We start from the raw sequence: 144179 nt of genomic DNA, 5'->3' as shown, positions 1-144179 counted from the left end.
CCAAGGCCTCACCGAGGCCCACATCTGAGGGCTAGGCTGGGGTAGCTCAACCTTCACTCTAAACATATAAATCATGAACATCCAGATCGTGACCTCTTTCTCTCAGAAATTGTTCTACAAGCACCAGCTTTGGGCCCATCCTCAGCCTTAAACACGGGGGCTCCACAGCCCCAGAGCCCTGAGAATCCTCATTTATGCCGCGCAGCACTGACTGGAACCATGGAAGGGGAATTGCAGCATCAGAACTGTTCTTCTTCTAGATTTCCTCTGAACAACAAAGCCATTAATGACCTCATTAACCTAATCTTTCCTTAATGCCCAGATTAGGGTTTTGGCAGCCCATCTTTGATTCACCTGCTCAAGTGACCTCTCTTCCCAGCACACCACTTCTTGCTTGTCATCTTGTTATCACCTCGTGGTGTGAACACTGAGAGGAGAAAGTGGGAAACCAGTGTTGAATCACAGGGAAAAGAAATTCTAATGAAGTGGTTGAAAACAAAATTGGATCCATTTTGTTCTGGTCACCAGTCAAACAAATTTCCCTAATTATATTTGAATTTGTTTCTCTCTCTTTTCCTCTCCACAAACAAAGAGACACACAAATAAAACTAAAGTGTGCTTCCAGGTTGGTACAGATACATTCATTCCAAATTTTTAAGGGATTGAGCTGACAAAACAAACCAGCAAAATATATTTAAAAGCTTGGAAATCAGTTTGGGGAAATAACTCGAAAAACTGAATGCTTACCTACAGGTACAAATCAATAAAACCTAAAATAACTGATTTACAGCAGCTTTGAATTATTAGCTGCTGCCAGAATTGGCAGTTTAGGTAAATTTAAAGAACTCAAAGTCGTTCTCAGTCAATAAGTTTTCCTTGATGCTGGGAAACCAAAGTGCAAAGCTCACCAGTAGTTAAATAAATAATGATTTGGTTTGGTTTATACACAACAATTCCGCAAAATCACACTGTTAATAAGTGATCCCCTTCTGTAGAAAGCTCATAAAGCTGACACTATACAGTTGTTTAATCAATGTTGATTTAAGGGAAGCAAGGATTTTAGGGAGAAGAAAACACGTTTTTGTTCAGGTTTAGCCCAAGAATCAGGATAAAGAAAAATGCTCATTTTGGACATGTAAAGCCTTCTTTAAGACTGGAATAAAAGAAGATTTTAAAGTTAAGGATGAGCCTCATAACAGCCAAAAAAAATTAACTCCGAATAAAAAAATCCCTTATTTTTTCTACTAAAATGCAGAAGTTGTAGTGCTTGTGGTGCAGCTACTCAGTGAGGGTTGGGGTTATTCACTGGTCTCTCTTAGGTCTCCAAACAAAAATTAAACCCAGACAGTTCCTCAAGAACCAGCAAAGAAAATTTCTCCTCTAAAAATGCTTATAAAGACAGAAAAATATTTTTTTAATCTCCTCAGTTAAGCTAATTCCTTTGGGAATTCCTCCAGGGCCGAAGGCTCTGCTGTCCAGTTCCAGCCATGCCCTCCAAACCCAATGGGTTTTTCTTCCATCAGTTTTATTTAATAGACAGATTCCTTCAATAAGCTCCTTAGACATGTTCTCCCAAATTCCACATCATCCCAGACGTGTCTCAGTCTATTTCCATCTCTTTTCTGGATAGCTTTGGACTCTGTCAAGTCCTGGCATATACAATACATTTATTTCCTGTAATATCGGACATTTTCCTGCAGCAATTACTTTCAAAGGCATTTCAATGTCTGCCTGTATCTCTGGTGAATTCTGGGTTCATTAAGGTGGAAATCCAAGTGAGCTGCTGTCAGGAAACAGCAAAGTTCAGTCTGCCCTTACAGTGCAGATTTTCAATGACCACACTCAGCTAATTCCATGCTTTATTCCTGACTTAATTGGTCCTGATAATTGATTGTCCTCCTGTGTTGCTTTACCTTGTAAAGTGCTGCTACAGGTGAGTTTTTGGAGCTCTGAAATTATTACTTTCCCCCACAGATGACTATAATTATGATTTTTCAGCATTCAGTAGTATTTCTGCTCACTGGATATTGTTTCAGCTTGTGTTAAAAATCTGCTTGCCATCAATTCCTCAGGTGAGTCATGAAAATATGGAATTTATTTACACCCACAGTCCCAAAGGTGAGGAAATGCACCTGGTGTTTCCTCCCAGCCTGAAACCTGAGTTGCCTGGGACAGCTTTTCACCCATCCCTGATGGAAAACAACTTCTTTGTCAGGACCACACTCCTCAAAATATCCTGGGATTGGCAGAGCTCCTAAATGTCTGCTGAGCTCATGACAAGGCTCCTCCTGCCGTTCCTGCATTGGCTGTCCTTCTGAAAAATATATAAAAGGGAAAAAAGGAGGGGGAAAATGCTCCACAAACATTCTGGACTGACCCCCAAGGTGTTTGGGTCCCTCAGTTTCACCTCACTGCCCCTTTTCTTCCCAAGCAAAGGTTTCCCAATCATCTGCCACCAGCTCCCAGATTTTGCCATTTTTCAAGGCATAAATTCCTGGAATTTCACAAATTAAAATGGCAAGGGACCACAAAATATCACCTGGTCTTAATTACCCATTAAGCAAAAAAAAAACAGTAGATTTTTAATATTATATATTATAGTAGATATTTTAGATTTCTTCTCAAAAGTATCCAAAGAATGAAATGGTACCAAATGATTTGTGAGACCAAATGAGTACCATGCAATGATTATTTTACAGCTGCCTCACTGCATTTAATGCCCCCTCACCAATAGGGGGATATTAATTTAATCAATTAAATTATTAATTTATAATTTCTTTTCACCTGGAAATGAATCACCGTCCATTCTTATATGGATATATATTTCAGAGGAAACCTTGCTCATAACCTCTTTTAAGTACACTATTTTCAATTTAACACAAAATTAATTCAAGAAGACCTTTTAAGCTGCAGATAAAAACAAATAAAAAAGGGGGAAAAAAAAGCAGACTATGTAGACAAACCCTCGAGGTTCTCACACTCCAAGGGAATCTCAGGAGAGGGATTTGGCTCCTCTGCAAGGACACAAAGTCAGTTTGAGGATCAGTGCCACCAAGCCATGCCAGTGCTGACTGAAATCTCTGGATATTGATATTTCTCTGTGTTCTTGCTCTGAAATCAGTGTACATATTTCAATATTTTCAGGTCTCCAGTAAGGTGATGTCCAAATGCTTTGCATGGACAAATTACCAGCACACACAGCTTTAGGCTCCCAGAACTTTTGTGTCCCTTGAATTTTCCTTTCCTCTGGTGCTTAGTTCCACTGAGGATTGCATGTTTAGCACTCCAGCAGGAGAGGAAAATCACTTTTTTCTTCATTGTTTTGCCTCTTTCTTGGAAAATGGTGGAGCATACTTAAGAAAATTTAATCTGTGAAAACTGGCTTTTCCTTTTAACCCCTTTGCTGCCTTTTCTGTTGGGAAATAAAGCCAGATGTATTTCAGGATAGCATTGTGAACAATTACCCAGTTATCAGCACGGGGTCAGTCTGCTCCTCCTCCACTTGCTGCAAATCATGCCCTGACATTCCCTTGTTTTCTCTGGCCACGTTCTCTTAGTTCTGTATTATTTTCCAACCCTTGGAGAGCACTTCCTGTAGTCTCCCTTTCAGGGGTGCAGACTCTTTTCTCCCTTGGTGCTCCAGCCTGACCTCGCTCCCTCGTGCATCCCTCCAAGACACACATGCCTTTTCAGAGCTGTTTAATTGAAGCCTGCAGGTCTCTTCTCAGCATCCTAATTCAGCTCTTTGGGCTGCTTCTGGAGGAGACTGAACTTTGTGGCTTTCATTTTCCAAAAGCCTCCAATCTCCTAATTAGGCACACCATGTGAGAAGCCGGAATTTCACAAAATCCATCAACACTTGAGCCCTGACCTTCTGAAACTCTACCCATCAGCTTACAAGGCCTTAGGGGTTTTTTTTTTTGTTTTTTTTTTTTAATCTAGCTCTTATTTTAGTAGCAAAACCCTGATACAGTGGGGCAGCAGAAGTGCTGTGATTTTTCAGGTATTTTTGCAAATACACACAAAGACGTCAAGAAGTCCAGACACAGCTTTGTTCTCTGTACAACATATTTTATACCATTAATTGTACAGACTAAACTTAACACTGGCTGTGAAGAAACAGAATTGAAATCACTCCTGGGATGACACAAATGAGTACTTTTCAGCACACAAAGTATGAGGCATTTAGGGAGAGAGACAATAATTAGAATTTATCTAAGAATGCAGAATATGTGAAAGGAGCAAACCATCTGCTTGAAACAAAGACGGAATGGAACAATGAGAAACCTTCTGAGAAAGAGGGATATTCAGAAGGCTAAAAAGGAGAATTATATTGCCCTGCTAGATTTTAACACTACCCTAGAAGGGGTTGTTGTAACCTGGGAACCAAACATTACATTCTGGCTGACTGATGAACCCTGGCTTTGATAAGGAAGAAGTGTGACTGCAGCAGGTTTCTTGGAATAAAATGGGAAACTGACAGTTACCCAAAGAGCCAGTTTTAATAATCTGTAGCTGAATGAGCTGTGGAGTGATGAAGCAGCACTTCTTCAGTGCCCTCAGTAGGGTCAAGAGAAGGAAACCACTGTGAGTACAAAGCACAAGGTTGCGTGTTCTTGACTCCAATGACGCCTTGAGAAGGCTGCCCTGGAACAGCGACTAGACGGGGCTAAAGAATAAAGCAGGGATTTGTTAAAAGGATCTTCTCAATGGATCCACCTTGGGCAGCACCAGAGCCCAGCCAGGGCTGCACCCAAGATGAACCCAAATGGTCCCAAAATGCACGAGCGCTCCCGGGGGCTCTCCCTGTGATCAGCTCTGCTCCATTGGCACATTGCAGTTCATTGTCCCATTCCAGCTTTAGCCCATGCAGTCCCATCCTGCTTGTTTTTCTCTCTCCAGCCCACGTTGTTTGTGCTCTTGGGCTGAGGTTTGGATCATTTGTCCTTGGTGCCCAGCTGGAGCAGGAATTGTTTTGTCTCCCTGCTCTGTGCAGAGAGCTCACCATCCCCTGATGTGAAGACCCACACACTAAAGCAGCACAGAATCTGAAAATATAATAGCTAAAACTTGAGGCATCACCAAGTGGGAGCAAAAAGCAAATTCCCATTGGAAGGGAATGTTTGCTGGTGCCAGAAATGCCTGCAAAGCGCTGCTGTGCAAAGATTCACCTTTATAACGGGAAGCATCTGCCTCAAGGAAGAGCAAGAGAAAATCCAAACCAGCAGCATTCAGCATGGACACTTCTCCCAAACAACTGCATTTTGAGGTGTTTACACATGAAAAATTCATCTGGCATTGCACCTGAGGGTGTAATAAGAGGGGCTGCAGGCTCCATAAGCTGAGCTGGAGGAGGCAAGTGGCGTTTGCAGGGTTAGGGGTGGCTGCTCACCAATCCTGGGTGTGGTGAGGACACAACAAACACCTGATCATGCTGGTGCTTCCCGTCCCTGTACACCCTCCAGAGCTAACAGTCCCCTCCTGCCTTATTAGATTGATATCTGGGGAGAAAAAATTGCTGCCTGCTGTGTTTTTCAGGGCTAGACAACCCTCACTCCACATGCTTGAAATTAGCATATCAAGGCAGGGAAAATTAATTAGCAATTTGGGGCTTCAGCTGGGAAAGGCAGCTTGACCTCAGCTGATTGTTCTGAAAAAGTCAGTTTTATGTGGCTGTGGTCACACAGACCTCAGACACTGTGGGAAGAGATCCCTGGCACTCTCCTGGGCTTGGCAGTGCTACTTCAAACCCCAAAAAACCACCAGGAAAAGTGCATTCTGTTCATTGGTGCCCCACCTACACAGGTTATACTCATCCACTTCCTCTTCGTGCTCCCTGCCTATCAAACAAGAATAATTCCCCACTGGTGAATAGTAAAGTTTGATTAACATTTATGAACTACTGCCTAATGTTCATGTGGAATTAAACAGAAGGGACTAATAATGTAGAGAATATACAATTCAGAATAAAGCTGAATGCAAAATGTAGGGCATGCAGTCATGAATCTCATTTTCCGCTTATGCCTGGCACAATTTAAAGGACATTTTTAGCCTGCTCTGTGTGGAGGAGGACAAATACTATGCAGCTTTAAATAAATATGTGTTTTTAAAAGAGGCGTCTGTAGGACCAGCTGGGATGTTATCCAAGGAGGATACAGTGGGTTTGTCTATTCCTTTATTTCTCCGTTTTCTCTTTCCATAATGTTTTATTTTGTTTCTTTTCCCCACAGTCTGTGCTGGTATCTCAGCCCACAAAGCCTTGCTCAAATCCACCCTGTTCCAAAAGGCTGGACTTGATGAGCTGAACAATTCCTGCATGTGAGAAACCCAGACCAGCACAAAGCCCCGTGCCCAGGCCTGGAACACGAACGCGTCAGGACAGATCCCAAACGCAGGATCAGAGGAACCAAATGTGGGATCCAAGTTGCTGCCTGCTGCTTATCAACACTCCCCTGATGCCACCAAATCGTGACCTCAGCATCAGAGATCTGCACGGGGACCATCTGAGCTGGCAACAAACAAAACCCCACAGCTCCGTTTTACGTTGGCTCTGATGGCACCATGGGCAAGGAGCTCATTTGCCTCCTGATAAACTCTGAATGTGCCTGGTAATTAACGCAATGATCTGCTGAAATTGTGAAATTCTGACCTCACAGATGGAAAGGGAGGTGGCCACAACTCAGTGGGGTTTGCAGGGCAGATATCAGAGCTCCGTTGGGAGGGGACGGGACGAGGTGGGCAAGGAGCTGTTCTCTCCCTAAGGCATTCTCTCCCTTAGCCATTCTTTGCTTTTCTCATGCAACACTTAGCTCTCATATTCTATATTTTTACCCTTTTCATATTCTATATTTTTACCCCTTTCAAATTCTATATATTTTTACCCTTTCTATTTATGAATATATTGAGTTGCAGAGTGCCAACATTTTTCTTTTCTTTCCAGAGGATGTCATTTTCAGTTTCCTTCATTAAACAGCAAAACTGAAAAACCTTTCAGATATAAAATCCAAACTAAGTTGCTTAATGAGACAAAGAAGCTTAAATATTTCATATCAAATATACATTCCAATTAAACAAATAAATTACATTAAATTTTGTATTTTCTCTCTTTAACTGGAAAGAACTTATTTCATTCAACATCAACTTCTTATATAGTGTGAAAAAGGAAACAGAAGGCCACATTTCATCCTTTATTGCAGACCTTTGAGTGTGGAAAGTACTTGATGAGGCTGGAAACAAATTCTGCTCGAGGCACCCACCCAAGAAGAGTGTTCTTGTCATTGGGCTAAAGAAATTCCTGGGTGCTGCTGAACAGATTTAACACAACAAGGAACAGAAGAGGAAATGAAGAGAAAATGTTCTTCACCTCTGGGTTTTCCCAATCAAACTCCAACTTGCTTTTGAATATCCTTCAGTGTGTTAAAACCTGAAAATCTGTCCTGTTCGCACCAACCCACTCATAATTAAACAAAAACACAATAATTGGTTCCCTGAACACTAAAAATTAGGCCAGAGTCATTGTACCTCTCTAATCCTAAACTTCTGCAGCCAAAAGGTTTACAGCAAAAAAAAAAAAAAAAAAAAAGCTCTTCCATCCTTTTTTAACAAATCCTGCTGCTCATACAGACATTAGCATACCTGAACTTACATTTGGAACATGAACAATCCCTTCTGGTCTTGGACGTTTTCCTAGTTTTGCAGCCTATGTAAAATGCAGCATTAAACTCATCTGATAAATGCTTCCTTAAATATTTATTTCCTGGATTTTCTCACTGGTCCAGCACAAATCTTCCCTTGTACATTTTTCAGCTGTTCCAAAGCTGTCAAATACAAATCTGTCCCAGTCAAGCACATGGCAGAAGTCAACTGCTTAGGGATAGAAGTCAACTGCATGAAATATAGAAAGGAAAAATTGGAGCAGCTGCTCCCCAGCTGTAACACAGCTTCAGCAGGTATTAATGACAAAAATGGCAATTTTGGGGTAGTGGTATCTTGACTCTGCCAGATTGGAAAGGCTGACCTCAGGATGGCAGCTTTGGAAAAAAAATAAGCGGTCTGTGATGGTCTAGCAACAGGAAAAATGTCATAAACTTGATGGTTATTTCTGGCAGAAAAACTGTGGGAGTAAGTGATTTTAAGGGATTTTCATGGGGTCACAGGATGGTTTGGAAGGAACCTCAAAAATCATCATGGAGTTCCAAACCCCCAACAAAAAACCAACCAGAAAACAAACCAAAGAAATTCTGTTGGTGGAGTTCACAATTATTACAGCCCTGTTGGGTTTCATACATATACAGGAAAATTAAATAATCAATCCTCATAATGAATAATAATGAATTCAATAATGAACTGTAAAATAATTTCACATTGGCTTGTGTAAAAATCAGTTCTGTGCACTGATTCCCCATCAATAATAAACACCATTCATGGCAGCCTTTAGTCAAACAGGAACCCAGAGCTCCCACCAGCAGCAAGACTTCCCTGTTTTCTCTTTTAAAAAATTAAGTTTATTAAAACAAAGTCAGCCCTGAAACTCAGACAGTCCCCACAATGTGTTTAGGTTATACTGCATGAATTAAGAAACAGAGAACTTGGGGAAAACCAACCAAGTGATTCTGAATTTATTTACAGTGAGCTGCAATGATCTGCAATTACTCATCCTCTCAGGACAAAGAACCCCACATGCCTCTTCCCTCCCGGAGAGCCAAGCAAGGACCAGGCAAAAGTCCTCTACTTTAACTTGATTATAAAATCATAAAATCATAAAATTTTATGATTTTATAATTTTCAGAAGAATCTATGGGTTGATTCTCAAATCATTAAAAATGCGAGCTGGAAACGGCTAAGCTATTTTTTATATACTGTTCATCTGAATATAAAGGTTTATAAATCACTGTCCTCCTCAGGACATCACAGAGAGGAAACCTGACATTACCGTGAAGGTCTGGCACGCTTTTTTATAACGTCAGGAGTTCTCCCAAGCTCTGATGGAATTTCCTTCCCTACCTTTCCCCATTCATTACATCTTCTTCCAGCCATAGATTCTGTCTGTAGCCAAAGCAGCCCTGCTGCTTTTGCTCTCCCATCACTGAAGGTTTCCTGCTCTCACAACTATGCCCTGAATATTGCAACAGGTGAAAGTGAGGAATCAGGGAGGGATTTATGCAAAATTCCTCTTTTCATTGCACACACTGCTGCTGAACACTGAAATATGGGCAGCCTCTTGCCTCACCAGCCAATTCCTAAATAACACAAGAACAAACTCTGGAGGATTGTACAGTCTCTGATCAAATTTAAAATAGATTGCTGGGATAAATACTGGAGGCAGTGATGGGACTTTAAATCATCAAACCATCAAAGCAATCTAAAAATAACCAACTGCAGCTTGCAGCCACTCCATTTCAATTTATAGCTGAAATAATTGAGGGGTCCAATTATTTCCAGGTTGCATGTTTGATTTCCTGCTCTTCACACTGTTGTAGCTCTTGTGACATTTTATAGCAGAATAAAGGAACACTGCCCATCTCTCCTTTACCTAAAGGAGCCATAAAAGGAGAGCCTCAGGGGTTTAAACCTACAGAGGGATTTTCACTGAGATTTGCTGTTAACTGGGCTTTTTTCTGCCATAGTGCCATGGCCCAGCTTTGCAGGGGGAAGTGCTGGGCTTGGAACATGAGGCATTGCAGGGGTTTGAATTCTGCTTCAGCAGCCCCAGCACTTGAGAGGGGAGATGTGGCCCCTTGACTCAAAACATGCAGGCTCCTGTCCCATGGGGCTCTTCTGAGTCCTACAACACATCTGCATTCCCAAACCATGGAGAGAACCTGGTAAGCAGTGAATAAACCTTAAACACGCACATGAATAAAATTAATATCATCAGTTCATGCCCTGTGTCTCTTAGACACTAAACCACTTCCACTAATCCCATTGTAAAAAACAATCTTACCTCTTCTACAGAAAGCCCACAATTTCTAAACCAGTTTGTCATCTATTTTGCTTTTTAAGAGAGGAAGAAAATCCAAAAAGCCTCTTTGCAGGTCTGGCAAGGTGGTTTTTTTCACCTTACCCAGACCCACAGATTTCGTTAGAGGAAAGGAGATGCCACACAGACCCCACAGAATGCCAAGAAAGAATTTGAGTGAAACAGGTGGAATGCAATGCATTCCAGAGATTGTGGATGCTCCATATGGCAAACAACACATCCTACTGATGCCTCAGGTTTAGCTTTTATATATTTCAGATTCTGTGCTGCTTTAGTGTGAGGGTCTGGGCTTCACATCAGGGGATGGTGAGCTCTCTGCACAGAGCAGGGAGACAAAACAATTCCTTCTCCAGCTGGGCACCAAGGACAAATGATCCAAACCTCAGCCCAAGAGCACAAACAACGTGGGCTGGAGAGAGGAAAACAAGCAGGGTGGGACTGCATGGGCTAAAGCTGGAATGGGACAATGAACTGCAATGTGCAAATGGAGCAGAGCTGATCACAGTGAGAGCCCCCGGGAGTGCTCGTGCATTTTGGGACCATTTGGGTTCTTCTTGGGTGCAGCCCTGGCTGGGCTCTGGTGCTGCCCAAGGTGGATCCATGGAGAAGATCTTTTTAATAAATCCCTGCTTTATTCTTTAGCTCTGTCCGGCCTCTCTTCCAGCTCAACCTTCTCAAGGCATCACTACTGGCACTGCTTTTTCTTCTCTTTGGGACCAGAGAGAAGAAAACAGGGTCTGGTTTTCTGCCCCCTTTGCTGACTGTGGCAGTGATGTTCCCCTGCCAGCACGTCCATCGTTTGTCACAGAGCAGAACCTGCTCCTCCCTATGCCCTGTCCTTGAGCAGGGCTGGCAGCCACAGCCTCATCAGGGATTCAGCTGAAGAAATGCACATCTCCCTTATCACTGCTCTGGACAGCTGCTGATAAGGCATCTTGTTCCCCTTGTTGTCTACAGCACAGTTCTTAATTTGGGATTATTTTTCCTCTGTACTACCATGTACCAAAAAAAAAAAAGAATGTGCTGAACTTTCAGTTGTGCCTCTCAGCACCATGTTGGCACATTTTATTGGGGCAGCACAACAAGAAATTAGAGTTGAAACTTCATACAAACAAAAACACCTTCCTCCTTCCTTGCACTAGCTTCTCATGCCAGTATTTAGATCATTAGGGATCCTGTCCTATTGAGGAATCACAAATCACACCTAAAATGAAGCTGAGTTAAGCCCCAGCTAAAACGCTGCAGCCCTTTTTCCAGACCTTGAAGTCAAGCCTTTAGGATAAATGCTTTTCCAGACTTGGGCAATTCTGCACCACTTCTACTTCTCCCAGTCAAAGCAGCACCAAAGCCATCAGCTCTGAATTTTGTCTGAAGCCCAGCACAGCCTATCTGTTGCAACATTCAGCTGAGAACATCTCCCTGGAGTGGTATTCCCATCACTGCCCTACACCTTCCCAGTTTATTACCATCACTGCAGCAGCTCTGCCCTGCGCATTGCGTGCAGGGCTCAGGCTAATGGGATGTGTCACATTGCACAGCCGTGCTGCTGTGTGCTCAGAATCTGCACAAATAAACCTAAGGAGAGGCACCAAATCAGGACACTGCTGCAGGGCCAGCCAGGATGTGTTTCAGACCCACCACGCTGTCAGGGGCTGAAGGAACACCAAGGAGATGGCTCATGTTAACAGCACTGGACAAGCCATTTTCTAGCTGCTCCTTGAGCCATCCATCACAGGGCTGTTGTGTCAGGACTAAACCAGAGCTGATCCTGTCAGGATTCTGAGCCCTCTGAGCTGTTGTCATCTCCAACGTGTGCAAATTGCACGCAGGGCAGTGTCAGGGCTGGGATTCTTCTGTGCCAGAGGTGAGCGTGGATGAACACAGACCCAGAGAACATTTGGAGCAGGAGACCTGTAAATACATACCAAAGTGACTTTGCCTTCAGCTGCACCTGCCTCCAAGGACTCAACAAATACCTTGATCTGATTAATCACTCCCAAGAGCTTTACTGCAAGGGAAAACAATCTTCCAAGAACTTCAGACTCTGACATGAACTCCTAGAAATTACATCTTCAGGAACTCTCCTTCGAGGGGTGCTGGTGAAAGGATGCAGTTTTCATTAGCTTTGCCCCATAAGCAAGACAGGAATAGGCTTATTTCTTATGAGAAAGAAATGAGAATAAGAAATAAGAAATAGTCTTATATATATATATATATATATATATATATATATAGTCTTATATCTATATTAGAAAGAAATAAGAAATAAATAAGAAATAAACAAGAAATAGTCTTCTTTCTTATAAGAAAGACCTGATTTCTTTCTCTATGATCATGTTGTTCCAGTGAGCATAAAGACAGAAATATTTGTCATTTTCTTTTTTTTTCTCCCTCACTCCACATTTGAGTATTTAAAAATTCAAGTCATCTTTTGTGCAGTGCTTACATCTGTGTAAATAGCCTTGCTAATTACTCTCTTTATCCATGTCCAAGCAGAGCCCATTAACCCTACAAAGGGCAGGAGCCTCTCAGTGCTCTGTCAATGTGATAACAGATTTTAGGAGAGGCTGGCTAACAGGGAAGATAATCTTGAGAAAGGTAAATCACAGACTGGTTTGTGATTGCCTCCTTCAAGATACCACAAGACATTTAAACAGCTTTAATAGATGGCATAGATGTGCTGAATGTCTGCTGGTGTAGAGTCTGAGAATTGAAATAAAGGATGAACAGTGAGGTCTGGGTGACACTGGGGGGCGAGTGCAGAATCTGCTGGAACAGGAGCAGCTCTGAAGAAAATGCTCACTGCCCAGATGGGCTCAAACAGGCTTGTGATGATCAAAGGACATTTCAGACTGAAGATATAAAACATGTAAAATGAACATATACAGGAGAGCAAGATTCTTCCAAGCAATAGAAGCATGGATCTCCATCAGCAAAAAAAAGGACAAAAAGCAGCAGGCTACAAGTGTATTATCCAAAGGATGGTTTAGTGTAGTGTACAAGAGGAAAAACTTTATTCACAACTATAAATTGGAAATCAAAATGAAGAAGAAAGTATCTGAAGAAACTCAACAAAATTAGTTTCAGGGCTAATCCTTCCTGAAGGTCTTTTTCCTATTCATTTTCTGGCTTATATTTTGCTTTCCTCTACAGCAACTCTTCCCCAAAAGCATCATTTTTTGGGAGGATATGAGGTTTTAAAAGTTGTATTTGACTTTAAAAAGATCCAAACTAGTTAGGCATATTCAAAAGTGTGACGTATTTGGATATAGGGGTTTTTTTTAACATTTAAATCACAACAGCAGCATCAGGGCCCTGTGACCAACAGCAATTTCTGCCTCAGCCCTGAGGGCCTCACCTGGAGAAGGCCAAGGGGTGAACTTTTGTGAAAATAAATTGTGATTCCAGCCCATTTGAAAATGTGCCCTGTAAAAATCAGTCTCCAGAAGAACTTGTTCCTGGTGAGAAGCTCAGATTTGTTGGAGAAAATTGCTCTGTGGGGGGAATCATTTCCCACCTTGGCAGGGCCAGGCTGGCAGAGCTGCTCGGTCCCTCGGAGCAGTTCCCTGCCAGGAGTGATGTGTGCACTCAGGGAAACGAATGGGCTGAGAAAATACCAAACTTGGGAAAAAAAAAACAGCTTTTGTGGATGGAAGCTGTGCAGCAATCTCCCAGCAAGTCTTCCCAAAGGAAAAGAGCAAAGTGGAAACCAAAGCAGAGATCCCCCCGTGCTTTGTTCAGTGCCAGCTGTTGGATATGGATTTTTAAAGGTGTTTGCCTGGCTTTTGGGGTTTTCTGAGCCACCCTAACAGGGTAGTGAGAGAAAGTTCACTGAGGATGTTGCTGCTGTTTATTTTGAGGAATTTTGGGACTGCAGCTGGAAGCAGCAGTGATTGGGGCTGGAGGTGGTGATGGTGAGGGCTGGAGAGGTCAGAGCAGGGGCTCCTTCTGTGCCAGCCAAAAACAAACTGGGACACACTGGTACCAAGGACTCCAACATCCCTGCTCCCTCAGCACATGTGGGAGCTGAGGGCTGTGGAAAATCAGGTCCTTTTTTATTTTAAAATGAGGTTTTTTTGGTGTTCAGCTCCCATGGAGCAAGGACTTCTCGTTCTTCTGGCAGCTACAAATACAGAATATCCTTGAATTACAGGTGCTGTTGACAACACAGCTCCTAAATACTAACAAACTGTCCTACAGGGACTTGGAACATGCTTCAAAATTATTATTGGGATAACATTCACCCTTCTGCCTCTTCTCCTGTCTGCATGCCCCAGTTTCTGCATGAGTAGTCCCCAAAGGGTGGCTCTGTACACAGTGAATGCACCTACAGGAACTGTATTTTTCTGGAAGCAAACCGGGCAGAAATCATGCAGAAAGGTAATGTTTCATAATAATTATTTAGCTGCCACTTTCAGCTCTAGTCCCCTCCAGACTGAAAGCAGTGCTTTTCCAACCAGGCAGCAGCAACTTCTCCAGCCAAGCTCTGCTCACCAATAGACTTGATTATCAAGAGATCATCAGATGCTCTTTGTGAAGCATTCATCCCCAAAAAAACCAGCTGAAATTGAGGCAAAAGTCACTTAAGTTCTTGGCTGCTGCTGGGTCACCTTTGCCATTGAGGAAAGGACTCCAGTGACACTTCACTGACACAGATCCACAAAGCCAAACATGAGGAAGGGAGAGGAAAATGAAATATCAATTCCTTCATACCTACAGCCCTGCAAAGGGACTTTGCAGCACCAAGAGGATAAAAAATCAAATCCCTAATGAAGCCAGAGTCTGTCAAAAGAGTGTCCTGTCCCTGAGGCTCTCTGTGATCAGGAGCTGTGTGGGTCATGCCAAGAGGAAGAGTTTTCACAGGACAGAAGAGCCAAGGAGCCTCTTTGGAAGGTGAGGAGATGCATGTTGGCACACTCTGAGACAGAGGGAGGAGCTCAGTCCTGGTCTCCCACATTATGGATGAGCCAAGTGTTAGATTAGTCCTAAAATAAAATTTAAAAAAAAAAAAAAAAGAGCTAGAGTGCTACTACTCAGTTTTGTAAATGATACTGAAATCCACTTTGTTCATATCCTTCTATGTGTTCCTCCTCAGATCTAAATGGAAATGTTCATTTGAGAATTTCACCTGAGGGGGATGAATTAAACAGGCACTGAGCCCCCTTCTAGGAGAGGAGGAGATACCCTCGAGGTGCAGGTCTGTCCCTACCTGCCTCAAAGCAAGGTCTCCCCCTAATTCCTCAATAAAATAATGAGTAAGAGGGAATTAACTGCTTTTTCAGAGATGTTTTCCTGCAAGAAGAAGAAGCAGTAACTGCATTAACCTCGAGGCTGATGCTCCTGTGCTGATGGGCAGAGGAAAAGGACTGAAAGGTTGAGGTCCAAACCCTCCCATTGATTGGGGCACAGAAAGCAGCAGCAAAGAAGAGCAACTTCAGTGCCAGGGCTCCAGAGGCACTCGTTCTTTTCCCAGGAAAACAGATTGGTTGGAACATTGAGTTCTGGTCTATTTATGTCTGGAATGGAGCAAGTTAACTTTGCTGACATTGGGGTATCAGTCAGAGCTCCCTCACAAATTGTGACCCTGCTGGGGATGGGTTTAACCAAGGTAACAGCATTTCCAGCAGTTCTGCTGCACAGCCACACCACCAGGATGCCCTGCAGATGGAAAGGTCACCCTAATCCATTACTCATTTTCCTAACCTTTTGCTATCCAGCAAATAAAAATATTAGGGCCTTATTTTCCAACCCTTACCTTTCTAAAAACTATTCTTAAATACTCTTATTTTTCAGTAAGAATATTTTTCTTTAAAAACAGGCACTTACTTATTCTAGACACTAATATCCCAGCATGTCACCCACTAGACAGGACTGCCTCAACACAATGGCTTTTTATTCCAGTTTATGAAATAATCCCAGCCATTTCAAGGAGGCATTTCCTGCCTCTTCTTGCTTTATTCCATTTTTTACAGGTAATTCTGCACCTGCTATGAGGCATCTCTCCATTTGGTTATAAACAGATAATTTTGTGAATAAATCAGTGAAAAGTTTCCAAAACAGCTCAAACGACCACATCACAGGCAAATTTCACTGCTGACACTCTCTGGGATAACACCCCTTCAATTTTTGCTGCAGGAGGTCACTTTTTGTTCTCAGAATTAACTTGCAAAAGAGGCATCTGAGGTAACAAAGCTCAAGATCACGTCATTTATAACAATGAAAATCCTGTTTTCTTCCTCTGCACACCTTCCCCTCATGCACTCTGCAGCCAAACAAACTTTCCCCCATTACTGGAAGGAAGGAGAAGAGATTTGCTTCTCCAGGCTGAGACACCCAGAATATGTTTTGACTGCTGCTCAAATTTACATTTCCTTGGGGAAATGGTTAGCCAGGTAAGTTAAGTGATCTTTAAAAACTAAGCAAGCAAAAAAATCTACCACAGAAAATCCCCCAAAAAACCCCCAAGTTAAAAACAAACAAAAATAAACCACAAAAAAAAAAAAAAAAAAAAAAAACCAAAAAACTACCAAAAAAACCCAAACCAAAACAAAACCAAAAACCAATCCCCAGTATAACTCAGGAATTTGCACAAGGCAAATGAAGGAATTGAGCTCACTCCAGCTCTTGGAATCGAGGGTCCATTTTTGGTGCCCAAAGTCATTCCCAGCCCCTCAGCTCTGCCCAGGCTGAACCAGCTGCCTAAAATTCCCTCCCGTGGTGGAAATTTGACTGTATTCACTGCCAGTGACAGCAGAGCAAAGTGAAATTTCCTTAAGAAAGGCAAGAGCCTGGTTCGGACAACGAGATTTAACATCACTGTGATACAAATGTTTTCTATCAGAGCTCCATTAATTCCATAAATTTATGTCCTTTTACTCAAAATAACTTTCCCCAAATAATCCCCAACCAATGCCTCCTAAAAAAGATCAGGGGAGGCAGAAACTGCTGGTGGAATCCAGTTTCAACTCAGGATTATTCTGAGCTAAAGAAAAACTGAGTGGTTTCAGGTAAAGGATCACCTCGTTAAGCTTTAAGGCAGAACTGTTGAAAGCCAGTTATTAGGAAATTATTTCCTGCTGCTTTATTCTCTAGTAAAGTTCAATAATTAGAAATGTTGTAAATCTCCTTTGTCTTAATACTCTGATTGTGATAGGGGCATAATGACTCTTCATAAAGAGAGAATCAAGCAAGGGAATTAAAAACCTTTCCCCAGAACAGGAAGGGGCTGCAGATATTTGAATATATTGGTTTAGAACACAGCAGGATTGCCAAGAAAAACATTCCCAACCATCTTCTGGTAAATAAATAATTTGTTCATTTATTCTCTGAAAGACACACACTGTTTAGGACCTGCCTGCCATCCAGTGCAGCAGAGATTAAATCCACCAAGTTAAATCCACGTAGCACTCAATAAATTGTGCAATTGATCCCTAATTTATGTTCTAGATTGAGTTTCTATTTATTTACTTACACAGTTCTTCTTAGTATTGTCTCCTTGACACCACTGTTAATAAATTCTCTGCTGATTAGCATTTTATATGCCAGCAAATTCTAAAATCCAGAGGCTTTGGGGTTTTTAATCCCCTCACATGCTCCAAGCTGATGCACTCCGGGTGATCCTGTCTGCTTCACCAGGCAAAGCTGAGCTTGGAAAATGAGGGACATGGATTTTGGCAGGGCCAGAGCCATGGAATTCTGCTGTGGGAGAAGCAGAACACACATTTCCCATGCTCTTGCATGACACATAAATATTTCTATTTTGTGCACCTTGATGAATAATCGTTCTATTTTTTTTTTTCTTTTTTAAGTGAGCAGGAGAGCTTGTGCATGAGGAAAGATGTGCTGGATATTCTAATCAGGCTACCATGGTGGGGGAAAAAACACAAATCTGAAGGAGCAGATCTCCCTCAGGCGATTTTGCAAGTTGAAAAACTCATTGCAATGTCAGTTCTTGAACAGTCAAAGCATTTCAGTTCAGCATTAATCAGGATATATTTTAATCAAGGAGAAATAAGTAGCCAGGAAATAAATCTGAAAATGAAGCAATAGCAGCAGATTTACAAGTAAAATTATTTCATGAAAATAAATTAATTTGTGTTGGGTGTCTTTCAGCCATCAGCTTGTGGGGGTTTTTAAAGCTTTTTTCTAAGTAAAGCAGCTTGGTAAACATAGACTGTATATTTTTATATTTCTGCTTCTGATCACTTAACTAATTAAAGGAATAAATGTGCATAATTAACATGTATCATCTTTATTATCCTCAAGATCAGGGTGAAATTAAACTGAAATGAGATGAGAGAATGTGTTGGACTAAAATCCACTTTCAGAAGACACCATGGACACACCACTATGGGAGGGTTCAGCTCCTAGGGATGGGAAAAGTCTGTTTTAATAGGCAAAAACCATTCATTTGACATTGTACTTTTGTTAATAAAGATAATTTTCTACTGCACACTCACACTCAGAGCAGAAGCCTTAGGAGGAAGGCTTCAGAACAAGACAAGGTGAACTTTTTATTCTTACACTGGAGCTGAAGGATGACACCTTCCTTGGCCATCCTGGTTTCAGGAAACACAAAATGTCTGGGCTCAGGGCTGTAGAGAGTCTTTGGAATGTGCCAAAATACATCACTGAAATGTTCTGGTCAATACGTGCAGCTGTACATGGAGAGGTTCATCAAGGTGCCTCTCAAAGTGATCACTTTTGAAATATTGGATGTGAATGAAAACAGCTACACAAATTACAGAGAAATAGGAAAATGAAGAGAAAACTTTATGTTGTTAGACAATGCAGACTATTGGGAATTTGCTCCGTACTTTCCATTAAAGAAAAAAAATATATATATACACATATAGTGAGCTTTTAGTGATGAAGAAGAAAGAGGGAGAAAAAGAACTCCAGGGAGCAGAAGAAATAAATTTATGATACAAAATAAGTAAGGGGGAAGCGTTTGTCTCTTAAATTCTCCAGGTGTCATGTTCAAGCTGTCCACAAGAGAGCCAATCATCATTGTTTTTGTGTATAAATGGGAAAACAAGCATTCCAACAGAGAGAAAAATAGGAACCAGCTTTATAGGGCCCAGCCATTTGAGTGTTATTTAAAATAAAACTCATTTTTATACATGAATGCACACATCACAGACATCAGCAGGATTATTCCCTGGCATGTGCATATGAATATTCCCACTTATTCCCTCCTTTTCACAGGTGTTTCACAAGTAACATTTACAGTTCCCTCCTTCTTAAGCCCCAATATGTCCAAACATGAAAAACACAAGCATCTGTTAAAAGCAGCTCCTCTTTCTGGGTTCCTCCAATAATTTTTTCTAATATCTGATATATCCATGTCCCATATCCCCTTCCTCAGAGGAATAATCACCCTCTGAAGTGGCAGAATCAGCCATGCTTGTGATCACCTTTGGCTCTCAGCTAAGCTGGATCATAGATACTCCACTTCTGTTCGATATAACACACACATATATTTATTTTCAGAAGTTATTAGAGCTTTGCTAGAGTTGCTTCCTTGCTGTCACAAGTCCAATATTTCATTTATCTTCTCAAAATGAAGGACTAAATTTGGAAGATTAAGTCCTAACCTGTAACTCTGAATCCTCTGTAATTATTCCATACACTAGATCACTACAGAAGACCTAAAATATTCTGCTGCATTTTAATATCCATAACATTAGAAGACACCTGGAAATTGTTGTTTTGATATATGGGTAAAATAGCAGCACCAGCATGCAAAAGAAGCAATCTTGCTGGTGGGAGGTGTGAAGTCCTACAAATGTGGGCGAGTTTACCCAAATAGAAATGGGGTTTTAGTGTATTTCAGTAGCTGCAGGCACTATACAACCATAATTCTCTCCATTTATTTTGATTTCATACATTAGTCAGATATACCTTTCCTGTCTGGCTAATCTTCAGGAATATCCAAAGAAAATGAGAGGGCAGGAGATACCAACAACCAGTGACAGGAAATCCCAAAGCATCACCACTTTCTTTGTGTCCCTCAAATCCAAACACCTCCTTTTTAAATTTCTTTAATGCTTATAACATCATCAGAGTTTTGCTCTCAGCTCAGACTGGACCTTATTGTGGAACAGAGAATTTTATTTCCAGAGAAGAGAGGGGTGGAACAGATAAACACAAAAGGAGCTGCGTGTTAGTAAAGAGTCTTTGAGATTCAGCAGCTTCTCATTATTTTCTGAGCCAGAAACACTTAAAAAAAAAAAAAAAAAAAAAAAAGAAAAAAAAGGAAAAGGAAATAAATTTACTATAAATAAGTAGAAAGCACTGTTAACCAACACTCTCACACTGTATAATTATATAAAGCAAATATTAATTCTGTCATTGCTTGAAGTAAAATACTGAAAGTTGCCATGAAATTATAATAAATGAAGTTATAATAAATGAAGTGAGAGCCACAAAAAGAACTGAAACAACCTTTGACTAGAGAAACCGGAAATGCAGTGCTCCTCATATATTGAAAAAAAAAAATCAGTTAATTATTCACTACTGCCATGTAAATTTGGGGTTCAGTGCCATGTAAGAAACTCCCTCCAATTTCCAAGTAGAAATAGCAGCTGTGTCAGATTTTAATTTTTTTTCAATATCTCTCCAAGTCTCGAGCCTGTCTCAGCTTTCAGCAGGGCTCCATATGGCTCCTACAACTGCCAAGCAAAATATACTCATCAAACCCACAAAGACTCTGCAGCCAAAATACTGAATCAAAATGATGAATTTTGGAAAAGGAAGAGTTTTGTTTGATATGCAGGACCAAAATAAAACCCTACAGAGAGTTTAGCAGGTGCTTAACCTGAAGAAAAAAATGCTGAAAGATATTTAATGTCTTCACTGAAGCAAGAGCAAGGAGGCAAAGCAGAGCTCAGCCTCCTGAGGTTATGAAATTTAGATTGGAACAGCTCCTAACCCAGGAGCTAAAATCATTCTTTCTTCCCCTTCAAAAGTTCTTTATTTTCAAAGGTCTCCAACACCTTCTTTTCCTCTTTTAATTAAATAAAAATTCCATCTGCAACACAGCCACCAGCCTGGATTCTGTGTGCCTTGGACAAGTCCGGCTCTTTTTCTGAAAACTTCCAAATCCTCAAGGCACAAAATTGTTAAGGACTCAGCAAACAGAAAAATTCAGCCAGGATGAAGGTGGAGCTTAAACCCTGAAATTCCAGGAGTGCAGGATGACAGCTACAACAGAAATCTCATTTCCTGCTGTCTGTGGGATCAGGATAAGTTTAATAAATCCTAGTGCTGAGTCCTGCATTTTGGCCACAATAACCCCCTGCGGCGTTATAGGCTGGGGACGGTGTGGCTGGGCAGTGCCCAGGCAGAAAGGGACCTGGGGGGAACTGGTCGACAGCCGGCTGAACATGAGCCAGCAGTGTGCCCTGGTGGCCAAGAAGGCCAATGGCTCCTGGCCTGGATCAGCAGGAGCAGGGAGATCATTCTGCCCCTGTGCTTGGCACTGGTCAGGGCACACCTTGAGTGCTGTGTCCGGTTCTGGGCCCTCCGTTTGGGACGGACATTGACACACTCGAGCACATCCAGAGGAGGCAACGAGGCTGGTGAGGGGCCAGGAACACAAGCCCTGTGAGGAGCAGCTGAGGGAGCTGGCGGTGTCCAGCCTGGAGAAAAGGAGACTCAAGGGTGGCCTTATCACTCTACAACTTCCTGAAAGGTGGCTGTGCTCAGGTGGGGTTGGGCTCTTTCTCCAGGAACTGACAGAACCAGAGGACACAGCCTCAAGCTGCACCAAGGGAAATAGAGGTTGGACGTTAGGAAAAGGTTTTTTTACAGAAGGAGTGATAAAATTCTGGCACGGCTGCCCAGGGAGGCGGTGGAGTCACCATCCCTGGATGTGTTTAAAAAAACACTGGATGTGGCACTGGGTGCCAGGGTCTAGTTCAGGTGCTGGGACATTGGTTGGACTCGATGATCTTTGAGCTCTCTTCCAACCTGGTGATTCTGTGAATTCTGTGAATACACGACAGAAAATTCTCCACCTTTCCCATCTTCCTCTAGAATCTCCTGCTCCACCTGCACCTGGATCTCCACACCAGGAATTATTGTCTTGGCCATAAAGGCAGAGTCTTCCCTCAGGAACTGGGAAGAAACCAAGCCCAGGGAGCAGAAGGAGCAATTAAATCCATCTGGGGAGAGTTTTCCTCCCCCTTTGTGCTCGCTGGGAAAACGCTGCTCGCATTTGTAAAGCTGTGAAACACTTGTCCCATTGCAAACGCCTTTTCTTTTGCCAAGTGAACTCTCAAAAATTAGATATTATTGTGGGAAGCGCTGCCTAATGAGCCAGTGGCATTTAGATTATTCAGATTTTTCATTCCTACCATCCAGCTTTCAAGCCCGGAGAGTGCCATGAATAGGCTGTAGAAATGCATGGGGTGGTCACAAGGACAATGGACCTGGGCTACAGCTGTTCCTGCAGCTGCCAGAGCCCCACCCGCTCCGAGCTGACAGTGATGGACAGAAAAATTGCACTGCTGCACTCCTGGTGGCACCCCATTGTCACACACAATGCCCGCTGCCCGGGGAATCTGTTCTCCGTGGAGCTCCTCCCAGCATGAACCTCCCACTGCCCCAGCAGGAGTTTATAACAATCATAGAATATTCTATATATTTATAGCACTGTTTATATTTTATATAAATACAATATATATTAGAATATTGGAATAATATAATTATATATGTCATTACTATATTGTTATATCACTAGATTACAATATTACTATATTGTAATACAATAAAAATACAAAATATAATATAATATTATATTATATTTATTATATTATATTATATTATATTATATTATATTATTATATTATATTACAATATAATACAATATAATATTGCATTATAATACAATATAATACCATATATTTATATATTATTTATATATTATACATATTGATATCAAACCACTTGGTGTAGTTTGAACAACACAGCCAATGATATTTGATCATTAATAACCAAAATGGGATAAGTTACAACCACTTTTAGTGGTCAAGAATTTATTTTGAGGGTGGCAAAACTTTTCTAACACTGCTGCAGTTTCACCTTCTGAAGACTTTTATTAAGTTCATAGTACACTTAACACTGAGTATTTTTGTAACAGGTTCTTACATTCACACCAGGATGAAAAATATTAGTCAAGATTTCTTATTTTACACATTAAAAAATTTAAATTTTGTTCCTACGCCACCAATCAAGACTGGGAGCAGACTCAGCGTTCAGCCAAGCTGGCGATCCACAGGTAGAAGGTCATGGAAAGTTCAGGTCCTCTCAGAATCCTCCCTTCAGGTTTTTCCGTGTGCACAGTCACAGAGCCTGCCTTTGGTATTTACACATCACCAGCTTCTGATGAGTTTAACGTCAGTAAATCCTCAGGATGCAGCTGGGATGGAAATCCTGGCAAGTGACAGCACCCACAGAAATGTCCCAGTTCAGTGGTGCCATTCGAAGGGCTCAGGCTGCTGCTTGAGGATTTTTTCAGTCTGTTTTTCTTGACCAAAATTAAGCAAATTGAGCTTCTTCTTAGCAAAGCTTCTTTAAAACTATTTTGGATATTTTTCTCTTTCTTCGGGAACAGCGTTCAGAAAAGCAAATTCTGTCCCTTACCAAAAAAAAATCCACCAATCAGTTAAAACCCAAAAAAAGTCACCAAACCCCACAACAAAAGAGAAGCATCAATTTTCTTCTTAATCACTAAGTCTTTTTAATTAATCCAAGGTGGCAAGTGGAAGTTTGACCAAAACCATGGTACACTTGCAGTGTTTTTAATGATAAATGTCATTAAAAGTCATTAAACTTAAAAAAAGTTTTGGGCAAGTGACCTACACCTGTCCTATTAATGTGGAGCAGTAAATCCAGCACTGCTGAGCATGGGATGGACTGCTCAGAGCTCCCTGCCTGGCCCAGAGTGAAGCCTGGTGCCTTCAGCACCCCCAAAAACAGCATCTCCCCAGGCCAGGACACTGGAAAGCTCAAGCCAGGAAGGCAGATGTTCCCAAATCCTCTGGGAAAACATGCAGTTGGCAGAAAAGCCTATCAAAATCATCACAGAATAAATAGATATTAATGGAAAAATAGACTTAGCACAAATTAGTTCAGCATGGGGAAAGCTGTCTGATCCTGCCTCTTCTATTTTTCCACATCAAATATGTTTGTTAATGCTCTCTTCCCACACCTCATGCTTCCCAAATCCAAAATGCAATTAGAGCTTAGATACAGAGACAAAAAGAAAAGGAAAAAAAAGTCTTTGTGGTACCTGTACCCCAAGGAGGGGACCCAAGCAGGTTGTGGCAGCCTGACCTGAAAAATGACACTTCACAGCACTGGAGCAGCATCTAAACAGAATAAAATCCTGTGAACACTTTGATCTGGACAAAAAGCAGCACATCAGAGTGAAACCAAAGGATAACATTGCTCTTATCTCCATTAGACAGCACCTAGAACTGCAGAAGAGTCTTCTCTTCCTTGCTCCATAATTACAGGAATCTTGGAGCATCCTACTGAAACCCCTTCAGAGGTTTCTCCGCAGTGTGAATCCAAGGGAACTGCAAATGGAAATGCAAAGGGGAATTAAATAAAATGAAATAAACCAGGAGACCCCCATAAATCTATGATGTTTTCCCAAATGCCCTTGAGCTGCAAAGGATCCAGGTGTATGTGGATGAAGATCAGAAAGTTTCTAAGAATAATATCTGTCAATCACTTAAATACTTCTTAAATAGAACACAAACCACAAATTCAGCGTCATTATCCTTCATGCTACACCAGCTTTTTCTGTCCTTTTGGCGTTTCCAACACCTCTGATTTCAAACACAAACGTTTCCATGGTGTCATAGTTGATAGCAAATAAAAATTTTAACACTTGCTCATGCTTTTTTTCCAGTTCCCTGCTCCGTGTCTCAGGAGCTGTGCAACAGCTGGAGAGGCAAATGGAAGCAGACACATTTACAGTGGATCATGTTCAGCCCCAATGGAGTCTAAAGCTAATTCATCTGTCCAAAACCTCCCTGACACTTCCACATTTGAGCAGATTATTGCAAGGGAGGGAAAACCCCCAGGCATAAAAGAAGAGTTCTGATGGAGCTGCAAGTTCATCAAATATTGTTCTCTGTGAGTAGATTGTAAATTTTTATATGTAGGCAAAATAATATGTTTCCCTCAATGGGAGTCAGACTGGCAAATGGGCTGATTTTACTGGAGTCCATATTCCACAGGAAATTGCACCTTAAAACTTTTTTTTCCCACCAAACTCCAGACAAGGAGCTTGCCATGGAAAATTCTCTTGCCCTCTGTACTGTGCTCAGGGCGTGTGGAGGGGTGAACCTGCCTTAATAACTACACTCTCTGAGCTTCTATGTGGTGACAAGAGGACTTATAAATCCTGAAAAAGCACATTTTTCAATGCTTCTACACTGCAGCATAGATCCTAAACCTGTTGGAGCATTTATTTCAAGAAAGAAAGGAATTCTGTGCTTGACCAAGATAAGATTAGCCTTAAATTAACTAGACAGCAGTGATTCAGGATAACAATTCAAAAAAGAGGAATGGCTTTAAACTAAAGAAGGAGAGATTGCCATGAGATGTTAGGAAGGAATTCCTGGCTGGGAGGGTGGGCAGGCCCTGGCACAGGGTGCCCAGAGCAGCTGTGGCTGCCCCTGGATCCCTGGCAGTGCCCAAGGCCAGGCTGGACAGGGCTTGGAGCAGCCTGGGATGGGGAAGGTGTCCCTGCCCATGGTAGGGGGTGACATGGGAATAAACCACACGGGCTCCATTTCCCTCGTGGTGGAAAAGCCCATTCTTTCTTCACCTCACTCCTTCTTATACAGTTTTACAGACCTCGTGTGGGACTCCCATCGCTCAGGAGCTTTCTGCCAATTACTTTATTGGTTATTAACAAGTTGTTATTCTGTATTGATTGGTCACTCACACCCCCGGCTGTACGTGCAGGACAGTTGTTCTTGAGAGACAGTTTGCATTTTTATCTAACGGTGTAAAACCAGTTTATACAGGTGTAAGTTGTTTTTTACTCATTTTTATGTTAACAAACTGCTCACACCAGGATTGCTTTCACATGGGAACTTGCAAAATGCTGGCTTGACTTAGAAGAAATGACAAGCTGATAGAGCAGGCCTCATTTTATAAGGCTTTTCTTTATAATTTTTCTACCTTACTACAACATGGGGTGGCATGGATGGGCTTTAAGGTCCCTCCCAACCCAAACCAGTCTGGGATTCTGTGGTTTTAAAGCAGGACAGGGCTCTTGGTGCTTTCCCTGGAAGCAGCACCAGCCCCACGAGCAGAACTGCTAGGATCCCACATCCTGAGATGCCAGACCTGGTCCTGCCCAGGGCAGGATTCCAGGCAAGAATTCCATCCTTGGGAGCCAGACTGGAAGGCACCCACATCATCTTTGGAAAGAACTCAAATATATTTAGTCACTGGTTGGAATTAGCAGGTGTTACTTAGAGCAGCTGTGAAAAGGGATCCTTTAATCAGAAACTGGCCTGTTAAAGTAACTGTGAATTTCCTCTAAATCTACTCAGCCAGGTGGGTACCTGCCCTCCTCACACTCCTCTCTTCCTTCATGTCCAGACTCCTAAGTTTATCCTGCAAACAAGCCCTGGTCCAGACACAATCACAGAATTTCCTTCTGTCTCCACTGCAATCCACTTTTTCCTTCCTCATTGGCCATTTGTAAATAAATCAAACAAAATGAGTCCCCAAGCAACTGCTGACTTGGCCCAAAGCTGAATAATCCACATCAATTCTGGCTGATGGCAGAGCAGAGCTACAAAGAATGAGGTTTTCCTAAGGTTCTGACATGCTTTTTATACAACTAAACAAGTCCAAAACCTCCAAGAAATTAGGTGTTTGCACAAAATGTAACAAGCTGTGGAACTCCTCTGAAGAGATGCAGTTTTAAAAAGCAAAAACAACAACAACAACAGGGGAAAAAAAAAACCTCAAACAAATTTGTGGGAGAAGCCTTTCTAAAGAGGAGAACTCTGGATCTTTTTTACCAAACTCTTCCATTATTCCCTGTTGAAGATACAGTTTTAAATTAAATACTCCCTTTGACCCACCCAATTAAACTTGCTCTGAGTTCCACCATAAATTAAACATTCACCATTTAAGCAGGAATAAACAGCTCTATTAACCTATATTTGATTCCCTCCAATTAATCCTGTCTGACAAACACCACTTGTAACCTCACCTGACACACGAGAGTGTTTCAGTTTTTAAAGCACCTGTGCAATTTGAAGCATAAATATTCATTGTGGCAAAATTAACATGCACTGATTATCAACCTGCTTTTCCTAGCAAGAGGCAGGATGGCAAAGGGGGCACTGAGACTTGTGTTTTCCACAGTGCTGAGCTCACAGACAGCTGCCAGCAACCAGCACTTACGTAAAATGGGAATTTTCTACAGCATCCCACATTTTCTTCAGCATCCAACCCACTGAAGTTCAGAGCCCAAGAGGTTTCTAAGCACTGTTGGGATAGTAGTAACAGAGCAAAGACATTTAGCAGCAGTTTAATGCAATATTATATTTTCCTCCTCTTCAGATTTCAGAAAGCCACAGACCCAAAGGAAAACTTGTCATGAAAAGAGGGAATCAGTTTTATTTCCTCACAAATACTTATTTTTTTTAGTCAAACATTGCCATCCAGTGGCAGGAAGAACAGTGCTGGCACTGCCAACTAACAAATCCTGTCTCTTTTTCCAGTGCCACCTGGCCTCAAAACAACACAGGCAAATTAAGTTGTTAATTTTATTTCCTGCTGCTGCATTCAGTTCTAATTTCACATTAGACAGCAGAAGGATTATGTAGGTAAAACAGCTCCTCTCTACAAGCTCATCGGAGTAAATGCTGAGGTTTGAAAAGCATTGTTAAAATTTTCCTCAATGTTTCAGCTCAGCTGAGACTTTTCTGATGCTACCCTGGCACTTGAGGCAGCTCAGAGTCTGTCCCAGCTCCCACTCCAGGCTGGAAATATGAACTGAACCCTTCATTTCTTTCTCCTGCATCAGACTCCATCAGATTCCATCAGATTCCATCAGATTCCAAGATCCAGCTACTCCCCAGCCCACCCTGCAGTTTACTGTGGCCATAAGCAAACCCAACTCAGCTTTTTCCCCTACAGAAAACCTTCCCGCAGAGCATTTAACCAGCCACTAATGAAAGGGCTGCTGTAAATTAAACAACTCCTTAAAAAAAAAATAGGGGAAAAAAGCCAAGCAAGGATGTACATTCTGCTCAGCATACAAAGTCATGTCCTGCTGGGATAATTTCAGGGAAAAAATTCAGGAGATGAGACTTCTAATTAGAAACTGGGGGGAAAAAATGAAAAATCCATATGCTTTAAAATTCCCAGAAGTCCTGCAAGTCGTTAACCTTTTAGCAGAATCCTCTAATTATGCTCATTACTATTGTTAAGAAAAGATCACAGGGAGTGAATCTGCACCCAGCCTCTCTGAGCAGGGCCCTGATCACTGCGTGGTGCTCAGGAGCATCCCCAGAGGTGCTCAGGAACATCTCCAGACACGTTCTGGGCTCCCAGCTTGGCTGGAAAGGCATCAAATCTCTCATTTTGACTTGGGTTTTTACAGAACAGCGTCTGGAGCAGCAAAATCCACTGTTTCAGCTCAATAATTTAGGCTTCACTCATCTTCCCTCGTTTAACAATCTGAATGTGGCTTGGAATCCTTGAAATTGTTCACTACACTTTCATCAAAGTTGTCCATTGCTCTCATGTAATTAATTATTCCCATATTCCAAATTCCCATTCATTATTCCCATCTGAGCAACTGCAGATGCTGATTTTTCTAAGTAGGATAAGAATTAAATTCCTTCCACATCCCAATACATTTCCTGGGGCATTTTGCTGCTAAAATAAGTGCTGGTTGGTTTTCCTGGGAAGAAATATTTTAGCCAAGAGAAAGGAGAGGGAGTGGTCAGTTGAAGCAGTAAGATTTTTGGCAGTTGGTTTTTATTTTTTAGGAAAAAAATATGCATTGTACATCCTAGCACAGTGGGATTTTTGCCTGGTTATTTTAGTTCACACACACACACACACACACACAAAAAAAAAAAAAAAAAAAAAAAAGAGTTGTTACAAATTGAACTGGAATTCCACCTGTAGCACAAATTCTGAATTATCAGCATTTGAAACCCTTACTTGACAACAGTTTATCAAAATACACGAAGACTTCCTCCATGTAACAGAATTAAAAATACACATTCAAGGGTCAAACAGAGTGGAAAGTGATTTTACACATTAAAATGGAAAGTTTTTCCTCAGCCCAGTGCTGGCAGAGATGGATGTTGTGCTGGTAAACCTCTCACAGGGTGCAGAACCTCGAGGGAGCAAAAGATTTAACACAGACACACCAAAAAAATGCAGAATATAACTTTCCTTTCAGAGAGGGCAAAGGGAGGGAAGGAATAAAGGAGGAAGGAATAAATACCTGAACTGCCCTTTATTGAGTACGGCTGAAAAGCTCCATTTCTTTCCCTGCAGCCTCAAAATCTTGAAATCTCCACGAGTTTCCCAAAGTGCCTCAGCTCCTGTGATGCTGAGCAGAGTGCAGGATGTGCACGGGAGGGGTCAGCTGGGGAAAAGGCTGCTCAGAAATTTGGGAAGCTGCAGGGCAGGTTTAACCCGGTCCATGAGGTGGCCTAAGAGATGATATCAAATCTCACAGAGAATTGCACATTTTATTTGTTTCAGTCACACTTTCAGCCCCACAAGCAGGTATGGGCAGCTTAAAAGTGCCTTTTTCTAGAAGGCTGGGTAGGTTTTTATTAACTTTTGCTGTGTTTTCATCTGGGGTTTTTGCCAGCAGAGGCTGCTCTTTCGTTTTAGTTCAGAAATCACACACCAGTCCCATAAACACAGCAATCCAGGGAACCACATCCTGTGGAAATTGCTCCTTCTAGTGAAATCGGGAACACCTGAAATTAAGAAAACAAACACGTGCTTTACTCTAAATCCTACCTCCCCATTCAGCCTCCAATGCTTCTCAGCAAAACTTTCATCATTTCTGTTTATTTCATTCAGGTCAAAGAATTGAAAAGTTGCAGCTTCATTCAGCAAATATATTAATTTCAGCAATATTTATCAGCTTTTCTGCAATATTTATTGCTGAGATATTTATGCACCTCAGGAGAAACAGGGATTTCTTTTCTCAGCTCTGCTGCATGGAGAAAATCCTTAATCCATCTTTGTAAATGGGGAAAGTCTGGAAAACTTGGCTGGGAAAAGATGTCCAGCTGTCCAAATCTCACTCGGTGCTTACCCTTCATTTTAGGCTTGAGGATCTGAAGCATTTATCAGAGATTTTTAAGGAATATCACTTCTACTGCAACAACTCTCATTGTTTTAGAAGCAACTAAGAAATCACTGAACACTCCAGGAGTTTGCACTGACTCCAGGACTGCACAATCAGCATTACCCAGAAAAATGGCAGGGTAATAAACACAACAAAGACAAGGCACAGAAAGGAAATGAAGAAATAAAGGCAGTGTTTTAAACCATGATTTTAAGTGTTTTAAACTATGATTACATTTTTCATGAGAGCCAAATACACCCAACAGTCTCATTTATAGAGTTCAGCACTGCCCTCCTGCAGTTTAACACTGCAGGGTTCTTACAGCCCAGTGTTTGGCTGAGCCAAAGCCCACTGATTCAAAAAAAAAAAAAAATTTCTTCTCTTCATTTTTTGATCAGCACTAAAATTTGGCACCCACGTGGTAAGCTGCAGTTCAGATTTCAAAAATCCAGAATGTGCTGAGACAAAGCAACATCCAAGCTGAGTTGGACTCCCTGTGTGTGGGAAATGGGAAGATAAAAAATTCCACAGACACGGGAGGGTTTGATCTGCAGCCCTGGAAGAAGCTCGGACTGATGTAAAAATACAATACACAGACATTCAGCAGAAAAATCATAAACTTGTGTTTCTATGGTTGTATGTAAGAATATGCCTTAAGAAAGTGAGAAACTGCCCTGAGAAGATGGTGCAGGGTTTACAGTATAGGGGTGTGGTTGGATGGAGTGAGCCAAGAGTTTAGAAGTTAGAACAGAAGCGTTTGTGTGCAAGTGAGACAGAAGCCATGGGACAAAAGTATCTGCAGTGCAGCAGAGGTAAGTGAAGGTGATGGGTTAGAAAAGCAAAATAAATTCTGTGGCAACTCTCTGTTGGGTTAGAAAGTTCTGTATTGCCCTGTAACAAAGAACTTGTGACTACTCTTGAGCTCGCTCCTCTAAAATCTCACAGCCTCTGAGACTGATGTTTAGCTGAGCTATAAATCGTTCCTAGCCCAACTGTGACCCCATCCTTTCAATTAAAGCAGTGATAATAATACCTGTGACTACACTTTTAAGAGAATTTCCATTTAGTTCTTTCTTTCAGAACCTCCAGACAGCCTGGGAGAGCTGGGGGTGCTCACCTGGAGAGGAGCAGGCTCCAGGGAGAGCTCAGAGCCCTTCCAGGGCCTGAAGGGGCTCCAGGAGAGCTGGAGAGGGACTGGGGACAAGGGATGGAGGGACAGGACATGGGGAACGGCTCCCACTGCCAGGGCTAGATGGGATATTGGGCAGGAATTGTTCCCTGTGAAGAGCAGAGGCCCTGGCACAGGTGCCCAGAGCAGCTGTGGCTGCCCCTGGATCCCTGGCAGTGCCCAAGGCCGGGCTGGACAGGGCTTGGAGCAGCCTGGGAGAGTGGAAGGTGTCCCTGCCATGGCAGGGGTGGAGCTGGGTGAGGTTTAAGGTCCCTCCCAGCCCAAACCAGTCAGATATCCTGTGATTCATTTACAAACCCCTCAAAGATCAGTGAACCTGAGTTTATTTGCGTTTTTCCCCTGTTTACAGACACAGCAAAGCACAAGGGAAACGAAGCACAGGAAGCTGACAAGAAATGCAGGGACACTTGTTAGCACGAGACCTTTCAACCATTTTCTTGTTTGCTTTCTAGGACCTGTCTGGCTTTTCTGTCCCCATTAAAACTCCTACAATGTGTGCACTGATCCTGCAGATCAGGGCAGGAGAACAGCAGCAAGAGCATCACATCCTCCAGCTTGGGAAATGACCCCAGCAGGAGTTGCCTCTGCTGCATGGCCACATCTGGTGCAGATGTGCTCCTACTCCTTGCCAGCCCCATGAACCCCACAGCTGCTTCCCCCTGAAACATTCCCAGTGCCTGCTCAGCTGCTCACTCACCTGTTGGAAAGAAGAAATCTGTTTTTTCTGTGTTCTGTAACAAAGACTTCTCATTAAAATCGCAGTGGGTACTGGTTTAGTCTGCAGCAATTAGTGAGGAGAATAAAGAATATTCCTTGAGGTAAGCCCCCCACCCTGTGCAGAGAGGGACAGGAATTCATGGACTCACAACAGCACAGAATTGCCTCAGATTGCTTTCCTGTACTTAAAATCTATTACAGAGGAAAAAAAAAAAAAAACCATCACCAAAATATACTTCAGAAAACTGTCAGTGCTTATAAAATAAAAACTTCCAAAAGCCACATGTCCAGGCCATTCCTTAGGATCCAAAGATTGCATGATGTAGTTATAATTATCATTCTGAGCACACAAGGAAGGCAGAATGTGCTTGAAAAACTTGAACAGAAAGATGTTAAAATTGGGAGGGAGGTGTGTGAAAAGCAGGGAAGAGTTGCCCAGGACTTAGATCATAGAGTCTAAGATACACTTTTATTTTAAAGGCATCAAATGACCAGTACAAAGTTAACTTTTAGTGAGCAGCTGCAGGTTATCAATGCCACCACACAAGGTGAGAAAGGCCTGAAGATAATCGGGGGACTGAAGAACATGTTAAAGATAAAATAAGAGTCAGACCCACCTCAGGGACCTTTCAAAAATGTCTAAGAGGCACCAAGAACAAGGTGCAGCCAAGGAAATTTGACCTGCACATAAGGAATACATTTCTTTCTACTGCTGCTGTTCCAACACTGCCAGAGACAGTGGAATGGTGTCATTCAAGATCCCCAGATTTCACCACTTAAGAATCCAATCCAACTTCAAGATCAGATCCGAATTTTGCATCTGGAGGAAAGGATCGGGCCAGAAAATGGCCAAAGATCCCCTTCATTATTACATAAATGTGCAATATTTACCTTTCCCATTGCCTCTGGGAGCTCAAGGTTGGGAGTTCCCATCCTCCAGCAGAGCTGTGGGTGCCAAACTGAAAAATCCTGGGCAGTTCAGAGAAATCCAAACCAGAGGGCTTTTTTCAGCCTGTCAGAAGGAAAGGGAAATGGCTTCTTTGTCAGAGTGATTTAATATTGTATTACCCTTCATGAATCATATTTTGGATGATTAATGCACTGCACGGTCATTGTGTAAAAGCAAGAGGTCAATCAGAAGCTGTCAGGAAGAGCCCAGGGAATTTGGCAGGCACTGTTCAGGCTTCTGGAACATGAGGAGGAAGCTGAAAGATTCTGGAAGAAACAGTCAGCCTAATGTTTATGGCAAAATTATTAGAAGTAACACAGGAAGTTAGGTGGCAGGATAATTATCAATGTATGTTTCAAACAACAGTTCAGGGTTTGAAACATGGGGTTTGGGATTGGAAAATGGGGTTTTGAATAATAACATTTTCTTGATATTAAAGGAAAAATCAGTTATTTTCTAAAGTAGATAGAAGAATCATATCTTCTGCTTGTTCTTCTTTCATGAGAGGGATGTTACAGAGCTGGGCAGAGCATTTCCAGTTTAAGAAAAGAAAAAACAAAACAAAACAAAAGAGAAGGAAAAAAAGCCTCCCTGACAAAAAAAACAACAAAACCCTTCAGTTCCCTGTATTAATGAAATTGTTACCATTATCTCTAAAATGCATACAGGAAATGTCCTTTTTTGCTCCAACAAACCAAACTCATGGAAAAAGTGGAAAGTTAAACGAGAGGCCAGAGAAAGCCAATTCAAATGGCCCTGGTTTTCTGTAGGTGCAGGAGCCTGTGTTTGTATTAAATAGTCCTGGAAAGATTCAAGTCATTTGGACAGCCCAGAGGAGAAAAATGAAAGTGTGCATCTCAGGTTATTTTCATTTTAGTTCAGAAATCACACACCAGTCCCATAAACACAGCAATCCAGGGAACCACATCCTGTGGAAATTGCTCCTTCTAGTGAAATCGGGAACACCTGAAATTAAGAAAACAAACACGTGCTTTACTCTAAATCCTACCTCCCCATTCAGCCTCCAATGCTTCTCAGCAAAACTTTCATCATTTCTGTTTATTTCATTCAGGTCAAAGAATTGAAAAGTTGCAGCTTCATTCAGCAAATATATTAATTTCAGCAATATTTATCAGCTTTTCTGCAATATTTATTGCTGAGATATTTATGCACCTCAGGAGAAACAGGGATTTCTTTTCTCAGCTCTGCTGCATGGAGAAAATCCTTAATCCATCTTTGTAAATGGGGAAAGTCTGGAAAACTTGGCTGGGAAAAGATGTCCAGCTGTCCAAATCTCACTTGGTGCTTGCCCTTCATTTTAGGTTTGAGGATCTGAAGCATTTATCAGAGATTTTTAAGGAATATCACTTCTACTGCAACAACTCTCATTGTTTTAGAAATAATTATAAAATCCCTGAGAACAAGTGGGTTGTTGGGTGAGGAAGAAGCAGCAGAATGTGTCTGCAGTGGGGCAGATCTTCCTCCCAGTAGCCAGGCCAAAGAGCAGAGCTCACAAAAAATGGACTGGGCTGCTGGAAGGGAAACTCTGCAGCTCTCAGGAATTACTGAATTGACAGGAATTTTAGATTTTCTTCAAAGTTTCCCCTACAAGATCTCGCATGCAGGGACTGGCAGGCTCTGGGGTTATTTACCTGTCCTTTTTCAGAGTCTGGGAGGAGTTTACAGCAGGGATTCATGTGTCAGTCCAGCAAGAAGTGAAGCAGCATAGAATTCCCAGTCCTGCTGTCTGCACACATCAAATCCTCCCTCCCCCATGTCCCTCGCCCTCTCCATCCTCCACCTCTGCCCATCCACGTTAGTTCATCATTTAAAAAATGCACAAAGCAGTTCTGAAGGCAGCAGAACTTTCAAAACTTTCAAAATGTTCCAAATTTCTTATCAATTTCTGAATTGTCTTTTGAAGCCTGGAAAAGCTTTCCTCGCAGAACTGAATTCTGACATTATTGTCTCGCAATCTCCTGCTATCATGTGAAATAATACATGATATTTAAACCATCTGAAGAAGAATTTTTTTTTTCAGTACTTCAAGAAATCCTTCAGATGCTTCCTCAGAACAGCAGAGGTGCATTATCAGTAACCAGGAACACAGGAAAGCACAATCAAACAAGAAAAAGATGATAACATTACATTAACCAAAGGTCATGATCTCAATTCTATTTTCCCCCAGAATGTTTCCTAGGAAAAACCAGAAGGAAACTAGAATCCTTCACTTTTAGCAATTAACTCTAGTTCTTAGTGATTTTCCACATCATCATTCACGTTCTTCCTTTATTATTCCTGCTGAGTATCACCATGAAAATATTGTTTTTAACTGTAAACACTCCGAAATGAAGCTTCCATGCAAAAAACCACAGCAGCAGAACCTGCACTCGTTATTCCATGTACTGGGAGGAGTTTTGGAGGTGATGAACTTTATTTCTTCCAGTGAGGGACACCAGGAAAATGCCCCTTCTGCAGCAGGTTAGGAGGCAAAGATGGGAAAGCAAACACAGCAAGGTGAAAATGTATCCAGGTATTTATGGCTTTTATTCCCCTTCACTTCCTCACAACAAGAAACAAAGATGAAATTCCTCATCCTAATTCTGAAGAGTTTTTAAAGCCCCCTCTTTTTCCTCACACACTTATTTTTAACACATATTTTCACCCCAGAGGCATGATTTAAATACTTGTGTATGTACAGATGTATTTAAAGCATGACTTAAAGGCAGGACACGGTGGAAAAGGGAATTCTTCTCCTTACCTGCAGTGCTTCTGCCTGGATTTAGGAAGTTATGATTTCCTCTAACAACCTGATTATGAGGCTCTAACTTGCAAAATATTAAATCAAACCCATCCTTTGGAACTTTCCCCATAAATTCAGCATTCTGTTCTCAGTGACAGCAATCAGCACAAGCATCAAACATTTAATTTTTTATCTACAAAAACCTCTGCCTGGCTGATGTAGGTCTGTCAGCAAGGCATTTTTCTGCCACACAATTTCTCTGGAAGCCTGTAAAAATTGATGAGAATGCTGTTTACATTTTCAGCTGATAACTTGTATGGACATATCCTGTTCAAGCTTCCTCATGGACCTTTCCAGGGATTTTGTTGGAGATATCTAATTAATGATTAGAGCTGGAGGTGACAAAAGCACTGGAAGATGAACATTGCCAGTCTCCCATCAAAGCAAATCATGCATATTTTCTTGGCTCTGCTGTTTTTCCTCATGTGCCCTCTCTGTAGATGCCCAGGTCCTGGAATTCTTTGGTTGTTGCAGGACCATTGTCCTGCAGGCAGTCCCAAAAGTCCCCCTGCCAAGGCTTTCTCATGTCTGCACTTCTCCCCACAATTAAATCCTCCAATTAAATCCATTTAAAGCCTTGTTAGCCCCTCACTGGCAAAGGCTGCACACAAATGCAATGCAATAAAGCACAAATAATCCAACCACCCTCCATCCAACCTTCCTGAGGCTATCCTGGTGGCTTGGAAGCCAAAGTGGCTCTGGTTGGAGCCCAAGTCAGCTCTCCTCTCCTCTCCTCTCCTCTCCTCTCCTCTCCTCTCCTCTCCTCTCCTCTCCTCTCCTCTCCTCTCCTCTCCTCTCCTCTCCTCTCCTCTCCTCTCCTCTCCTCTCCTCTCCTCTCCTCTCCTCTCCTCTCCTCTCCTCTCCCCTTTTCCCTTTTCCCTTTTCCCTTTTCCCTTTTCCCTTTTCCCTTTTCCCTTTTTTTTTCCCTTTTCCCTTTCCTTTTGTTTTCTTTCCTTTCCTCATTCACCCCTAGACTTTGTGCCCCTGGCAGGGACAGCAGGATGCCCTCTCACAGGACTGGCAGCTCTTTGCAGAGGCAGTGAGAGGTGAAACTTTCAGTGAATCCATGATAAATAGCAGGTCAACAGGAACAGAAGGAAAAGTGAGTGTTTAGAAGGTACTTCTACATCCCTTTTCCTTTTTTTTGCAATGAAACATCACAGAGAAGATACTCCTCTGTGTAAAAAGAATCAGCCAGGTTTTCAATTCAGAGAATCCCTGCACATGCTTTTGTCTTTTTGACTGTCTTCCCTTTTTGTGAGCATTAACAGGGAAGCCTTTAAAGTTATTTCTTCAAAAGCTTTCCTCCAGGGTTGAATTTCTGTGCAAGCTTAGAGAAAATGGGCTAAAATCTGTGATTATCTGTCACTTCCAGGATGAAATCCCTGCTGTCTCTGGTCACCACAGCAGACTTTTCCTTCACCTGCTTGCTGCTTCAACCCAGACACTTCCTATATTCAGTTTTTCATCACCAGCTTATTACAGGAACAAATTTTGGGGGAAAAAAAGAATTCAGGGCAGCCACAACTCTGTGCACATGGGCTGATGCCTCAGGTTTAGCTTTTATATTTTTCATATTCTGTGCTGCTTTAGTGTGTGGGTCTGGGCTTCACATCAGGGGATGGTGAGCTCTCTGCACAGAGCAGGGAGACAAAACAATTCCTTCTCCAGCTGGGCACCAAGGACAAATGATCCAAACCTCAGCCCAAGAGCACAAACAACGTGGGCTGGAGAGAGGAAAACAAGCAGGATGAGACTGCATGGGCTAAAGCTGGAATGGGACAATGAACTGCAACGTGCAAATGGAGCAGAGCTGATCACAGGGAGAGCCCCCGGGAGCGCTCGTGCATTTTGGGACCATTTGGGTTCATCTTGGGTGCAGCCCTGGCTGGGCTCTGGTGCTGCCCAAGGTGCATCCATGGAGGAGATCCTTTTCATAAATCCCTGCTTTATTCTTTAACTCCGTCCAGCCTCTGTTCCAGCTCAGCCTTCTCAAGGCATCAGGGCTGGCGCTTCAGTGACACCAACCTGCCCCAAACAGACCCCACAAAAATGAGGGAAAGGCATTCACACACGGGTTTCTAACTGCAAGACTTCAAGGTTACAGCATTAAATGCCTTCCAGTTCTTCAGGTTTTAGAGGCATTCTCTGTTTGACTCAAAGCAGCAGTGGGAAACCACATTTCTGGGTTTGCTGGTATGGCTGACAGCCCATTACTTCCTTTCACTACCAACACTTTGGTTTGTTTGCTCCAAAAACCAAAAAGACCTGGGACATTTCTTCTTCTAAACTCAAAATAAAGTCTTCAGCCACTCTTTATTTTGGATTTGTCTCCTCATTGAAGCTGGTAGCTACAGAGACTAATAATAATAATAATACAACATTATTCTATTTCTAATTCTTGATGCTTCCTGTAGTTTTCTTTCTTTCCATTCCCTCTGTTTTCCCAGAATTTGTTCTTCCTCTCATGTCTTCATCGCCATTATGACAAGGCAAATGGAGAAAGAAAGAAATTAGGTTCAAAAGGCAGAAAGCTTCTTCTTTGCATCCAAAAGTAGCCAAAAATGACCAATTTTAAGGACAGAAACAGGAATCAGGTGAACCATGGTCATCTCTGGAGAAGTTGTGGATTTTTACAGATCCTGAGGTAACCCTGGGACAGGATTTGTGTTGCACTGGGCATGGTTCCCATTAAAAGTGGGAACAGCAGCAAAACTGCTTCCATGCAGTCCTGACCAGGATCATGACTTTATTTCAACTTTTCGTGATTATTTCCATGACGTACATCCACTTAAACAAATATATTTTATGTATTTATTGTGTAGATCTTTCAAACAAGTAATTTGCTCCTGTAAATTTTACATCATCTCAGTTTGGACAGAGCATTAACAAAGAATTTCTTCTCATGGAAAAAGGGAAACATCCTCCTGTCAAGATGTAAAAATCCTGTAAAAATCCTCCTTTTCCTGTAAAGATGTTGCCCCAGTTCCATGAAAACAACTAAAAGGGAATTATATGCCTGATTTAATTCTATTGTAAGAGATTGACCTGAGGGATTTCCTGCCTATAATTAAAAATTCTCAGTATTTGCTGGTGATGACATCTTACAATTATAATTATAATGATAATTTCTTTTATCACCTAGGAAATAATGTGTTTATAAAGAAGAAATGAGAGCAGCACCCTGTGGGGCGGTTTGCTGCGCTATAATGGTGCTTCATGAGCACCTGATGGAATTAGTGACCCTTCAAAGCCACTTCCGTGCACAACTAGATAAATGAGAGCATTCTAGAATTAGCTATCTAAATATATGCAGAGAAATACATTTCCACCTTTCCTGTGACCCAGCAGAATTAGGAGATCACTTCTTGTCAAAGGATCACAATGATTTCCCTGGGGGCAAACCCAGGGCTCCTTTGTTTTCTGCTCCTGTTCTGATTCACAGTGCCCAGGAAGAAAATGGGACTGGAAGGCTCTCAGGAAGGAAATTAATGTCATTAATGCGGGAGCCCAAAGCTCTGTGGCTGGAAAAGAGAGGTGATTTATCCCTGCTAATTAACTGGGGGAGAGCAAGGACAACGCTCAGAAAAAAACAGTCCTAGTTTGTAAATATTCTGGATTTAGAGCAAGAGCTGCAGAGTGGAATGATGAAATGATGATGTAAGACCCATGAGGTTAGGTAGTCCAAACCCTTTTGGGCTACCTAAAATCAGAGGCCAGGCTGAATTAAGAGAATAAAAAGCAGTTCTATTTATTGAAGTGCTTTCAGGTACATTCAGGGCAGACAAAGCCCCCCAGGGCCTACACCCAAAAATGGACCACAAGTCACGGGTTTTTCACATTTTAAGGTGGGAAATGGGCTCAGCCTGGAGAAAAGGAGGCTCTGGAGGGACCCTGTGGCTCTGCACAGCTCCTGCCAGGAGGGGACCGGCCGGGGATATTTGGGATCCAATCCCAGGGAACAGGGACAGGAGGAGAGGGAACGGCCTCAGGCTGGGCCGGGTGGGACATGAGCAGGAATTTCCCCATGGAAAGGGAGCTCAGGCCTGGGACCTGCCCAGGGAGGGTTGGAGTGCCCATCCCTGGAGGTGTCCCAGGAATTCCTGGACGTGGCACTCAGAGCTCTGGGCTGGGGACAAGGTGGGCATGGGGCACAGCTGGGCCTCGCTGCCCTTGGAGCTCTTTTCCAATTTTTATTATTTTATGTGCAGAAAAGTAGCTTTGGGGATGTTATCATCTTTCATTATTGATCATTCCTTCTACTTTGTATTCCATTGTATAAAATGGAATACAAATTTGCAATGGAATCCATGGAATGGAATGCAAATTTCCAGTGGAATACAAATTTCCAATGGAATCCATGGCATAGAATGCAAATTTCCAAGGAATTCATGGAATGGAATGGAATACAAATTTCCAATGGAATACAAATTTCCAATGGAATCCATGGCATGGAACGGAATACAAATTTCCAGTGGAATCCATGGAATGGAATACAAATTTCCAGTGGAATCCATGGAATGAAATGGAATACAAATATCCAATGGAATACAAATTTCCAATGGAATCCATGGCATGGAATGGAATAAAAATTTCCAGTGGAATCCATGGCATGGAATGGAATACAAATTTCCAAGGAATCCATGGAATGGAATGGAATAAGAATTTCCAATGGAATACAAATTTCCAATGGAATCCATGGCATGGAATGCAAATTTCCAATGTCACCACAGCCACTGCAGCTCTCAGCTCACCTGTGACAGCACAGAGGTCCCTGCAGTAAAGTCCAGATTTTGACGCTCTGTTTGTGCAGAAACAAAATGCCCTCAGCTTCTCTCTTCCCCAGGGCTGCTAAGTTTATTGGCCCTTCAGTCCAAACAGCCCTTTACAACACACAGCATTTACACAAAGCTGCAAACAGTGGGATCAGCCTTCACATGGAGGCAGAAGAGCTGAGGAATATTGGATTTTGCTCCCTGTTGAGGCTGTAATTGGGTCTGGGGTCTTCAAGGAGACACGAGCAGTTGTTGGTTGATATAAGGTTGTTTATTGCATGAATACATCAGTCTTGAAGGCAGAGTTAAAGGTGTTGAAGTCCGTGCTAAAAGCTAAAGCTAAAAGGTTTTTTTTAAGCTAAAAGCTAAAGATCCTTCTAATACAGGAGGTTTTTTATACACAAAACAACCAATCAGATAAAAGCACAATTCTAAAATATCCTTTCTAAACCAATCTGAACTTAATTCTAATGTGCAAAAGTAGTACGAAAATAGTGCCAGTTCTTACCTAATAATAAAGATTTAATTATATAAATTAAATTAATAGATAGATTTAATTATATTATAATTAAATATATAGTATATATAATTATATATATAATTAATTGTACAAAGTAATTAAATTCTACAAATAATTAATTATTCCTAGAAATGTACATAAAGAATCTAATTATTATATATTATAATAATTAAAATAATATAGATAGGTATATTTATAATAATTATAATAATATTATCTATTCACACAAATGTACTATCTGCTTTCTTAAAATTTACATGTATCAGTTTATCTATTTACATTAATAGCTCTATCTATTTACACATATAGTTCTATCTGTTCTAGAGATGTAAGCAAAGTTTTTACTATGTTTTTGTTATGTTTTTTACTATGTTTTTGTTATGTTTAGGGCTAAGATACTAAACTTTAAACTGGGCCTTACGGCCTTTACTAGCTAACATTGTTTCTTAAGGCACTTAAAATGTATTTCTGCTTACTTAAAACTATAACTTACACTTACTTAAAACTTAAACTTACCCTGCTACTTCATATCTATGTGGCTTAATATATCTTAATTTCCCTAAAGGCTTTAATTCAACCCCTGCATTCATATCTCTCTCTCTGAACTCGCTGAAGAACTCGGAGAGGCTGGCATTCCAAAACTCCCCATGCCCCGTGGTGTTCATTAAATGGGATTATGTTCAAGTGCATATCTGTGAGCAGAGGACAAATCATTTAAATAAATAATTTTATAATAATTTTTTAAAAAATTAAATAAATAAATAGTGGGCTTTTCCCCCTGGGATAATTTTCTACTTTGCTTCAGTTTACTATCTATCTATCTATCTATCTATCTACCTACCTACCTACCTACCTTTCTATCTATATCTATATATGTATACATATATAGATATATCTATATATGTATATATATAGATATATATGTATATATATATATATATATATATATATATAAAATAAACTTTTTTCTAGGCCATGCTTAGGTTTGTGAACCTAATTTCTTGCATTTCAGAGCACTCTGTTTTCAGAATGCTTTCCACTACTAAAATTCAGCTAAACTTTGCCTCAAAACAAATCTCTGTTCATACAACTAACATTAATGCATGAACAGAGAAATAACAAAATAGCTGCAAATAAATGCACAGACTGGGGCAAAGGAAGGGGAGGAAAGGAATTCTGAGTTCCAGCAATCCCTTTCTGAGCTCAGCTCAAGCTGCTCTAGAAAACTTTTCACCTTGAACTCCCCTCCCAGTTCCACCCCAGAGCTGCAAGTATACGTGCACAGATGAGACCAACCTTTTTGTTTTGAAGCAAACTAATAAACAGCACATGCAGTAGAAGGTGAAAACAAATGGATAAAGTGTCTGAAAAGTACTTAATCTGCCACTGAAAGCCCTTTTGTCTCCCTGAATCCATCTTGCAATTATTAAGAACCCTTTTTATCACTCATAAATATTTTTTTTTTTTTTTTAGGTTTTATACCCAGGGCAACATGGTTTTTAATTAGACTGTTAAATCTAGGGCAGGGCAATGAATTCCACACACACCACAACTTGTGCACAAAACAGCAGCAAAACACTGCAACAGTTTCTGGTGCTATTTTTTACATTTTTCAAGAGTGTAAGGCATTTCTCAGTGTACTTTTTTTCCCCTCACAAGTACAATCTAAGATGTTTCCCAAAGATTCTCCTGGGTGGCCCAATTGCTCTTCCTCATAGCACAGAAAATCAGTCTGATTCATGAGGAGAGCAACTCCCAGATATGGTCAAGCCACGTGGATGCCACCTTATATTATCCTACATTCTTATATTATCCTAAGCTTAATTTATGTATTTTGCTGGAAAGACCCCTAAATCACCTGGAAAAGTGAATTTCTGTGGCTGCAGCTCAAGGATCTGTGAAAAAATTTCTATCCATTTTCTACATTTCTCCATTTCAAGAACTCTGTAAGAACGAGCAAGCATGTTAAATGAAACCTGGCTCCAGATTTTTGGTGTCATTTTGGTCAAATTCACCACAACTGAACTGAGATCATTTGGATACAAACCACTTGGAAATATTTTAGCATTTATCACCTTTCAGCCCTGAAAATCTTAAGAGGAGTAGCCATGGGAAGAGACTATTCCCAAAGACAATACTTGCAAAAGAAAGATGTAAAATGCTGCCAAAACCAAGCCTTAAAGTGACTCAGATTCCTTCTAAGAGCTGCAAAAACAAAGAGGAAAACAATTTCTGCCTCCAAAAGTTCCAAAATAACCTTAACCCTGAGAACAGCTGAAACTCCTGCTTTCCTTGGAAGTTTAATTCTCCTGAAAAGGGATTTTGGAATTTTTATCAGCATTGCCTTCAGTATTCCTTCACACATTTTCTGTGAAGGATATGTAAGCTGAAATTAAAGGTTTTTGCCAACTCTGTGAACTCCAAAGCGCTGATGGAGCTGATGCCAACCTGCACGGAGGTTCCAGAGATGCTTTTTGTGCCATCACCATCCTCAAGAAACATTAATGAAACATTTCAAACACCTTGGTTCATTCTCCTCTCCCCTTAAAGCATTTGTAAGACACAAATGTGTGACCAGAGAATCACACAGAGAATCAATTTAGGTTGGAAAAGACCTCTAAGAGCATCAATCACACCCAGAAGTGCCAAGTCCACCACTAAATCATGTCCCTGAGTGCCACCTGTACCTACCTGTTAAATGGCAAAAATCACATTTATTCCTCTGTGTCGTGGTTTGACATGGAAGTGAATTTTTTCAGGAAGTTGGGTCAAACCAATCAGTGGTCAGGTTTGGATATTGGCACCTGGAGTGACCACTGAAGGTATGGACACACCTCTGAGAACACAGGGGGTTAAAAGCAAGAACTCCCAAGAGCTCGCTCTCTTTGGTTCCGGTCAAGGTGCTGTGCAGACCTCCCCTGCCCAGCCATGGGGCTGGGTGGGGGAGGGGGAGCCATGAGGCTTGGTCGAGGTGAGCCGAGGGGTAGAAGGACTGGAACCGAGCCAGCTCCTGTGGATGGAAGGGTGGAGAGAAGCGGAGATGTCTTTGTCATCCCCCCCCAGAGGGAAGAGACAGAAAGTCCGGACGGCACCTGTAACTTTGCCGGCACGGAGGAGAAGGAGCTGGGGGGGAATGCACCCAGCCTTGGCCTTGGGAATCGGCTGCTGAGCAGAGATATCAGCCGTCCAGGGAGTCTGAGATTTAACCCTTTCCTGAGAAATGAAGGCTTTGTAAAATATTACTCCTCCTTGATTTGAAGCAGAAGAGAGACAGTCTGGGATCCGAGATGATGGAAGAGGAAATTTTTGAGTTGGAAGGAGATGATGGAGTGACTTGTGGCTGGACTTTTCCTGTTAGCCATAGACTGAACCAAATTCTCCTGACAGAGGCTGCATTTAGGGGGGTGCGTTGGTGTGCCAAGAGACTTGTTTCAGTGATTACCAGCAGAGGAGTAGAGAGAACAGAGGAAAGCTGAATAAGGTGTGGAGAGGCCCTCTGTCTTCAGAGAAGAAGAAGAGGAGAAGACCTCTGTTCTTGGACCCTCAGCCCCAGGGGAAATGGGGGGGGACTGTAGTCCCGAGATGAGAAACTGAACTATTGTTTTTCTTTGGTCCTTGGCAAAGCATCCTTAAAGGAGCCCTATGAGCAGTCTGTCCATGCATGGTGGTGAGAGCACTGTGACATGGAAAGGAGAGTGTCACCATGGCAGATTTTCTCCGGGCGGTTGCCATGTGTGACATGGAAACACAAGGGTGGCAATTGTATTTCCTGGGGGGTCTGTGGCATAGGAGAGACTCCTGTCTCCCTTGATGGACTGAGTATTTGAATATCTGAAGGGTGGCAACTTGATCAGGATCCCGGGTGGTGTCTCACTGTGGGTTTGTTTGGAAATTAGGTAGGAGGAGGAGTGTTTTGGGACGTCTTCATCCTGGATTTAATGTTTGTAGTTTTTATAGTAGTAGTAGTTTAATAAAGTTCTTTTCTTTGTTATTAAGCTTGGGCCCGCTCTGCTCTGTTCCCGATCACATCTCACAGCAATTATTTGGAAAAGTGCATTTTCATGGGGGCGCTGGCATGGCTCCAGTGTCAAACCATGACACTCTGTCACAAACAGCCTAATGGAAAATTAAAATATCAATCTTTTGTTCTGGCTGCCAGGATTCCTCCTATTGCTTCTTCAGAGCCAAGTAATAATTAGGGGGGAAAAGAATTTCAGAAGAGGCAAATAATCAGAGTTTAAATGGTTCAGTGTTTAGACCCTGCACTTAGGAAACGACAGGGATCTGACATAACCCTTTTAATCACTCCTGTTGCAGCTACAGCACCTTTCCCCACAAGTGATCACATTCAGAGGTTATATAAAATCTTTTTCCTCATAAAAGCTGTTGGCTTGGTTAGGAAGGCATCTTGGCTTTAACCTTAATTCTTAGGGGGAACAGATTTCACTTTCTCACTCATATCTGCAGGTTTTTTCAATCAAATCCAGTATAAGAATAAATTAAAAGTTGTTTAGGTAAGTCCAATTAAATTTGAGTACTTTTGCAGATTTTAGGTTGAATCAAGCCACTTTCTACAAATATTAAAATACTCATAAATTTGCAAACAAATCCAATATTTTCTGTGTTACAAGGACAAGGTTCTCCTGCTCTTTCCTCTGTCAGATATAAGAACTGTAAGCACATAGAATCATTTATTAGAAAGGCAGCCTGATTTGAGCCGATCACATCTTAAAGACTTGGCTTATGGAAAAGAAATGTCTAATGAGAAAAAATAAAAATATTCTCAGCACTAAGAACCTGTCACGACAGCACTCATCCACCAAGCAAAGAAAACTGCACTCAGACTCAAAATAATATTTTTAGAATAATATTCTCTCTGGTTTTCAGATAAATTAAAACCAGCTAAGGTGTCAATTCTTGGAAGTGAGGCGATTTCAGTACATTTGCTACTTTGAAATTAATTCACCTCTCAGACAACAAATGTAGATCTGGAGAGCAATTAGTGCCTTTGAAGGGCATTAAGAGACCTGCTATGTGCCATGTGCCCACAGCAGTTTCTTGCTGCAGCATCTGCCAGCTTGAGAAAGAACTTGTTTTGCACTGTACTGACTGGCTTGGGACCTCAAAGCCCATCCAGTGCCAGTGCTGCCATGGCAGGGACACCTTCCACTGTCCCAGGCTGCTCCAAGCCCCGTCCAGCCTGGCCTGGAAAAGTCATTCCCCATGTCCTGTCACTTGTAAATCATCTCTCTCCATCTCTCCTGCAGCCCCTCCAGGCCCTGCAAGGCCACACTGAGCTCACCCCAAAGCTTCTCCTGTCCAGGTGAGCAATGCCAGCTGTGCCAGCCTTTCCTGCCAGCAGAGCTGCTCCACCCTCTGCTCCTCCTGGAGCCTCCTCTGGGCTCTCTGCAGCAGCCCCAGGTCCCTCCTGTGCTGGCCAGGCTGGGGCAGCTCTGCAGGTGGGCTCTCACCGGAGCAGAGCAAGGGGGTGTTGTACAGGTTGTTACAGGGCTCAGAAGAGTAAAAAGCACACAAAAATTACCCAGCATCAGAGGAGGGGGAAAAAAATTAATAATATCAAATCCAGACAAGAAATAGAGGATAGTTACAGGCAGGTGGAATGCAAATCATCCAGCTGGCACATGTACAGCTATAAAGGGCACCCTGGATTTGCTAAAGTGGGAGGGAATTATTGGCCAGGAGTTATTAAATTTGTACAGCTTCTCTTTGAGATGTGAACTAGAGAAGGTTGCACCTATTGCCTGCAAAGGGATTTCAGGAGTCAGGAACAGCCAGCCTGGAATGCACCTCCTATGTCCACCACAAAGCACCCAAGGAAAGTGGTTTAGTGAACTGAAAAGGAAACTCAGGAGTGTTCTGATCCCCAGGATCAGCTCCACAGCATCAACACAGCACCAGGTTGTTCCTAAAACCACCCCATAAGTGACACCCAACTGACACCTCTGCAAAATCAATGTTAAACCCAATCTGCATTGCCACAGGTTTTATATTTTCATGTGGAAATGAGGCAGAAGGGAAAATGTAATTAGGAATCATAGTCAAGTGTGTGAAAAATGAGTGGGAGGAGTCAGTATAGGCAAATTATTAAATATTATATATATTACCTATCATCACTTACTTGCAATCATAAATTCATACATGTAATATTTGCTTCTTATCCTGTGAGCTGAGCTTAGGAAGAAACTTAAATATGAAAAATAGGATGCCCTGAAGGAAAAAATAATGGGAGAATGACTACATTTATTTATGTAATGAGAATAAAACCACACTCATATCCTTCTGATATACATAAAGCCATACAGAGGAATAGACACACAGTTCCACACTAAATAAAACATTTATAAATATACCCATTCACTGGGAATTATGGATCTAGCCAATGAAAATTACACACTTCCACTTCTCAGGCTGTTTCTCAGCACCACCAATATGAGCATCACTAATTATTTTCCATCAGAGACCAGAAGAACTCTTCACTGCCATCAGCAGAACTTCTCCAGACGCTGAGATAAGAAACTGTGAGCACAGCTCAGGAACAGCCTGCTGAGAATCACCTAAAAAACTCTGAACTCTTCCCTCCACTGCTCCTCCTCCAAGGAAATATTTCTGTCACCACCACAGGCACAAAGGAGAGTGGTTCCTCAACACTGATTCAGTTTTTTATTTCCCTTGCAGTACTGAGCTCCAGAGTTCCCTGAAGCTGAGCTCGGGATTTGTGTGGAATCTTGCACAGGAAATGCAATCAGCCACTGTTCCTTCCCACTGAAACCATCTCAGAAGAGTCTGAAGCACTGAGTCATAAATCAGTGAGCTCTCCTGGCAGGTCTGTGTCATTCCCTACAGGATCAATTCTGAATATATCACCCAGAAGTAATGTGTATGTTTATGAATATCTAACATGTATCTTGTCCACACACACACATCCAGGATCTGTTGGACTTCCTGAGGCAAGGACAATCCTGAGGCAATTTTCTGGATGAAAGGTTTTTCAAAAACTTCTCAATGAAGAAAAGCAGGGAGGGGGAAGAAGCAACTTTTCATCCCTAAAAACTCAAAGGTATCTGTGAAAACAACTCAGTTTCTCTTTGCTGAATTCAGTTGAGGCCAAATTCAAGTTTCAGCTCCTCCAAGTCTCTTCAGGATCTAAAATAATTTCCTTTCCTCTTGCCCCTGGCCCCCTGCCAACGAAAGCCAATTGAATGTTCTCATTTCCACCATCTTCCTTCAATACAGAGGGGCAGAACATAATTTTGTTTCCCTTATCTTGAACATGAAAATCTTTCTTCTTCCTTCACAAAACACAGTTGCCAAACATTAACTTCCCTAAGTATCTAAAACTTAGGACTTTTGACCAGGAAAAGTGAAGTTTCTCAAAATTACACATTCCCCTAGACTGCTTTTCAAGACACAAAACTCCTCATGTTTTCTAGTATCAATAAAACACAGATTTAAATTACTATTATAAAACTGTAAGCATCAGAGAGTGGCCTATGAGCACTTTCATGTGGTTTATGGTGGCTTAATGGCTAAAAAGAGCTCTGTGGTTCACTGAAACAGCACTTGTGTGTGTTTTAAAAGGCATTTATGTTTCAGTGCCTGGTGTGGAACGAGGCTCACCTTTCAGCTCCAGCTGAAAACAGATCATTGCCTGCAGACAGATGGAATTAGAAAAGAACAGAATCCTCTTCCTGGCCAGTTTCTGTTCTTCCACAGAGACAATCAGCCAGTATTGTTTAAAATTCATGGGCAATTACCCACCTTAACAGCTCCAGTGTGGAGGCAAGAACCTAAATAGCATTTATGTTGGAAATTACAGCAATGTAAAGCAAACATTCACTCAACAGCATCAGAAGAAAAGAAAGACGGTGGAAAACAGCAATCAAAGTCCAGATTTTCTGGAAATCTCCAGCAGACCCAACTCTTAGAAGCTCAAAAGCAGAGATGCTGGAACAGTCCTTAGCAGAAGCATTAATAGGAACAATCTATTTATGTGGTGACTGAACATTCGAACGAACAAACAAACCAAAGAAATCCCAAAAAAATTCCCCCCACAAGGTGTTTCCATTCTTTACAAAAACTATAAAAAGAAAAACATTGCACAGTCACAGATCTGAAATAAATCAAGGTCCTTTTAGTTCTTCCTTTCAGGAGCTTCCACATGTTTTGGAAACTGATTTTTCTTGTCTCTTGTCACAGTCTGAAATAAATTAAACTCATCTCCTTTGGAGAAAACTCTGCATATCAACATCCATGCATGGAGAAATGGAAGTATTTTCACTAGGAAATATTGACCTTGATTGAATTAGAAAATTGAATTTGGTTTCTTTATTTGTCATTAATCACGGACGTGACCTTTTAGTTTTTGGATTATGTTCTGTTCACAACAGGAAAGTTGGAGGGTCTGGAAGGAGGATTATTTATTTTCACCAGAGATTCACCCTCTACCCTTTGAATCCCTATGTGGAAAAGCTCAGACTGAATGCAAAGACCCCAAAAAAATGAATGACAATGAAATTTTGCCCAACCTTCCCAAACTGGCTTGTTCTGTGACTCAGCCCCATACCCATGCTCATCATAATTCGTAGGCTGACTGTGTTCCCTGGCTCACAGCTACCCCCAAACCATGCAAAGATATTTAAACCACAGATGCAAACAGTGAGTTCAGGATGAAACTATGATTTCCCACACCAAAAATTCTTCTTTTCATATTTAAACTGAATAACTAAAATAGCATTATTTGTAATGACAATTTCTTAGCCTTATTCCCTTGGTTAAAATGTCAGAGGTTTATTAAATATATACACTGCTATAATAGATTTATTTCATGGTGTTAAAAATATTCCAACTATTTCCAGGCTGCCCACCTCATTCCTTCCTCCACTCCCATTCCGTATGAGACCTCTCAAGGATAGCTACAACCCTGTTCAGTGATTTACCCCATAATCTCATTTATTCAGTGCCTGAACTTCACGTTAGGGGAGCAGTGCAACACCAGAGTGACCTCCACAAAGAGGAGGTGGAATTCCCATCCCTGGAAGCTTCCTAGAATTGAAAAGAGCCAGGGCTGGCCAGCTCCAGGAGGGGCACGAATCCCTCTGGGATAGATTAGGACCTTTCTTTCAGGATTTCTGCCTGAAAGAGCTGGAATTGGGAGGTCAGGGTGTGATATCCCAGCTCAAACAATCCACTGGAGGTGGAAGACAGGGAAGGAGCAGTTTGCTCTGGATGGATGTCTGGGAATGTGCAGCTGAGTGATTACACAACACCTCTGTCCCTCAGCACTTTTCTTCCTCCCCTACTCCAGAACCAAGGAGCTTTCAGACAGCAAAACTCTTTTTTTTTTTTTCCTGCTTATGGTTAATATCTCTTCAGCCCTTGTGACACAATAGAGCCCTTTGAAGGGTAGAAAGCTGTTTCTTATCTCCACTAGTTTATCTTTGCGGCACAGTTTCTCTGATAGCAGTGTTTTATCCCATGCCAGAATAAATCCCTCGCTGTAAGCACAAAGAGACACTGAGCATATTTATAAAATAGAATAAATCTCCCCGTTTATCTGGAGCAGGGCCTCTCACAATCTGCAAGACAAAAATCAGGCAATTTCAGTCCCGAAAGCCAAGTTCTCAAGTGTTTTCTGAAGATGACTATTTTGAGATTTCTACAGAAATATTACCATTTCATAGATCTCTAAGGGTGTAATTGCTGCTAATATTCTCAGGAGCTTGGAGTCAACTTTTCCATGTGAATGTGCTTGACCTGTGGCTGAAAAATTTACCAGGCAAATGGACAGGTAGGGCATTCACCTACACTTAAACAGATTTCCCAGTGGTACCTGGCACGTTGGAACTATAATGGGAATTTTATATAGGATAAAATGTTATTTTATAATTGGATTTTTATATGATTTATACATCCCAGAGCTCCATTTCTCAGGACCCAGCACTGTCCAAACAAAACACCCACCAGACTGTCCAAAAAAACCAAAAAAAAACCCATCAAAAAAAGTCATTGGAGGCTGATTAGCAAAGATACCACAATATCCATTATACCTCTATTCATTGACTTAAGAATGTCTAAATTCTTAAATTAAATTAAATTAAATTAAATTAAATTAAAGACTAAAAGCAGCACCAAAAAAATTGCCTGCATTAAATACTTCATGTTTATATGGCAATGTCGTGGACCCACTGATAACAAAGCAACCCCCTGAAGACAAAAATAACAAAAATAACACCCAACAGGTGAAGAACCAGCACAAAACAAATGTGGAGTCAGAGTTCAAACCTCACACCAGAACTCCTGGTCAGGGAGTGTCAAACTTCACCTGCCTGACTCATTTTCCTGCAGCCCTGACCTGAGGGAAAGGGGATATGGGTGAGCCTATTGTACATTCATTTATAAAAGCATTTATAACTGCACAAATGTGGCTGGGACCCACCTGCCTCCTTCTTCAGCTCCATGAATGCTTGGGATGTTTCTAAGATGATGTTTTGCAGCTCAGCTTTTGCTTTGCAGATGTTTAATTTGAGACTAAGAAACATGGGCTTCATCTTCCACTCCCAGGATCTATAGGTGCACAGCTTCATATTTATTTGGCTCAGTCAGGAATAGCCACATACATATAAATATGAATACAAATAATAATAGAAATAATAGAAATAATAGAAACATAAATAGTATATATGTGAACTAAATGTTTTAGTAATTTTAAAAAGAGAGACAACCAAAAGAGAGAGACAGGGATAAAGTCAATTCAATAGGCAGTTTTTCAATGAGAAAAAAAAATTGCTAATTGAGTTTAATGACATTAAGTAGTCTCCCAAATTGGGAAGTTTTGCACAATAACTGAATGGTTTATGTGCATTGGAAGCAGGAAGTCATGGAGACCATTAAAGACATAAAGCTTACAGATATTCAAATACAGGCTGGCAACAGAGGACTGCTTGCATCCAAAAGAATCAATAGAAGACAATACAGAAAAACAACCCCAGCCCATATTTCAGCTATCATGAATTACTACTTTTGGCATAATGGGCATCAAAAAGAATTCACAAAGATTTACTCATCTGCATGAGTGTATTAATTTACTACTTATTATTTTTTATTATGTATTATTTATGTTTCTTTATAAATACAAACCTGCAAATTAAATCAAAAAATCTACTTTAATAATTGCTTGCAGTACTCTGAAGTTTAATATGCAGAATTAAAAACAAGAATAGTGGGCATGCAGACACAATGAACATTTTAAAAAGCCCTGGCAAACACTCAAACACTTGTACTATTATTAGCCTGTTGCTCAGTTTTCCCAAATAAAAAGTAATGGTGGTGTAAATCAAGAGGGCTCCATGTCTCAGAGCATAATCCATTTGCTCTGTTTGAAATTCCATCAGAGATTGTTTGAGATAGGATTTCTTCAGAATCCTCCAGCAAAAGTAGCCTGGCTTGGAAGTTTTTAAGAGGAAGCTTGAAAAGCCTGAGAAATTTGTAAGAGTCTGCTGAATTTGTACGAGTATTTTGTGAAACTCTTATCTATAAGCCTCTGTGAGCTTGTTCACCTGTTATGACAACTTTTGGATTGCCTGGCAATACAAATTACAATTTCAAAATAAATACAGAGCTCTGGGCATGAGACAATAGAGGCACATCCCCCAGGCTCCTTCCTGTGACAACTGGAGCTCTTCCAGGGCTGTGACCAGCAGGGTGTCCTGGGGACACGGAGGCCAATGGCATCCTGGGGACATCAGGAAGAGCATTCCCAGCAGGTCAGGGAGGGATCCTGCCTCTCTGCCCAGCCTTGGGGGCACATCTGGAGCCATCCTGCCCCTCTGCCCAGCCCTGAGCAGAGCCCAGAGAGGCTGTGGGGTCTCCTTCCTGGGGATATTCCAGAGCTGTGTGCACACAATCCCATCCATGTGCCCTGGGATGACACTGCTGGAGCAGGGAGGTGGCACCAGCTGAGCCCCTGTGGTCACTTCCAGCCTGAGCCATGCTGGGATTCTGTGCTTTACTTTGGTCCTTTCCATATAAATGCAAATTCCAGTTCTACCTTCAGCAGCACAAAGCCCCTGGCATTCTAAAGGAGGTTAAATCCAGTTTGGAACAAACACCTTTACTGGGAGACAGGAACATCTCACAGCAACACTTCAGCAGAGGGTTAAGGCTTCCATCTCTGGTGGTGCTTGCAGGAAGCTTTGTCTGCATGGAAGAGGTCCAAAGGAGAATAAACACTCAGAACAGTTGCAAATCAGTGTTATATAAAAAGTTATAAACATCCCTGATTTACAGTGTGCTACCTGATACCTGTTTGCACTCAGCAAAAAGGTCAAACAGCAAAGGAGACTGAGCAGGAAACTGCTGCAGAAACATCCTGGGGTGCCCAGTGGGACTGGGAGCACACAACTTGTTCTTCAAGTCCTGTGTACAGGCCCCAGCAAGAAAAGACTTTCCTCTCTTGCACAACCATTTCCAGGACAAAGCCTCTCAGCACAGAATCCCAGCATGGCTCAGGTGCCACCTCCCTGCTCCAGCAGGGCCTCCCAGGGCGCACGGACAGGGTTGTGTCCACACAGCTCTGGAACATCCCCAGGGAGGGACACTCCACACCCTCAGTGCACAATCTGGCCAGTGCTTGGTCACTGCCCAGGGGAAAAGTCGTGCCTCCTGCCCAGGTGGAACTCCCTGGGCATCATTCCTGCTGCTGCCTCTTCTGTTTCTCAGCACCACTGAGCAGAGCCTGGTCCCTGCTCTGACACCCAGAGACCCAAGCTGGGTCCCAAAACCCAAATTGGGCTTATCATAATTGCAATGGGACAGGGAGCAATTCAAGGGTAAAAAGACTGCCTCAGTAACACCAAGAAAGGAGTTAATGGATGTAACACTTTGCTGAGAGTTGCACTTTTTGGCAATGGATATTATCCTCTTAGACTGAGGGCAGGCACATGGGGATTTCCTGTATTTTCCTGTTTGCTCATGGTGGAGAGGAATTGTGCAAAGTTTACAATTCTTCTTCACCGATTTCTCAAACAATGACGTTACCAAGTGCCCAACAATGCTGTTTGCAAGAAACACCATTGCACAATTTCTTTGTGACCTACATAACCAAATTCCCCGTTTGAATCCACGTAGAGTTTTGTGCAACACATTTCTAAACGTTTTTAAAAATGAGGGTAAAATAAGCATGATCTTAAAGAAAGGGATTAATATTATTAAGATAGTTGCAAAAAAATCTCCCAAACCCTATGTGTATGTTTAACACAGAGCAGATGTACTGCACCTACGTGAATCACAAAAACACCAGTTTAGCTAAATATGCAATAATGTGTTACACATGTGGGATTTTTCTAGGTCTTGAAGTAGTTGTGTAAGACAGCTCCACTACAAGAAACTGCAGGTACTGCTACGTCAGCCCCAGTGCCGGTCACCAGAGCAGGGGGACAGCCTGTGACTGAGGAGGGCTGGGATGGTCACCAGGGCAGGGGGACAGCCCTGTGACTGAGGAGGGCTGGGATGGTCAGAGCAGGGGGACAGCCCTGTGACTGATGAGGGCTGGGATGGTCAGAGCAGGGGGACAGCCCTGTGACTGAGGAGGGCTGGGATGGTCACCAGGGCAGGGGGACAGCCCTGTGACTGATGAGGGCTGGCATGGTCAGAGCAGGGGGACAGCCCTGTGACTGAGGAGGGCTGGCATGGTCACCAGAGCAGGGGGACAGCCTGTGACTGATGAGGGCTGGGATGGTCAGAGAAGGGGGACAGCCCTGTGACTGATGAGGGCTGGGATGGTCAGAGAAGGGGGACAGCCCTGTGACTGAGGAGGGCTGGGATGGTCACCAGAGCAGGGGGACAGCCTGTGACTGAGGAGGGCTGGGATGGTCAGAGAAGGGGGACAGCCCTGTGACTGAGGAGGGCTGGGATGGTCACCAGAGCAGGGGGACAGCCCTGTGACTGAGGAGGGCTGGGATGGTCAGAGAAGGGGGACAGCCCTGTGACTGAGGAGGGCTGGGATGGTCACCAGAGAAGGGGGACAGCCCTGTGACTGAGGAGGGCTGGGATGGTCAGCGCAGGGGGACAGCCCTGTGACTGAGGAGGGCTGGGATGGTCACCAGAGCAGGGGGACAGCCCTGTGACTGAGGAGGGCTGGCATGGTCAGAGAAGGGGGACAGCCCTGTGACTGAGGAGGGCTGGCATGGTCAGAGAAGGGGGACAGCCCTGTGACTGAGGAGGGCTGGGATGGTCACCAGGGCAGGGGGACAGCCCTGTGACTGAGGAGGGCTGGGATGGTCACCAGAGCAGGGGGACAGCCCTGTGACTGATGAGGGCTGGGATGGTCACCAGAGCAGGGGGACAGCCCTGTGACTGAGGAGGACTGGGATGGTCAGAGAAGGGGGACAGCCCTGTGACTGAGGAGGGCTGGCATGGTCAGAGAAGGGGGACAGCCCTGTGACTGAGGAGGGCTGGGATGGTCAGAGCAGGGGGACAGCCCTGTGACTGAGGAGGGCTGGGATGGTCAGAGCAGGGGGACAGCCCTGTGACTGAGGAGGGCTGGGATGGTCAGAGCAGGGGGACAGCCCTGTGACTGAGGAGGGCTGGCATGGTCAGAGAAGGGGGACAGCCCTGTGACTGAGGAGGGCTGGGATGGTCACCAGGGCAGGGGGACAGCCCTGTGACTGAGGAGGGCTGGGATGCTCCCAGACCGGGACGTGCTGTCTGATCCTCCGCAGACTCTCGGGTTACCTCGGGTGAGCCCCCACGTCACCTCCCCGCTGCAGCCAGCTCACATTCCCCCAGGTTTGCGGCCACACCCGGGGCTCTCCGGCGGGCGGGGAGAGCAGAGCCGCGGGCAGCGGAGCGCCAGAGCCGGGCCCTTCCCCGGAGAGAGCGGAGCGTCCCTCGGCAGCGTCCCGGAGCGCCGCGGCGGGACGAGGCCAGCATCCACCGCATCCCACCACATCCCACCGCCTCCCATAGCATCCCACCGCTTCCCAAAGCATCCCACCGCCTGCCACGTTTCCCACCGCATCCACCGCCTGCCACGCCTCCCATAGCATCCCACCGCTTCCCATAGCATCCCACCGCTTCCCAAAGCATCCCACCGCACCCACCGCCTGCCACGCCTCCCATAGCATCCCACCGCTTCCCATAGCATCCCACCGCTTCCCATAGCATCCCACCGCATCCACCGCCTGCCACGCCTCCCATAGCATCCCACCGCTTCCCATAGCATCCCACCGCTTCCCAAAGCATTCCATCCCTTCCCACCACCTGCCACGTATCCCACCGCATTCTATCACCTCCCACCGCATCCCATCGCCTCCCATCGCTTCCCACCGCATCCATCGCACCCCATCCCATCGCATCCTCCGCCTCCGCCGCGCCCCGGCCCAGCCCCGGGCAGGAGGAGCGGCTCCGCCCGGCCCCGCTGCCCGAGCTGCCGCTGCCCGCTCTCCTCCTGGCTTTGGTGAGTGACCAGCGGCGGGGACAGGCAGGAGGGAGCTGGGGCGAGGGGCAGCGGGAGGGATTGGAGGGATTGGAGGGATTGGAGGGATTGGAGGGATTGGAGGGATTGGAGGCTGGGGGGGCACAGGCGGCTCCTCGGAGCTCGCTTGTCCCCCCTGAGCGCAGCGAGAGGAGAGGGGGAGGAACGCAAACAGGAGCAGCACAACTCACCAGCAAACACACCCCGCTTTCGAGAACTCTCCTCAGCACAAACTGGGAATCTGGCAGATTCTGGCTGCTCCTTACCCGGCACATCCCTGCCCAGAGCAGCAGAGGGGAGCGTGGAGCAAAGGGTCCGCCGTAGGGGCAAACCAAGCTGCAGAAAAATCCCAAAAGTGCAGCAATACCCTGTAGGAAGCTCAGCCAGCTTTCCCCCCGGAGGACACTTGTCCAAGCTGCAGATCCAGCAGCTCCAAAGGTCCCCAGGCTCGCCCCCTGCCCCCGGGCAGAGAGGAGCCGCTGCGGGTCAGGCCAGCGAGGCCAGAGCAGGGAGGGGATGCTCAGATGGAAACGGGAAGGAAGGGAAGGGAGACAGATGGATAAAGTACAGATTCCCCCCTGTACTTAATGGCCACACTTGAATTAAGATGGTTCGGGGCAGGTCCTGTCTGCACAGAAAAGATTTATGCTCTTCTTTCAAGCATCTTTCTCGTGAGGGAAGAGAATGGTACATGGCAGGGAAAAACAGGCAGGGAGGGGTGGGTTCCTTGTTTTAAGGGAGAACAGTGGCTTGGCTGAAGAAAGAGGACGAGAAAGAACTTAAACCCTCACCCCCTTCTGAAAACAATTGTGCTCTTACGAGGAAAAATCGTAAATACATTATTTTCATACAGACCTTTCCTCAAATACAAGTCCAGCCCATCCTGAGGGGGCTGACCCTACAGCAGGGACATAACCTGCCCTAAACCTTTCCCATTCTTGATGTAGCCTTCCCAGGCTTTCCTTTACAGACAGGAATGATGGAGAGGAATGGGAACTCTTGGATCAGATGTTTTTAAAGTTTTTACTTGCACGACACCAGGCTCTCTCACTATTAAGAAACCCTATGCCCCTTTACCATCTGCTTAATCCCACAAAAAACATTAAATCTGCCTGAAGAAAACCAAGGAGCCTGTTTAAGTCAGGTGTGTATTTCTATAAAGGAAAAGTTTTGTATTTTCAATGAGTTATTGCTAAAATAGGAAGGAACTCATCAAATTACTACAGTAAATTCACCAGATATTTGAAGAGACTGAAAATACAGGTTCCAAATTAAAGATGAAAAAAATAAGTGACCTAAAATAAATCTTTCAGTAACAGGATTTACTTTTATTCTCTGTACAAGGAGAGAGTGACTCCTCACACCCACTAGGATTTTTAAATCTGTGCATTTTTGTGATGGATTGCACACAGTTCCAAAGCACCAAAAGTTCACCTGAGCTGAATTCAAGTAAATCCCCAAAGAGTTTTCATAGTGATCAGCCTCACCACTGAAAGAACTCCCAGCTCTTATTCACATACATTATTTTTTACTTTTGGGAATAGTGATCTCCCAGGCCACTTGGAAAGAACCAGATCTTTATGTTTGAATGGCAGGGTGAGTTACATTTTTAAAAGTTAATTGTATTTCTGATGCAGAGGGATTAAGCCCACCAAGTTTTACAGTTGTCAGGGGTTGGAGTCAGCAGTAGCACAAAGTGGAGTCCAAAAAAAATCAAGGTTTTTTTGCAATCCTTGTAGGAAAGATGTCCTGTTAGACTGAGTTGGGATAAAAGGTTCCAAACCCAGAACAGAACCAGCTTTAAAGGAGCCACATTCCTGGGAAATTCCCCGTTGTTTATAAGGGATTTTACAGCTCAGGGGTTTATTTCCTGCATCACAGCACTAAGGGCTTTTCTTCCATTACACCAGTGATTTCACAGGTCTGGCACCTATAGCAAATTCTCTTTTTACACACAAGTAATGGAGCAAAGAATATAAGACAGCACAGCAGTACTTAAAGAAAATTACATTTAAATACTGTTTTGCTAAGAGATCACATTGATGACAAATTAGTTGATATTGATAATGTTTAGACAAGCAGAGAAAATTAATACCATATCTGGACGCTTTGGGATTCTTGTCAAGATGAGTTTTTCCTCCAATCTCTTGGCAAAAATAATCCATATTTGGGAAATGCTATCACAAGAACAAGACTAGATTTTGTCATGGAAAAACTGACATTTCTTACAACTTAAACTAGAATATTGTGCTGCTAAAAGAGGAGTTTCATGGAAGTCTGAGCTTATATTTGGAAGGCCAAAACATTCTTTGGAATGCGTCCATCTTCTGTTAACTTCAAGGAATATAGGCCAAGTGTTAAAGAGAGTTGTTTAAAAATGCCAGCCAGTGTCAAAAAAGTCTGTATCTATCTCCTGATAATGTCAGGTTAAGGCTGGAACTTAAACATAATAAATTTACTTAGGAAAAAAAGGAAGTAAATACAGTGGTGTGTAGAAAATCGTTTAATTAGGTAGCTGGTTATGTTGCTTGAAGGATACTGAAGCTACACTTCCAAACTGTCCTGGCTGGGCTGAGACATTGTCATTTGAGTGGGACCAACAGGCAGGTTTACCAAGTTTTTTCATTTACTTTTTATCAAAAATATTCCTTGAATATTGGCAGGCATTGAATAGGGACTGTTCCCTTTCAGAGAAATAAATGAGTTTTTGAGAGGGAAATGAGTCAAACTTCTAGCATGTTAGTGCTTTCAACAACTCAAGAATAATTTAGGGGAAAAATCACTGGAAATAAATAAGTTTCTTAAGTACAACAGAGTGAGTAAAGGCCATCTGAATTAAAATCTCACTTTCTGCTTGAATTTAGTCTGACGAACAAGAATTTTGCTCTTTGGAGCTGTAATTTCTTTAAAATCTATCAACAAGAGATGTGCCAGTTTCTAGAAACTTTCTCCCACTCAGTCAGGGCTTAATAGATTGCACCTGCACTAATGAGGCACCAAGGCATCCACTTAGCATCTCCCAGTAGATTCTTGCTCCTTGGAAATGTAATACAATAACAAATCATGATTGCTGAGCCTCCCTGTAGTAAAAGCTCTTTACAAACAGCAAAAATTAAGGAGGCATTTCATGGTGAGGTCAGGGTTTAGAATTTCCACAAAGCAATCCAAAGTTTTGGGCTGTTTTTTTTTTTTTTTTAAACCTGTTCTGTCTTAGTGAACTTTGTTTCAGTGTAATTAAACTGTGCAAACATTAAACCCCATTTATTCATTATTATTGCTTTCTTCTACTGGCAACTGAGTTAGAGATAAGGAATTACATCAGTAGCTCCTGAAGAAAGGGCACATCAACCTGCTTTGGAGCAGGAGCACCCCTGATCAATTCTACAAGTTGCTTCCCAAATCCTGCCCTATCCAACCTCAGCAGTGCTAAGGAGAAGGTTTGGGAAGCAGTGAACACCATTTACTGTATTCTGCTATTTTAGTCACAGAATCCCAGAACTGTTAGGGCTGGAAGGATCTCTGGAGATCATCCAGTCCAAGCCCAAATGCAGTTCATCTATTTCAGATGCAACCAAGGAGAGCTGTCTAACCAGGCAGCTTTCTTTGCTGGTATTTTTTTCTGTTGAAGACTCAATTAAAGTTGCCTTTTCTCCCTTTATTTTACCATCCATTTAAATGGAAGTACATGGAGGTGAAGTTCCAGCATCTTACACCAGCTCCTTGCCTTGGCCATGCCCCCTACACTTAAACACACTTGAGGAGGTGGAGACAAAGACAGCCTGATACGCTGGTTTAAGACACGCTGGTTTAACATCCATGGAACAATTTCTGTTCTCAATATCCATGGAATAATTTCTGTCCTCAACATCCATGGAGTAATTTCTGTCCTTAACATCCATGGAATCATTTCTGTCCTTAACACCCATGGAATAATTTCTGTCCTCAACACCCATGGAATCATTTCTGTCCTTAACACCCACTGAGTCATTTCTGTCCTCAACATCCATGGAGTCATTTCTGTCCTCGTTCTCAGGAGATGCCCGAGGGCTCTGTGAGCGGTGAGCAGCTGCCACAGAGGAATTGTCCTGGCAGAGCCTGAAGGAATCCAGGATCACAGCACTCCGCAGGGTGCTCCTGTCTCCTCTGCCTATGGATGCTGCTGGCATCAAGGACACAGATCCTCTCCTGACACCCACCTGTGAGTAAAGCCCAGGCAAGAAGGAATTTGACCTCTCATAAAGCAACACAAATCATTTGAGCTTACACCCTGATTACTGGAATAAAAAGGATGCAGTTAAATGAAGTATTGCATGACTGAGTTTCAATAGGAAATGCTGATTATTGAACAGTCTGTTGCATTGTATTGCTCTGGCCATGTTTAGAGTTCTGAGGGTGAGAAATCCCATGCATACCTCAAGGTCAGTTGTGTAAATACTTTGAGCAAATATATTCACAGTCCCAATTTCCTTCCTTATTGCTTTAAGAGAACCAGAACATGTTTACCAGAACATAAACTCAGACAAGCTATGAAATGGCACAGAATGTGTGTTACCCTCACAGACATTTTTCACCAATGGACTGGAGGCAGAATTTGGTCAGTTGATCATTTGCTCCAAGATGCAAAATATTATTAATCAATTCTGCACTGTGGATCAATACATGATGTTAGCAGTTGGGAAGCAGAAGATGCTTATTAATCCTGAAAAGTCCTATTATTTTGCATTTGATCTCAAATAGGCCTGGCATCTTTAAATGTTTGAAATCTGTGTGAGCCTAAATTGTGTAGGAAGAGATTACTCATTATCTATAATTTGAATGACTACCTACTGACTGCCAATTACTGGATTCTCAAACTGTTAGACGGAGGTTGTAAATAAGCACTGGCTTGTTTAAATTATTTAGCACAAAATATGTTAATATTGCTTTTTACTAGCACATTTTAAATTGGTTTGCCAATATAGAGTTTATGTTATGATTCATGATCAGCTGTTTAATGAGATATAATGAATTAAAACTGTGAGGAATTAAATTTCTTCTTCAGATTGTGGGATCTGAAGAAAGAGATGAAGCTGTATGGAAATTGTTTGGGATTCGTTAGTGGGGTTTCATAAAACACAAATTACCTGTATTTAAAATGTTGTAAAAATTTGTTATTTAGGAAAGCCCTAAAAGGAACAGTGCTAAGCTGAGGCACAAATTAGCTTTACTATCTTATTGCTACAGTAACCGAGTATGTTTTTTTCCTTTTCTCTAGTTCTGGAAATAAAAATCCCCAAGCAACACAACTCGTTTTCATCCAGGAGTGCAAACCATGAGTGAAGGTCCAAGGCCTGGTCACCCACTCCGATTCTCACTCCGTGTGCCTGCAAAAAAGATGTCCAACAACACAACAGAGGCCTCCAGCAACGCTCCCCCAGCCCTCCTAGGCCTGTTCCTGGGAGGCATTTCCCTGGTCACCATTGTCATGAACCTTCTAGTGCTGTGTGCTGTGAAAATGGAGAAGAAGCTGCAGACTGTGGGTAATTTATACATCGTGAGCCTCTCCATCGCCGACCTGATCGTGGGGGCGGCCGTGATGCCCCTGAACATTGTGGACCTGCTGAGCCCCGAGTGGCCCCTGGGGCTGGCAGCCTGCTTGTTCTGGCTCTCCATGGATTACGTGGCCAGCACGGCCTCGATTTTCAACCTCTTCATCCTGTGCGTGGACCGGTACCGCTCGGTGCAGCAGCCGCTCAGGTACCTCAAGTACCGCACCAAGATGAGAGCCTCGCTCCTCATCCTGGGGGTCTGGCTGCTCTCCTTCACCTGGGTCATCCCCATCCTGGGCTGGCACGTTTTTGCCAACAACGGGCAAAGGACGGTGGAGGAAAACAAGTGTGAGACGGAGTTCTTCAAAGTCACCTGGTTTAAAGTGCTGGCGGCCTTTTTCAACTTCTACCTGCCCTCCCTGCTGATGTTGTGGTTCTACTGCAAAATCTTCAGGGCTGTTCGAAAACACTGCCAGCACCGGGAGCTCAACAATGGGTCTTACTGGGCTTCCATGGAAAAAAACACCGTGCATGAGACCAAGACAAAGGATGACAAAAATATTTGCCTCCAGGAGCAAATCTTAGGTGAGAACACCCCTAGTGCAGACAAGCAAAGCTCCCCAGAGCCCCAAAAAGTGGAGGCAGAGCTTCATTTCAGCCATCCTGCCAAGGCTTCGGAGGCCCTGTGTAATGGGAAGGTCCTGAAGTGGAGCTGTTTCTCTCTCACCACAGCCAAGCCTGAGCCTGGCTGGGATAAAGCAGGCAAGAGCGGGGCGTGTGCCACGAAAAAACCTGGGGATAAGGAGCAGCCTGGCTGCCAGGACAGTGACTCCAGCGGGGCATCAGACAACCACACCTTCACTGAGGTGGCCCCCCAGGCAGAGCCCAGCCCTAAAGGAGCCTGCTGTCCTCAGGGAAGGACTGAGCACAGGGACTCCAGGGGCATGACGTTCCTGAGGAAAACCTGGCACGCCCTGCACAGCCATTCCAGGAGCATCCACCGGCACGGGAACAGGGAGAGGAAGGCAGCCAAGCAGCTGGGGGTGATCATGGCAGCCTTCATGATCTGCTGGATCCCCTACTTCGTGTTGTTCATGGTGATAACATTCCACGACCACAAACAGCTTTTAGAACTGCACAGGGGCACCATATGGCTGGGCTACATCAACTCCACCTTAAACCCATTCCTCTATCCTCTCTGTAACCAGAATTTCAAGAAGACTTTTAAAAAGATCCTTCACATTCATTGATGCTGGGCTGGGGTCTTGGAGCTCAAGTGCAGCTCAGGATTTCAATCAAACAAAATGTTCTGGTTTCAAAGGATGGGTGCAGTAAAAGACTGTGGCAAACTGTAATCTGTAAAGAAGTGGTAGTAAAAGTGGGAAATGTGCATTTAATAGTTTTAACACATTTGAAGAGCAGCTTCAGGTAGGTCAAGAATCTGAAAAACTCAAGGTCAGTACATGAACTGTTACACTGTTGCCAACCTTTTACCGTTTGAGACCACCACTCCCATCACAGAAATGGAGACACAATAAACCTCTTCAGTGATTATAAATTATTCAGCTAAAGAAAAGGAAGAAATCACATTTCTGTTATTGGCCAAAAACATTTTTCTCTTTCAACTTACTCCATTACACACATTGCTTGCGAAGTGAGATTTGCAAGTGGAAGTACTTTGCAGTCAAAGAACTTGCAACTGTTTAAAAATAATCCCCTATTTATTTATAGCTTCCTTCAAAGCACAAACTTTTCATCAAGAGTCAAATTTTAGTGTGTATCCTACTGTATCTCTTTGATATCATGCTTATATTAACTGTACATTAACTGAAAAACTGTACATTAGCTGAAAAAAAGTAGATTTTTTGTCCCAGAAGAGTTTCCATGCTCATTATACTGTCACCATCTGCTCCAGAAGGGTGTGTGCTGCTGTTTCTAGACTTGAGGAATATAGCTGATTATGCACAAAATATGTTTACCTTTTCTACCTTTTATATTTAATTGTATTTCATAAATCTTGCTGTCGAATATTTCAGGAGAAAAACACAATAATAGAATACTCGATTTTGGAAAAGAGACCAAGAAGATTTTGGAGTACAACTGAAAGCTGGGCTGGCTTAGATGGTACAAAAAAAAAAAAAAAAGAAATTCCTCTCATTCCTTTTGCTGTGCTGAAGAATTTCCCACATTCTGAACAGTTTCTTAATTGAATTTAAAGGATTCAATATTAAATGAAGCCCTAATATATCTGCATTTTAATACATTGGGGAAATGTGCTAAAAGAATAAATTTAAATTCAGGCTATATCAGTGTATCATGCAAGGTTCAGAGATTAATTGACTTTGGTTTCAAGTTGCACTCAGGAAAAACTGCAATTAGGAATCTTAAATCTAGGAGAAGTAAGGCAAAATGCAGAGAGAGAACATAAAACCAACAAAATTAATTGCAGAATTCAGACAACTTTTTCACTGCAGGAGGAACACCTGCACAAGTAGTAAAATGCACCTCTTTGGAGTACAGAAAAGAACTTTTTGAAACACATGCTCTAATCCCTGGCCTTTCACAAACAATTGTTGAGGTTCACAGCCATTAAACTGGTTTTTTTCTATTCTGACTTCCAACAGCAATTCTGGCCAAAATGGATGGTAATTTAGATGATCCGTGAGGAAATAAAAGTCAGCCACAATTATTAGTGCTGAAAAACACATTTACTCAAGGGCTGCTGAGAGTTATCAAGAAATCTGTCCTGTTGATCATAGAAATTGCCTTTTCTGACCTTAAAATGTACTAATACATGAAAAAAACCTCAGCAAGATCATTGAAAATTGATCAAAATCATTAAAAATTGGTCTAAAAATGATGGTGACTGTAACAACAAAAACCTTTGGTAAAAATAAAGAACATTCAAACAGCTATACCCAGGAAAATAAAGCTGCCTGAATATTTTTTTTATCTCAAGCCAATTTACCCATGATCTTTGTGTAACTGTGTTAACAGCAAAGACAGGGGATTTGTGATAACATTTTATAGTTATTAGATAACAGTAAAACAGAGAAATGGGATAGTGTCAATTTTAAATAGCAAGTACCTAAGAAAATCTCTGAGTTTATTTCTGAACAGGCAATTCCAGTGGCTCTGGATGTGAGGGAAGCAGAGGAAAGCAAATTTCGGTAAAGGGGGAAATGGAGAAGCCTCCCACCAACATAAGGCCAAGGCTCGAGAGAATATTTCAGCTGTGGTTTCCTATAAAACGTTTCCAGCATTTTCCAGTTGACAACCAAGGTCAGAGGACACAGAGCTTCAGAGAACACAACAAGAGTCTGGGGATTTCTTGGAGATGTGAAAAACACGTTCACTCTCTTGTAAAAATGTTAAAGTTTAATAAAGGACAATAGGACCATAGAGCAAAGGTTATTACGGCCGGGTGCACCTTGGCACTCAGCTAAGAGCACACCTGCTATTTTGGAAACACACTTTATGTACCATTTCTATTGCATCAGCCTGTTACACACTCATAAATTATGGATAGTAAACTTTTCCCCGAACTAGTTTACAAATTCCAAGAACTGTTCAGCATGGCTCCTCCTCGGTTCCGCCTTTTTAGGGCATGCACATTCCTTGGTTGTGGTTTCAGTCCATTCTTATCACCTCCAGTTACGGGCTTTGGTCCATAACTGTCTGTATTTTTGGTCCAAAATATGGTCCATATTTTCTTCAGAGGTGAGTGCTGATCCTTGGCAGATCTGTACAGGTGTCCTCACCCTGTGTTCATCGGATGTCATCCCATCCAAGCAGGCATTTTAACACAAGCACACTTATATCAGCTATTCCACTGAGCTTAATTAACAACAGAAATAAAACCGCTACCTTTATAACGGGGTCACTTTAACACCGCACATATAAAGTCCGTTTTAGTATCTGCGAAAAGCCAGGACTGCCACAGGCGTGCAGAGCGGAGACGCGCAGGGGCTGCGTTCAGCCGCACAGGCCGCGCTCGGGGCGCTCCGCGGGCACCGGGGCCGCCGGGCGGCAGCGACCGCCGCACGCGGAGAGCCAACGCACTGCCGGGGCACGCCTGGGCACCTTCCCGCCAGCTGAAATCCAACTCGATTTCTGAATTTCCCAGTTTCCCAACTGAAATTCAACCAATTTTCTGAGGGCTCTGCTCTGTGCCGGGGAAGTTGGAGCACACACGGCACCGGGCACACGGCTCCAAGCGCTGCGGGACACGGGCCCGCCCGACTGCCGTGAGGCGGGGGAATGCCTGCCCCAGGGCGGGCGGCACCGCCGCATCCCGCCGGGACCGGGAGCGGGACCGGGAGCGGGAGCGGGACCGGGATCGGGAGCGGGATCGGGAGCGGGAGCGGGACCGGGATCGGGATCGGGAGCGGGATCGGGAGCGGGATCGGGAGCGGGTCCGGGTCCGGGATCGGGCCGGAGCCGCCCGCCGTGCCCGGCACGCCATCATCCCGCGCCGCCCGCCCCGTCACGTGCGCTCGGCCGCTGCAGCGTCACCGCTGTGCGCCGGCCCGCCATGCCGGAAGTGCGGAGCGAGCGGCGCAGCCGGTAAGGGGGAGCGGGGATGGAGCGGCGGGGATGGAGCGGCGGGTCCTGCCGGCCTCGCCGCCGGCACTGCCCCCGGCACCGCCCCAGCCCCGGGCACCGCCACCGGCACCGCCCCGGCCGGGTCACAGCACCAGCAGCGTCCCCGCAGTGCCCATGCACCGCCGCGCTCGGTGTGTCCGGGCCTCAGCCGGCTCCCCGGGGCTGCAGTCACGCGTAGTCGAGGCGGGGCTGCCCCGTGCCGGGCGGCCGGGGCCGTGTCGCTGTGCGGGGCCGATGTCCATGTCCGTGTTCGGGGCCGATGCTGGTGCCGGTGCCGTGCTGGTGCTCTGTCGGTCCCGGCTCGCTGAGCGGGGCCGCTCCCGGTGCCGGTGCTGTGTAGATCCTCTGCCGGTGCCGTGTCGCTGTGCGGGTCCCGGTGCCGTGTGGCTCTGCGGGGCTGGTCCCCTGTCGGTGCTCGGGGCCGGGCCCGGTGCCGTGCAGGTTCCCTCTCAGTGCCGTGTCGCTGTGCAGGGCCGGTCCCTGTACCGGTCCCGGTGCTGCGTCGCTGTGCTGTTCCCGTGTCCATGCCCGGGCCCGGTGCCGTGTTGGTCCCCTGTCAGTCCGTGTCGCTGTGCGGGGCCGGTGCTGGTCCCGTGTCCATGTACGGGGACAGAGCCATGGACGTGTTCGGGGCTGGTCCCGGTGCCGTTCCCGTGTCCGTGTCCGGTGCCGTTCTTGTGTCGGTCCCGGTGCTGTGTGGCTGTGCCGTTCCCATTCCCGTGCCGGTGCCGCGTGGCTGTGTCATTCCCATGTCCGTGTTCGGTCCCGTTCCCGTGTCATGGCGCCGGTGCGGTTCCCGTGGTGCCGTTCCCGTGTCACAGTCCTGGTGCGGTTCCTGTGTCACGGCGCCGGTGCGGTTCCCGTGGGGCCGTTCCCGTGTCACGGTCCCGGTGCCATTCCCGTGTCACGGTCCCGGTGCGGTTCCCATGGTGCCGTTCCCGTGTCACGGTCCTGGTGCGGTTCTCGTGGTGCCGTTCCCGTGGTGCTGTTCCCATGTCACGGTGCCGGTGTGGTTCCCGTGGTGCCGTTCCCGTGTCACGGTGCCGGTGCCATTCCCGTAGTGCCATTCCCGTGTCACGGTGCCGGTTCCGTTCCCGTGTCACGGTCCTGGTGCGGTTCCCGTGGTGCTGTTCCCGTGTCACGGTGCCGGTGCGGTTCCCGTGGTGCCGTTCCCGCGTCACGGTGCCGGTGCCATTCCCGTGTCACGGTCCTGGTGCGGTTCCCGTGGTGCCGTTCCCATGTCACGGTGCCGGTGCGGTTCCCGTGGTGCCGTTCCCGTGTCACGGTGCCGGTGCGGTTCCCGTGTCACGGTGCCGGTGCGGTTCCTGTGGTGCCGTTCCCATGTCACGGTGCCGGTGCGGTTCCCATGGTGCCGTTCCCGTGTCACGGCGCCGGTGCGGTTCCCGTGGTGCCGTTCCCGTGTCACGGTGCCGGTGCGGTTCCCGTGGTGCCGTTCCCATGTCACGGTGCCGGTGCGGTTCCCGTGTCACGGTGCCGGTGCGGTTCCCGTGGTGCTGTTCCCGTGTCACGGTGCCGGTGCGGTTCCCGTGGTGCCGTTCCCGCGTCACGGTGCCGGTGCCATTCCCGTGTCACGGTCCTGGTGCGGTTCCCGTGGTGCCGTTCCCATGTCACGGTGCCGGTGCGGTTCCCGTGGTGCCGTTCCCGTGTCACGGTGCCGGTGCGGTTCCCGTGTCACGGTGCCGGTGCCGTTCCCGTGGTGCTGTTCCCATGTCACGGTGCCGGTGCGGTTCCCGTGGTGCCGTTCCCGTGTCACGGTGCCGGTGCGGTTCCCGTGGTGCCGTTCCCGTGTCACGGTGCCGGTGCGGTTCCCCTGGTGCCATTCCCGTGTCACGGTGCCGGTGCGGTTCCCGTGGTGCTGTTCCCGTGTCACGGTGCCGGTGCCGTTCCCGTGTCACGGTGACGGTGCCGTTCTCATGTCACGGTGCCGGTGCGGTTCCCGTGGTGCCGTTCCCATGTCACGGTGCCGGTGCGGTTCCCGTGGTGCCGTTCCCGTGTCACGGTGCCGGTGCGGTTCCCGTGGTGCCGTTCCCGTGTCACGGTGCCCAGCCAAGCGGTGCGCGTGTTTCCGCAGGGCTCCGCTGCCGCCGGGCCATGGCCGCAGCCCGTGGGTCTCCGTGCCGCGCCGGGCTCTCCCCGCTGCAGTTCGCTCCCTTCAGCAGCGCGCTGGACGCGGGCTTCTGGCACGAGCTGACCCAGAGGAAACTCAACCAGTACCGGCTGGACGAGACGCCCAAGGTCATCAAGGGCTACTACTACAACGGTGAGCGCGACCTGCCGTGCCTGGCTAGCGCAGCGCTCTCCTGGCGCTCCTCTGAGCCTCTGGCGTGTTTCAGGTGTTTGCTGAAACAGAATGGCTGGGAAATTTGTGTGTTTCACTGTAATTTACATCAGCAAAAAAGGGAAATAACTTGAATATTTTGGTTTAAAAGGAGCTTTGTTGCTGCTTTTTTTGTCCAGGTGATCCTTTGGGTTTGCCAGCTCGATTGACACTGGAGTTCAGTGCTTTTGATATGTAAGTACAGGCTGTGGTTTGCCTTCATTTGTGTGTGGAGACATTTTCCTGGCATAAAATTGATATGTTAGTTAGAGAACCTCTACGTGAGAATAAACAACTCTGCGTGAGAATAAACAACTCTGTGTGAGAATAAACAAATAACCTTTTTACCAACGGCTCTTGTTGTTACAGTCACCATCATGTTGAGACCAATTTTCAATGATCTTGCTGAGGTTTTGCCGTGTATTAGTACATTTTAAGGTCAGAAAAGGCAATTTTCACGAATAAATCAATAAATTAATTTATTTTATAACAGTGGAGAGACTGCTTTGAGGCACAAAAAAATTAACTCCTTCTGGATGAATTTAAAATATTCTGAATTCTCAGATTCACTCACTTTCTACATGTATGTTTATATGAAATACCTTTTTTTTCCCATTTCCTCAGCTTTTTGCATTAGGAAGGTTTTTTTAGTCATTCGACTCCTTCCCTTATAGCTTAATTAGCATTTCAAATAGTTTTTATGGTCCCTGGTTATTACACTGTAATGTCCTCCAAAGTGTTTACCTATTATAACTAGAAAAATACCAGGTTTAGAGAGCAGTGTTAAAGGAGGCAATAAAATCCATCAGATCTATAAATTACGGAAATACTGTAGGATTTTAACCTATTATATCTCAAAAATAAAATACTGATTGCAACAGCAGCTTCTCCAGCTGATGATGCTACAAACTATAGAAGCTGCTCAATCTTTTGTCTGTCTTGGGTTTCCTTTGGGATGTGTTTTAAACATCAAATTTTAACTAACTCTTTATGTGACTACAAAACTGGCATCTAAGTTCAGCCTAAATTAGTTTTTCTCAGTGCAAATCCCATTTGTCACAGGTAGCTTCTGTTTGAACGGAATCTAAAAGCTTCAATCCCTGATTTAGTGTCACTCTGCTTGGAGAGAACACAGATGCCAGATGTGTTTTTGAATCCAGATGTGTGTTTGCACATCTGGTTATTATTCAGTCAATCCATGTTCATAAGGATTAATTAATTTGTTTAATTAATGTTAATTTTGTTGCTGTGCCTCATCATTTGATTGAAGTTAACACCATAAGCTAGATGCTGCTGCTGCTGCTGCTGATGACTGTGTTAATTCTCAGAGTTTTCCTTGTTTTTTCCAGGAATGCTTCAATACCAGCACGTTGCTGTCCTGCTTTTGGAACGCTGTATAACACCAACACTTTTGAGACTTTCAAATCCTGTGATAAGAAAGCACTTCTGGATAAGGAAGCAAAAGAGGTGAGACTAAAATCAAATCACAGAGTGTTTCCAAATCCCTTCTACCCCGTGAAGTGCTTTACACTCTGCCCCAAATTTGGAGATACTCCAGTCCTTAGCAGCCTCAGGATTTAGCTTATTCTGGAAGGAAGAGTTTGGTGTTTGCTTTGTTCTCTACAAAAGAGTAGAACCTAATTTAATTAATGATAACTAATTCTACACGGAGAACTCCATCACATTTTAAGCTCCACAATGCTCTTGGAGCTGCCAGGGACTTCAATTCTGTAGAGCACATATTTAAAATTTGCCTTCATACCCAAAAACCAGCAGTGCCTGGTTTAAACCTCAGTTTATCTGTGTGACAAAGAGATGGGGAAGCTCCACCGCAGCAAGAAGCCTGAGATATTAAAGCAAGAAAAAGATGGTTGAGAGGGGCTGGTCTGCCTGCACTGTCACCAGTGTATTTAATGTCATGGCCTGGGGAGAGGTGAAGATCAAATTTAAGATGTTTATTTTGACCTGTCCTTTATTCCTTTAATTAATTGCCTTGAGTAACAAAGTTTTCATGCATATCTTCACTCCAGACTAGGAATTTTTTGCATTCCTGTGGCCTTGTCATCTGATCTTTAAAATCCTTTTAACACAGATAATTGTATGAATTAATTCCAATTTAAAAAATGCCAAAGAATGTTTATCTCCAGACTTTATAGGTAGCTGGAAGAATTACAGATTTTTGCAGCTGTTCTCATGTTCTCTGGTGTTTCTTTGCCCTTTTTCTTTCTTCTTGTCCCCACAATCCATGGCAGATCTGGGAATCAGTCAAATCTGGAGCTGCTCTGGAGAACCCAATGCTCTTGAACAGGTTCCTGCTGCTGACATTTGCAGTGAGTACAGAAAATTTATGTCTCACACTTGTAGTGGAAGTGGTTTCTTTTTAGGAGTATTCATATATTTTGTATTCATAATAATGCTGCATTAATATATTTTTATATTATTTTCTACAAATGTATAAGATTACCTGGTAGCCTTACAGATATCAGTAAAAGTAGAGCAGCTGTTTCATGTTGAAGAAAGTGAAAACTTTACTAAATGCTCCAGCTAACAAAGCCTGAAGGATCGTACACATATTGTCTCTATAAATCTTAAATAAAAACATATACAGAGAATGAAGTCTTTTAGTGTTTTTATTATTTTTTTTAAATCATTGTGATGTAAAGACCCCTGTGGTTTCCATGGTAAAAATCATAAACCATTAATTTTAATTAGTGTTATATAATTTATTTTGATATATCTCCTTATTACCTAATTTTATTTTTTTTTCCCCTAGGATTTAAAAAAGTATCATTTCTATTACTGGTTTTGCTACCCTGCTCTCTGCTTCCCTGATGGAATTCAGATAACTCAGAAACCTGTCTGCCTTGGGGACAGGTTCTCACTAAATCAGGTATTCAGAATCCTAAAGATTGTGAATTCTGCAATACTGAGAACTTCTGTGAGCTTTAAAACTCAGTATTTTTTGTCACCACATCCTGATTTAATTGTAGACTCTAATTTCTTTTTAAAACTTTACTTTTTTTTTATTTCCATGTTGGTTTGTTGGTTACCTTTTGTTCCATGATTGTTTAAATTATCTCAGTTTAGGTGCAGGTATGGCAAACAAATCCTGAAGAGGTGATTATGCTAAGCTATATATTTTATATTTATTTTTGAGATATATACATATGTTAGGCTGTATATAAAAATGAAAATTAATATGTAGTTATGTACACAGCTTTGCTTTTGAATCTCATTTAAAAGAAACCTTTAGAAAGAGGCATCCCCTGAGTGAGCCAACTCATTAAAATTACAAAATTCTTAATAAAATGTATGTTTAGACAAGAAAAAGAACTTATTTTTTAAGAAAAATACTAACCACATTTTAGTTTCTTTCATATTATAGTGCAAAATTGTTAAAGCTGTTGGTTCAGTCGTGTTTGCACTTTCAGATTCAAGCCCTGCAGAAAGCCTATGATGACCTCTGCCAGGAGGAGGGCGTGACAGCCCTGCCTTATTTTTTAATTAAGTATCATGATAATTCTGTCATCATATCCCTGCTGAAAAAGTGGGATGGCTTCTTTCAAGACCAAGGAGGAAAGGTAATCAGAATTTTATATAATTTCATATAATTAAGTGTTTAACCTGTGAATGGTTTGGAGGTCTAATACTGAGCTGAGCACAGTGGTTGTGTCTTAAGGGTGGCTGTAAAGTGATTTTTATGCTGTTTTCCCTTTGATTTGTTCTCTTGCTGGCCTGTGCCCTGTCACTTTCTGATCATCCCAAAATCAGTGCAGAATTTTGGGTTGGGAGCAAGGCTTCAGTTGCTGGGCTTCCCTCCTAATTGTGTTTTTAAAGCACCAAAGGTGCATTTGCTGCAGTGAACATCCAGTGTCCCTGAAGAGGCCAAACTGAATAAATCTCAAAGCTGTGGCAAAAGCTTGAGTAAAACCTAGTGTGACCATGGATTAAATACTTATAAATATGCAAAATGTGTCTGTAGGCCTGCTCTGTCCAGAAGTTTTATTTAAAAATGCCAAATAACCTTTGCATGACTGTGGATAGATGAGTTCTCATGTAGAACAATTTGATTTGCAGGTGACAGTTGGAGTTTATGATCCTTGTAATTTATCCCAGTATCCAGGATGGCCACTGAGAAACTTCCTGATCCTGGCAGCCCACAAATGGTACCTATTTTATTCTTTCCCACAAAGATTATTTATTGGTTGATAATAAATGAGATATTTTTCTCCATGGTATTTCAATTGTATTTTCCCTTGACATTATCCCCTTGGAGTGATTCTGATTTTGTGCATTACTGTGTTTTTTACTTCTGTCAGTCACAAATTCCTATTAATCCTAATCCTGACATGGATGCATGCACCTGGCAATGCCAGCTTCACACCCTGCCAGTACCCTCCAGCAGTGTCAAATCTTGTTTTAAATACTCTGTGAGTTTAAATAATTAATTAGTGTCAAGTAATAGCAGACTTACATTTTTAAAATCAGATATTCTTAGGTTTTCTTTTTGTACCGCTTTAGGTTTTTTGCTGGGGAGAAGATGGGAAGAGAAGACACAATTTTACACTCTGGGTTTTGAAAAAAGGATTTAAATTATCAAATGAATTTGGGTTTCTGTAACAAAACTGTAATTAGGTTGCACTTCTGTAGTTTTGAGTGTGACATTTACACAGCCTTGGGGTTCAGAGGGGTTTAGGCACTAAAATTCTCATTTTCTGTTTGGGTATTTGAATCATAAGAAGGAAAAATGATATATATTGAGAACTCAGAGGAGCTTGGTGCCACAGCCAGGTCCCAGCGTGTCACCTGATGTGTGCTCTGGTGCTTTTCTGCTTTTTATTCCTCTAAATCTGCAGTTTGTCCAGTGCTGGATAAATGCAAGGACAGGCTGACAGTGGCATTGCTTTGGAGCTGTGTCACACCAAACCAGTCATTTTCTTACACTTCAGGAATTATTTCTCTCTCTGTTCCTGATAAAGACAACAATGTTCAGTAGCAAGACAAAAAGCCACATTCAGAACCTGCAAAAGACTAAACCTGTGTGAAATGGTGTTAAAACAAGTCCCTTTTCTATTAAAGAAGTTGCAAGTCTGTCTCTATTTCTCTTTTATTTTAATGGCAGGGGCAGTGCTCTGCAGAGGGTTGAAGTGCTCTGCTTCAGAGACAGGACCATGCAAGGGGTGAGAGACATCACACACAGCATCATCTTTGAAATCAAACTGCCAGAGGCACCCCTGGGCCCAGGTAATCCATTAAAAACATTTTTCCCCCTTTTTTTCCCCTTCCTAATCACTGCTGACATGGTAAAATAAATTACTACTACAAAATAGTTACATATGCTAAGTTATTTCAAATGGATTTTAAATTGTTTGAATTTCTGTTAAATGTCTCTAAAGGAAATGGCTCCTTTTTCAACAAAGAAAGAAGAGGAATATTCTCTCTTAATTTTTTCCTCCTGTAATTGTGTTTCTAATGGAAAACTAAGAAATGTCCTGGTGGCATAGAAAATACAATAAAACAGCAGTTTGTGTCATTTTTTCTTGTTGAATTTGTATACAGTCCCTCAGGTAGGAAAAAAAGTAATAGTGAATTTATGGGGTGCAAAATTTCTGGAGAATTTCTAAAATGATAAAAACCTGCCCCAGAGTGGAACTGTTCCTTTAATCCCATGGTGACACACCCAGGTGCATTTTAAAGCAGTAGACTTGAAATGTTAAAACATAATCTCAGATTGAATTTCTAGGTACAGGACGGTATCACAAAATTTCTCTACCTCAGGCAAAAAGTTCTGAAATGCTTCAGATGTCATTGTTGCAAATTATTTAATTATATATAATTAAGATACATAATTCTCCACGGGATTTGCAGATGAGTCTAGGGACCATGAAATGACGACTGAAATTGGCAAAATTGACTGAATAATGAATTTTCTGAGCTTGACATTGAAGATCTGATGGGAAATGATGCCAGCTCTGTGCTAGGTTTGAAGCTGAACAGGCAAAAGCAGCACAGGGGACACCTGAGAGCAAAGAAATTCTCCGGGAACTTTCAGCTGTTGTAAACAGCACAATTTGTATAGCAGGTTATAAAGTGCAGGTTATTTATTGGCAGGTTTAAAATAAGGTTTTTTTCCAACAGGGTCAAGTCCGAAAAAATTTCTTTTTTTCTGTCCTGTGGTATTAAGGTTTTCATTCTTTCTTTCATTTTTCTTGCCTTTTTTGTTGTTTTGTTTTGTTTTGGTTTGGTTTTTTGTGTGTGTGTGTATTTTAAATATTTCAAACAGATTGTCCAAAAGCTGTTGGATGGGAGAAAAACCAAAAGGGAGGCATGGGGCCAAGGATGGTGAATCTCAGTGAATGCATGGATCCAAAAAGGTTTGGTTTTCATCTTTTAAATTCCCACAGTTTTCCTTACTTGGGTTTAAGCCATAGCAAGTTGAAATGTGAAACAGGTAAGAATATGCAGTAAAACATCCACTGGATATTGTTTGGCCTTTCCTTTTGGAGGTAAGGACCTTCACAGAGCAGTGCACTGCCTGCAGCAGAAATCTTGGCAATTCTGGACTCTAGCTGAGAATTCTGAATGCGTTTATTTAAAGCTGAGTGAAATGAAGGTCAGAGTGTTGCAGGCCTGTGGAATTTCACTGAATTCTATAACCTGCAGGGTGCTAATGAAAATAGGCATGGGGGAAAGTTCATCCTTTGGGATTTGTCAGAGTGGGACAGGAAGGAGCTCAGGAAATGTAACTTTAATAATTTTATCATTCTCATTCTGTACATGATGTTTGGGCAATAGATTGGAAAGAATGGGGTTACAGAGTGTTTGCATGTGTCCTTGCCTTGGAAAAACCTCTTGGTCTGATGGTTCAGGTTCACATTTTGCCCATCAAGCAAAGCCATTTTTGTCAAGCATTTGTGGAAATTCTCAGGGTCTTCACAGACAGTCAATGAAGTTCATCTCAGGGTTCTTAATTCTTTAGGTTTCTTGACCTTGTTTACTTGTGTAAATTATCTAAGTGCTTCCCAAAGAGATGTTGGTAAAATGCCAGCCTTGACAATTGCCATTTAAATCCTTGTTGGACCAATAATTTTCTGGATGCTGAAAAGATTTTATTTATGACGTGGGAGGGAATGAAACTTGCAGGAATCTGAGAGCTGTGGTGGTCTGGCTTGGTGAGAGTTTTAACACCCTGTGTTTGATGGATATAAAAATCTGCCCCTTGCTTGAACACAGATTTCCTACTTCATTTTCTTTCTCAAACGTCCACAAAGAAGTGCCCACTTGCTTTAGGCACAAATGGAGTTATTTCATGTTAAGGGCAGGTGTAACTGGATACAGGAAACCAGTTTTAGTCTAAAAAGGAAACAAAAATTTAAGTTATCTGTCTTAGCACTCAGCTTAACAGGAATCTTGCCTAAGATACCATTTTAATTTTCATACTTGCATTAATTTTATTACTAAAATTTTAGTTTTGGATTGTTACTTTTTCAGAAGCCCTTGTCTGTTTTTCATATTACTTATGTGTTATACTGCTGAATTCTTTCTCTCTTTAAAAAAAAACCTTTGAAATTAACTCATTCAGCTGAAATAATCAGTAATTCCTTTGCTGGAGAAGCTCAGGAGGGTTCAGAAGTTGTTGCTATTTATTCCATGGCACAGGTTGGCAGAATCATCTGTGGATCTGAATTTGAAGTTGATGTGCTGGAGGTTGGTGCCTACTCTGGATTTGGAGAAGATTGTGGCTGCCAAGTGTCTGCTGCTGGGAGCTGGCACCCTGGGCTGTAGTGTTGCAAGGACCTTGATGGTAAATCCTTAATCTCATCAATAATCTCCTGTTTCTCATAAATTCTGTGTTTCTTTATTTTTTTTTTGTCCAGCTGCCATGACACATCAGAGACAAATTGCATTCTCTGCATCAGAATACACAGAATGCACATCAGTTATATTATAAATTACAGGGAAGAGGTGAGATCTGTGCCTAAGGGAAATAAATAACACAAGTTCTGCTGACATGAGATAGCAAGGGAACCTTGGCAGAATATTTTGAATTTATATTAAAAAAAGAAATCCTGGAACAAATTAACAAGCTATAAAGACCAAATTCACAGTGAAGCACTTGAAATAACTGTGCTGGTAATTCCTTTCAGGGATCTTCACCCCTTTCCACAGAATTCAGCAGGATTTGAGGGATTTCTGTTAAATGCTATATTTGGACCAACCAAATTTTCTGTTCCCTTATTTCAGTCACCTGGAATAATTGCAAAAGCTTTTGTAGCTTAAAAAAGTGGACAAAACTCAACGTTGAGTGTGTGGCATTCCTCAAAGAGATTTCCCAAGGTTTTTGTAATTATCTTTATTAATTTTTGTTCTCCTTTAGGGCTGGGGGGTGAGGAAAATCACTTTTGTGGACAATGCAAAGATCTCCTACTCCAACCCCGTGCGGCAGCCGCTCTACGAGTTCGAGGATTGCCTGAGTGGGGGCAAGCCCAAGGCTCTGGCAGCAGCAGACAGGCTGCAGAAAATCTTCCCAGGAGTGGTGAGATCTTTATTTCCATGTTGTTGTCACTGGGGGGGGGAAAGTGACTTTAAATTGCTATTCCAAGTTTTAGTGGTTAAACGTTAAAAACACAACGCGGGTGTTCTGAAATATTTCAGCTGGTTACTGAAATATTTCACTTCAAATTTCTGTTCCTGGAAACTTTATTGAGGTAAATATCTGTAGCAATGAAATATAATTAAGTCATTTTGTAGCTTATTGATAGTGAAGTGAAATTTTTTCCTGTCTAGGGTGTCCTAAGGAGCTTTGAGTGATGCCAGGTCAGACGTATTAATTGTCTACTCTTGGAGCAGGTCTTGAGGGAAGTAATAAATGTAGAATAAATGTGGTTTTAAGATTTCCTATTATGTTTTAGATCCCAAATTTGCAATCTTTTTTAAATTTTTTTTCTACGTTAGAAGATATAGCTTAGTTTTTAACTGCCAGCAAAGAGAACAACATACAGTGTCCTTTTTAAAATGTCATTGTAATATTTTCTGAGATGGTAACTGAATATTTTGGATAATTTGGAGGCATTTTAAAACTTTTCTTAGATTCCTGAGATTTTGGGACTCAGTGGAATGAGCAAGATCTTTCTTTGGGGATATATATGGACATTTACTCCTCTGTAAAATAATGCCAATGTGCCCTTTGAGCTCTTTTTGCCATTGCTGGGCTTCCAAAGTGCACCTCAGTCACTTTGGCTTGTGACTGCTGTCTTAGTTTTGAGGGACAGTTATTCAGATAAAATTGTTGGAGCTGCCAGACTTGACTATATTCCTACAGCTATAATGCCTGGATTGAGCTTTTTTTTTGAATTCTGGTAGGATTTTAGTATTTACAAACCACATTGACCATTTTGTGGTGCAGTTAATTCCAGCTTAATTTATTAAACAAAAAATTTCCCTCCTGAGTTGCCAGCAGTGTCAGTAGAGCTGATCTAATCAATCAGCACTTGTGCAGCACAGGCTTCTTGAGTTATCCATGAATACTTTGCTCAGGCACAGCCTTTTGCAGGAGATAATGACGCTGAAATTAAAGCCTGCCCCAGTAATTTCCTGCTGTCTGTGGTGATGGTACAGAGGGGAAAAAAAGGTGGATCCTTTGGTATGGTTAATGCAGCTGTTACCCACAGTCATTTCTCCAAGCTGCTAAATGGGCCTGCTTCTTTTTATCCTCGGGGGTATTTATATATTTATGTATTTATATATGTTTATAACTTATGTATTTATTTATGTTATTTACGCATGTTCACCCTTCTGGTCATTTGACTCACCTGGATTTATGAGTTGTGCTGGTAATTAATTGGTCTGTGCAAAGGCACATTCCACCAACCTTCCTTTCCTCTCTTCCCATGGAATTTTATGCTTGGTTCATCCAGTTTTTACATTTTGGTTTTTAATTTTTCCTGCAGTGCCAAGCAGGGAGGCTTTGGCAAGGCTTGTTCTTCTGTAACATAAATGAGGGATCCATCCTTCTAGCAGATGGCTGGCAGCTTGTGCTGACACATTTCCAAAGGAGTGAATGAATTGTTTGCATTGTACATGCATTGTGTAGATGCTTATTTGGCTCAATATTTGCTCTCAGTATGTCCTGCCCAAGTAAGGGCCTGGAAGAGGGAGATGTTTCTGCCACAGGAACAAACTCCTCCAGCTCTGCAGTGACAAGTCTCAGAAGTGCTTTTTGCTGTCTCAGGTTCCCACATGGCTGGGGAATTACAGGGAAACTATCTGAGGCTGTTGTTCTTCTCAGGAATTGAAAATAAAGAGCAGCATGTGTGATGCTGCACATGGCTGTGACTGAGGCAGGATTCAGCAGCAGAAATGCAAACTGCAGCCTGTTAAAATTGGGTGGGAAGGGGCTGGAAAGAGAATCAGGACACAAGTTTTAATCACAGATCATAATTGTGTAAATGTGGCTGCTTGGCTTGGGGGTGATGTTTGTAACCCCTGGGATCAGGAGCAGTTCCACTCTGTTCTTGTAGTGATTTGCTAGGCCTGCTAAGACTTTGAGTGTGTTCTGCATAAATACAGACTGAGAAACTGCAGCACTGTGTTTTGGTGCACAGCACTGCCACACAGAGAGGTGGAAGGAGCAGAGCTGCCATCCTGACTAAGGGATATGGAATTTGTGCTCTGATTTGTGTTGAATTTTACACCTGTTCAATCCCAAGGTTCTCTTCTGAACTGATGATTTTGTGTCTGCCTCCCTCCAGAGCTCTGAAGGTTATAACATGAGCATCCCCATGCCAGGCCACCCAGTGAATTTTACACCTGTTCAATCCCAAGGTTCTCTTCTGAACTGGTGATTTTGTGTCTGCCTCCCTCCAGAGCTCTGAAGGCTATAACATGAGCATCCCCATGCCAGGCCACCCAGTGAACTTTTCGGAGGTGACGATGGCCCAGGCTCGGAAGGACGTGGCCCAGCTGGAGGAGCTCATCGACGGCCATGACGTCGTGTTCCTGCTGATGGACACTCGGGAGAGCCGCTGGCTGCCCGCTGTCATTGCAGCCAGCAAGAGGAAGGTGTGGCACCATTCCAGTCATTTCCTTGCCTTTCGATCTCCCTTTATCCTAAATCCATTTCTGGCCCTGAACAATGCTTCTGTTTCTTTATAGCACAAATGAACTTCCCTTTCCAGTGGAGAGATCAGTGTCCCTTTAGTGAGGGCTTCACTGAATTGCAAACTTTACACTAAGCTGTAAGTGTAACTTGATAGCTTAATCCTCCTGGCCTTTCTGCAGCTTGCACCTGTGGTCTTTCTTTCTATTTTAGCTGTTTAAAAACAGCACAGAAATGACAAAAAGAGCAAGTTTGCAAAGCTTGTTGTCTCCTTAACAGAAATCTTCAGAGGAAGATTCCATTCTCCAGAGGACTGACTCTCTGTGTTTGTTAAAAAATAAAATAAATAACATTAACCCTTCACCCAGCCCAGGCAGAGTGTTCCTGGCATTGTGTTTGTGCTACTCATGGACACAAAATTCCAGCTACCTACTGAGTAGCAGTTTGTTGGGAGCAGGAGTTTGAGGCAGAAATCAAGTGAATAAAGCAATTTCTGAGTTTTCTGTTCTCCATCAGAGCTGCCAATATGAGCATCTCGAAGTTCACTTTTTGAATCTCTTCAGAGTTTGAAAACAATTCAAATCAGCCAACTCCCAATTATTATGTGATTTGGCTGATTTTAATTATTTATTATTGTTATCACAGAATATTCACATTGTTAGGGTACCATATAGCACTTTTTCTCTTCAACTCAACCCAAACTCTACTTTCAAATGGGTTAACAGTTGTTCAAAAATTCCATTTCAAAATTTGAATCTGGGAAATGCCAGGGCCAGCCTACTCTTCCACATGGTATGATGGTTGGGAATTTCCAGCAATATGTGGATTTTTATGTGCATATTTTATATGAATCCTGTCTGGTTCAATCAGGATAAAGTAGTTTTATGATCTCCAAAACTCCTCACCCATGTTTTCTTAGCCAGCAGTACCCCTCTACATTTTTCTTGCAGCATTCATATAATTTTAAGGATAAATTTTGAAACTTTTTTGTGTTGGAGTTCTCTGTCACTGAAAAAAACCACAGGGAAATCTCGAGGTGTCCAAAGAAATGCTCAGTATTTTATGTTGATGACCACTCAATGAGAGCTCTGCTTCAGATGTGATTTTGTGTGGCACCTGCAGATCTCAAGTACTGCACAGTTTGGTCCCAAAGGTCTCAAAAAGAAAACAAAGAAGATGGTGAGAGGTGATTTGTGTACAATGCACACCACCAGGTCTGTGGGTAGCAGTAGGGGTTGTTCTCCCCATTTCACCATTCAAGTGCCTTGATGATCTTTGCCATTCCTGCAGTCCTTGCCCAAAACAAGCACCACCTCAGACAAACCAACCCCTCAAGTGCTAAATCCTCATGTCAGATGTGAAATCTCTGTTCCTGCTGAGCACTGGAACTTGTTAAAATTTGCTTCTTTTTTATTTTTGTTAATCCATGTCAAAACATACTTTTCCATTGTCTCTTTATCAAAAGCAGATGATTTTTTTTTTTAATTAAGGCGCAATTAGTTGGAATGAAATAGTTACCTGCCTGTAAAGTGAGAAGAAAGGAACAGGTGATTGCAGTGGGGATTGTCTAACAATATTAGTAATTTCTGCTAATACCAGCTCTTACTCATATTTTGGAAGTGGAACACCATATTCAGATTTTAGGTAGATGCAGTGAGAAGATGCAGTTTTTTAGTTGCTTTAGCCCTGGACAGATTCAACAGCAGGGTTCCACTTCAGGACTGAGGAAAAATAAACTACTCCAAGGCTGAAAGAATATGCAGAAATAATTGGAAATACTGAGAACGATGATGAGTCTCAAAGCTTGCTAATTAAGATGACTAATTCTTGAGAGAGCTTCCCTCAGAGTTCTTCTTTTAGATAATTCCTGGCTGGAAGAATGAAAAACAAGGAGGTGCTACACCAGAATTTCTATCAACAGGAGCTGCAGATGAAGCAGTGCATCTTCCTTTATATTTGACTGGCTGCAGCCATCACTGTGTTGATATTTGTGCTCCAGATTCCTCTGTGCACTTGCCACAAAGTGGAGAGAAAGGGGAAATGAGGACAGAGGAATTGTGCAGCACAGCTGCTCCTGCTCCCCATGTGACTAAGCAGATGCAGATGAAGCCCATAAGTGATCATTAATTGCTTTCCTTACTGAGCAGAAATTGCTTTGGATAACAGATGGCATTTCATTGCTTGAAGCTGCTGCTGCTTTTTTGTCACAAGTTTGTGTAACAGCTAGAGGGAGTCATTCATTCAGAGCAGATTGCCCTGAAAGGCTCAGGGGAGGACAAGGCTTTGTGACTTTCTGAAACAGACTTTTATTTTGGTTTTGGTTTTTTCTGAGGGCTTGACATGTGGAATTCTGCACCTTTCAGAAACTCTGTTGTTTATGGCTAAGGTGGTAAATACGCAGTTAATGGGTTGCTCATCCATCTACAGCATGTGTTTTTTTTGGCGTTTCTAGTGAATAAAAACCTCAAGGCTGCTTTTTTTCACTTAAAATCTGTTGTTCTCTCTTTATTGTTCACAGTTGGTCATCAATGCTGCCTTGGGATTTGACACTTTTGTTGTTATGAGACACGGCCTAAAGAAACCAAAACAGCAAGAATCTGGTGATTCACATTTCAGCAACACCTCTGCTTCTTCTGATCTGCTGGGATCCTCTCTTTTCTCAAATATCCCTGGCTACAAACTGGGCTGCTACTTCTGCAATGATGTTGTGGCACCAGGGGATGTGAGTAGAACCTTATGCAAATGGTGATTATATCTCTCTTTTGTTGCAACTTGAATTTTTACTTGGTTTTAATGGTGTTTCATAAAGGGATCTGCACTGTGTTGATGCACATGTGGTAAAGAAATAGCTGGTTTTTATCTGGAAGATCAGAGATATGATTTGCACAGCACTAGAGGTGTCTTGTACAGGGCAGCTGGTTCCTTTGGAGTTGTTCTGCCTTCCCTTCAGAGCTGTCTGTGTTTGTAGTCCACCAGGGATCGGACACTGGACCAGCAGTGCACGGTCAGTCGGCCTGGACTGGCCATGGTGGCTGGAGCCCTGGCAGTGGAGCTAATGGTTTCTGTCCTGCAGCATCCAGAAGGGTGAGCCATTGCTGCTGTTCTCTGAGAAATCAGACCAATTTAATAGAATCTTTAGTGAGGAGGAGGAATTACATCTCAAGAAGGACAATTCAGTGAGGGGGGATGTTGTCTGTAAATTCAAATTAATGCAATGTGCAGTCTTTGAGGGAACTGCTTCATCAAGTCCTAAGTTTTTCTTCTGTCTCTGAATTTAACCTCAGAAAAGTATTAAGAATCATTCAAAAGAAGAAAATGTTGCTGTTGGTAACCTTGGATACCTTTTCCTTTGATGAGGAGCTGTTGTAACGTGTGGCAGGCACGTGAAGGGCTTCGAGATAAGCCCTGTGTTGCAAATCTTATTTAAAACTCTGTGTGTGATACAGAAATTACTCTGAAATTCTGCACCTTGAACGTGAGGCTTGTTTTCTCTCATGAAAACCTGGGGGAGAAGAAGTGACGTAGGAGTTGAAGATGAGTCTCAGACTGATTTATATGTATTTATCATGCTGAGTCTTGGTTCCTACGAAACAGACTTTCCACATAGATCCCTTGACTCATTCTAAGCTGTAGCAAAATATCTGGAAACTGACTGGAAATTCTGAGTGTGTTGACTTGCTCTAATTTTCCCTGTTGTGTTTTTGGCAGTGGTTATGCTGTGGCCAGCAGCAGTGATGACAGAATGAATGAACCACCCACTTCCCTTGGGCTTGTTCCTCACCAGGTAAATAATTGGTGATAAAACCTTCTGTTGAAGAGCTGGCAACTGATCATCACAGATGTTGTCTCTTTAAAAAAATGCTGATTCCATTCCCCAGAGGACTGACTCTTCATGTTCATTAAAAAGAAATAGAAACAATTAATAATATATCATATTATTAATATATATTGTATTATTATAATTATAAAATTATATATTGTTGTATATTATACATGTATAATATAATATATTGTAGATAACATATAATATCTATTATTGTATAATATATAATGTATTATTATATATTAATGTTAATTGTATATTAAATTAAATAGTTACTATATAAATATTATATTAATTATTAATAAATAATAAAAATAATATTAACCCATTACACAGCCCAGGCGGGGTGTGTGCTACTCATGGACACAAAATTCCTGCTGCCTCCTGAGCAGCAGTTTGTTGGGAGTAGGAATTTGGAGCAGAAAATAAGTGAATACAGCAGTTTCTGAGTTTTCTGTTCTCCATCAGAGCTGCCAGTATGAGCATCTCGAAGTTCATTTTTTGAATCTCTTCAGAGTTTGAAAACAATTCAAATCAGCCAACTCCCAATTATTGTGTGATTTGGCTGATTTTAATTATTTATTTTTGTTACCACAAAATCTTCATGTTGTTTTGGTACCGTACAGCACTTTTTTCTCTTCAACTCAACCCAAACTCTACTTTCAAATGTGTTAACAGTTGTTCAAAAATTCAGTTTTAAAATTTCAAAATTGAGGTATTATTATTTGTATTGCAGAGTTAGTTAAGTTCTGTTCCTGGTAACATCTCTTCATTGTAATAAGCAGATTAAAAAGGATGATCTGTGCTCCCAGGAATTCACAACTGAAGTGATCAAACCCTGCTGCAAAGTGCTTTCAGAGCTCCCTCTGTTAGCAGAAATAGTGGTCTGGAGTTTTAAAATTGCCTATCAGTAATATCATATTAACATCATTATTGAGGAATGCACAACAGTTAAGAGTTCAGACTCTAGGTTATAGAAATGGGGGAAAAAACTGTGTTTAAGCTACCACACCATGACTTTTTATTTTTTGTGGAACTTTGCACTCTGAAAAGGCCAACTGCAGGTGGTGCTGTGCCTCTTTTTCTGGTGAAATAATGCTGCATTTAGGCAGTTGTGCCATTATTTGTACAGGAAGAAAGCTTAGTATAAATTCACTACGAGTATTACTGGGAATGGCTGTTAGAACATGATGTTCTTTTTATGGAATGTACATGTCCAGTTCATGTTGAATCTTGGAAATGGTTAAAATAGTCATGTGATTTTTGTCTCTTTATTCTTCTAGATCCGAGGATTTTTATCCAGATTTGATAATGTTCTTCCAGTCAGCCTGGCATTTGATAAGTGCACAGCCTGTTCAGCCAAGGTAAGGCTGAGTTTGTGCTTTCTATCATTTTTATATTTCTATTTTATATTTCTATCATTTTTATATTTCTAGGTCAGTTTTGGGGAACTTCTTAACACTTTCTCTGACTTCCTTAGGGCTTGGAATCTGTTCCCACTTCAGCTAAAAGTTCTTTTTCCCTCATAGCCTTCTTTTTTTAGCTGTTTTCCAAGTTTCTTTGGCATCACCTCTTAGTATGATGCTCTTTTTATCTCCACATAAATGCTGCCATCAGCTGAAGAATCCAAGCAGAGATTGACCAAGACATTTCTAAAAAGTTATCACAAAAATACTGTCATTAGCTTTCAGCTTTGTAGAAAGAAATGAGATTGGTATCATTTAAGAAATCCTTTCTGATGTCTGAAATTGAATAAATATCCCTTTAGCCTTCTGCTGCTTAATGTCTTTCCAAATAGGCAAAATTGTCAAAATTTCTGGTTTGTGATGCAAAACAGACAAATAACAAACAACTGAGGGGAAAAATTGCTTCTTACCATTTCTTTATTGAGCAGAATGTTGATTTTGCTGCTGGTGCTGCCAGTCCTGAGTCACCTCAGAGTTCCCAGCTGTTTCTTGGCTCTCTGGGGCAGCTCTTGCATTGTTTCTCTCTCCTGTGGCCTTCAAAAGTTCCCTCTGGCAAGTTTTTTCTGGCCATGGAGTGCCAGAAAAGTTCCAGAAGTTTTCCCTGGGATTTCTCAGCAGGGAGATTCAGAGGGTTTTTGCCTCATGGTTTGGAGTGCCATGAATTTATTTCACCCCCCTGTACCTTGAGGAAGTGCTTGCAGGAAGTTCTTTCTGTTCCTTTCACTGCCCTCTCCTCCTTTCAAAGAGCCGTCAAACAATAATGGGGCACTGGCATCTTTTGGAGAACTTGCACAATATCTTCTTCTCCAGTGATCCTTTTTTTCCCTCTGGGCTATCTGGGTACATCTGACAAGTTTTGAAGGATTCCCAATGTGCATTTTCTCTTCAAAAGTTGAAGCACTAAAGTTGAGTGTTTCTAAAAATAACAGCAGTTGGATCTACACTGCTGAAGAGCTGAAAGTTCAGCAGTAGCTGAAACCTTGATGGTGGAGAATTTAAACTGTTAGAAGAAGTTTTTTTCTTTCTCTTTTCCTCTTATTTTCTCCTTATCTCCAATTCAGGAAACACTGCCATGTAAAACCAATAAAAATGTACATCCACGCAGATAAATTCAATGCAGGGATCAATTTTTCCTTAGCAAATCATTTCCTCTTGGAGGTCATTTTAAGAGAGCCCCGTTTTACATAAACAGACTTGATGATTTAATAAAAACTGCCTTGGATTTTAGCAGCTGTGCTATTCCCAGAGAGATCACTTTTCATGTGGTTTGGGGATTGAATTTCTTGTGTGCTGAAAAGGTTGCTCCATTGGCTCACGGATTTCCTTACAGTAGAAACACAGCCTTTGTTTACTTTGCTAACTTTATTTATTAGCATAAGAATATGTCACCCTGCATTATGGGGAAATCTGATGCTGATGCTTTGAAATGACAAATCCAATTATAATTTTATTGTAGTCTCTATGTTGGTTTGTTGTGTGAGGGTTTGTTTTTTAGTAAGGTAATTTAGTATTTCATCCTGCTCCATGTCAGAATTGCTGGAGGTTCAGACTTTCAGCACAGATAGAATTGAATTTGCTGGCATTGTGTTCATTGTGTTTTTCTTTTGTCAGCATTCTCATTCTGGATATCTTGTCACTCTGTAACTCTTAAAGCACAAAACTAATGAATTAGGAATTTTAGAAGAATTCCAGTACATCCTGAAGCCATCCAGCCCAGCTAGAGGACTCAGGAGAAACTGCTAATGATCTGCATGTTTGGAGATTTGAGTCCTTTTCATTTTGTCTCAGTCATTTCTTCATTCCTCTGCTTTTGAAGCTGCAGAGGCCAGACATGCAAGCAGCTAACTCTTCCTTACCCAGAATTGTCCTGCCCAGGCCACGTGCCAGAGAAGCTTCCTGCAGGCAGTTGTTCAGGAATTTTGGGATGGTCGCAGCAGGAAACCAATCTATTTTTTATTCTGGGCCAATTTTTCCTTGTATGATTCCCCCTCTGTCTTATTCAGGTCCTGCAGAAGCTGTGCTGGAATGTCAAATATCCCTGTCAGAGCTCAGGGCACCGAGAGAGCAGCGAGAGCTCTTCTGGTGCCAAACTTGTCCTGGCACCAGCAAGGGAGACTCCTGAGTTCTTTAGATGGATATTTGCTGGAAATACCTTTGTCTGACCCAGAGATGGGACAACTGAGAGGCATTTTGAGAACCTTTATTCCATTTTAGTCTCATTTGAAGGGTGAGACAATACAGATGTTATAATTCACGCTATCACGATCAGAAGCTGACAATTCCCTAATTACAAAACACTATAAGCATTTCTTGGCCTATCAGCTTTTTACACCATACTGTAGATGCATTAAAGCCAATCATCTAAAACTCCTCATAAATCTTACTACAATGTATCTTCCATAGTTCTATTTCTCTAAAGTATCTAATCCTATTTACAAAGCCATCCTTTGAACCTTTTTTTCTAGCTCTATTTCTCTCTCAACAATATCTGTGCTATTCCATGGCATTTCTAAATCAGCATTTCTTAACTCAAAGTTTACATACAAATACATACTGTGTAAACCTTCTATCAAGCCCTAAAAACTCTCTACAAATCCATTTCCCACAGATACTCATTTGTAACAACTACTTTACTTAAAGGAGAGAATGTTAGTTATTACTGACTGGGCTAATTAACCTGTTTACCCTGTTGGGAGCAAAATGAGGCTGTTTGTTCTTTATGTTATAGTGAGAAGTCTTGCAATTCCTTGGGAAACAAATCTGACTGATCCTTGCAGAAAACTGGTTAAAGCCTTAAAGCATGAATGTTAAAATATGGATGTATTTTAATGCAAAACTGCCAGTGTTCCTATTTTAATGAGGGCAATGAACAATTCCTATTATTGCTTCCCTTCTTGTGCATCATGCAATGAATGAGGAGACCCCACAGATGCAGAGTTTAATGTCACAAAAGATAATTGCCACCAAGCAACCCGGATATAAAGCTGTAGAAACCCTCTCTTTTTACCCATAGCTCACAATTCTTCCAGAGTTAAAATTTAGCACCTGTGTGCTGGAAATCTGACATTTTCTCCTTAAAGAGATTTCTCTTTCCCCTACTACAGTCATTCTCATGTGTAACTACCCCCACTATGAAATGTATAAAAATCAGCACAAGGTTCTCTGCTAATTTTCAAGTTCTTTCCCAACTTTCTCCTCCATTTGCTGGGAACTTGAGCTGCTGAAGTGGCTTTTTACCCGCTGAGTTCACGTTGACTGTTTCTCAGTTTCATTGCGTGTCACGAAGGGGCAGACACTGGGATCAGGGATGGTATTGTTGGCATTATGTTACAATTTCTGTTTTCAGTCAGGATATTCCCTGCCCTTGCAGATGTTTTCCCTTTTTGCCATCTCAGGAATACATGAAACCCTTTTGCTGTGGCATTTACTGAGCGCTGGGGTTGCGTAAGTTATTTATGAGTGTTTCAGTTTGGAAATCTGTCATCAAGGAGCCTCAACAATGCTCTCATTGTTCTCCTCTGCTAACTGCTGTGCCTGCATTTTTATTTGAAATTGTTCTGATCACTTATGGCAGCAACCTGCAGGATTCACTCATTCACTGATGTTTTTCAGTTGAGATAATTCTGATTTTGATTCCAGGCCCTTCAGATTTGCCCTGACTGCACTAAGACATTCCTCTTTGCTTTCTCCCAGTAGCAATGGATGATCTGTCAATGAAATGCCTTTAAATCTTTTTATATTATACATTTCTCAATTCAAGTATTGTGTGGATGTAAAAGTCCTGGGGGAAAAAGCCTTGGTTGCTCCTGCGCTAAACGAATGAAAAAGTCTCTTGCAGATCTTGCAGAAATGATGAAACAAATGGGGAGAAATGTTTGTCCTTCAGGAATGAACATTTTGAAAATTTAAGAGAAGGTTTTAAAAGAGTTGTTTCTGTAGCTGTGCTATGAAGTCAGTGAAACAGAGTTCATATATAATTTTCCTAATTTCCTGAATTTACATATGTGAGCATTTGACAAGTCTCTACAGTGCAGCCTCTGTATTAATATTGGATAGATTTCATTGAGACTTGAAGAATGAATTGTTAATACACCCAGGCACATTCTCAGCATCCTGAGTTAAATGTAGGACTTCTCTTAGAAGTTAATAAAAATTAATTTTCCCGTTGTTACATTTAAATTTCAAACTAGCAGGGTTTAAAGGAAAGAGGAAACCTGCCATTGTTTGAGACAATGGAATAATTCCTGACAGGTTGTATTTCTGTTGTATTTAAATGAAATTTTATGGGTCTTAAAGGGTTTTTTGTTTGGGATTTTTTCCCAGTATTTCTTCTTGCAATTCAATGAAATTCTAACTACAATTAGGACAAAGTAAAGGACTATCCATGAGGAAAAAGACAGCATCACTGCAGTTTTCTGCTACTGACCTGTTCAATATCTACCTCACCCTGGAATATAATTTTTAATTATTTATATTATAGGTAATCTGTGCTGTCTTGTCATCTCTCTGTGAAGCTGTCACACAATTCCTTTTCTGTCAGTTAAAACAAAACTCAACTAAAATATTTTGGCTTGAAATACCTGCCTACAAGAACTGCACAAACCAACTTGGAGAACACTGAACTGGGTTAAAATTCAGGAATATTCAATGTGTGGTGCTGGGGTGATAATGATGATGATGGTGTTCATTCCAGCCCTCATTCTGTAGGATTCCACCTGGAACTCAAAAGATCAGTTGTTTATTTTGCTGGATATAAACAATTTGTAATTGTTCTTTTTTCCTTCCTTAAGATTTTTGCAGCCTAGTGCTTTCTATTCCCTAGTTTATTGGGAAGTCATTCAGTTATTATTAGTTATTCAGTTATTATTATTCCCAAGTTATTCAGTTATTCCAAGGATTCAGTGCATATTCATGGAGACACAATATTTTAAATTATGTAAGTTTTTTCTCATTTTAATTATTGTACTTGTTTTTCACATGTTTTTCTGCATTCTCATTGCAGTCTTTGACAGGTGTCTGTCTACCCTTCTGTCCATTTTTTTCAGCTTAATTAACCATCAGCTTTGCTTTAGAGGAAAGCTGATCTTTGTTTGCAAATATTTTTGAACAGTTTAAGCTAAGTTTGACTTTTTTTCCATTTTTCAACAGTGCTGATATATCTGTCCTTACAGAATTGTGGTTTTTGTTTGTTTGAAATTGGAAGAGGGGAGGGAATTCAATTTTAAGAGATGGTAAAATAGCAGAAATCTATGGAATCCAGTAAATATGGTTTTGAAGAAAATGCTGTTGCTCCTCCAGTGCTGTTTCCATAGGTATTGCAGCACATCCAGATTCTAAGACCCTCTGCTCTGTAGTCCACTTCAGAGGATTTTTCCTCTGAAAAATGTGGATTTGTCAGCTGGAGCTGTGGCTTTGGGGAGCACTGGGCAGCTGCAGATTGTCCCGAGGCAGAGCCACTCTTGGGTGCTCGGTGTGGGACAGATCTGCCTCCTTGTTGAAGTGCTGCTGCAGGGGAGGGCTGCCTGGAATAAATGAATTTCCTGGGCAGTGCCCAGGCACTGCTGGCTGCTGGTGCCTCCAGGCAGCCCTGCAGGGCTGGGCCACTCCTGCCTTTGGCAATGCCACATTTTGTGCAGGCAGCCAGAGCATCACTCAGCATCAGGCAGTTGCTTTGCTGGGAGAACAATCATTTCTTTACATGTTGGGAAGTGCCCTTGCTGCTCTCCCAGCTTTAGGGGTTCTCTGCAGACAGTGGATGCTGCTCCTTCAGAAAACTGGGCATTAGGTGCCTGTCCCTGTGCATGTCTAAGCCAAGATCCAGCCCCAAATTGTCCTTCCCGTGGGATGGGGCTGGGAAGGATCAGGGATTTCTGCCTCCCTGTACAGCAGAGGGTGACTGATGCCAGAAGGAGCTGGAGCCAAGCATGCTGGGACTGCTGATGAGCTCAGCAGCAGCAGTGCTGGACAGGAAGCAGAGTGGGGATAAATGAAGTTGTAAATATGCAAGTTGTAAACATCCATCCTGTGGAAAACGTGGAGTGAGCAGGGAGGGGACTGAAGGGTGTACCCACGTGCTCAGGGAGGTCAGGACACAGGATCTGATGGTGCTGGCTACCAAAAACCCCTTTTGTGCCCCTTTCTCACTCTCTAAAATGAGATGTTGATTTTTCTCTTGGTCCTTTTGTTTCCTTTCCTATCTCTGTACTCTTTGTTTTCAGTCACGGAATGCTTTCAGCTGGTGTGCTGTGCAATGAAGCTTCCTTAGACTGGCTGGAATCTGGGGATGCTGTTACATTTGAAATAAGTTGGGAGAAATATTTAAGAAAGGAAAGAGCAGCTAAAATCAAAATCCTGCAGTTTTATCTGTCAGATATTCTTGTCAGGGAAAATGGCTACTTGATGAAGCACATTGAGATTATTCCAGAAAACAACGCATGCATCTCCCAAGAACTAAATATTGATAAGGCCATGCTTAAACTGGCATTTCTTAAATTTCTGAGAACTCTGCTTTCTTCCTTTGCATTATTCAGAAGAAACTGAAAAATCCCAAGCTAAAAAAATCCCTGTTGAAGCCTTTCAGAGCTCATTCTTCAGTGAGTTAATTCTCCATTTTCTGCCTGTTGCAGTTCAAAATCAGGGTAGGAAATAGCAACAGGCAAAGCTCATTTGTATCACTCCTCTCCTACTCTGAATTAAAACAACAATCTCTTCCTTAAATGATTTTTCAGCACATTGTACTTGGATTAGTTAAGGTTTTACACTGATTTGCTTTCATTTTTAATGCTGATGATGGGAAGGAAAGGAGAGAAGTGTGTGTATACAGAGGGTGATTTCATGATTTGGACACGAGCCCAAAATTATGCCATTTTTGCCTCGTGCTTTCTAAATTTCCAGTGTTTCCAGCATGGCCTTGTTCAGTGCACACCTGGAGCACAGCTTTCTGCAGAGCTTTGTTCTTCAGACTTAATCATGAGTGAATGCACAAGTTTTAGGTAATTGCATTTGAGGTAATTTTTGGAGTATTATCTTTTTTCATGTAATATTATCAGACTTTCCTGTTCCAAACCCATGAACTGAGGCCCTGAAAAATCATTCCATGATCCTCACAAAAGTGCAATTTTATTGCCTTCCTTTTCACAGCTGTATTGCAGCATCACCTTATTAGACTTTTCTTGACAACTTTTTAGGCTCAGATGACAATAAAAATTGAGAACTTTGTGAAAAGGCAAGAGGGAATGAGGATTTTTTTAAGGAAACCAGAATTATGGGTTGTGTGGTGAAATTTTGAATATTTACTCGGTGGCTCAGCTTGTTCTCATTCAGGAGGATTCTTCACGACATAAAACTTTCATTCAATTGCTGTTTTAACAGCAGATACATTGAATTTTGAAGAATGGATCTGGCAAGACTTTTTCACATCTGTCTTATTTTCCAAATGTCTTTTCAGCAGGTGAACAGTAATTTTCTATCCTTGCTGTGATAAGCAGGGAGTTAACAGCATGTAAAAATATATCCAGGCCTGTCCAATTTCTAAACAGAGCCTTGAAAATTGAGATATTTTGTGACTCTGAAATGTTTAGTGAAGTACCTGTCCCCTTTAAGGGAGGGGAGTGTTTAAATCCAGGAACTTGTTTTGGGGGTAAGTTACCAAGAAATCTTATTTAGTGTAAATAATCCAGGAATTTATTTTGGGGGTTAGTTACCCAGAAATCTTTAGTGTAAATAATCCAGCTGGTAGCATTCACTCTGTGATTTATTTTTCCTGGAAAGTAAACAGCACTGGTTCAAGCTCCGCAGATGCAACCTACTTTGAAAAGGGAAAAAAAAAGCAGCCAAACCAAATGTAAATACTGGTAAAAAAGTTTGAAATTGATGTGACAGAAATAAAACAAGAGCCAATTTTGCATCAGTAGTCAGTTTCTTTGGGTTAGGAGCTTGTTTTTTGCGTTTTTGCTTAAGCAGATATTAACTTTTCTGCTATAAAGCAGTCCTGGAGCCAGATTCTCCCTCTGAATGTCTTTGTACCCAGCAATTGAGAGGACTTTGTGCAGAATGCTGTTAAAAAGAATATAACACCAAGGCTGCACATCTGTTTCTCATTTCAAAGCAAGTCTTTTTACTCCAAGCCTGTCTTTTTTTCCTTCTGCCATGAGATTTGGGGTTTTTTTAACTTCAGTAAACAGGCCAGAAGAAAAAGATTGCTCATGAAATGGGTTACTGGGTATCATTTACTCAGAAAGCCTTGGCAGTCCATGGATTTGGTCCTGTTGGGATGGTGTGCATCCACAGCTTGATTTGTTCTATTAAAATGCCATTGTGTTAAAAAAAACCATAACAGTTCTGGAGCTCTGGCTCTGTGAAGTGGAGGCTGAAATCAAGGTTGTGGCATCAGCCTGAGAGATTTGCATGTCAGGAGAGGGTGGTGTGGAAATGTGGGTTCTCCTGGCAGTGTTTGTAGCAGCCATGAAATCCAGAAGGAATCGGTGATTTCCAGCTCTCCTAAGCTCTGAAAAGTGACCTGCAGGTGAGGAAAAGATAAGAGTTCCTTACTAAATCCTTCCTGCTCCAGCTTGCCAGGCTGGGTGCAAGAATTATGTATTTCTGGTTCTTTGCTGTGCTTTTATTTTTTTCCTGCCTGGAAAATGAATTGCTGCATAGCAACACATCACTGAAGGGACTGGGTTTATTCCCTGAAAAAGTTCAGGTGGGATTTTGTACATCTGTGGTCAGACAGTAACTGGTTTGAGATCAAGAATCATGAAAATTGTAGCATCTCTCCAGTATTTTGCTCCTGTAGAGCTGTTCCCTGGGAGGATCTCAGTGGGACCAAGGATGAGAATTGTTCAGAAGTGCGGAAGCAAATTCATGCCAGCCTTGGGCCTTTTGGATCTGCTGGACATGATTAAATAGGATAAAATTTCCTTTCCATGCAACAACAAATCGGTCACTTATTGAATCTGGAAACATTTTTTAGAATTACTTTGTGTGTATATTTGTTGTTCAGACTGGTTTTATTCCTGTGTGATTACTCCCTGTGTGGTCTCCTGGCATAAGAATCTGAGATTATTTTGCCTCATTCTTTTTCCTTTCTAAGAGCTGCTCCTTCCTTCCTTTCTGCTCAGTGGCTGCTGAACAAATCTGTGCCCTGTTCCATTTATCAGAGAATTTGGGGAGGAAAGGTTAGATGTGGGCAGCTTCATGGAATTCCTCCTTTTTGTGGCACTGGAAAGTTTTCATCATCTCAGCTGGGAAATAAAGTCCCTGAGGGAGACAAAATGTTCTCCCAGTCCCTGCCTATATTAAAAGGATTTCAATATAGTGAATCTCTTCTTCAGTGGTACCTGCTCAGGAGCAAATGTGCTGCTGCAGGTGTTTTTTTGCCTCTCTGATATGACATTTGTTGGTTCCTGTTCCTGGAATTCTGGATTTAAAACTACTTAACAAATGCTTCCATTCAGCAGGCTGACCTCTTTGTAAGAAGCAAGTCATTATAATCAGCAAGTACACTTTTTAATACAGCTTTTCAGCTTCTGTGCTTGCTGCTAGGGGAAAAAATGTTCTTTATTGTTGTGCTTTAGGTTTTTAAGATCCTGTGTGTATGGTCAGATTTGTCGCCCAAACTTGAATTTGCCATTGTGGCACCATGGAAGGTCTCTGCCACACAGGGAGATAACAAAGATATTGCTGTCTTTCCACAGCAATAGATTTGGTCATGGTAATGTGTACCAGTACAAAAAAAAAATCTAAAAATAATGTACCTGCAACTCCTGGATCTGTGACCTTATTAATATTTTGATTATTTTGTTGATATTTATATTACTTTTAATACAATTGATCCTATTTTATAATTTATATTTGTAGAATGTCTTAATTTTTAATATTTATAGTATGTATGTTTATATATATATTAATTTTTATTTGTTTTAACTTATTTATATTTGTTAAATTATTAATTTTTAAATTTTATTAATAGTAGTATTTTAGAAGGTACTTAATGAGAGACCTCTTGGCATGTTCCACACTGATGGCAGCACAAAGGGCACTTGGATTTAAGGAGGGCTGTTCCAGGTGCTCCATGCCCAGGCAGTGCTGGCCACTTTGGGTGCCAGGGTGAGCTCAGGAATTCCTGGCAGGGGCTGGCAAGGTCTGCCCATCCCTGAGATAAACCAGCTCAGCACCCTGGCACTCTGGATTCCTGCACTGACTGAGGGAGCAGCACCTGGAAATTCTCACTCCAGGCTCAAATCCCAGTTTTTGGGAGCCAGGATCAAAGCAGAGCTTGCTGAATAACAAACCCAGCCATGTTTAAGGGCTGCTTGATGGATGAGCTGTGTATAGAAGGGTTGCTCTCAATTCCCTGCTCTGCTCATGGTATTTGCACAGCCCAAGGTGGTTTACATCTTTTAATAAGTTTTGCCCCTGGGAAGAGACCAGAATATCTCCGTGTTGTTGTCCCTGCATTTCTCTGAGGTGCAGTAGTAATTTAAACTAAGGCTGAGGTTCACTGTGCAGCCTGGGGATGGTTCCAGTGGGCCATGAACTCTGATCTGTCCTGTAGCACCAAAAATCTGGGTTGTGGTTCCTCCAAAAACCTTGGGGGACAAAAAGCCAAAAAGCCCTGCCAGGGTCAGGAATTCCCACAGGCAGGGCTCTGAACACACTCCAGGTTAGAAATTGTGTAGGAGACTGCTGCACTTGGGTTGTTTTAATGGGATTTTGAAGCCCAGAATTCTCATTGAATGTGTAAATCCACGGTGCAATCCCACCATATTTAGAGGATTATGTTGAAAGGACACATCTTCAAAAAGTTGCTGAAGTTGCTCAGTTCTCTGTATTGCACTGAGAACTTTCACGTTATTTCATTTATCAGGAATAAAAAACCCAAGAATAATACAAAGAAATGCTCCCAATATTTTTTTAATCCCTTTTTTAATTCATGATTATATTTATCAGTCATTGTACACATGCACCAAACCCCTATGGCAGAATAAATCTTTGAAGTATGAAGAACAATTTCTGTAGATTCAGGAAGAGAACATGAAGTGCTGATTTTGTTTATTTTAGAAGGATAAGTGTATTCAGGAATGTGCCAAATGTTTGATCATCACCTTTTATATATCTGTCTTCCTTTTCATAGTTGTGTTTTAGTTGTTTCTGTTTGTGTTTTTGATACCTAATTATGCATTAGATAGTTTTGCATGAAGAGCTGAGTGAGGATCCCAGTCTATTTTTATTAGTAAACTTAGAATCCTGTCAGCTACATATAAATATGGTTTTTAATGAGCCTGAATTCCTGTAGGAGTCAGTGTAAAAGCTCACAGGATGTGTTTTGCTGAAGAATGTTGGTGGGCTGGGCAAGTTCCCACAGTTTTATCAATGAAATGGGTGTTTGGGACCTTAGGAATTGTTAAACTAGGGAGGAGTGAGATTGCTGAGAATAAGTTGTGAGCTGATGAATTCTGATAGGAGTATTTCCATTCTTGTGAAAATCCTGCCTCCTCTGGGTCCTGGTGATTCATTCTCCTTTCTAACTAAATGTCTGTGGCTTTGAGGTCCCTGCATAAATCCTGCTCTGCTCCTTGAAGTTCTGCAGGAAAAGCTGTTTGGAATGAAGCTGAGCTGCTTCATCTGAGAGCAGGGGATGAAATGATCAGAACTTGGAACAAAAATAAGGAAACAATGGATCCTGGGATTGCTCAGCCATAAGTTCCTTCCATTTTCTGCCTGCCTGCTGTCACAAAACGTGTAGGATTGCGGTCATGTTTGATATTTATCTTCTCTTCCCTCAATCTGCATCTTACCGGCTTGAAATCAGCCTGGCAACTCCTTCCCTAAAGCTGAAATAAAATTCTTCATGGTCAGGGCTTGAGAGGAGCAGAAGCCAAACCTCACGGTTCTTGTAGGAGCCTGTAAGATTGCCCAAATAAATAATAAACTGGGAAAATTTAAGCAGAAAAATAGAGAAAGGTACAAGAACCTCAGAGCCACAGATCTCTGGAGGCTGGGGGGTGTTGGGCTTGGGCACCTACTTGGGGAATTTGTCCAGGCTGTCCCAGCATGGTTCTTTCCCTCCACTGATACACTGGAACAGGCTTTTACTGTGTTCTGTGGCACTCAAATGCTCCTTTCATGGCTGTGCAGCCAAGTTTTCCTTCTTGCCCTATCATCTGTCTTGTGTTATAAGCTTAAAAATGTATTTAAAGCAGGAAATCTTAAACCCCACTGCTCTTCCCTCTTGCTTCCACCTTTCCTCACTGTAGAAATTGAGGTGGGGAAAATGATTGTTCTGTTCTCTGTCATTTTTACCTGTTTGTGGTATCCAGTCATTTTCTGAGTGTTCAGAAAGATTCTGCTTTTATTTTGTGAGCCAAATATGAGGATGAATCAGATTGTGGGTATTATATTTGAAATACTTCTCTGTTTGTTTATTTGGCAGGTCCTTGAGCAGTATGAGCGAGAAGGGTTTAATTTCCTAGCTAAAGTTTTTAATTCTTCACATTCCTTCCTGGAAGATTTGACAGGTCTGACTTTATTACACCAGGAGACACAGGCTGCTGAGGTAAGCAAATAAAATTTGGTTGTTAATTAATCATGTGATCAAATGATAGAATTAAGCAGTGGTATTTCATTTACAGAATGATTGACACAATGATTTAGACATTCCCTTAAATTAATTGTAACTTTCTGTATCTGAGTCTTTAAATACTACTTTTAAAGGAAGCAGGTGACTTGGGTTATGTGGTGTGAAGAAATCAATTGCAACTTTAGGTCAATTAAAATGTAATTATGCTGCTTGATGGATTTTAATATGGGGGGGGAAAATGCTGTTTACCTGCCCAGTGACAAAAAATGGAATTTGGGGCAGAAACTTGGGGGCATTTTTGATCTCATGGACAGCAGCACTGGTGATAACTCAATACTGAGTTGTGATGCTGTGTTCCATAAAAAATCAAACAGGTGTCTCCTAATATTATATATAACAGTGATTTGTATTCCTTCCTCCTCCTGCCAGTATCTCTACCCTTGTGCATCATCATTTAATTTTGGCACAGCTGTATCCCAGGGATGCTTCTGAAGCAGTGGTTTTGCAGTCCCTGCAGCCTGTGCAAGTGCTGGGGCTGTTTTTTCAGCTGGAAAGGGCTCCACAGTGTTTCTTAATAAAGTTTTGGGTGGATAATGATGACTTTGCTCTCTGTCTCATGTTTAAACTTTGAAAAATAATTGTAGCAGATGCTGGAAACATGAACTCTGAAATGCCTAATGCATTCTGAAGTCAGCATGGTCATACCTAGAAAAAATTTAAGTATGTATATGAGAGGGCTCCCAGAAGGGAAAACAAGCACCCTTTAACACGTGCTACTCATTAACAGCAGGAATAATTAAAGTCTGATTGCCAGGCCTGACTTTCAGTGTCTAGGCTGCTAATGTAAAACGTAGAAACAAGTAAAATTAGTAATGTATTGTTTAGCAGGTATTAATCCATAAATCCCTTTTGCAGCCTCAGAGTAGGTGTTTGTTGTTAGTGAGGTTTAAGATATGCTCTGCAAAATACAGAGTCTGGTGGAGTTGACTGCAACTTACTGAAGTTCAAAGTTTTGCTTAAACCCCAGAATTTGTGTCCTTTCAGAACTCCTGGGGTACTTCAGTGAGGTTTATGCCATGAAGTCACTGCTCAGAGGTGGAAAATCTGACATACAAAGTATTTGCAGAGCTCATGCTTTCAAATTAGGTTAATTGCCATAAAACCAGGGAGCTGGCTTGATTCTTCCCTGTAGGATTGCTGCATTTTTGGGAAAACCCATCTCTTTCAGCAGTTAACCAGTTGAGCAGTCTTGGTGAATCTGTGTTTCTGAATGGCAAGGGCTGACAGGCAGATTATTGGTGGAGATTCTGGAGCACCCCTGCTTGCTTTGGGTTAAAAACCAGTTCTTTGTTACATTTTGCCACTGAAAAAACATTACATTTTGGCTCTGAAAAGCAAAGAGGTTGTTCTGTGCTCCTCCACAAGTCTCTCAGTTCATCATCTGGGGCAATTCTTAAATTTTTTCAGTGTACAAGAGAGTGCAGCCTGAGCACCCTTGGGTTGTTAATCAGGGCTCGGGTTGTGGAATTGGGGGCAGAAAAGTGAATAATTTCTAGGTCACAGCTTGGCTGGGCTGCCCAGGACTGTTCCATATCAATGCATCCCTAAACCCAGCAGGTTTGTTCCCCACGTGCTCCAGATTAACCCTGCAAAGGGCTCATCTGTACAGATGTAAAGATGCTTTTCCTCTACAATTTCTAATGCAAGCTGAAGTTTTCTCCTCCTGAATTGCAGCTTTGCTGATACGCTCAGCTCACTTCTCTCTGTAATTCTCTGTAATTCTCCTTTCTCTCTGGAATAAGACACAAGTGTAAGTACACTTTTCTTACTTTGCATTTCAATTCCTGAATTACTTGGATGCTTTACAGCACCTCCTGCTTTCATCAGGATGAAAGAAGATGGTAAAACACACACCAGAAATACAATTTTCACTTGGTTTTCTAATTCAAAAACAAGAAGGGGTAGAAGCTGCAATCCAAGAGGGTCATAAAGAGCTTTGGGAAAAAAAATTAAATCTGTAGCAGAGTACCTATTTTTGAATGTGAATTTAAAGGTCAGGTATGGTGCCAGCAGGTCATTATGTCTGTGTTATTTTACTTCAGTAATGTTGTATTTCAAGTTTCTGTCTCTCACAAAAAGTGAGGTACCTGTAGTTTCTGTGGCAAGTTCTTGTAGCCAGTGAATGAGACCTGTTTGGCATTTCCAAAATCCCTTTTCTATGCTGGTTTACTGTGTCCCAAACAATCCTAATGAATAAAAAAAAGAAAAAAATAATTCACTCTTGTAAAATGCTCAGAGAAAATAGAGACAACCCAATTTTATAATTTCTGCACTTATTTGAGGTTTGTGACCATTTTTTGACCATTTTTCAGTCATTTCTTGAGGAACACATCTTAGCTGCAGAATAAGCAGCTGGTGTTAAAAAGGAACTTTGTGCTTGTCCTAATTTGGAAGAAAATTCAGAATTTCCAGTGTGCTTTTCTATTAAAAATATCCTGCTTGTTTCTGATTCTGCATTACATTATGCAGTGTATTTGATGCTGAAACAATAACATATGAGGAGCCAAAAAAAAAAACCCCAAGCAAAACAGAAGAACCCAGCTACAACAATATTGTAACAGTAAATTCTGTAACTTGGCAGTTTTTCTCTGTTAGCCAAGTATTATTCAGAAGTTAATTTTATTTGGTGTTATGAAAACTTCCTAAAGAAATCATTACTGATGTGTAGCCCAAAATTAATATTTGAGACTTTTCTGTGACTGTCAGCTTTTTTGTTTTCCTTCATGTTTTTAATCTGGTGCATTTCTGGAGAAATTAACTTTGACAGATTCAGGCCTGCCCTGGAATTTCTTTCTTAAGAGATTAAGAGATTAATTTGTTTTCTTTCAGGAGGGGGGTTATTTTTTTCTCTTTGAGTTTTCTCATGATATCAATTAGTGTCATCATTTTTCTTCATTTATCAAGTAATGTTTCCTGGCTCTTTGAACAATGGTAGTTTTTTTGGGTTTTTTTCTGCTGATGCCTTTTGCTACTTTTGGAAGGGTTTAGAAATACCTGTAAAGTGGTGCCTCTCTTTGCTACCAAAACATGAGCTCCTTGCCTTTCCCCTGATACCTTCAATGATAATTTCAATTATTATCATTAATTATATTCAAATGATCTTCCTGGGACTTACGTCAGAGAGTGATGTGCACAAAGACTCCCGTTTCATGGGATATCTGAATAAATGTGTGTTTGTCCCTTCAGGGCAGGGAGGGGCTTGTGCACACATTTATTTTTTTTGGATGTTATCCAGTTATCATTTGTGTTTGAGAAGTCAAATATATGGGGGGAAAAACTCCACTGAAAGAAATGGAGTAATGGCATTTGGGTTAGCAACAGGTTTTGTTGCTTTATTTTTTTTTTCAGGGGTTTTTATAGGGTTATTTTTTGATGTCTCTTCATGAGGTCAGGCACAACTTTAATTTACAATTAAGCATTATTTTTTCAACTGAATTGCTGTCTTAGTGTCAAAACATTGATAGAGTTGAAATCTCCATGTAAAATTTCACAGTCAGTCTCCTGTAACTGTAAAATGGAAAGTGCTAATAGGAATAAATCTATTATCTCATCATTTTTATGTGAGGGGAAGAGGCTTTGCAGGAAGAACCTGGACCAAACCTGCAGCAGCATTAACGTGCACTCTGTTCTTCATGAAGCTTCTGCAGACGTGAATTGCTGGCTGGATTTCCTCTTGGTGAGCAGTAGTGATCAGTGGAGGTGATCAGTATCAGCCCTTCTCTCCCAAGGGGGCTCTGGGCTTTCCTTTTCCACAGGAATCCACCTCCAGTCCAGCTGCAGGGGTGCACTGCTCTTCTTCACCACTCATTTGCATTGCCCTCGTTAGAGCAGCACCTAAACAAGGAGTACTGGGGCTGATGAAGTCATGTTTTGATTTGTGCTGTGGTGGTAAATGATGTTAAATTGGACTTTATTGAAGATTTTAGAGTAATTTTAGCTAATGGTGAGCACAGCACTCCAAAATTTTGAAGGGAACTGCTAGACTGAAGCTGTAAAATCTTTATTTTGGGGAAGCAGTTCTCTTCTAGAAAGAGTTTCAAAGTCTCTTGACTCTTCTTCTTTTGAAGGGAAAACCTCCAGTAAAGGAGAAGTAATATAATTCAGGGATTAAATCTCTTCCATTCCAATATACTTTGTCACAAAGAAGAATGAATGGACTGTTCAAGATGCTTTCTGTTATTCTCATGTGAAGAATAAGAAATTACACAATGCAGACAAACACGCTGATGAACTTCTTTAATTCTAATTAAGACCATAAATTCTACAGTGTGCATCTCAGTCCAAGAGTATATGAGTGCTTGTTAAAATGAAATAAAATTTTTAAAAAGAGGAAAGTTTGCTGCTGGCCAAATCCGTGCCAGAATCCAATGAACACCAGTTGTTGTAGCCTCACCCAGAGGTGCTGTGAATGTCTTGGGGCAGGGCTGCCTCAGCACCTCCTCAAGTGTTAATTAAGTTACTTCGTTAGGGATCAATGTGCTCTGGTCATCCTGGAGCCTGTGAAATGTTGTCCACCAGAATATTTTCATGTTTAACCGTGTTTGCCTCGTGACCATGCAGATTTCCTCTGGAAACATCTCCTGGACTTGTCTGGGGGCATCTGTGTCAGGGTGAGCCCATGCAGGCAATTATCACATCCCCCAAGAGCATTGGTGCCTGTTTTTGCCACCAGCTGTTTCACACCCCAAAACCTCTCTGCACAAGCAGCAGTGGCTTCTTCTCAACTTTGGGACTGATTTTCCTGTAAATATAGGAGATATATAGGAATATAGGAAATGGTAATAAATGAGGTAAATTGAATTGTGAAGAGCTGCTGGAAAATCCTGTGCGTTTAGCACAGCCTCTCTTCAATGCCAGCAGTTGCTAAGTCACAGAGGAAATTAAGCACCACAAATTTTAAGAACAGAACATCAATTTAAAACATGCTCCTGTTTGGAAATCTCATATGGAAAACTGTTTGTGAACAACTTCTCAGCTTAAATTTTCACCACGGCTCAGGGTTTCTTCCTTTGTGAGCCATGAAATAATTTTACCAGAGTGAGTGTTTCAAGATTTGCATCCATGTTGCTACTGAGTTTGGTTGACACTAATTTCTAAAACAGGCAGATTTGAGAGCCTTTAAAATGAATATTAACCTAGCTCTTACTGGCCTGAGCTCTCTTTCTATTTGAATGTTTTCCTGGTGTTTGCACTTTAATGAACATCTCTGCAAAGTGCTGGTGTTTCCTTTCCCTCGGTGCAGTTCAGGTTCTCCTGGAGTTTCCTTTTACCAGCACTTTTTGGAACACATTAAAACCTGGCTTCCAGCTGAAATCTGCCATGCAGCCTAGTTGTTTCTATGGAATTGGCTGGAGTCCTGGAGAAACCACCTGATATCTGAGGAGTGATAGAAATTAATGAGCAATTCTGTAGTTAAAACCCAGCTTTGGTTCCAAGATGAGCCGCTTTGTGCCTGAGAAGATAAGGATTGGTTCTCTCTTATCTCTTCAGTGATAATTTTTCCTTAGCAATGACTTCTCTTAGTTAAAGGTCAAATTAGTTGGAAAGTCAAATTTTGTAAATTGTAAATTAAAGTTGTGCCTGACCTCATGAAGAGACATGAAAAAAATCTGCATTGTTATACATGTAATAAAAATTAACCAAGAGAAATGTGTCTCACTTTTAAGCTTGGAGTTAATAACATAAAAAAAAAAAGTTTTAGGATGAGTTTCTCTGTTCTTGGTCTGTCAGCCTTTCAAACCCCCACTGTAGGTATTAAATAATGTGCTTTAAATTAGTGCTGAGTTATTGCTTTTTGTAGTGTTGAATCTGGGACACCAAAACTTTTCCCACATGTGATATTTCACGAAGCAAAAGCTGCTTGTGAGTTACTGAGTTTGTTGTTATTTTCATATACAGGAAAACTTTTTGTTATCCTACAGGTGTGGTGATGATTTTTAGTCATTTAATTGTTACACAAGAACCTTAAAATAATGTTGTTTTACTGGATAAATAGGAGTGGTTTTGGTAAACAGAAAATGCTAGACCTGCAAGTCAAACAACAGAACTTTTAAAAAGTTAGGCTGAGCTGCAAGCCCTGGTAGGAAGGAAATTCATGGCTAAAATGTGATTAGGATCAGCTCCCAGAGCTGATTTGAAGTCTGTGTGCAGCAGTTCTGCTGCCATCTCTGTGCAGGAAGGTGTATGTGCAGATGTAGTCTGATTACTGAAATGTAAAATATTGCAAAATGGTCATTTAATGGCACGGGACTGTCTAAGACAAGAGGGGAACTGACTCTGTTCCAGTTAAAACACAAAAGTTAACAGAATAAAACTGGTCTAGTTAGAATGACCTTAAAGCTGTGTGATTATGGAAATAAATTTGGAGAAAAACTCGACGTGTGCAAGTATATCAGTACTTTGTCATCTGAAAATAACAGTTCTGTTGAAGTACTTGTTATATACAAAATAAACTCCTGTAATTGTAAAGTACTGACTCAAGCCCACCAGGCAATGAATTTAATCCCCTGTAAGTCAAGTGTGAAATCCAATAGGTTTGTCAACAAATACAAAAAATCCGTGGCTAGGAAATAGATACAAACTGTGATTTAAGTGGAGATAACTGCTGGGAGGCTTATTTATTTTTTGGGAACTAAAGAAAGTCAGTCACAGAAACAAAGAAGGGAGGCACAAGTAAACCTGTAAAGAATTAAGCAACCACTTTCCAGCCTCTCAAGGGGATAGGGGTTAAGAGATACAGTTTTAAAAGTCTTTATGTTGTTGAAAAGTTTATTTGTCTAATGTCTACTGAGACAGCATGCCAACAACAGCAAACCCAGTGCAACTTAGAAAGAGAAAACTCCTACTGGAAGAGAATATGAAGGCATAACAAAGCTGTTTAGAAATATTACAGTGCAGCAGCTGGTTTTGCTAATGCTTCTTGGTTATTTAAAAAAAATAATAATCTAAGTTCTAATTCCCTTTGTCTTCTCACTCTGAGTAGCTGCAGTGTGTGAAGCTTGCTGGCCCATGACTCATTCTCCCCACTCATGCTATTTCTTTGAATAGCCCTTGTAAAAACATGCATTTTGTGTTAGTTGTCTTAGCTGGCAATCGAGGAGGCTTTTTTTTTCTCCCTGGGTGAATGATTTATGTGTGCTAATCTCTGGATCTGCCTTTGCCACACATGGTGCCTATGAAAACACTGCTGGTGCTGTACCTGGGATTGCTGTGCTCACCTTTCTGCAAGAGTAACTCAGGCACTAAAACTCCTTTCATCTCTTCCTCCACAGGCAATAGTCTCATATCTGAGAAATTCTGATACCTTGGGCTTCTTTTCAGGGACAGGCAGTTGTGAAACTGAGGCTGGATTTCAGTTCTTCCCAGATCTGAAAAGGGTAACGACCAAAGAAGATGCAAATGCAAAATAAGATGTTATTTCCAGCCCCTAAAAGAAACTTCTTTGCATTTGATACTTTTGCTTTCTGGATTTAATCTATATTTTAGTGTTTGGATCAAACTGTTGAATGCATTTAATACGGTTTATTTTGTAGATCTATGCCTGGCTTGCTCAACAAAGTAATCTTGATGATAGCCAAGCATGTTGATAAAGTTCAAGGAGCTGACTGTGACTTTTCTTTATGTACAGTGGAAATGAGAGGTGGTTATGGGAGATTTAGGAAAAGGAAGTAATGCTGTTAAATATTATTTTAATTAAGTTGAGGCATGAAGGTCACAAAGTTTTCTGTTAAGTGAGGTTAAACTCAAGCAAGGTTGGTCAGATCCCTTTGGGTCATAGCTGCTGGAGGATGCTGCAGGAGTTTTCAGGACAATACTAGAGAAAAGTCAGTGTATTTGGAAAATTGCTAAGATTTAGGTTCTTCTTATTCCTTATTCTAGTTCTTATGAAAGAGAAGAAGGTAGGTTTCATTAAGAAGTTTCTAAATTAAGGAATAAATGTTTTGGTGATGTGTCCTCTGCATTCGAAGGCGAATGAAATTCCCATTTCTAGCACGAAGTCTTCAATCCTTCCTTCTGGTTGGATTTTTTTTTCATTCTTCAGTTTAAAAGCCAAGAAAAAGAGCTTGTGGCACAGAGAACTGCCTATAGAATAGACTGGCTGTTTGGGATTGTTATTTTAATGTGAAGGGATGAGGTAATAGAGCACAGCAATAACCAGCAAGCTGCAGTCTTTGACTCCAGCATCAACAACTCCACAGGCCTGATCTTTATTGGACTTTTTTTTTTTAATTTGGGAGGAAGGGGGGGGGCTCTGATTAGCATATCTGTTTCAGGAAGAGTATCAAGAGTTCTCTAATTTCATATTTAAATCTGGGAACTGATTAATACTCGAGGCATGCAGAGAGCTATAACATGAAGGCTGTTGTTACTATAGTGAGAAGCTATTACAGACATCACAAGACTTGTTATACAAGGAAACATGATTACTTTGGATTAAAGGAGTTGCCAAAGGCTTGAAGGATTTATTGGTGCTGCTGCTTGGAGTTATATATAACTTCATTATTTTGTTGAAAACATTGAGATCTAGAATTAATGAACCACAGTAAATGCTGCTGAAATGAATCAGCAGGTTTGACAGCTTTGAACTGACACTGAGCCACTGATGAATTTTATGGGAGCATTCTTTAGGCCTCCAGATCATGGATGATGTACAGAAGGGAATAAACCCGGCTTTTGCACAGAGAAATGAAGCTTAATGAGTGCAGTGAGGTGCAGCAGAGTTGATGTGATCACCATCACATTTCTGAAATGGCTTGTAATTCCTGAGCTTGTGGGGGAGGAAATGGCCTGAGCTGCTGGGGATGGGCTGGATCTCTGGGATCAAACATCCTGGGAGCAGTGGGGATCTGCAGAGCTGGGAGCAAGGAGGAGAGACAGCAGGGCTCATGTGGCTCTGGGCAAAGCAAGAGGAAGTGGGAAATCTGACTTTAGAAACAAAGGACTGGAATTGGCTTTTTTTCCTGCAAAACTTGGTCACGGGTGGTGTAATTAGAGGAGAAATGCAGATGTGAAACAGCTCTGCGGTGTGCTGGGCTGCTGCAAGGGCTCTTTTCTGTGTGACTTAGGAGTTCATTGCATCTCACATCCACTGCATCATTTCATTAATCTCAGCTGGGTAAAACTGGCAGCATTTTGACATTGCTTCCCTAACCCAGCTCAGAGAGTGCTGGGAGATCCAGAAATGCTTTCTAGACAGCTGCATTCCATCCTTTCTGTGCAGTCTGCAGTACTGCAGAGATGTTTCAAAAGCAGATGATTAATTGCAAATTATTTACTGCTTTCTTAAAATTAGCTCAGCAGTCATCATTTGCTGTTGATACCACGATGCAGAATTAGTGCTGTGGGAATTAATGTGAGTCTGAATGAGAAATGAGCCGTAATCAATGATGAAAGGTTTTAAAGTTTTGAAATAAGTCTTACAACATTAATCCCTTACAAGCAATACTATAAAGAGAAAATATGTAATGGCAGAAATTGTTCTTGAGCTGCCTTTGACTCTCCCCTCTGTAATGTGACTCAGGAATTTAGTTATGTAAAAACATGACTAAGTCCCATTTGCTTTGAGGTACAGCCCTGGGTGAAATGCAGTATGAGATTGGATTTCAGTAAATTGGATGAGTTCTTTCCCAGTCTTTTTAACTTTGAATCTGGGACAAAGCTACATCAAAAGCTGGAATAGCTTCCTCATCTAACTGTTCCATGGCCGAGTGGGTTTTTTTTTTCTCTTCAGATAGTGTCTGATTACTAAATTAAGCTCTTAGCATCAATAAATCATTTCCCTGCAGAGTAAAACCTATAATTTTTCATACCTGTTGTCTTTTGTACCTTTTGAAATATCTCTCTGGGGGCTGTGGAGCAGCTCCCAGGGCAGGTACAGCAGACAGAGAGCACAAAGGAATCCAGGTGCATGTTGTGCTTTGCTGGGGTGACAAGCTGGACACATTCCAGAGGATTTGCAGGAGCTGGGTGAGCTCTGAGAGCACGTTGGGGTTATGGGGTTTACAGACTGAGGAGCCAAATGAAAAACCAAATGAGGGTTTTTCAGGAGTCCCATACATCGTGTGGTGTGACCCATGTGGGACTCACCAGGGCACTCCTATTCCCAGGAAACAGCTGGGAAAGCACAGAGGATCACTCCTGGTCCTGCAGGGATCACTCCTGGTCCAGCAGGAATCATTCCTGACCCTGCAGAGATCATTCCTGGTCCAGCAGGGATCATTCCTGGTCCAGCAGGGATCACTCCTGGTCCTGCAGGGATCATTCCTGGTCCTGCAGGGATCACTCCTGGTCCTGCAGGGATCACTCCTGGTCCAGCAGGGATCACTCCTGGTCCTGCAGGGATCACTCCTGGTCCTGCAGGGATCATTCCTGGTCCAGCAGGGATCATTCCTGGTCCTGCAGAGATCACTCCTGGTCCTGCAGGGATCATTCCTGGTCCAGCAGGGATCACTCCTGGTCCAGCAGGGATCACTCCTGGTCCTGCAGAGATCACTCCTGGTCCAGCAGGGATCACTCCTGGTCCTGCAGAGATCACTCCTGGTCCAGCAGGGATCATGCCTGGTCCAGCAGGGATCACTCCTGGTCCAGCAGGGATCACTCCTGGTCCAGCAGGGATCATGCCTGGTCCAGCAGGGATCACTCCTGGTCCAGCAGGGATCATGCCTGGTCCAGCAGGGATCACTCCTGGTCCAGCAGGGATCATGCCTGGTCCTGCAGGGATCACTCCTGGTCCAGCAGGGATCACTCCTGGTCCAGCAGAGATCACTCCTGGTCCAGCAGGGATCATGCCTGGTCCAGCAGGGATCACTCCTGGTCCAGCAGGGATCATGCCTGGTCCAGCCGGGATCACTCCTGGTCCAGCAGGGATCACTCCTGGTCCAGCCGGGATCACTCCTGGTCCAGCAGGGATCATGCCTGGTCCAGCCGGGATCACTCCTGGTCCAGCAGAGGATCATTCCTGGTCCTGCAGGGATCACTCCTGGTCCTGCAGGGATCACTCCTGGTCCAGCAGAGGATCATTCCTGGTCCTGCAGGGATCACTCCTGGTCCTGCAGAGGATCATTCCTGGTCCTGCAGAGATCACTCCTGGTCCTGCAGGAGCATACCTTAGAGCCCAGCCCAGCCCAGCCTGGTGCTGGGATGTGTTTCTCACCATTTGGAGGTAAATCAGAGTCTGCAGAGCCACCTGTGTGGAAAGGCTGTCCTGGTCTGAAGTGTTGGCTTGCAGACCCCATTGGCCAAGTGGCACTGGAATATTTTAATTTAGGACTTCTCATTTCATGCTATGAGGGGTATCACAGAATCAAAATCTTCAAAAGCAAAAATCTGTTTGTTCTGGATGTCAAAGAGTTGGAGGGCAGAAGGGAAGAATGGAAATAATCTGTTGCCCAGATTATAAATTAGTGGCAATTAGAAAAAAATCTGTTAGTCCACCAGACCCACCAGCTGGGATTTCTCCAGCCCTGCAAGCCCTCAGCTCATTTTTCTCTCTGTATCCCACCCAAAGGTATTTTTAAAGCTGAATGAAGACAGTTCTCATTCTTTATTGTGCTTATATTGACATAGTCACAGATGTTACTGCTATGCAAACCACTGGTATTATTTTTGCTCTTAAGTACTTTCCTGGTTTCCCTTTTGCTGTGACAATTTTGTCATTGTTGCTGGGAGCTGGAGCTATTTCATTCATGGGCCACAAATGTTTTCTGTTAAGCATTCAAAACCTCCCATCCTCCTATTGTGCTCTTCCAGTTTACTATGAAGTGCTCCAGCCCCATCCAATAGAGTTTGGTTTAAACCTTCCTCCCTTCCTGTTATTTTTAACTTTTTCTCAGTTTTGGTTAGGTCTCCAAAATGTATCATTGCTGTGAATTTAGTGATGAAAATCTCCTGTCTCATTCACTCACTCCAATCCCATTTCTTGCCTCCTTTGGATTTCTCTGCATCCCAACACTTCTGCTCCCATGTACTCTGTGCTCCATAATTTCTGTTTGGTTCACACCTGCTTGCATTGGTTTTGAATGTCTCCTTTGCATCCTCTGGATGTTGGATTTTAAACAAAAATGTTCATCTTCTCACCTTCCAGATCTGCAGACTTACTCCAAGTTACTTCAGGGTAAACTCTTGGAATCAACACTTGCAGCTTCCTGTTATTTTTGTATTCTTTTGTTCTAATGGTATTTGTAAGCTGATATAGGAATGCTTCTAAACAATTTAATGGACTTGGGTTTTTAGTCCATTAAAATAATGGACTTGGGTTTTTAGCAGAGTGTTATAAAAAATGCTGCTCATTACTGGCCCTTTCTTGCACTTTTCCTGAGCCTTGTCATGTTAAAAAAAAAAACCTCATAATTTTTCTTCAGTCTTTCTGCTCTTTCACAATAATCTGGTTGAGTAATGCAGCATTTATTCAATTTATGCTTGCAAACAGCTACTGGACAAATGAATTACACCAGTAATACTGTAGTGCTGTTAACTGATTTATACTTAATTTTTATACTTTTTTTTTTGTTTGTTTGCATTTAAATATTTAAATTCATTCTGTGCAAAGACTGGATTTAAGGTTAGGCTCAGGTGCTGTGTTTTATTCTGTTTGTTCCTTTAGTGAGGTGACTGCCTTGCCCAGCATTTATTCTGTTCTCCCCATAAAGTCAGTTTAATATTCTGGTTGATTTTCCATTCTTCTTGTACAAACATGCACCTTCCAATATTTGCATCCCCGTTGAGCAATAAGAAATTGTCAGTACCTGTTTTTCCTGCCTGTTGAGTATCAGGTGTAATTTACCAGGCATTTTTGGGAAATATTCCTTCAGCCCATTGCCCCTTGTCAGCAGCCTCCCTCAGCCCTGTGTGCCTGGGGAATTATTCCAATCCACAGCTCTTGCCAAGGCCTGTAACCTCCACATTGACAATTAGACATCAAAAGTTACACTTAAGCCCTAACATTTATATTAAAAAAAGCTTTTTGGATCTTGCTTTTCCTCTGTCTTCTTCATGCCTGTAACTAATATCATTTCTTGGAAATTTAAGGCTGTCCACAGAATACTGATGGCCTCAGATACATTTTAAATATATATATATATATATTTCCATTGCCAGAATGAGATGTGTGCCCCCATTCAGACAAGACTGAGTCCATCTGTTTCTGCCCCTAATTTTTCTGTCAGGTTTTTTCTTTTTTTCTTCTGAACTTTTCACTGGAAGTTTTGCTGTTATTTCACCCCAGTGCCATGGAAAGAGTGGAGCACACAGGAAAGCTGGGCTGAATCTCTTGTACTGCAGCTTTTGTAGCAAAGCTGCTGTGGGCCCTTGGGTTTTGTGTGTTTTTATTACAAACCAGAGCGTGCTAACATCACCAACAGTGCCCAAATTTCTTTTCACCCCCCTGACACAAACAAAAAAGAGAAGGAGCCCCTTCTATTCCCATTTTTTGTCCAGCTCAGGTCTCTCCGTAGCTTTTTATTGAGCAGAAAAGGCAAGGAAGTGAAAAACAGAAAAGTTTGTCATCCTTGTTCTCACCATCAACTCCAGCACACTGAAAGTAGCATTTTTATCCCTGGCAATTGAGTAACTGTTCACAGAAAAATACTGGAAGTTCTTGGAATTACAAACATATCAGGCCACGAGCCAAGCTTTCCCTGGCGAGGCAGTGACAAAAGCTGCCAGTGGATCTGAGTTTTATGTGGGTTTTTTTTCTGCTGTTCTCTCTGAGATCATCAAAACTTATTGCAGCAAGGATTCAATATTGGATTTGAATCGTTGTTCCGGAGTTTAAATGGGAATTCTCACTTATGGAGCAGCCATCAGAACCTAGTTGATGAAGTTGTTCATCTGGAAATTTTAAATTAAGTTTTATCCCAGTACATTAGTAATTTTAGCAGAATGTTCTAATCCAAAATGAAAATCAGATGTTCTTCACGGAAATAGGGAAGTCCAGACAATGGGTATTGTGTTTAGGTTACAAGACTTGTGATCTTCCTTTCTTTTAATTTTATTTTTGTTGTTTACATTGCAGACAAGTCTTTGTTCATTCTAAGGAATAAAGTTATTAATTTAAAAGCACTATTTTTTTTAAAGTTTGTATCCAAAAATATTTCTCTTGAGCTGTATAAAAAGTTGGATTTTCTGGAAATTCATTGCCCTCATGAATGGACTCCTGGTGAGCAAGGAATTTTTACGACTCCCTTAAAAAAACAATTGCAGGCATTCCACAAATAAACAATGCATTGATTTGGGGGTGCATTTTAATGGCTGTTTTATAATTATTTGCTCTCCAGTGTTTATTTCAGTATGGTATGTTGTAATTTTTAACTGAGTTATCCTAAGAATTCCCTTGTACAGCAGAGAGCAGAGCTTTGGAGCAGGAGCCAATTCCCAAGTGCCGACCCAGGCCTGCCTCTGATACTTCTCTGATTTCCATGAGTCCTGCAGGAAGAGCTGGAACAGTTCAGGCCAACTGCTTTCAACTTCTTTTTGCATCTTGTTTTGGCAATTCTGATCTCTTTTCCTCAATTAGATTTTCCTCCCGTGTCTCTCATTAATAAATGTCACATGTGGTTTTTCTTTTGTTTGATTTTTCTCCTTTCAGGGCTGTTTTTGCTGAATGGCTGCCCACAGCCCCAGCTCCATTGGATTTGCCTTTTCCTGTGTGTAAAGCCTTGTGAGTGGCAGTTCTGATATTCCTGGCACAAGAGCCAGTGCCCAGTTCGTGTCCACAGCAGCGCAAACCCTGACATTGCACAAGAGGCTTGTTGGAAAAATTGGGATAAGGGGGACTGAACAATCCCGGGCTGCTCCTTGTCCCACAGGGAGCAGCACTTCCATCACTGCTGCTTTTGGACAGGATTTACTTTTTACTGCTCCATCTGCAGATAATCCAGGAGGCTGGTGCCACCAGCAGCACAGTTTGTGATTCAGCTCGTGCTCAGTTGCTGCAGTATTTTTTCTGATTTTGAGTCATGTCAATAATATTTTGTTCACCCTGAGAGAGCTCAGAGTGCAAATGATAACATTTAGAAAATGAAAGATGTTTTGCAGCCGGGATGAACCGGGGGTTTCAGATGTTTGGGTCTTACTTTCCTTTTTGTCAAACCTCTGTGTGTGTCACTTACGGTCTCAACAAATTTTTCCTCAACTTCTATAATCCATGAGGTAGAAATATTTTTTACAGAAAAAAACAGATCAACTGGCAGCTTTTGTGCTTGCAACAGCCTTTGGTGTGTGTTTGGGAGCAGAGAGAACTGAAGTTCCTTCTGTATGTGCTCATAAATAACAGAAAATATAAATCTGGACAGCAGTGCCATCAGTAATCAGATCTTGTCAGTCCTTCCTCGTTGGAGGCAGCCTGGCAGCCTTTCAAAGCTCGCTGCTGTCAGAAAATCATGAAACAGAAAAAAATACGAATCAAAGATGCCCTGATCTCCTTCCAGCTCTGCAAGAGCAGAAAGCCACTGTGTCAGAAAGCAGATCACTTCTCAGTTTTCCAGAGCATCAGAGAGCAGAGCTGCCAGGGCTCAGGGAGGGAGCAGGATGCTGTGGAGCAACAAAGTTCCCTGGGATTTGCCCACTCGCAGCAGAGTCCCTTCTTTTTCTGTCTGAATCAGTATTTCTGACTGTGACAAAGTGATTTATGAGTTCAGCACCAGCCTGGCCTCAGCAAACAGATCAAAGAAATGGATGTAAGCATCAGAGCAAGGAGAAGTAGGTGTCCAAAATGGGCTCCTCTTGGGTGTTTTTAGAAGGTGAAACGAAGCGGGGTTTGTGCAAGTTCAAACTTGGCAGGACTCTATGATTTCTAATTAATTGATGAATTTCACAGAGGTTTTATTTCATCAACATAAAAATTCTCTGCAAAAGACAAATGTTTTTCTTGTAGAGGAGCTGAGCAATCAACTTCTTTGTGTACCTCTCCACGCTGGGGCTTCTACAAAACCCCCAGCAGCAAAAAGAGTCATTGAAAGGCAGAGCCTCTTGCTGCTTTATTGCTCTACTAAAAATTAGTATTTGTACTTTTTAAGAACAATTGGAGAGATTCAGATTTAGTCAGCTGTATCTTAAAGCTGCAAATCTGAAATAATTTGTCATTAATTTTGCAAATTCCTTGAAAATTTTATTATTTAACTGTCCCAACAGTTCTGCCTGCAGAGATTTCTTGCTGTTTTCTTTTATGATAGAAGAGCTAGTGGGTAAAGTGAATTATCACAGAGGGGAGCAAACTTGGGTGAAACTTGGGTGTCTTTTATCAATTAACAACACAATACTGAAACTAAGGACCTTTTCAAATTTCAGTTCCAGTTGAATTTCAGTTCAATTTTTCTCAGTTGTGTCTTAAAGCTGAAAGTCTGAAAGAATTTGCCATTTATTTTGTGAACTCCTCGAAATTTATTTTTTAACTTTTAACTTTATTTTTAATTACATTTAATTTTAATTTAATTAACTCTAATTAAACTACTAACTTTAATATTTTTTTTAATCTTTATTATTTAACTTTCCAAACAGTTCTGCCTGCAGAGGTTTCTTGCTGCTTTCTTTTATGATAGAAAAGCTAGTGGGTAAAGTGAATTATCACAGAGAAAGCAACATCTTCACACTGTATTTCCTTCTGAGTTCTTCCCAATACAAAACGAACGTGCAGCCTCTGTTTGAAATAATTAGTCGTGGTTTACTGGGGGAATTTTGGGACTTTCATGTTGCACTAGCTTTTGATGAAAATTTCCCTGCACTGCCTTATTTAATTCTGGCCATCTGGATTAAAAGCCTCTCTTAATCTTAAATACAGACTGTAACTCTTTCTTTTGGAGTGTGCTGCCATAAAATTCGGGCAGCTTTCCAGCTTTCTTCATTAAAGCTTGCTTTATTATGGTTTGTCGGCCATTAAATGATTGTGATGCACAATGGGCACTTGATTATAATTTGCTGGAGCTGGGAATCAGTTACAGCAGTAATGCAGTTCTGTAATTAAAAGCAAGCATGTTTATACCTGCTAGCATCTGAGAGCTGCTGAGGGTGAGGAGAAAACAGACTTGAAAGGCAACAATTTCTGCTAATAAGACGTTGAAGGGCTCTAAATCTGCCAGCGTTTTGTGCTGTGGAAGTGGGATTTTTTCCCATAATAACTGGGTTTGGACCAAAATCTGTGGTTTGTGACAGGGATAAAAGGGCAGTTTGATTTGTCATAAATCTCCTCAGATCTTTGATTTTTTGTTTGAGGTTAGAAAGAAATATGAATTTCTTGCAGAAAAAGAGCGATTGGGGATCCTCAAATCCTTTCTGAGTTTTGTTCTGCTCTTGTGGGTTGTTTATCAGGGAGCTCAATCTCACTCTGTTTTCTCACCTGTAAAGTTTTTAAAAATTGTGAGAAAATTGCTTGCCTTAAAACTATTTTAAAAGGGAGTTTTTCATGGGTGTTTGTGCCATTTACTTTTATATTTAGGCTGTGGGGAAGTTGAAAGAAATAAATGTAAGTTTGTCCAAGCTGCACAGTTGAACTCTTAAGGGCAAGTGTGGCATAGCTGATGGTGTCATTTAATCTGATTTTAGTAGTATTTTATGGATAACCTAACGCAGATACATTATCATTTAATAAATATTCAAAAATATTTCTTTATAACATTGAAGTTCTGTAGCAGCTTTGTAATATTTTTTTTCCTGAGCTTGTGTCTCCTAAAATTCCATCTTTGAGATACCTCCTAGTAAATCTGCACCTGGAAAACTTTCCTGGGAGCTGCATTTATGCACATTTGGTGAGATGAAGCTGCTTAATGAAATCATTTCATTTTCAATTTTACAAGCATCTGTTTGGCTGGAAACAATTTTCTGCCCCAGCTGAGAACTCGAGAGATGCAAACGTTGTGTGTGCAACAAATTCCTGTCTTGCAGTTCAGAGTTGGTCTGCAGGAACTGTGCATACAGGAGGTCAGAAATTTGCTTTTTAACATCTCTCAGATTGATCTCAAATTGGAGCTCTCAAATTAGTAATCAAAGCATTTGTAATGGACTAAAACAGAGGATAATGTGCGTTTGCAAGATAGTGCAAAAATCAAGGAAAGCTGCAGAATTTAAGTGCTCTCTCCCACAGTTCTAATCAGAATTCTAACAACAACTATGCTAATCAATAAAACCAGTTCTAATCAGAGTTGTTGAGGATTTAATCAGGAGTTTTCAGTCTTGTTAAACAAGTGAGGAACACAGACTGGAACAAAACCAGTTTATAATTCTGCCTTTCCTCAGCATGGGAACACTGACATTTGGTGGACACACGAATGAGATGTTCAGGTCTTCTGAGGAAAATCTTAATAGCTTGGAAATTCAGAGTTAGCTGGAAAATCCTTTCTTTTCCTTTTTATGAGGGTTTTTTTTGATACCTTTGCTGATTTTGGAAAAAGTAGAAGGCTTTTCTTGTGAATCTAATTCCTCAATGGCAAGCCCTTGCAGTGCCTTTGCCAGGAGTTTATTTCACATGTGTTCAGTCCAGTTTTCTTTTCACATATGTGAAATAACATCTTGGCAAGTGGTAAACAAAATATATACAGCAAAGAGAGAGAGACCCGTGGTTTCCATTGAAGTGAAAAGATGTATTTTATGAAATAATCCTTTCATTGAAGTGAGTAATTAAAGCTAGAATAAATAAGATCTTATGAGAGATTGCACAGTAATTATGTAACTTTTAAGAAACAAGAGTTGATGGTAATGAAGTCTTTTCACTTGACTGGGTTGTTCTTGGAAAAGGGCAGGATCATGTGATGATGTAGCACAGTGTGTGAGAGCAGTTTGCTGCTGCAAGATCCAAACATCCCAGAGTGATTTCCAGAGCCCAGATGTTTATCAGTTTCTCTTCTGGAAGGGAGCAGGAAGGTTTTTATTCCAGGTTTTCAGTGGTGTAGCTCCTCCTTTGTCCAGGGGGACTGGGCACTTGTGCATGGCCCACAGAGAAGTTATGGTTGAGGAGAGAAAATTACTCCGGTGAGAGAAATTTTCCCTTCTCCCCGAGAATTGTGAGAAAAATTAGCCCAAGCAATCCCTGGGTCAGGAAAAAAAATATAAATAATACATAAAATAAATATATATAAAATATAGCCTATTATACCTGAGAGCATATCCTGAGAGCTGCTGAGGATGAGGAGAAAACAGAGTTGAAAGGCAACAATTTCTGCTAATAGGACTATTTTCTTGTTGTATTGAATCAATTCAGGAGTGTTCCCAGAGCATTTATCTGACCCCCAGAGATATTCTGAGGTGCTTTTTTATTATTGACTCAATTAATCAGAGCATGGTACTAAAACCACCAAATTTCTGGGTTTGATCCCTGTGTGGGCATTCACTTAAGGGTTGGATTTATATTATTGCAACTAAAAATACACTTAAGATATTTTAATCACATGTCTACTTGTCTGCTTTTACAGAATAACTAAGATTAATGAAGTCGATTTAAATCCCTAATCCTTCCAGATAACATGATAATTTCAGAAGAGAAGGGAAAACCTAGAAAGCAAGCAAAACCTAGTTTAAAATTTTAAAAAATACGTCAAAGCAAAACCAAACGTTGACCTTTATTTGCTGTATGATAGTTCTAGTTCCAAACAGAAAACGAATGACACTGAAATTGCATATTGAGAGTTGGGGATGCATTCTTTTACCATTTCTTTCTGTAACCAGCAAAAGAGAGGTATTTTTCCAGTCACTTTGTATTTCAGCCTTGCTGTGTTCTGTGTGCTTGGTTGGAAATGCAGCTGTACTTGATTTGACATGGGCAGTTACAGTCTGACAACAGCACAACAAAAATTCACGGTGAATTAAACTGTATTCAGCGTCCTTTTAGCTCTGAAATGTATATGGCAATCTAAAATTGCAGCAAATAAGAATGTTTTTATAGCTTTTCTAGGAACCTGGTGCTAATCAAATATGTTAAAGACACTCCTGTGCAAATGCTGGGAGATTTTGGAGGGTCTGTGCACAGAACCTGTACCATGAGCCCTTTTATGAAAGGGTTTTGTTTCAAAAATCAGAATCAAAGAGCTGCTGAGGGCTGTGGCTCTCAAAAATACTCCCTCAGGCTTTCCTGTTGTGGTTATTGAGAATAAAGGCAGGGTCTTTTCATGATCATAACTCAATATGTTTTGGCATTTTTTTTTTAAATTTTAAACTAGGTTTTGCTTGCTTTCTAGTTTTCCTCTTCTCTGAAATTATCATGTTATCTGGTAGGATTAGGGATTTAAATCAACTTCATTAATCTTAGTTATTTTGTGAAAACAGACAAGTAGATATGTGATTAAAATATCTTAAGTGTATTTTTAGTTGTAACTACATAAATCCAACTCTAAAGTTAATTTATTCCTGCAGTTCTTTCCAAAGTGCAGGCAGATCCTGTTGTTTGTATTTAAGGGAGGTATCTGCAGTAACAATCAAATGCTGAACAATTATAATTTCAAGCTATTTAGTGGTATTTTTCTCTAATGTCATAAGGTGCAGTGACTTTGCAGCCACTGCCCCATTGCAAGGGCTGTGCTTTGAACAATTTCAAACCACTTCCATATTTACAGGGAACTTTACAACATGCAGCTCTGTTTGATTTGTTCTGTGGAAGGGAATTAGAGGAGATAACATCTGAAGTCTTTATGTGATGCTTGCAGTACAGTTGTGTCTTTTTGAAGGATTAATTTGAGAAGTGAAGCCCCTGGGGGATTTCTCAATATCTATCAGAATTTTCACACGCAGGCATCTTGAACTCCTTGAAGTTGCTCAATTCCAGTCAATATCTTCAGGTTATAAATTAGTTCCTAATTAGCATGATGGAGTTCTGACAGAAATTAATGAAGTCTTGAGAGCTCTTGCCTGTGTAGCAGACTTTTCCCAGCTGTCCTCCAGAACTTCACTAGGGAAAATCAGAGACATTCAGACTTAGCCAGAGTGCAGGTATGACAAAATGTGATTCCCAATTGCATTGTCTCACACTTCAGCTCTGTTCTCCTGTCTGGAGTGTCCATGGTTTCACACCTCTCCAAGGAAGAAGAAATAAAATTTTAAAAAAAGGTATTTTCAGCAAACAGGACCCCAGTATTCCAACTTCTCCTTCAGTTCACTGAGAAATTCATTTCTTTAGGGAAACTAGGGAAATCTGACACATTTTTCTGCCGAGGAGAGAAAAGAAGCCAGTTTAGCAGTGAAGATGTAGGTGACAAATTCACTTTGGTATTTATCTTGGTTGTGCTTGGTTGCTACAGAAAGGATTTGAAAAGTCAAAATACAAAAACTCTGTTGGAAGTGGCTGAAATCTATTTTTCTCCACTCAACAGTCAAATGTATTAAAATTCCTGTGCATTAAAATACTTATCTTCAGATATTTTGGGCGTTTTATGGGATAAAAATAACACTAATTGCAGATTTGGACCGTGCCTCTTGTATGCACTCAGCTCCTGAACTGTGCTACCAGTGACATTCCTGCTGCTGTTATTCCAGGGGAGGTTTTGTTGTTAATTCTGCAGCCAAACTGCTGGAGTTTCATGTCTGTGGAGCCTCATATCACATTTTAAATTGATCATTGTGAATGTAGAAATGTCAGGCAAATATCCCAAACCTGAGAGCTGGAGCTTGGCTGGCCCTCTGCATGGGGATGCAGCCTTTGGGGTGCTGAGGTTGGTATTCAGCAAAGATTTGGGTAAGAGCAGCAGAGGAGGGGCTTGGCTGATCATTTCCAGCTCCTGCACACAGCAGTAGCCCTCTCCTGTTTCCAGGGAGTCACAAGAAAGCAACTTGGCAACAGCGACCCGGCAGGGGCACGGGCTGCGCAGTGAGCGCAGCGCTGGCACAGCGGGGCAGCAAATGCAGGGCAGGGCCGGAGACGTTCTGCAGATCTGCCTGGTGCTCCTCAGGAGCACGTGAGCAGTAAATCTGCCCTCCTCCTCCTCCTCTTCCTCTTCTTCCTCCTCCTTCTCCTCCTCTCTTCCTCCTCCTCCTCTTCAGATCCATCTGCCTGGTGTTCCTCAGGAGCACATGAGCAATAAATCTTCCCTCTTCTTCCTCTTCCTCCTCCTCCTCTTCCTCTTCCTCCTCCTCCTCTTCCTCATCTCTTCCTCCTCCTCCTCTTCACATCCATCTGCCTGGTGTTCCTCAGGAGCACATGAGCAATAAATCTTCCCTCTTCTTCCTCCTCCTCTTCCTCCTCCTCTTCCTCCTCCTCTTCCTCCTCCTCTTCCTCCTCTTCCTCCTCTTCCTCCTCTTCTTCCTCTTCCTCCTCTTCCTCCTCCTCCTCTTCTTCGTCTTCTTCCTGTCTTCCTCCTCCTTTCTTCCTCCTCTTCCTCCTTCTCTTCCTCCTCCTCTTGCAGATCTATCTCCCTAGTGTTCTGTCAGGAGCACATGAGTAGTAAATCTTTCCTTCTCCTCCTCTTCTTCCTCTTCCTCCTCCTCTTCCTTGTCTTCCTCTTCTTCCTTCTCCTCTTCCTCTTCCTCTTCCTCTTCCTCTTCCTCTTCCTCTTCCTCTTCCTTTCTCTTTCTCTTTCTCTTCCTCCTCCCTCTTCCTCCTTCTCCTCCTCTTCCTCCTTCTCCTCCTTTTCCTCCTTCTCCTCCTCTTCCTCCTTCTCCTTCTCCTCCTTTTCCTCCTCCTCCTCCTCCTCCTCCTTTTCCTCCTCCTCCTCCTCCTTTTCCTCCTCCTCCTCCTCCTCCTTTTCCTCCTCCTCCTCCTCCTCCTTTTCCTCCTCCTCCTCCTCCTCCTCCTCCTCCTCCTCCTCCTCCTCCTCCTCCTCCTCTTCCTCTTCCTCTTCCTCTTCCCCTTCCTCCTCCTCCTCCTCCTCCTCCTCCTTTTCCTCCTCCTCCTCCTCCTCCTCCTCCTCCTCCTCCTCCTCCTCCTCCTCCTCTTCCTCTTCCTCTTCCTCTTCCCCTTCCTCCTCCTCCTCCTCCTCCTCCTCCTTTTCCTCCTCCTCCTCCTCCTCCTCCTCCTCCTCCTCCTCCTCCTCTTCCTCTTCCTCTTCCTCTTCCCCTTCCTCCTCCTCCTCCTCCTCCTCCTCCTCCTCCTCCTCCTCTTCCTCCTCATCCTCCTCCTCCCTCTCCTCCTCCCCCCTTGCTCATGCCCACCCTGGTTGGAGGGCCCTGGTGCAATTCTAAGCTGCCAGGACGTGATCCAGGCTTTTTCTGCTCTGTTCTGGCTTTTTAGTTCATTTTCCAGCTGCCTGTGAATCAGAACTGGAGCTGTGGCACTGTGGGCCTTGGAATGTGGGCTAGAGATGGAATTCTTGGTTCTGTTCTCTAGAGATACATCTGTGGCTCTAGGTTATGTAAGATGCTGACCAAAATTGAGTGTACTAAAATATATTTGCACATGGAAACTCAAGCTTCTGTTGTGTGTGGTGGTTTGAAATTTAGCAGGGAAAAGCTTCTGTGAAAAGTGCTGGGTTTTGGAAGTATTTCTGCTCTCATGCTGTCCTTGTTTTAGTTGTCTTAAATAGAAAAATAGATAGCAGTCAAGGAGTTGTCTTGTGGGGGATTTCAATAATTAAGTGAGGGGGATATTTTAATATTTAAAGGAAAAAAAAATCATATGTCATTTGACTGTAAAAATGCTCTTCTTCCCTTTTTGCCAGGAGGAAAATAATCCTAAATTGAGAGGTGTCTTTAGCTTGTTTGGACTTGTTAGTCTTAACTAAATAAAACAACCTCTAAACTGTTTGCTTTGACTGAATTTTTCCTCCGAGTTAAAAAAGTAAGGTTACACCTGTCCATTGTTTCCTTTACTGAGGGTTTGTTATGATATTATTTAGAGGGAAGTCATGTCCTTGAATTGGTGTTAAAACCTGGTTTCTGATGGAGGTTAAACTTAAAGAAAAGGGCCAATTTACAGGACAGGCTTCATTTGTGTGAGGCTGAACAAAAATCATTCTGCTGTCATGAATAAAAAACCTTTAGCCATAAATATTTGTCATTTTAAAAGGAGAAGTTTTGAGTTTTGTTCACAGGAGTGTGGCGAGTGTTGAGATTTTGATTCCAAATTTCCAGTGCAAGCAGAGGCATCTTCGTAGGGTCCTGAGGAATGGGTTTGGGTTTAAAAGTGATTTCATTCCACACTTTCATACTTTTATCTAATGTAAATTATTTTTTAATAATCCTGTAATTAAGGCACTGCACTTGGAACACATTTCTGTCTTTCTAAGCAGAAAACTCTGTCAGAGGTGGGGAAGCAAAAAGGTGAAGACAGTGACATTATCCCAGGGGAGAAAGTTTCCATGGGATGAGTTTCCCAACCAATAAATGACCTCCAGGTGTCCCTAAGTTAATTTTTTCTGTAATTCTATGCAAAACTCTAATAATTCTTGTCATAATGAAAGATTTAAAGATGAATTAAGTATAAATATGGAGAATATGTGCTGAACTTTGTGCCTGCAATGGAGACAGCAAGATGAGGAAATTATGTTTATAGAAATCTTGGAGCTTTCAAAAGACTGTAGAAATTGAAATTCTGGAGAATCAATGCATGCTACTAATCCAGAAAGAAAAAAGCAAAATTACAAGGAATGCTCATGGTCAATCTTTTTAAAATGTGTTCCTGCGGGACCTCTCAGAACCCTGGAGACTTTGTGCTGAGGATTTGCTTTTATTTGATCTTTTCACCTGTGCACTCTGCAAATGCATCAGATTGTGCAGATGAGGCAAATGGTTGCTGCCTTTTCTCCTGCCCCTGGAAGCCTTCAGCTGTCCCCACAGCTCAGCTTCTAATTCTGTCTGTGATTCTAAAAAAACCTGGGAAACAGCAAATTGTTCTGGTATGTGGTGAAAATATAAGGGCATGGTGGTAACCAGCACCATGGAAAAAATTATTTTCCACCCTAATTAGTACTCAGTACTCTTAGAAAATATTGGTAATAACACCCTCAGCATTTTTTTTTAACCTTCTTGTTTTTCATTGGAGCAATAGAAACAATGTTTGGAAAAATAAATATCATAGCTTATCTTGAGGAGGATTCTTTCTTAAGGGGAAAACCTTGCTAAGTTCATGAACTTCTTCCAACGGTAGGATTAAGATCCTGCTGGGCCAGATTTATCAAAGACATTATTCCATTAGTGAAGATGAGAAAGTGAGCAGTATTTCAGTCCTGCTGAGTCTTTACAAGCTCCTGGGTTGAATGCTTGCAGGAACAGGAATGTTGGCTCAGGAAAGGTGGGGAGCATGTCAGTGCCTCTGCCAGGCAGCACCGCTGTGCATTTCAGCTGGGAAAGAAATGCCAGATACTGGGATGTGTCTGGGAGGCTGCAAATAAATATTTGGATTGGCCATGTCTTTAAAATGCGTTTCAATTGATTTTATTAAGGCTGGCATCCTTCCAGAAGTGCTGAACAAACACTTTGGGATCCCATCCCTCATCAGTGAGATAAATGCCAAAATTCTGGTTGACTTCAAAGGGAGCGGAATGAAGATCTCAGTCCCCAAAAGACACAGTGTGATTTTTATCTCCTGAGCAGGAGGATCACGTGGCAGGCTTTGTTTGACAGGCAGGAATCAGGACCTGCAGGGAGGCAAGTGATTCCTCAGTGTTCCAGTCACTGGAGGCACGTGGAGCCTGGGCTCAGCCTGGTTTGAGCCTGGTTTTAAAGATGTTTTCCCTCTTTAGATGCGTTGTTAAGCAGTCAGGATGTCACAGCTTGCACTGAGCAAGAAAACTCCTTCAGTGATCCAATTGTCCAAATGAATGCTTGCTTCAATCTTTTTTAATCTGATTTTTCAGCTGGAGTTGGTGATGTGGAACAGTGAATGTCCTACAGCAGTGGCAGGCAAGGAGGAAGCACAGCAGGGCTGGCAGGGAAGGAAATACCTTGTGGTAGGGAGGGATAACCTTGCAGTAGGGAGGGAAATAAACTTGTAGTAGGGAGGGAAGTCCCTTGTGTTAGGGGCACTGAGAAGCTGGAAGAGCAGAACAACCTCTTGGTGTAGAATATTTACTTGTCAAGGAAAAACTGCAAAATTTGGGGTGGCTGGAGCTCACTGATTTGCTCTGAGACTGTTTGACCACAGAGCTCCATCCTCAGCCATCCCCATTCCCTTTTTGCCTTTTAGGACTGCTGTTGGATTCTGTTTGGGTTTTATTCCTCCCAGGTCACCTTCGCACTCCATTTCCCAGTGCCAGTCCCTGGGAGGGTTTGGGGGTTCAAATCCAGCAGGGACTGGAGGGGATTGAGTGGTCAGGCCAAAATGAGGAGTGTGAGCTCAGATTTTGGTGGGGATTGGTGGATTTGGGCTGATCTGGTGGGGATTGGTGGATGGTTTGATGGAAACTGTTTTGCTGTTCATGGCTGGATGCTTCTTCTATTCCAAGCAGCTTTTCATTCATCTTGAGACTCTTGGCTGTAAAACATTCTCTGGAAAATTTTAGATAAAAAGCTCTTTGTTAACTTCCTCCTTCCAAATTCTCCACATCTCCTCTCCTGTGTCTCACTTTCTCTTCTGACTCAATGATGGCAGCTATGCCCATTTATAATTTTCTAATTTAAACATAATTTTCTTACATTGTGCCAAGCCAGACGCTAGGTGTTTTTAATAAGTTGCACTGATTGAGATCATTATTTTTCCTTCTGCATGTTGCTGTACACTACTCAGTTAATACTTGGAAGAAATGATCCATTTGAGAATCATGGATTGAAGAGAAAATTTTCACTAATTAACTCTATTATAAAACATTCAGGAACAGTTTTAACATAAGTAACAATATTTAGGTCTCCCACAATGAATAACCTGCTTATTTTCTTGCATTTCAAAGTCAGAATATACAGATATTTGTGGGGAGGATGTGTGCAGCATCCCAAGACCCAGCTCATAGGTAAAGGTTTCTCCTTTTGATGGGTGGTTTCTTTCTAGTTCAACAAATAAACAAAAAATAAAACGTTTTCCTTTGAGCCAGAGATGGGAATTTCATTCAGCTGTGGAGACAGCTGATGTGCCTTGGGGCAAAATATGGGAAGAAACAGATGGCCATAAAAGGAGAAGCACTGGGGAATAAAATAATTGAAAATTCCAAGCAAGAGTTTATTTATAAAATCTGTGGAAGCTTACTGGACATAAACAAAAATCCAAGGTAAGAATCGTGCATTTTTGATTGAATCTTAAAGGGAATAACCCAGGTAACTTGCTGGGTTTGCATTCACAGTCTTGTCTGGGGCTTTGTGCTCTGTGGAAAGTTTTGCCATGTTCCATGGGATATGCACATCATGTAAATAAAAAGTGTATTATTTTAAATTGAATCTTACCTGCATTTGTCTGCAGGATGTTTTGACTGTGTTTGTTAGTGTTTTCTGCTCATAAAAATTAATAACGGCGCGAGTAAAAACAGTTAAATATTCAAATTGGCCTTGCAGTGTTATGGACTCCCTTTGAATTTTGCAAATTCATCAAACACATTCTCTGTGGGCCTTAAAATGTCTGCAACTATAAATATCTCTTCTTAGGTAGGGGAATAATTCTTCAGGATTAAATAAGTGACTGTTCAGACTCTCTGTTCTGGCTCTTGGTGAAACACTTGTGTGCATCCAACCCAGGCCATTTTATGATTCCGTGATCTTGGTCATGATTTTAATTATTATATTTGAAAAGTCTTATTTGGGTGTAATTTGGACATTCCTGTGGGTCCCTTCAACTCAGAATATTCTGTGATTCTTGAGTACTGTAACAAGCCACTACAGCGTGTTGGGATTGTGTGTCTGTCTGTCCCAAAATCTAATTTATGGGCCGTCAAAAAGGTATTCTCCTCCTGAAACTGAACTTCTGTTCACTCACTGAGGGGGGAAAAACCCCTCCTTACCTTATACGTGTAGGTCAGCATAAACCATTGCATTTTGGCTTCCTTTCAAGAAATCCTCTTTATTTCTTGGGTGGTTGTTTCTTTCCAGTGTCTGTGAGCGAGGCAAACCCCGATTAAAAGAGCACTGAACACGTATCAAAGGCACAGAACTGTTTCCAGGGACATTTCTTCATTTTTATGTTGTAAGAGTAATTATAACGAGTTTGATTTGCAACTGCTGCCAGAGCAACTCCTGCAGTCGAGTCAACTTGGAGAAGGTTAAAAATACGGTGGGATAAGCCTGGGCTTCAGCCAGGGAGAAAAATTCTGTTCCTACTTGCCCAGCATGAAGTGAGAGCTCTCTCCTGCCCCTCTTTTCCTTCTCCCCCTCGTAGCCACGAGCACTCTGTCATGTTGACACTGGCACTGGAGCTTCTTGCTTTGAGTTTGAAAGAAGCACTTTTATCATTTCTAATACACAGCCTAGGGCCAAAACAGACAAAGCAATTTGGGAGGACGAGGTTCAGCAGGAGGCTGGAATTCCCATTGTGCAGCCCTTTGGGAATGGGAGTCTGGAGCAGTTTTTGTCACAGTCATGAGTGATAAAAGCTGCCCTGCTTGGTCATCTGAGCTCCACTGGGGTGGGGACGGGCTCATGGCCACCATGCCTTGAACACAACAGTTGTGATCTGCTTTGTTAGAGCTGTCAGAATTAACCCATCTCGTTTAATCTGGTTCTTAAACTGCAAAAATCGTAATATTCCCATATATCACAATATTTGAGATTCACTTATTTTATTTAATCTGATTCTTAAACTTCAAAAATCATAATAATTCCCAATATCACAATGTTTAAGATTCACTTCTTTTATTTAATCCTGTTCTTAAACTTCAAGAATCATAATATTCCCTATATATCACAATGTTTCAGATTGACTTATTTTGTTAAATCCAGTTCTTAAACTTCAAAAATTATTATATTCCCACATATCACAATATTTCAAACTCACTTCTTTTGTTTGATCTGGTTCTTAAACTTCAAAAATCATAATATTCCCATATATCACAATATTTGAGATTCACTTATTTTGTTCAGTCTGGTTCTTAAATTTCAAAAATCATAGTATTGCCATATATCCCAATATTTAAAACTCACTTATTTTGTTCAATCTGGTTCTTAAACTTCAAAAATCATAATATTGTCATATATCCCAATATTTAAAACTCACTTATTTTGTTCAATGTAGTTCTTAAACTTCAAGAGCCCTAATATTCCCATATATCACAGTATTTCTCAGAGGTGCTGGTGCAGTTCATTGTTTTGACCCTTCCAGAGAAGTTAATTCCTCAGGAAGATGTGCCACCAGTCCTGGAGAGGCCTTGAGTGGTGCAGGAGGATCTTTGTGTGGCACTGATGCTTTTTCATCTCCAGCCTTTTCTCTTTTCTCAAGCCCCTTACGGCCCTGTCCCCACAGTTTTTCTCTCCAGTGTTTCACACAAAGGATTTCTTCATTCCACCTGTTTGTCCTTGATTTCAGTCTCCATAGGCTTCTCCATGTTTTGATTTGTGCATCTTGTGACCAAACTCTCAGCTTGTCTTAAAAAATTATTTGATTTGATTTGATTTCAGTCTCCTTTTGAACTCTCCTCCCCAGTGCTGACAGTGTTCTGACACCTTCTTTCTCCTGCAGGATGTTTCCACTCTGCAGTGATTTTAGAACCCAGGCAATAAATCTTTCATCTCAGTTTCTATGAAACACTTCCAATAAATCTCCTTTAACTCATTTTTTCAGAGAGTTGTCACCAATAATCAGACAACCTAAACATGTTTATCCTTCAGTCTCACTGCTGCATGATTTCATCAGTTTAGGTGCTGCCCTTTCTGGAGATGCTTCTAATTTCCTTTTTTTATGAATTGTAAATCAAAGTGACGCCACCATTTTCTCAGAGTAACAAAAATTCCCTTTATTAATGTAATTGTGCCGTAGTGAATAAGTCAAGGAACACAGTTGCATCCCATTATCCTGCTGGTCTGCTGTCCTTTGAGTTCTGTTACAGACATGAAGAAATGCAACACTTACCCATTCCCCATTGTCTGTTGGTAACCCTTGACTCGCTGCATAATTTCCCATAAGCTTTTGTGGCACTTTTTCTCTTTGCATGAACTTTCATAATTATAATAACTTGTGCTGCCTTTTGAGTGATTTGTTGGGGTTTGACTTCTTTCTTCTTGTTAGCAGCAGTGCCAGAATTTAAAAACCAGATTCCCCCAATGAAATAATGGGATGTGCCTGCCCAGCTTTGTGCTTGGGCTCCATATGAATTTCATTTCTCCTTGGTGTGGGAAAAGTTCTAGTCTGGAGATAAATCCCTTTTTGACTGGCTGCTCTAAATAAAGCAAACAGCAATTGTCTCTAAACTATTGGCACTGATGTTATCACTTCCCCAGATTAGAACTTGGAGACATTGATGGAGATAAATAATTTCTTTTATTGAACCTGATCTTTTAGGGTTTTTTGCCCATGAAAAATAAATCCTCCTCAGTTCTTTAATGAGACATGAAGCCTAGACACAGTTTTTTGTTCAGAAGGGATGAAGTTTAAACTATTAATTAAATGTATTTTTATATATTAATTAAGAATTTGGTAAAATAAATTGTGTCTGTATCACATGCAAGGCTTAAAATTCTCCAGAATTCAAAATTAAGCTGAAGGGAAGGGTGGATATTTCCATATTTCCACATAAAAACTCCAACAGAATCACTCCACATTTGGTCATACCATGCTCCCAATGAGACAGATCCAAACAAGTTAGATTTGTGTGCTAGTGTATTAGCACACAAATAATGTGTGTAGTGTGCTAATTAGCACACAAATCATGTCTGTAATGTGCTGTTATTAAATATTTTGCTGGTTGAGGGACATGAACCCAGCTTTGTGGAGCAGGAAGAGCTTTTGGCTGGGTTGGAACACGGGTTAAAAACCTTGCTGGAATATTTTAGAAAGAATCCTGCTACCTGCTCCATCCTTTTAGAGGTGAAGACAGCTGTTAGAATTGCTGTCCCATCTGGTCTGTGGTTCCCACTGCTGTCCTCAGTGAGCACTGTGACAAGCCACTACAGTGTGTTGGGGTTGTGCGTCTGTCTGTCCCAAATTCTAATTGACATGCTGTCAAAAAAGTTACGCATTGCACAAACTCCAAACTGCAGCTCAGTTTGGAGATGTCTCCAAGCCATTCCTAAATTCAGAATCCCTCCAGGCATCGCTGGCAGTGCTGGGGATTGTTCCTCTCCCTGCTCAGCTGGGAGCTCCTGCTCACAGCTGCCTCCTGTGTCCCCAGCTGTGTGGCCAGCCTGGCTGAGGGGGGCTTCTTAGATGGAAAAAAGGCGTGGAAAAACAACTTTGGCGAGCTGCTTGACCTGTGTGGAAAGAGGCAGTGCAGATGTGTTGTAATATCCTTCCCCCTGAGCAGACATGATTAAACAGACTTTGTCTGCTCCCAACAATTAAGGAGTTTGCAGGGCCCCGTGCAAGTTGCAGCTTGCTCCCAAATGGGTGAGGAGTTTTTCAGTTTGTGCACAGATGTTTTAGCTGTTCATGGTCTCTTCGTTTTGGGGCTTGCTCAAGAACTTTAGTTTTTCAAGCAACACCTTAGTCTTCACTGCCAGCCTCTGGATTTTTGGTTTCCCTGGAAGCAGCGCTCTGTACAGCCCAAAAGCAGGCCTTGCTTTCTGTGAGAACAAAGCCAGAAAATGCAGTGCTGTTTACTCCTGGCCACAAGAGCTTTCTGTCATCATGACTCACAGAAAGACCCTGAGAAGCTCTGCCCAGGTTTTTATTTACTGGAGACTCCTGAGTGTGAGTCTGGAGCTCTGCCGTGACATCCCCAGGCTGCAGGCTGAGGCAGGGGCAGCTTTTGCACAGTTAATAAGAGAAGGAGCAGGGAAATCACGCATTGAAGCTCAGACAGAAATAAATGAGGTTTTTCATGCTGGATGGGGTGATCACCTGGCTGCCCTGGCACTGAGGGTGTGCTTTGGAGAGTCCTTCAGCTCTGAGGAAGGCTCAAAGCTGGACACACCCAGGGATTTCCATCAGGGCTTGGTGCTCTCACATCCCTCACCGTCTCTGGCAGTTGCAGGAGTTTGCTGAAGCCAGTCTCAAGTCCTGCCTGCTCTTCATCCCAGAAAATAGAGCGTGCAGATGCAAACCTGAGCTGGGATGGTTAAAGGCTGGGTGGGTTTCAGTGTTGCTGGTTAATGTTATGGAACTTCAGCTGTTGTTGTTGGGATTTTAGTGGGGCTGCACAAAGGGATACAGAAGTTTCCACGAGCGGTTCCTTCCTTACATCTCCAGCCTCACTCTGAACAATGTTTAAGTGTCAGGTCAGTGGGAAATGAGTACATCACACTAGGACAGCTTCATTTAGTCCTTCAGGAACCTTTTAAACTAAAAACCACCTCCTTGACTTTCAAAACAAGAATTATAAAGCATGATTTTGTACTAATTATAGATTATTTATCTATTGAAATAATTAGCATTTGGTTAAATGTTTAAATTTGCTGTTTAGGTTTTTCAGCTGGAGCTTCACTGCAGTGCATGCTGAGCAGCACATGAAAAGCAAATGCCACCCCTCTTTCCTACAGCAACTCTTTCCACTGTGCCACCAGGAAATAAGCTTTAAAACAAAAAAGATTCAGTTAAGATGCTAAACCCACTGGAGGATTAAATTGTTCATGACAAATGTGACTGATTCATTTCAGTAACATCATAATGGCAGTACAGCTTAACTTGTTTAATAACCTCAGTTATCACATTGACAGTTTGTCTCAGAGAAGGAAGAAATTGCTTTTTGAAAGGAGGTTGTTCCTTTAGGTGAATTACCTGTGAGCAGGAAGATTCTTAAAGCTTGCTTTATTTAAAGAGTGCACTGATGGAGCTGTGATTTGTAAAAATCACCCCTGTAAACCAGTTTATTCTCTCCATTACAACTGTGTGTGTCTGGAATAATTTATCAGGGTTGCCTGTGCTAGGTGTTGGTCACTACAGACTTCTGTCTGTGGAAGAAACAGCTCATGACTTTAAAGATGAAGGCAAACTTTGCTTAATCTTCACAATGCAGCTAAACTGTATTAAATGTTGTGCAGAGGGGCAGAGAAGAATGTCTCTAATTCAGATTTAGCTCATTAGAAAATATCTTCTGCTTCCCATAATGAAAAATGAAATGGGGAAAAGCAGCCATCCCTGCTGTGGAGGAAATCAAAACCTCAGGTTTTAGTTGCAGTTTAAAATTTTATATAGTTCTGAGGATAAAGAACTTCAGTAGAATAATGATGCTTTTATTTATCACACCAGAAGAGAGATATCAGAGGTACATAGCAGCTCTTAAATAAATTTTGTGCTAAAGCAGTAGCACTTGAAAGGTTAATGCGGAAGAGGGGCCTGAAAATACAAAATTCACTTTTCTGAGCTGCCAGTGAGGATGTTTGGGTGGAATCCTGCTCCTGGGAAAGCTGTACTTTGTGTTGCTTGTCCTTTATGGGGTTGTTTGGGTTGGGGTTTGGGTTTTTTTGAAGTCTCTGCATTGCACAACAGCTGAATGCAGCACTGGCGTTGTGTAAGAACGTTCCATTGAGCCAGAAAAGGGGATGTGAAGATTTGGTGTGGAACCAGGATGAGGATGAGGTGGTTCTGGAGCTGAACTTGGGATGCAGCTTCCAGCATCCCTGGCAGTGTCCTAGGCCAGGTTGGACACTGGGGTTTGGAGCAGCCTGGGACAGGGAAAGTGGCCCTACCCATGGCAGGGGTGGCACAGGACGGGCTTTGAGGTCCCTCTCAACCCAAACCATTCTGGGATTTTGTGGTTCCAGAAGTGTAATATGATTTTAAATGTTTATAAAAGAGTATAAACCTGTTTTTGGGGGGTGGGGGAAAAAAATATACATTGTAAATTATATACATACATACATATATATATATATATATATATATATATATATTTATAATAATGTAAAATATATTGTATATAATATTTTATATTAGATATGGTTTTATATAATATACATTTTTATATATATATATAAATTTATATATATATATGTAATTTTTTTTCTTTTTTTTTTTGGCACCTGTGAAGTTGTCACTCATGGCATATTCTGTTCTCCAAGAGCTGCTGCTCCTCCTGGCACCAAATGTTGCTGGAATGGCAGTTCTGGGCTGGGTGCCCTGGGATATGTCCCTGCTGAATGCTGATGGAGCCTGGAATCACCTGGCATGAGAGGGAGGGAATCCCAGCGTGAGAGGGAAAGCCCTGAGGGCTCTGCCGTGTTTGACCATTTTCTGTTTGAATTCAAACTCTTAATTGTTCAAAATTATTCAAAACAACCTCATAAGTGTATTCCAGGTCTTTCTTTGCAGGGGAAGAAGAGGTGAAGTGACAAAAATGAGATATTTAGGATAATGTAGGCTTAGTGCCATGAAGAAGTAAAGTTTGTTTTCATAGTACAGGAGATGAGTTGTTTGTTTTAGGATGATTTTATGGCCAGTCCATTGAACATCCCAGTTCTGTATTCCCATTCTGAAACCTCTCTCAATTTGCTGCCTGCAGTCACATTTTAAAGTGGCTTCTCACTCTGTCGCTCTCAGCTGGACTCACGCGTTCTCTGTGATCCCATAAACTCCTGGAACTGCAATCACGGAACAGGCCAGAAGATCAAAGCCACCCCAGATGGGGGGAGAAGGGAATTCTGAGCCAAAACAAGCTGTTTGCCTTGTAAGCAGCTGGGAGCTTCTGCTGGAGCACATCTGGGACATCCCCGGAGCTCCGCGGGGCGTTCCCGGGCCGGGGACCATGGAGGGCTGCAGCTGGGCTTTGCTAAGCCTGACTGGGCAGAATAAGCCTGGACTAACAGGGTTGGTTGGGAGCTGGATCAGGCTGCAGGGGCTGTGCTTGTTCCTCTGAGCCCAGCTGAGGAAGTGCAGCAGGGGGGGTTTGCTTTGGGATTGCTGAACCCTCAGAGACTCAGTTGGTTGGGGTGGTCATGGACTCTTCCAGCAGCTTTGGGATCGGGTTCGCCCTCCACCAGGAGCTTGGGAGAACATTGCTTTGGTCCTGGCAATGAAAAACCAACAGCAGAGCAAGTGGGCACCCACTTTGTTACAGCAGGTCCAGAGAAAAATCGGGAGTTTAACAAGATGTGATAGCTGGGACACAGCTGCTTGCAGACAATCTGTTAGTCCAGCAGATGTTGGAATTCTGTGGTCAGAAAATCAAAAGCAATTCTGAAAGGGCTTGCAGAATCCAGATCCCTGCAAGAGCCTCCAGGCCCAAAATCTCTGCGTGGTCTCATGAAAATTCTTGTTTGTTCCGTTTCTGTTTTGATTGAAGGGTTACAGGAGTCAATCTGACACTTGGACCCAAATTTCCAGCAGAATCTGGGTTGGACATATGGTTTTAAATCAGCACATAAGTTTCTGAGTGAAGTTGAGACTGCCTCTGTTGTTTATTGTGAATTTATTGTGAATTTATTGTTAATTTATTGTTAATTGTTAATTTATTGTTGATTTTTTGCATGGGCCTAGCAAATGTTTCCAGAGCATGGCAAGGTGCTTGCAGAGGTCTCTCCACTGCTGAGGCACCTTCTGCTTTTTCAGGTTTTTCTGTCCCTTTGAAACAAAACCAAACCAGAAACCTGATCTGCCTGTTCTATTTCTGGAACATCATTACCTCACCTTTAATTACTGATTTTTTTCCTCTTTGTGTTTTTATACCAGCACTTGCAATTTTCTGGGTGATATTTATTTTGATAAAAGTGACAGGATTAATCAGGAGGAAAACTGGCGTGAAAGATTTTAAAACAAATGGATTTATCTTCCCTAAGTTTCTGAAGTATATAATATGAAATAAATCTGAAAATCCAGCATCCTCTGAGCATTTAACACTGCAAACTGTGTTCTTTTACTCCCTCAAGTCATATTTTCAGAAATTATTTTCATTTCTAACTCTGTGAAGAGTGTTCCTCCTGTAAGAGAGGAGAGAGGAGGAAGTTTTCCCTACCTTCTTGCTGCCTCCTCCACAAGATAGAAATGTTGTGTATACACCACATGTATCTCCATGGAAGCAATGATGAGATTAGTGAGGTCACTGGGTAAATCAAAGTTTTCATGAATTCATATTTTGATTGCATTTCAAGTTTTCTGTTACTTATGTGTTACAGACAGTGCTTGAGGAAATCTGGTTGTACTAAAGCTGTGCACAAAATTCACATCTAAGATGACATAACTGCACGTGGGACGTGTGTTCATTTTTTTCTGCCAAATGTTATTTTCTGATAATGGGAATTGAGCTGAAGAGGATCCCCGTTGTTGGGTTTGGAATTATTTAGAATAATGTACATTTTGCTTGTGTTTGCCAGCTACACTTGGTGAGGATGGAGTGTCGTTGATCAAACAGGAAAATGCTGAATCTTGACTCATATCTGGGTTAGGTGACTTTCCAATAATATTTTATTGTTGTGGGAATCTCTGTCTCATCTGAAAATGATCTGTGCTCTTCAATCAGTCACTAAAGCCTCGGGGATTTCTGTGATTTTTTTTCCCCTTGTAGAATTTGGGGGTTTTTTGAAAAGAAGAGGAAGATTTTCCCAGTTCTCAGGGGCAGTGTCCCTTCATGATCTGATTTGCAAATGCCAGTCCAAGTTCCTTCTCCCACCCAGCATCTCTGATTCCATGGAGGGTGCAGAGAATGAGCCCTGCCTGGCCAGCCAGCCGGGATTTCCTTGGAACAAATGAGAATTATCTGGTGTTAGGTGAACAGAACTCTGGAATTCAGCATCTTTAAGCTGTTGGGAAGACTGGATGAGTGTCCTGGTCTTGCCAGGAGGGTGTTGCTCTGTCAGGGGCTGTGAAGAAGCATTGTGAGGATGATGATGGTGAGGATGATAATGATGATAATGATAGAAGACATATTTATGGATTTCTACTAGCTGTGGGCTAATATGACCAAGATGATCCTTGTTTCAAGAGATGATTTAATCTCATATTTGGATGTAAAAACACTGGAGCAGGGCTCTTGGAGAGGCTGTGAAATCTCTGAATTGTTTGAAACTCAAGACTGGACAAACCATTCTGGAATTTGGGGTGGTTCTGTGTCAGGAGCTGAACACCCTGAGGGCTCTGGGCCCTGCTTGGGATGAAGGGTGACAAAAATGATTTCCAGAGCTGTCCTGGAGCTCAGGGATTCTGTGCCCCTTAGAGCACTGAGGGTCTCTTAAGTCCCATCTTCATTACTTCTGGATTGTTTATTCCTGCAGTTCAGTTGTGGAGTTAATCTGCTGCTCGTTTTTAATCAGTAATTAGCAAATGTTTGATTCTTATGACCTGAAAGCTCATTTAGAGGCCTCTGACAGCAGGTCTGCATCACCTGGGAGTTAAAAAGATGCAGTGGGACATGGCAAATTCTGGATTTACAGCAAAACAAATAAAGCCTGGGAATACAAATAAATAAAAACAAACAAATAAAGGCAATTGGAGTGGCACAGACTCAGGTGTAGCAATGGTTTCGTTATTCTTAGATCCATTTATGTATCCAATCCATGTTTCCTGTACAAGCCTTGAAAGTAAATTTGCCTTTATATCTGTACTATCCATTTTTTTCAGGGTTTATACATATAATGAATATAAACTTACAGTTTTATTTTTAATGTAAAACCTGGGCACATCAAAGGGGGAAGGTGATAGAAGAATTCAAATAGACACTATTAAATACTACAATGTTTTATTTTCATTTCAGTCAAAGGCTTTCTATCAGATTTAATCATTCAATGACAGAATTTCCATTAATTGTGGCTTCCTTCAAACACACATTCTCCTTGGACAGCTGCCTGTTGGTGGTAGTAAGATGAAATTCAAAATCCCACACAAAACAGAATAATGGCATCATCAGACGTGCTTGGGGGTGTGTTTATTTATTTTCCCACTTGTTTGCAGTTTTTAAGAGCCTGAAGAAAAGGCTTGGTAATAGAAAGTCTCCTCTTAGAGACTTTGCAACAGCTCCAGTGCTGAAAAATGCCCTTTTCAGCTGAAAGACAGGAGAGAAATTGGGTTTATGTTTGCTGCTGCTGTGCTTTGGGACTTTTCTTCCCTCGTAAAACAAGGAACAATGGAAGGAAATCTGTCTGGGGCATTTTTATACCAGAAAAAGCCTCGTGTGCATTTTTTGTTTGTTTCTTTTTTTTGTATTGTTTCGTTAATTGTTAGTCATGACCAGAAAAAATCCTTTTTGTGAATGTTTTCATGTCATTTTCTATGAATACCTGGGAAAACTGCTCTAAACCCAGGAGGGCCTAATTAGTGCTTGGTGCTACTGCTTGTATGTCTGCTTGGAACTGGAGATATTAAAAAGACTTTCTAGCTAAAGGTTTATTTGTAAGTAAATATTTTCTCTGCTGTTTACTTGCCTTTTTCAGTTTTGTTCTTAAAAATAGCTTTCAAAGCCCTTCAGATACCAGTTCTACAAGATTTTTAGGCTTTCCAACCCAAACCATTCTGTGCTTTTAAGTACTCTACATGGATTTCAAAAAATTTAATACAAAGGAGCTTGCAGAAGAGTTGCTGTTGGTTGAGATTAAAATGAGAATGTCCCATCACCCTGACCTTGCAAGCTGAAAATACAGAATTTTGGAAAGGCTGGAAAGGCAAAACAAGCAGCATTGAAAAAAAATGTACAAGGCTGATGGACTTGATTTTATGGCAGGATAGTGAAGGGAAGGCTGTGGGGGCAGACACAGAAAACGAGAATTTGTGGAGGTACGAGGGATGCCAGGGATTTGTCAGCCAGGTCAGCTGGCAGGGATAGGGCCACTGTGGGCAGGGATCTGGAGAAATTATCCACCCTTTCTGCACCTGCTGCTTAAATAAAGCAGCTTGAAGAAAGAAATGCAGTTTTTATAATCCTTGGATTTGATTTTTTTTTATTTAGGTTAATTTCTTTAAGTTTGGAATTGGTGTGTCAGCTGAAGGATGAAATATCTGATAGTTAATTATTCAGATTATGGCCTGCTTCTGGGTATAGTTGGATGAGAGGAAGTTAGAAGGTATTTTTTAAAAAAACCTTTGGGGAGTGACTGTAGGATGAGGTCTTGCACTGGGAGCACAGGTGGATCCTTGGTGGAGTGTATTCTCCAGCTGCAGGCAACCAGAGGAGGAGACATAACATGGGAAAATAATAAAGCCTGGCCAGGTGACACCAGTTTTGGAGCTGTTGTTGTGGAAGTGCAGTTTGCAGGTACCAAGTGTTCCTGTGCTAGGGAGGAAATGCAAGACTCCCAACTCCATTGGATTTATTGCAAGTGCAGTCTGGAGCTGTGGAAATCAATCAGTGGGAATTGGGGGCTTTCCCCCCCGCATTCTTCCTATTATTTATTATTAAATATATTTTAATTATGTATATTATTTATTTATGTAATTTATTAATAACATTTTAATTTTTATTCTATTTATTTATAGTTATAGTTATAGTTATAATCGAATATAAATCATAGTGTTTATATTATGTTTATATTATTTATATTCTTGGACCTTGGACACCAAGGAGTGCCCTGAGCAGGCTCTGAGCAAAGCAAAATCTTCCCTTAGTGCATCCTTGGGTGTTCACCTGGGGCTTTTTTCCTGTGGGAAAGGGGGATGGGGAGGGAATTGTTGAGTATGGAAAGCTCAGAGTGTGCTGGGCTTGAGGGAGATGAGGGAGGTGCTGACTGTGCCCAGGAGAGAGGTGAAAGGAGGGTGCTGAACTTTGTCATTGCCCCCTCAGTCTGTGTGCACGTTGGAGCTTGCAGGCGTTTCATGAATTTCAAGGGGCAGTTTGGGCTTTGGTGCTGTTCCTGAGATGCAGCCAGGATGGAGCAGGTCCCCAGGGGTGGTGCAGCCTGCTCTGGCCAGGTCACCTCAGCACATTCAGCCACGTATCCACACACAGCTGGGGATGCTGAGGCAGATACCCACCTGCACAGTGATTCTGGCTGCCCAGAATCTGGTGTATCCTCTCTGTGGCAAAGCACAGAGCTAGAACATGATTTACCTCGTATCTGTCCAAAAACTCACATTTTATTGCTGTGAAATAGCAAAAAGTTGCTTGGATGTGTTCTCTTTTCATTAAAAATCCTGATTGTTTCTAAATCATAGACTGAGAATTGATGATTACTCTGTGAAGCCCTGTTCTCATGTGATCCTCAGCTGTGCTGTTTGATTGATGGCACGTTTCATTTTCAGCCTTTAGAATTTGTCTCTTTACTCCTCTCCGTATGTAAAGCATTCATAACACAGCAAACCCTGTGGTTTGCATAAAAATCTCCTCCAGGTCTTCCTGAGCAGCGTGTTTTGGTCCATGTGTCTGTAAATTAACCTCACTTGTGTGTAGAAAACAGCACATGTGAGGCTGGGTTGGTTGTTTGGCAGTTTGGAGGCAAGAAACTTCTCAGAATCCCTTCAGGGTACATTGCTATTCTTGCAAGTTTATTTAGAAGATAAACAGTCGTTATCTGTTTGAATCACAGCTGTTAATTGAAAGATGCAAAGCCTGGCCAGGTGACACCAGTTTTGGAGCTGTTGTTGTGGAAGTGCAGTTTGCAGGTACCAGGTGTTCCTGTGCTAGGGAGGAAATGCAAGACTCCCAGCTCCACTGCATTTATTGCAAGTGCAGTCTGGAGCTGTGGAAATCAATCAGTGGGAATTGGGGGCTTTCCCCCCCTCGTTCTTCCAATTACTGATGAAAATATTAGGTGGACTTGCAAGAAAACAAATGTGGGAATCCCTCCCTTCTCCTGAATAGCCATAATTTGCATGTGAAATTTAAGAAGCTCTCCCAAGAAGTTTGAATGGAAAAGCAGGTATTGGAAGGAGCAGGTGCACTCGGATAATCTGCCCAGGTTTGTGCAGGCTGGGGTGGGGCTGACAGCTGCTTCATTATCTCCTCATTCCCTGACTTCTGTCTTTGCCTGTAGCTGTGTTTGGGTTTGCCTCACCCAGGTGTGCTGCACGACAGAAGAGACGTGAAAAAATCCAAATTCACAGCTTGGTTTGGAAACCAGACTCTCTTGACAGTCATTTCACACACTGTCTTTCTTGGCTTTCTGTATTTTATTTCCTCTCTTAAAAGGTTCACTCTTTTGAAGTCACCCCCAGAGTTTGCACAGTCATCATCTATTAAAGTTTCCACATCATTTTTTGAAAACATCTATTGCTCCTAGTCAGGAGCCTGTGATAATTTAGCTGGCAGTATTTGACACAACTTCCTTTGCACAATCCCATGGAGCTTGTTTTCTTGAAGTTAATTTGCAATTGTTAACTTCTGTATTGAATTTTTCTCTTTTGTTTTGTGTTTTCCTCTTCCCTCTGCATGTACTTTGTTAAGGTACCACTACCTTGTTCTTTCTAAACCTTTGTAAATTGGACACAGAATGCTGTGCTGGAATTTTGGAAGTGTCCAAGGCCGAGTTGGATTTGGGTTGGATCAGTTTGGGATACTGGAAGGTGTCCCTGCCCATGGAATAAAACGAGCTTTAAGTCCCTTTCAGCCCAAGCCATTCTATGGTTTAATGGTTCTGTCTGCTCTGAGATTGCATGAAGTGTAAACTGGCTGGTAAAACTCTGTTCTGCGGGAGGGAAGATACTTTCAAACATTTAAAAATCATCTTCTTCAGTCCAGGATGTTTGAGTGTTGGTTAAATACCTGGGAACCTCATTGCCAGCGGTTTTGTGACTATTTTTTGTTGAAAGCCTCCTTTTTGTTCAAAGCCTCCTGGAAGAGAGCTGAGCTTTAGATAGGAGAGTTTCCCTGCCAGGGCTGCAGTCTGTGGGCTTTGTTTTCGGGCTCTGGGCTAGGGGGACTGTCTGAACTTGGGATTTCTGCTTTTCTCTGGCTTGAATCATACCCTAAACTCTATTTAAAGATTTTGTTTTTTGTATTTATTTTCCACATCCTTGACCCTGACTGGCGAGCTGGACATTTGTGTTTGCCTTGGCACGCTCCGAGCTGCTCATCTAGGGCAGGATGAAAACTCTTTTTTTCCTTTTGTAAACAAACTGTTCCTCAGGATTTTCCATAAGGATTTACACCACCATTTTGTGCCTCTTCTAGGAACAGAGAAAACCTTGCCATTCAGAGTTTTTCTTTTACACTGCTCGTAGCACTGCAGAGAAATGTTTGATTTTATGTCTTTCCCTAGGTTGGCTTGGAAGAGCCTTTTTCAGAACATTTTTAAATTCCAGAAGTAGTCCATTTTTTTTCCTCTGAGGGTTTATTAAAGCTATAGGTCAATAGGCATTGTTGCCTGTCTAGAAAAGGGGTTATTTGTATTTTTTATTTGTCTACCCACTGCAGTGAGAACAGGGCCCCATTGTCCCAGGCACTGTGTGCATGTAAAATACTGCTTTGTGCCCTGAAGAATTTACAGCCTAAATAACTCTTCATGCTCTGCTGCCAGGGGGGTTTGATATATTTCAGTGGCCAGGATGTAAAATGAGAGAATAACTCAGCTGGCCACTTGATGCCAACACACAAGCTGTGTTTTGGACCAGAGGAACTGAGTTTTATTTCCCCTGGGACACAGAAATGCTGCTGCTCCTTTGGTCAGGTCGTGGCCAGCGAGGGATTTCTGGGGGCTGTGTGCTCTGGAAATTGGCATTTTTGTGCTTCTCCTCCAAACCACTTGTCATGTGTCATCTGCAGCACTCCACAAGAGTTGCAGATAATTTGGGCAAGTTTGAAATGCTCCCAGTCGCAGATGCAGTTTTATGTACCATAAACTTGGTGTTGTTGGTATTGAATCCAGCTCGAGGCTCAGGACCTGTGTTAGTCCTGAGCTTAAACCCTGCCAGGTGCAAAGAGGCTCTTTGCCATGAGCTAAACCTCTAAAATATCAGAAAAAGTGTTTTAGGAGCATCCCTGTTTCTCAGGAAGAAAAAGCTTGGAGGATATAATGAGAATATGTTCTCCCCCAGATAGCTCTGCACATCCCTGGTGTGAATTTCCACCTCAGTGTGTTCACAAGGACACCTGGATATTCTGTGAAAATACTCTTTTTTTCCCCACTCTATAACCATTTACTGGCCAAGGGCAAGTCAGAAAGTAACAGCACAATTCTGTTATGCAGCAGAAAAAAAAGGTGTCGTTTAATTCTTTTTTAAGCAGTAGAAAGGTACAAATCTCCACATAACTTCTTGTCCTTTAGGATGCTGTTTATGAGATCTAAGTGTAAAATGACCAATTAATTCTTTGTGAATGTCTAGAAATTTTTCTGCGGTGTTTAGTAAAATAAGCTGTTTATTAGAAGTGATTACTCACGTGAAGTGTGTGCCAATAAGTCAGCAAACCAACCCAAAATGGCTGGGGTTTGATCTAAGCCTTACTGTAAATGATAACAAATAGCAAATAGCCAAATTGATTTATTATCTGTAAATGATAATAAATACTAAATAGCCAAATTGATTTATCTGTAAATGATAATAAATACCAAATAACCAAATTAATTTATTTTCTGTAAATAAATAGCAAATAGCCAAATTGATTTACTATCTGTAAATTATAATAAATACCAAATAGCCAAATTGATTTACTATCTGTAAATGATAATAAATACCAAATAGCCAAAGTGGCAAATGTTGAAAAGTAGATGTTAAAAATACCCCCAAAGATTACAAAAAAACCCCCTTACTGTAAATGATAATAAATACCAAATAGCCAGAGTGACAAATGTTGAAAAGTAGATGTTAAAAATACCCCCAAGATGACAAATAATTGTTGGTGTGTGGTTATTAGCAGAGGAGAAAATACTGAATTTTGTGTAACGCTCCATTGGTGCTAGTCAGCAGTTCATAAAATGCTATTTATTATTGCTTTTAAACAGCAATGTGAACTTTTAAGAGTGTTTTAAGAGCATATTTCAACTGCACAAGCTAAAATTCCTTTTTTTTGTTGCAGATCTGGGACATGAGTGATGATGAAACAATTTGAAATCAGGTGCTGAGGAGGAGGAGGATGCTCTGGAGTGCAGCCCTGCCTTTTATCTCTGCTTTGAGGAGTTAATGATTGCTTACCCCTCCTGACTGTTGGAAAGACAAACAAACAGAACCCACGTTTTGCCATGAATAACTTCCCTGAAAAAGCGGTCTCTTATGGACAGAACTCACCATGTTTTCATTTTTATTGTGTAAATAACTGCAGCAATGTGCTTATGTTTAAACCTGGTCTTTTTTTTGTGTTTTTTTTTTCTTTTTGCTTTTTTTAAGGTTCTAAATATGGCTTACATATAAAAAATGCTGCTTAAGTAACTTTGGGTGGTTTGTTTGGGCCAGGTTTTATTTTGCTTCTCAGTGGCCTTGTCCAAGCAGCATTTCTGAATGGCTTTTTTCATCTCTCTCAGATTTGGGCCAGTTTAGTTGGAATTTGTGAAGACTGAGCATTTTCTGCTCTTGGGAGTTAAATTTAATGTTTAAAGGTGGGGAGGAGTGGGTAAGGACCTGAACCTGCTGCCTCCACCACAGGAATTATTTGCAAACATGAATTTCAGGTGCAGTTGTTCTGGATGTGTCTGTGGAGTTGCTATTCCCTGTGAAGATCCCATTTTTTCATGCTATGGAAGCCAAGTGGTTTGACTGATTTTTTGCCCAGGAAAGACCAAAATACATTTATATCATGATTAGGCTCCCCTGAAGCTCAGAGAAGGCTCTGGTATATGACAGAAAATTGCTGTAGGAGGTGGTGGGTCATGGATTCAGTCAGAAACCTGTGGGGAAATGCTTCAGTGAAATGAGAAATTTGTTCTCTGACTTTGCTGTTCTTGGCTGTGGTCATGCAGAACCTTGCAGGTGTTCAAAAAGAGCAATTCTCCTTTCCTTTTTGGTTTGTTGAATTTTTTCAAGTGGTTTCATAAGCAAAAACAGAAATTTGGGAATCCTTGAGTTTAAAAAAGTTGCTTGAGAAAAATGGAGCTTTAAAATCTCAAAGTACATTTTGCTGCAAAATGGAAAGTGACTCTATTGGTCTTAACTTGGAATAGGTTTTAGAAGGAAATTTGAAATCCCTTCCATGGCTGTATATTGTGGGGTTTATGAGTTAACTCACTTAGAAAGAATGCAAATCACTTCATCTGCCAAGCAGCCTCTATTTCCCAGATATATTATGAAAATTAGTTGGTCAATCCAATTATTTTACTTCCTTCCTTAACATAAACTCTGAAGATTTTTTTGGTAGAGAATTTCCCAGCTTCTCTCTCATCAGAACAAGTTCAGCCAGGTCAGGAATATGCAACTCCCATCTTCTGATCAAAAAAGAAGATTGATTGAAACCTGCTGAGGTTTGCACCAAGTGTCTAAAATAGCCATTATTGTGTAAAATAGCCATTATTGTATAAAATGGCCATTATTTTATTTATTTATTATCATAATAATTATATTTACATGATTTCTTACCTAGGGCAATGTCTAGTTTAGGTAACTTAAGTGTAATATAAAAATATATATGAATGCAATATATTTTGGAAATCAGAGCTGGTAATCAGAGCAAATCACCTCTTGGTGGTCAGGCCCTGAAGACTGAGATTGAACCCCTGAAATCTGCATTTTTAAAGCAGTTAAAATACATCGTGACTTTGCAGGCATGTTTTCAGCCATGCCATAGTCCAGCTGGAGCCACGAGTTGGTGCCAGGAGAGTTTAAAGGGAATAATCTGCTTTTTTTATCTTTGGGAGCTGCTGACCGTGGAGTGTAAATGGCTCTGCAGTTTGGGGTTATCTAAGACTTGAAAGCTGCACATCTTTCTGAGCCTGGTAAACATTAATAATTGTTTTGAGTACCTGAAACTCTGCTTGGGAAGTGTCTGTGCAGGGGAGCAGGAAGGGTTCAGGGTCAGTGCCATGTGTCCTTCCCTCTGTCACTGCAGTGCCACCAGCTCTCCCAGGCTGGGCTCTTTCCTGCCTTGTGCTCCCCTGATGTGCAGAAACTCTTCACTCTGGCTTGGAATATCTTCCCTTGTCTGACTAAAATGTTGTTTTCATTCTCCTCGTGGACCAGAATTGTTCTTGTTGCAGCAGAGCTGCTGGGATTGCTTGCTCACTGGAAAGGAAGCAGGGAAGCTT

The 144179-nt window shown here is 41.9% G+C and overlaps 2 protein-coding genes and 1 long non-coding RNA gene across 6 annotated transcripts; all 3 read left to right on the top strand.

The window, feature by feature from the left end:
* Positions 1–14576: 14576 nt before the first annotated feature.
* Positions 14577–18487, top strand: LOC137480372 (uncharacterized). The gene is made up of 3 exons (XR_011002852.1): positions 14577–14872; positions 16277–16371; positions 18245–18487. It is a non-coding gene; the product is annotated as an uncharacterized lncRNA (long non-coding RNA).
* Positions 18488–56750: 38263 nt separating this feature from the next.
* HRH1 (histamine receptor H1) lies at positions 56751–63962 on the top strand. 2 transcript variants are annotated; one of them, XM_068201512.1, is made up of 3 exons: positions 56751–56781; positions 60833–60997; positions 62054–63962. In XM_068201512.1, the coding sequence occupies exon 3, from the start codon at positions 62111–62113 to the stop codon at positions 63575–63577; it is 1467 nt and encodes a 488-aa protein (XP_068057613.1). In that variant the 5' UTR covers positions 56751–56781; positions 60833–60997; positions 62054–62110; the 3' UTR covers positions 63578–63962. The 2 variants fall into 2 exon arrangements, with proteins under 2 accessions (XP_068057613.1, XP_068057612.1); XM_068201511.1 differs by lacking the exon at positions 56751–56781 and having other exon boundaries at positions 60582–60997.
* A 2887-nt stretch (positions 63963–66849) lies between these two features.
* ATG7 (autophagy related 7) lies at positions 66850–142286 on the top strand. 3 transcript variants are annotated; one of them, XM_068201510.1, is made up of 19 exons: positions 66850–66893; positions 69025–69213; positions 69411–69465; positions 70620–70737; positions 71523–71600; positions 72044–72160; positions 72702–72851; positions 73348–73436; positions 74393–74514; positions 75554–75644; positions 76930–77074; positions 77648–77806; positions 80137–80331; positions 82887–83090; positions 83337–83452; positions 84077–84152; positions 85475–85555; positions 98094–98216; positions 112885–112914. In XM_068201510.1, the coding sequence occupies exons 2-19, from the start codon at positions 69045–69047 to the stop codon at positions 112897–112899; spliced, it is 2103 nt and encodes a 700-aa protein (XP_068057611.1). In that variant the 5' UTR covers positions 66850–66893; positions 69025–69044; the 3' UTR covers positions 112900–112914. The 3 variants fall into 3 exon arrangements, with proteins under 3 accessions (XP_068057611.1, XP_068057609.1, XP_068057610.1); XM_068201508.1 differs by lacking the exon at positions 112885–112914 and adding an exon at positions 98670–105568; XM_068201509.1 differs by lacking the exon at positions 112885–112914 and adding an exon at positions 142025–142286 and having other exon boundaries at positions 66852–66893.
* The last annotated feature ends 1893 nt before the right edge of the window (positions 142287–144179 follow it).

This window comes from Anomalospiza imberbis, chromosome 11, assembly GCF_031753505.1.
Source record: "Anomalospiza imberbis isolate Cuckoo-Finch-1a 21T00152 chromosome 11, ASM3175350v1, whole genome shotgun sequence".
Classification (NCBI taxonomy): domain Eukaryota; kingdom Metazoa; phylum Chordata; class Aves; order Passeriformes; family Viduidae; genus Anomalospiza; species Anomalospiza imberbis.
The sequence above is the reverse complement of the archived record's forward strand: the minus strand, read 5'-3'. Positions and strand labels throughout refer to the sequence as shown.

Coding starts and splice junctions, on each gene's coding strand:
- HRH1 (XM_068201512.1), top strand. CDS start 62,111: ATGAGTGAAGGTCCAAGGCCTGGTCACCCACTCCGATTCTCACTCCGT.
- ATG7 (XM_068201508.1), top strand. CDS start 69,045: ATGGCCGCAGCCCGTGGGTCTCCGTGCCGCGCCGGGCTCTCCCCGCTG. Junction 74,515..75,553: donor AGAGGCACCCCTGGGCCCAG/GTAATCCATTAA, acceptor TATTTCAAACAG/ATTGTCCAAAAGCTGTTGGA. Junction 75,645..76,929: donor GAATGCATGGATCCAAAAAG/GTTTGGTTTTCA, acceptor TCCATGGCACAG/GTTGGCAGAATCATCTGTGG.